Source organism: Marmota monax, unplaced genomic scaffold, assembly GCF_021218885.2.
Source record: "Marmota monax isolate L192 unplaced genomic scaffold, Marmota_monax_Labrador192_F-V1.1 WCK01_AAM20220418_F8-fsc00035, whole genome shotgun sequence".
Lineage (NCBI taxonomy): Eukaryota > Metazoa > Chordata > Mammalia > Rodentia > Sciuridae > Marmota > Marmota monax.
Window position 1 is genome coordinate 5,141,904 of NW_026691961.1, and position 144,179 is coordinate 5,286,082.

The 144,179-nt window shown below is 40.9% G+C and overlaps 4 protein-coding genes across 14 annotated transcripts in view; 1 reads left to right on the forward strand and 3 right to left on the reverse strand.

The window, feature by feature from the left end:
- The window catches only part of Mpv17l (MPV17 mitochondrial inner membrane protein like), a 15,711-nt gene extending 11,483 nt beyond the window's left edge, over nucleotides 1–4,228 (reverse strand). For 2 of the 4 annotated variants that reach the window (XR_006850880.2, XM_046440080.1), the window contains exons 1-2: nucleotides 3,846–4,228; nucleotides 447–517 (exon numbers count right to left, since the gene is read on the reverse strand). Coding sequence is in view for 3 of the 4 variants with exons in the window: in XM_046440080.1 (XP_046296036.1) it covers nucleotides 447–517; nucleotides 3,846–4,155 (381 nt within the window). In the remaining variant the exon portion in view is untranslated. The remainder of the gene's footprint in view (nucleotides 1–446; nucleotides 518–3,845) is intronic. The other 2 variants (XM_046439968.2, XM_046439891.2) reach the window with 2 other exon arrangements.
- Nucleotides 4,229–20,479: 16,251 nt separating this feature from the next.
- Nucleotides 20,480–75,161, forward strand: Pdxdc1 (pyridoxal dependent decarboxylase domain containing 1). 5 transcript variants are annotated; one of them, XM_046440376.2, is made up of 25 exons: nucleotides 20,480–20,670; nucleotides 37,594–37,667; nucleotides 38,179–38,247; nucleotides 40,869–40,949; nucleotides 43,158–43,304; nucleotides 44,196–44,385; nucleotides 47,365–47,433; nucleotides 48,340–48,418; nucleotides 53,443–53,527; nucleotides 54,409–54,457; nucleotides 54,620–54,721; nucleotides 55,805–55,930; nucleotides 59,217–59,267; nucleotides 62,824–62,887; nucleotides 64,553–64,686; nucleotides 65,453–65,558; nucleotides 67,894–68,065; nucleotides 68,711–68,829; nucleotides 69,126–69,247; nucleotides 70,084–70,176; nucleotides 70,262–70,358; nucleotides 71,261–71,365; nucleotides 71,872–72,104; nucleotides 73,125–73,208; nucleotides 74,836–75,161. In XM_046440376.2, the coding sequence occupies exons 1-24, from the start codon at nucleotides 20,650–20,652 to the stop codon at nucleotides 73,179–73,181; spliced, it is 2,445 nt and encodes an 814-aa protein (XP_046296332.1). In that variant the 5' UTR covers nucleotides 20,480–20,649; the 3' UTR covers nucleotides 73,182–73,208; nucleotides 74,836–75,161. The 5 variants fall into 5 exon arrangements, with proteins under 5 accessions (XP_046296332.1, XP_046296188.1, XP_046296348.1 ...); XM_046440232.2 differs by lacking the exon at nucleotides 73,125–73,208; XM_046440392.2 differs by lacking the exon at nucleotides 73,125–73,208 and having other exon boundaries at nucleotides 64,598–64,686.
- On the reverse strand, nucleotides 74,210–90,168 carry Ntan1 (N-terminal asparagine amidase). 4 transcript variants are annotated; one of them, XM_046440426.2, is made up of 10 exons: nucleotides 90,029–90,168; nucleotides 82,352–82,454; nucleotides 82,210–82,275; nucleotides 81,793–81,901; nucleotides 79,751–79,824; nucleotides 78,463–78,516; nucleotides 77,951–78,004; nucleotides 76,987–77,084; nucleotides 74,890–75,003; nucleotides 74,210–74,575 (listed from the first exon to the last, which is right to left on the reverse strand). In XM_046440426.2, exons 1-10 carry the CDS (start codon nucleotides 90,107–90,109, stop codon nucleotides 74,492–74,494), a joined length of 837 nt encoding a protein of 278 aa, XP_046296382.1. In that variant the 5' UTR covers nucleotides 90,110–90,168; the 3' UTR covers nucleotides 74,210–74,491. The 4 variants fall into 4 exon arrangements, with proteins under 4 accessions (XP_046296382.1, XP_046296372.1, XP_046296392.1 ...); XM_046440416.2 differs by having other exon boundaries at nucleotides 74,210–74,555; nucleotides 90,029–90,163; XM_046440436.2 differs by lacking the exon at nucleotides 90,029–90,168 and adding an exon at nucleotides 89,763–89,782 and having other exon boundaries at nucleotides 74,210–74,555.
- Nucleotides 90,169–93,037: 2,869 nt separating this feature from the next.
- On the reverse strand, nucleotides 93,038–127,519 carry Rrn3 (RRN3 homolog, RNA polymerase I transcription factor). Its single transcript, XM_046440447.2, has 18 exons — nucleotides 127,360–127,519; nucleotides 125,892–125,997; nucleotides 124,423–124,479; nucleotides 118,637–118,726; nucleotides 118,416–118,545; nucleotides 117,472–117,531; nucleotides 116,946–117,009; nucleotides 115,943–116,012; nucleotides 111,933–112,031; nucleotides 108,838–108,930; nucleotides 107,788–107,929; nucleotides 106,364–106,494; nucleotides 104,520–104,650; nucleotides 103,132–103,316; nucleotides 100,180–100,288; nucleotides 97,380–97,532; nucleotides 96,262–96,349; nucleotides 93,038–94,828 (listed from the first exon to the last, which is right to left on the reverse strand). The coding sequence occupies exons 1-18, from the start codon at nucleotides 127,434–127,436 to the stop codon at nucleotides 94,646–94,648; spliced, it is 1,968 nt and encodes a 655-aa protein (XP_046296403.1). The 5' UTR covers nucleotides 127,437–127,519; the 3' UTR covers nucleotides 93,038–94,645.
- Between the last annotated feature and the right edge of the window lie 16,660 nt (nucleotides 127,520–144,179).

The window sequence follows — 144,179 nt, forward strand, 5'->3', positions numbered from 1 at the left end:
GGATATATTGCCTCACAGGCACAAGGTCCTAGGTTTGATCCCCAGCACCACGAAAAGATAAAGAAAGAAAAAATAAAATATAAACAACAATTTGAAAATATTTAATGCGTGCCTTAATCCCAGCAACTAGGGAGGCTGAGGCAGGGGGATCATAAGTTTGAGGCTATCCCCAGCAACTTAGAGAGATCTGGTTTCCCAGTAAAAAATCAAAAGGGCTGGGGACGTAGCTCAGCAGAAGAGCACTTGCCTAGCATACACAAGGGCCTGGGTTCAAAATCCTTAGTCCTGGGGAAAAAAAGAGACAGAAAAAAAAATTCAAGACTTCTGTCAAAGTATTGATAGAGATACTGGACCAATCAAAATTGGAACCCTAATTTAAAAATAGTTTTACTAAAACGTACTTAATGTTAAAAATCTGCAAATACAATTTCAAAAACCTGTCTTACCTTATACGTATTCCAAAATTTCTGTTTCAGGTCCAAAAGTACGTCATCCTTTTCCTGAAGAATGCTCATACCTATGTACAGAAGCACACACAGAAAGAATTTTAGGGATGGGGTGTACCTCAGTATTATTCTAATCAAAATTTAAATGTAGGGTATCAATTTAGCCTTCCTGAAAATTACTTCATCATCCCTGGAAAGAAATTTGGGGATGGGGGGACTCTCTTAGGAAGGGTATAAAAATCAGTGTAATTTAAAAATTCTGCTCCAGTCCTGAATGGAATGTTTCTGGACTACTGTGTACAAGGCCCTGGCTGTGATCCCCAGCACTGGAAAAAAAACTTTTTTTTTTTTTTTAGCCAGGTGCAGAGGAGCACAAGTTCAAAGCCAGCCTCAGCAAAAGTGAGGCACTAAGCAACTCAGTGAGACCCTGTCTCTAAATAAAATACAAAATAGGGCTAGTGATGTGGCTCAATGTTTGAGTGCCCCTGAGTTCAACCCATGGTACAAAAAAATTTTTTTAATTTTTTTTTTACAGATCCAGGTAAAATATTACTGTAAAACAGTTCTTATTCAAGTTTTCCATTCCCATATTCAAAGTAACCAGCCATAATCACTCACTCAATATATTCCTTTTGATCCAACAGTGAAAACAGAACATAATCTTCATTTCAAAACTAGATAAATGGTGGCCCAGCCCCGTGGCACACTCCTATACTACCAGCCACTAGGGAGCCTGAGGCAGGAGGATCTCAAGTTTGAGGCCAGCCTGGGCAATTTAGCAAGATCCTGTCTTGAAATAAAAAGGTGTGGGGATTAGCTCAACGATTGCCCAATATGTTCTAGGCCCCAGGTTCAATCCCATGTACAAAAAAAAAAAAAAAAACTAGATAAATTTTAAAGTAATGGCAAATACAAAGTTAGAATAACAGTTGTTAGAATAACAGTTTATAGCAGAACAAATTTTTTTTCAATAAAAAAATGGTAAGAATCCACACACACATACAAAGTAGCATTAATATAATGAACCTGTCAGTGAGGTTTTCAAACATTTTGTGAAATGCTGAAAATTTTTAAATTTCCTTTTTTTAAAAAAATATTTTTTAGTTGTCGATGGACCTTTATTTTATTTATTTATATGCAGTTCTGAGAATCAAACCCAGTGCCTCACACATGCTAGGCAAGCGCACTACCACTGAGCCACAACCCCAGCTCCTCCTTTTTTTTTCTTTTTTTTTAATGCATGCTAAACACATGCTCTACCACTGAGCTACATCACTACCCTAATGTTATTCATTTTAAAAAGGCTGGTAGACTCTGGATATTCTAGCAACTACAAATTTCCCATTAGTATTATTCTAATCAGGGTATTATTTAATGCAGGGTATCAATTTAACCTTCCTGAAAACTACTTCATCATCCCTGGAAAGAAATTTGGGGATGGGAAGACTCTCTTAGGAAGGGTATAAAAATCAGTGTGATTTAAAAATTCTCCCCCAACCCTGATTACCAAGAAGGGAAAATCAGAGACTTATTAGTCAACTGCAGGAGATTCTTAGAACAAGAATCAAAAGAAAACCCAGCAAAAAAATATTGGTAATACTGTGTTCCACTTGCCCAGCATTAGTTAAATGCTATGCACTTCCTGTGTACCATTTCACCTGACCCTCCTAACAATTCTCCAAAGTAGGTAAGGCTAAAAGAAGGAAAAAAGATTAGGGAGGCTAATAACGGTGGAGTCCAACCTAGCTGTCCAATTCCAAGCCAGACCTCAAAACCGTCAGTACTCTGCCTCCCCAAGGTGGTCCTGGCACAAAACATCATCAGACTTAGGCAATTTCCAAGTAACACCTTCAACAAGCATCCAACTCACCCCTCCTGCCTTCCCTCTTTGTTGTAACATGAAGAGAGGGAAAATGGAGGAGAAATCAAAAACCAAAGCAAAACAGCAATCTGAGCAGGAGTCTCTACCAGGGCCCTCAGGCCTCAATCACAAAAGACCAAAACCACTGAGACTTAGCTTTTTCTGACCTCAGACAGACAACAGCTCACCATCAGGGTCTCAAGATCAAGAACATGATTGACAGCCCAAAGATGTGGTCTCTGGGGTGAATCACTATTTGTAAGATGAGAATAAGGAGAGTACCTGCTTCATTGGTTGAAGATTAAATCAAATCCTGACACACACACACCCCCTTCACCAGTGTAAGGCCACTGTACTCACAGGCACAGGAACCTATTTGCAAACTTGGTTGGGAAGGCCCACTGTGGGACCAGGCACAGATCGTCCAATAAAATCAGGAGGCCCCTGCTCTCAGGCTGTCTAGTCTCCCCATCCCACTGACCCCATCCACCAGAGGTTTGCTGAGACTCCAACAGGCAACCAGGTCTTTGATGATTCCTGTGCCGTCTGTAGGGACTGTAGCCACCAAGCTGGGCTGCAATTTATCTGGTTTTTGAAAGAAGATTATGTTCTGTTTTTACTGTTGGCCTCCCTAAATAAGACCTTGGGGCAGGGATGTTTCCTCAAGTTGGTGGCTCCCTGCTCTCAACCAGTTTTAAGAGTCACTGAGCCACTGAGACAGGTCCCCTCCCAATCTGGGAGGGAATTTGTGACTCCCAGTACCAAGGTTAGGTTGCAAACTGTAGAGATTTTCTTCAGAAATGAGTGTCCCTCCCCAGTTACCTGCCCGGATCGAGGCTACATAAGCTACCCACCCACCCCTTCTGTATTTCTTGGTGGTCAGGCAAGGGTCGCCAAAGTCCGACCTTCCACCTGCTGGCACATTTTCTGAAGAGAAGGTTTCCTTGCAGGTATAGAGTCCCCTTAAATTCTGAGTGAGACCCCCATGGAAAATCTTGTTACCAAAGCAGGACTAGGACCCTGGGCGTGGATTTTCTGGGCAACTAGGCCCAGCGACAGGTTCCACCTGCTCTGCTTCCCACAGTTCTGGGTCCTCTAGCACTTTGATGGTGTGTTGGACCCAGAGCATGAATTTTCCAGCAGCCTCCAGGGAGTGCAGTTGCTGGGGTTTAAGGAAAGGACCCCAAACCTATGCCCCACTCTTGAACTCTGCCCAAACCGCCTCTGCTCTGATCCGTGGCCCACTGGACTCCCCAGCTCCCAGGCTTCCCTAATTCCTCTCTCTGAGAAACCTCAACTTCCAGTCCCAGGCACCTCAGCCCGGGTTCCCAGCCTCCAGTCCTCACCCCAGGGCTTTCAAACCTGGTCCCCACCTCCAGAGCAACCCGCTTCTGCCTCAGTGCTCCGTCCCTGCAACAGTGCGCAACGATCCTCCGCCCCCTCAGTCCTTTAACCTCCTTCTGGGCCTCCAGTACCCTAATCTCGGCACTCAGGCCCGCTAGTACCCCGGTCCCCTGGACCCTGCCCTGGCCCCTCACCGACGTAGAAGGCCGAGAGGGCGATGGGCCCTCCGAACAACTGGTCGCACAGCACCTTGGTCAGGACCACGCGCGGCGCGCGGCCGGGCAGCGCGCGCTCCAGCAGGCGCAGCCACACGTAGTTGAAGTTGGCGTGGAAGGTCACGGCCAGGGTGGCCACGCGCCGCGTCTGGCGCCAGTCTGCCGGGCCGCCCCGCAGCCGCTGCTGGAGCGCGTCGCCGGCCGAGAAGAGCCCGGCGTAGAGCAGGACGTTGGTGGGCCACGGGTAGCGCTGGGCCGCGCGCGGCAGCGCCCGCCACCATCCAGCCATGCCGGTGCCTGGGCACCCGCCCAGCCGCCTAACTGCACCGCCTCGGCCGCCGCCCGCGAGCTCAGCACCTCCACCTCCACCTCCACCTCCACCTCCACCTCCACCTGCCTCCTCCGGATGCTCGAGAGCGATTGGGCGCCCCGCGCACGCCCAGCCCGCGCGTCCAATCCCGAGGCCGCTGGCCATCGTGGGGGCTGAGCATTTGGAAAGCGCCTGGTCTGCGCAGCGCTAGAGTCCATTTGCATGAAATCTCCAGAATAGGCAAATCCAGACTGACAGAAGGTAGATTAGTCGTGGTCAGGGCTGGGCCATGTGAGAACAAAAAGGGACTGCTACCGGGTCTTGGGGTTCTTTTTAAGAGTGACCAACACGTTTTGTAATCAGACCCGGGCGATGGTTTGCAGGACTGTGTGAATATGCTAAAAGACATTTAATCGTACTTTAAAAGGATGAATTTTGTGAATTCTGTCTCACAAAATAAAAGATTCAGGCTCAAAAAAAAAAAAAAAAAAAAAAAGGCAATGTATTCTAAATGCTTGCGGGCAAGGAATTCATTCAGCACACAGAATACACTGACAGTGTCGCTTCTTTTGGAGAAAAACAAAGGTTAAAATCCGAGACTTTTCGTGAATGTGAGAAGGGCCAGTGTGCTTACTGTCTTCTCTTCAGTTGGCCCTCTTTGGTCACTGCCTCCCCACAACAGCCTGAGTTCCGGGGTATTGTCCCGTGAGCAGGGGTCAGTGGACACCAGAACAGGTAGAAGCTCTGCCCTCGTGGAACTCATTTTTTCCTTCCTTCTTTTCCTGTTCTTTCCACATTTTCTGTTTATCCTATTTTACTTAATTTTTAAATGTGTATTTTTAAACTTTTTCTTCCACGTTAAAAAAAATTAATTTATTCATTTATTTTTCTATATGGCACTTCCCCCTCCACTCTTCCCACCTCTTCGTTCCTAGCTTCTACTCTACTGATTTTCCTTTGATTTTAATGAGATCCCTGCCTCTCTTCTCTTCTCCATTTTCCTCTGTGGCTTCCACGTATGAGAGAAAACACATGATTTTTGACCTTCTGGGTTTGACTTATTTATTTCCCTTAACATATGTTCTCAAGTTTTATCTATTTTTCTGCCAATGACATAATTTCACTGTCTTTATGGCTGAATAAAACTGCATTGTGTATATGTATCACATTTTCTTTATCCATTCATCTGTTGATGGTCACCTAGGCTGGTTCCATAGTTTGGCTATTGTGAATTGTGCTGCAATAAACATGGGTCTGCATGTGTCACTGTAGTATGCTGACTTCAATTCTTTAGGATAAATACTGAGGAGTGGTATTGCAGGTCATAAGGTGGTTCTAAGCCTAGTCTTTTGAGGAACCTCCATACTGATTTCCACAGTGGCTATACTAATTTTCAATCTCACCAACAGTTTAAAGGTGTTCTTTTTTCTCCCCATCCTCTCTAGCATTTACTACTCTTTATATTTTTTAAATAATTTTTAGTTGTAGATAGACACAATGCCTTTATTTTAAAATTTTTTAGCTGTAATTGGACACAATGCCTTTATTTATTTTTATGTGCTGCTGAGGACTGAACCCAGTGCCTCACATGTACTAGGCAAGCTCTCTGCCACTGAGCCACAACCCTAGCCCTGTTTATATTCTTGATGACTGATGTGAGATGAAATCTCAGTGTAGTTTTTATTTGCATTTCCCTAATTGCTAATGATGAATATTTTTTCATATATTTGTGGATCATTGAATTTCTTCTTTTACAAAGCATCTGTTTAGTTTGTTTGTCCATTTAATTGGATTATTTTTTTAGTGATAAGTTTTTTTTTAGTTCTTACATATTTTAAACATTAATCCTCTATCAGAAGATGTTTTATTCAGCTTTGTTGCCACTATAACCAAAAAAAAAAAATCTGCGAAGAACAATTTTAGAGGAGGAAAAGTTAATTTGGGGGTTCACAACTTCACAGGTCTCAGTCCATAGACAGCCAGCTCCATTTTTCTGGGCCTAATGTGTGGCAGAACATCATGGCAGAGAATGTGTAGGAAAGTGGCTCAGAACATGGCTACCAGGAAGTAAAGAGAGACACTGCAGACCAGGGACAAATATATACCACAGAATATGCCCCCCATGACCCTCCTCCTTCAACAGATTCTACCTGTCTACAGTTACCACCTAGTTAATACTAACCCAGTTTAGGTTAAGGCTCTCATAACCTAATCATTTCACTCCTGAACTTTCTTGAATTGTCTCATGTATGAGCTTTTGGGAGAGACCTAATACCTAAACCATAACAGAAGAATAGTTAACAAATATTTTCTCCCATTCTGTAGGTTCTCATTCCTAATTGTTTCCTTTGCTATGCAGAAGTCTTTTCAATTTGATAACATCCCATATATTAAATCTTCACATTATTTCCTGAGCTTTAGGGGTCCTATTGAGGTAGTCATTGCTTGTGCCTATATGTTGGAAGCATTGGCTTTACATTTTCTTCTAGGAGTTGCCTAGTTTCTGGTCTAATTCCTAGGTCCTTCATCCATTTTGAGTTGATTTTTGTACAGCATGAGAGATAAAGGTGTAGTTTCCTTATTGTACATGTAGATAACCAATTTTCCCAGGACCATTTGTTTAAAAGGCTGCTTTTTCTTCAATGTACGTTTTTTGGCTCCTTTGTCAAGGATCGGATGACTATATCTCTGTGGGTTTGTCTTTGTGTCTTCTATTCTGTACCACTGGTATATGTGTCGTTTCTTATGTCAGAATCATGTAGTTTTTGTTACTATAGTATAATTTGAAGGCAGGTATTTTGATACCTCCAGCATTGCTTTTTTGTCTTAGGATTGCTTTGTCTATTTTGGGTCTTTTATTCTTCCAAATGAATTTTAGGACTGTTTTTTCTAAGTCATTGGTATTTTGATGGGGATTGCTTTGAATCTGTATATTGCCTTTGGTAGTGTGGCCATTTTAATGATATTAATTATGCCTATCCATGAACATGGGAGGTCTTTCCATCTTATGAGGTCTTCTTCAATTTCTTTCTTCAGTGTTCTGTAGTTTTCATCGTAGAAGTCTTTAGCCTTCTAGATTTATTCCTAGGGTTTTTTGTTTTTGAGACTATTGTGAATAAAATAGGGTTTTTTTGACATTCTAAATATAGGATCATAAACTGCAGTGATAGTTTGTCTTCTTCCTTTGCTATTTTTATTCCTTTTTAAATTCCCTTCTTTTGCCTAATGGTGCTGGCTAAAATATCTAGCACTATAATAAATAGGAAGGGTGAGAGTGGACATGCTTGTCTTGTTCCAGATTTTAAAGGAAATGCTTTCAGTTTTTCCCCATTTATTATGAGATTGGCTTTGGGTTTTTCATAAATAGTGTTGAGGTAGCTTCTTTCTATCCCTAATTTCTTCAGTGTTTTTATCATGCATGGGTGCTGAATCACATTTATTGATTTGCATGTTAAACCATCCTTGTATCTCTGGAATAAAACCAATGTTTTATTCATGATGTACAATCTTCATAATATTTTGTTGAACACTAATATTAAGAATTTTTGCACCTAAGTTCATCCAAAATATTGGTCTGTAGTTCTCATTCCTTAATGCATCCTTATCTAGTTTTAGTATGATATTGATTTCATAGAATGAATTTGGAAGTGTTCTTTCCCCTTCTACTTCATGGAATAATTTGAGGAATATTGACATTAGTTCTTTAAATGTCTGGTAGAATTTGACTGAGAATCCATCTGGTCCTGGGCTTTTCTTTGTAGGGAGGCTTTTTTTTTTTTTTAACTGCTTCTGTCTTATTACAAGTTATTGGTCTGTTTGTTTCCTCTGTCCTCTTGATTCAATTTTGTTAGATTATATGTGTCTAGAAATGTATCCATTTCTTCTAGATTTTCCAATTTATTGGACTATAAATTTTCAAAATAGTCCCTAATGAGCTCTGGGTTTCTGTGATGTCTGTAGTATTTTCTCCTTTCCTCTCCTCTAATTTTATTAACTTGGAATTTCTCTCCTTTTCTTTTGGTTAGTTTGGCTAAGGGCTTATAGATCTTGTTTATCTTTTCAAAGAACCAACTTTGTTTCACTGATTCTTTGTATTTTTTTTTTATTCTCAAGTTCATTGATTTCAGCTCTGATCTTATTTCTTTCCTTCTACTGGTTTTGGGATTGGTTTGTTGTTCTTTTTTCAAGGGATTTGAGATTCACCATTGGGTTGTGTATTTGGGATCTTTCTGATTTTCTAGTGTAGGCACTCATAACTATAAACTTTCCTCTTAGAACTGTCTTTATAATGTCCCAGATGTTCTGTTTTTTTAACTGTTCCCATTTCAGCGAAAAAAAAAATTTAATTTCTTCCCTGATTCACCCATTCGTCATTCAAAAGTGTATTTTTCAATCTTCCTGTGTTTTTATAATTTCTATAGGGTCTTGTCATTTTGATTTCTAATTTCATGCAATCTGATAAGATGCAAGGAATTATACCTTTTTGTGTGTATTTGCTAAGAGTTGCTTTGTGGCCTGATTTTTAACTTTAAATTTTTTTAATAATTCCAGAATTACAAAAAGAGTTGAAAAAATAATTCATTGAGCATCATTATGTGTCAGGCAATAAACTGGAGGCTTAGAAAGGACTTATAATTGCTGCTGCTTCTTTTTCTTCCCAGGGCTGAGGATTCAACCCAGGGGCTTGTGAATGCTAGGCAAGTGTTCTGCCATTGAGCTATGTCTCCAAATCCAGGGATTTGTATTTTCTATGTTTTTTTAAAAAATCCAATTCCTGTCTAAATTAGAAGAAATTCATATGATCTATGAGAAAAGGAAACTCTCCCTAATGATTCCTACACAATTCTCTTAACCAAATTTGTTGAAAGGAATAAAAAAAAAATTCGGTTCTTAGAAAAGGAGACCTGGAGCTGGAAGTGGGGTGGGTTATGGTTAGGGTTGCCAAGTAAAATAGAAGGTGCCCAGGTGCCCAGTTACCTATGGAGATCAGATAAACAAAGAATAACTTTTTTAGGATAAGTATATCCCATACAAAGTTTGGGGCATAGTTGAATTGAAAACGTCTTCATTATTCATCTGAAATTAAAAGTTAATTGGATACCCTGTATTTAATTTTTATTTTGCTAAATCTGGCAACCCCAGGGGCATGGGACTGATGTTAACTGGGAGCCTATTGCATGTGTCAGTTCTGTACATTGTCTCATTACTCTCCACAGAGAGTCAGCCAAAATCCAGGGAGGTCTTTATTGAGCAGCTCAACATATTTACTTAATGAGAGCTGAAAGGAATGTTAGAAGGCTTGGATGGTTTTACATGCATTGCCGTATACTTGTTCTTTCTTAAAAGCGATTTTTAAAAATTCAGTAACTACAGAAAACCTATTAATCAAGCAAATGCTAAGACTAGCATAGCCTTCAAACAAAAGATATTCTCAGATTCATTAATTAATTACAGTGATGCTTTGTCATCTGTGGAAGCTGTGATTCAGAGCCCTCCAGCAATAATGAGATAACACATTCATGTGGTATTAAGATCCCTGAACAGTGGGGAGGACTGGGGAACAGAGCACTGTATTAAAATGTAAAAGGAGAGTTCTGTTAGGAGCTCTTTCAGCAGGGAATAAGTGGGGGACTGAGCTTCAATTTACAATTGAGGATCATATTAAACATTCACACACACGATCACAATGATACTTATTGTAGCTGCTATTATTTCATTTTGTAAAAATAAATTGGGGCTTAATAAGAACCACCGATTGGCCCATAATGTCTAAACTCTTTCTCTTCCAACCCTAAAGTTTCTGACAACTGAAAGACTTCTATGCCTAAAAGCTTTAAGACCAATGGTCCACCCTTCCAGGAAAGGTAGTGGAACTGAGGGGAAACCTGAATAAGTCCTCTTGCTTCAGTTGATTTTAGTTACTTGCTTTTATCAACAATTTGAGAGGTCACCTAGTTCAGCAATATGCTCCCATGAGCTTCACTGGGGATGACGCCGCCTCTGGGTCACAATGGTAATGGCAGCCTGAGTTCTTTTTCAGAAACTTAATGGCTGCTTTTGTGACCTGGAGCCTATTGAAACAACTGACTCTTCACTTGGGCCCATGCAAGTGTCCAGTGGGTGACCTTCGATCTCAGAGGCCAACACTCCACCCTGAGTTCTGTGAGCTGCTCTAGAAAATTAAATGAACCTGAGCAGGAGATGTGGGTACCCCAGTTTATAGCCCCTTGGTCAGCAGTTCCTGAGGCCCAGACTTAAGACTGGCTTTGATGTGAGGGCAGTCTTGGGGACTGAAATGTCAACCCGTGGGATCTAATGCTATCTCCAGGTAGATGATGTCAGAATTGAATTCAACTAGAGGACACCCACACTGGTGTCTGCTGCAGAATGGTGTGCTGTTGGGGAGAAGAAACCCCAACACCTTCTGAGGTCACAGAAGTCATCTGTGTGGATTGTGGTGTGACAGCAGAGGAAAATTGTGTATTCCAGAACATTCTTCATGTTGGCTCTAGAATTTCTTGACCTGAATGGTAGGAAGACTGCTTTTAATTTGGAGGTGAGTGTGTCCCGCAAGCACAAGGTTTTTGTTCCCAGTGTGGCGATTACTTTGTATTACATTATTTGATGGTTGTTTTCTATTTTTAAAAATATTTTTTAGTTTGTAGTTGGACAGAATACCTTTATTTTATTTTTATGTGGTGCTGAGGATCAAACCCAGCACTCCACACGGGCTAGGTGCTCTATCACTGAGCCACAACCCTAGCCGCTATTTTTGATTTTACACCATTATAAACAATGCTACTATAGACATTCTTACAGCAAACTTTTTTTTCCCCCCAGTACTAAGGATTGGACCCAGGGGCACTCTACCACTGAGCTACATCCCTAGTCTTTTTTTTTTTTTTGAGACTGGGTCTCACTAAATTGTCCAAACTGATCTCAAATTTGCAATCCTACTGCCTGTAGGATTACAGGCAAGGGCCATTGGCCAGACTTGCATTTCTTCTATAACAAGTAATGGTGAACTTTTATTCATGTTTATTGGCTATTTGCACATGTTTTTCCTTCTTATATTGTCATTGCTCATTTACCTTTTGGGCACACCATTTTAGAAAAATCTGGGTACTTTCATAAAATGTAAATAAAACTGAAGCAAATTAAAATTAAATTGTAGTTTTGAAAAAAACTTTTTAAATTCTTGAATTCACATGACCACATCAATCCTAATGTATCTGCTTCAGATTTTCCAAGACTTAATACTCAACTCTGCTTCTGTGATAACTAGATGATGGCGGAAAACTTTCTAATATTAAAAAAAAAAGTCCTTTGAGTACCAGAAAAATATCTATGGAAATGTTTTCCACAGTCTTTAATATTAATAAATCATTACATCTTGATGGCAGTGGTTAGTTTTGCTTACTTTTCTTCTATGTCTAGCAGATTACCACTGAACAAACATTTTCAGTATTTAGAACATAAGATTTCAACTTGATAGCTGAGGGATGGATTCATTCATAATTTATTATCTTTTATGCTACTTTATTTCCCTTAAATTTACAAGTAATTAACATATTATATTGATATTTGTTATCTATTTCAATAGAATCTAAGAATCAAAAAAGGCAAAGATTTAACCTCTTTTAATCACCATTGAATCCCTAATTTCTACAATACTCCCTGGACTAAAATGGACCCTCGGAAAACATTTGTCTAACCAATGTATTCAATAATTATTCATGGAACCATAATTGCATGCCACACAGTGGGCTAGCTACACTGGGGAGGTAAATTGCCTCTCTGCCCATAGAGTGTCTTTAAAATACGATACTCATGATACGCAGACTGAAAACAATGGAAATATTTGGAAAATGAAATTTACTCATTGCGCCAGTATATATTCTTTATTCATACATTCAATGACTAATTTTTTGACTCATCTATTTGCTAGTCATTGGGAATAGAATAATATTAAATAATACTAAAGACAATTAAAATAATATTAAACACAACCTCCTCTCGGCCTGCAGAAATCGCATTTACACCAAAGAAGACAGACATTAACAACTAATTACTTTTGCCAGGCACCGGTGTTGCACACCTGTAATTCCAACAACTCAGGAGGCTGAGGCAGGAGGATCACAAGTTCAAAAGCAGCCTCAGCAACTTATCGAGGCCCTAAGCAACTTATCAAGACCCTGTCTCAACCCGAAATACAAAAAAGGGCTGAGGGTGGGCTGGGGATATAGCTCAGATGGTACAGTGCTTGCCTTGCATGCACAAGGCCCTGGGTTCAATCCCCAGCACCACCAAAAAATAAATAAGTAAATAAATAAATAAAGGGCTAAGGCTATGGTTCAGTGGTTAAGTGCCCTTGGGTTCAATCCCCAGTACCAAACAAACAAAAAACCATCCTAAATTATTTGCAGTTTTGCTAAGCACACTGAAGAGGTCTAGGTGCCTCTAAGCACTTATGACATTCCCCTGAGAAAGTGATATTAAAACTCCTACGAAAGGATTTAGAAATTATAGAAGCCAAAAAGGAAAGAAAAGAAGAACAGTCCCATTAAAGGAAACAACTTGTGGTGAAGGCTTTTGTTAACAGTCGAGATCAAGAGGTAGACAGGGGCCAAAACGTACCTGAGGGCCATGTAAAGGATGTGCCCATTACTCTATAAACAGCTGAAGGTGTCTAAGGTGGAGATAATCTACAGAGCCTAAAATATTTACATCCTTTACCAAAAAAAAAAAAAACAAAACTAAACCAAACTAAAAAGTCTGACAAATCCTAATCTACATAGTTCAGTAGTTTGTTCCTTTTATTTCTTTATAATATTCTATTTCATTATAGGAATAGACTCCAGTTTGCTTTTTCAAATTTGGGTTTGACATTTGGGTTGTTTCCTAGTGAACCTTATTCCATTTGATGTGCCCTCATGTTTCTATCCTTGTTTTGTTTTTTAAATATTGCTAGTCATAACCTACTAAATTGATTTTACAACCCCTTAATGAGGTGACTCTCAGTTTAAAAAAATGGTAAGGACATTAACTGTAGTAATAGAGGATGGGAACACGTAGAATAAGGAAAGGGCTTGTATTAAAGGACTGAGTGCTGGGGAAACCTGACAATTAAATGTTGGACTAAAACAAAAACGAAAACAAAATGACAAAAAAAGCAAGTAAGCATGACCAAAATTTTTCAGATGAGGAAACTAAAACACCAAGAGGTTAAGTAATTTGCCCAAGTAGTCTTTAGAAGGGGAAACACAAACAAGCCCAGCTCCACCTGGAGCTGCAATCTGAGTCCCTATCAGTAGGGTACAATATCAACCAGGAAAAAGCATAATCTAGTTTTTATGTTTTGATTTAAAGGTCTAAAGTGGTAAAACACAAAGACCAAAGAACCATTCTAGCATACCCTATTCAAGATTATTTTATTCCTATAAAAGGCATTGCTGGAACAACTGTCAAAATCTAAATTGAGTCTACTGATTAGAAAACAGTGTTGTATTAAGGAAATTAACCTGGTTTTACTGATTGTACTGTGGCTGTGGAGGACAGTGTTCTTATTGGGGGGAAAATAACACATTAAGTCATTTAGGGATGAATGGGCATCATGCAACCAATTGAAGTGATTCAGATTATTATTTTGTGTGTATGTATGCATGTGGAGAACAATAAAGAAAGATGACAAAATGTCAGCAATTGGGGAATCTGGGTGAAAAGTTTAAGAAAATTCTTTTCTTGCAACTTTTCTGCAAGTCTGAAATTACGTCAAAATAAAAATGAAAGTAAGGGGCTGAGGCTGTAGCTTAGTGGCAGAGCGTTTGCCTAGCAGGTGAGAGGCACTGGGTTTGATTCTGAGCACCACATAAACAAATAAAATAAAGGCATTCTGTCCATCTACAATTACAAATTTTTTTTAAATGAAAGTAGGGAGAAATAAAATAATATTCTGAAATCTTATGCTCTCAGAAACCTCTCTTGGATCAAAAATGTATGTATCATACATAAGAAAAGTCACAACTCGTCTCATTAAGGCTGGAAATGGTATAAACTTAAAAAGATTAGTGGGAGCTGGGTGCCCTGGCGCAGGCCTGTAATCCCAGCAACTCAGGAAGCTGAGGCAAAAGATTATAAGTTCTATGTGAGACAGCAACTTAGCAAGACCCTCAGCAACTTTGTGAGACCCTGTCTCAAAACTAACTAAATAAAAAGGGCTGGGAACATAACTCAATAAAGTGCCCCTGAGTTCAATCCCCAGAACCAAAAAAGTATATAAAAAATGAGTGGAATGGGTATGTAGCTCAGTGGTAGAGTGTTTGCCTAGTATGCACAAAGGCCTAAGTTTTATCCCCAGCACTGCAAAATAAATAAAAAGATTCATGGATGCTAGCAACCCAAATAAACAAGCAGATACTATACACCTCTTGATCAACAACATAGTGATATCCCTGAATATTTCCCTAAAACTTCAAACCTGAGTCCAATTAAGCCTAGATCAAACTACCAAAGTGCAGAAAATACAGAGACCACAGAAATATCCTGACCAAGGGAAATTCTAGAACAATAATCTGGAATCTTCAATAAATCCATTGCAAGGGAGAAAAAGAGAGGGGGTAGGGAAAACCTAGAGTTAAAAGGTATGGAAAAGCTATCTTTTTGAAAAAGCAAAGCTAGTGTTTAGGGAAGCTTGTTTAGGTGAAAAACTACACAGGAAACATAGGAAGGAGTGCTATCAAGTTAGCGGTTAGTATTCTTTCTAGGGTGAAGGGACCTGGACTTGGGAGGGGACTCTATTAGGTTTATAGGGTTTTTTAGTGGTTTCCTTTCATGGGGGCAGGTTATAGGTCAGTCAATGATAACTAATTTCTTTCATTCATTTATTTTTGCAGCACTGGGGATCACTCCCAGATCTGCTCTACCACTGAGCTACATTACCCACCCATTTTAAATTTATTAAATTTTGAGACAGGGTCTTGCTAAGTTTCCCAGACTGGTAACAAACTTGTGATCCTCCTGCCTCAGCTTCTCAAATGGCTGAGATTACACGCATGCATCAACAGCCCAAATCTTTTATGCATATCTGAATAAAAATTTTTCCCTTAACACTATCTTAGTGACAGGATATAAAATCAACATACAAAAGTCAGTACCTTTCCTATACACCAATGATGAATTCATTGAGAAAGAAATAAGAAAAACAATCCCATTCACAATAGCCTCAGAAAAATTAAATACCTTAGAATAAATCTAACCAAGGAGGTGAAAAGACTTCTACAATGAAAACTATAGAATAGTGAAGAAAGAAATTGAAGAAGACCTCAGGAGAAGGAAATACTGTCCATGTTCATGGATAGGCAGATTTAATATTGTTAAAATGTTCATACTACCAAAAACAATATAAGATTCAATGCAATCTACATCAAAATACCAATCACTTTCTTCACAGAACTAGAAAAAACAGTCTTCCAATTCATTTGGAAGAACAAAAGACCCAGAATAGCCAAAGCAATTCTAAAGAAGGAAAAAAGCAATGCGGGAGACATCACAATACCTGACTTCAAATTATACTAACAAAAACTGCGGGCTGGAGTTGTGGCTCAGTGGTAGTGCGCTTGCCTAGCATGCATGAGGCACTGGGTTCGATTCTCAGTACCACATACAAATAATAAAATAAAGGTCCATCAACAAATAAAAAAAAAAGAAAGAAAACTGCATGGTACTGGTATAAAAACAGACACATAGACCAATGGTACAGAATAGAAGACACAGACAAACCCCTATACACAGTTGTCTGATCCTTGACAAAGGTGCCAAAAACATATACTGGAAAAAAGATATACTGGGAAAACTGGTTATCTATATGTAGAAGAACAAAAAATACACCTTTATCTCTCAGCTTGCACAAAAATCGATTCAAAATGGCTCAAGGACCTAGGAATTTAGGCCAGAAATTTTGCAATTCCCAGGAAAAAAAAATAGGTCAACACTCCAATATATAGGCACAGGCAATAACTTCCCTAATAGGACTCCTAAAGTTGAGAAAACACCAAGAATTAGTAAATAGGATGGCATCAAATTTAAAAGCATCTACACAGCAAAGGAAACAAGAATTTGACGAGAGAACCTACAGAAGAAAATCTTTGCTAATTGCTCTTCTGACAGAGGATTAATATCCAGATTACATAAAGAATACAAAAAAATTACCACCAAAAAACAAATAACCCAATCGATACATGGGTAAATGAACTAAACAGACACTTCTCACAAGAATAAATAAAAATGGCTAAAATATTTCAAGAAATGTTCAAAATCTTTAGCAATTAGGGAAATGCAAATCAACACTACACTGAGATTTCATCTCCTGTTAGAGTGGCAGCCATCAAGATCACAAAATAGCTGGGCACAATGGGACACACACCCAGTGACTGGATATGCTGAGGCAGAAGGGTGGCAAGTTTGAGACCAGACTCAGCAACTTAGCAAGACCCTAAGCAATTTAGTGAGACCCTGTCTCACAATTAAAAAAAATAATAATAAATGGGTTATGGAGACTGGGGTTGTAGCTCAGTGGTACAGTGCTTCCCTAGCATGTTTGAGGCACTGGGTTTGATTCTCAGCACCTCATATAAATATTTAAATAAGTGCCCATCAATAATTTAAAAATATATTTTTTAAATGGGCTGGGAGTAAAGCACCCCTGGATTCAGTTCCCAGTAAGGGAAAGAAAAAAAATACAAACACTAATGCTAGAGAGGATGTGGAGAAAAAAGGAACTTCTACACTGTTGGTGGGAGTGTAAATTAGTACAACCACTCTGGAAATCAGTATGGAGGTTCCTCAAAAGATCAGGCATGGAACCATCATATGACCCAGCTATACTACTCCTTTATATTTATCCTGAAAAATTAAAGTCAGCATACAATAGTGATACACAAATACCCATGTTTATAACAGCTATGGAACCAGTCTAGGTATCCATCAATGGATGAATGAATAAAGAAAATGCGGTACATATACACCAATGGAGTTTTATTCAGCCATAAAGAAAAATAAAATTATGTCATTTACAGGAAAACTTGAGAACATTATGTTAATTGAAATAAGCCAAAGTCAGAAGGTCAAAGATCATATGTTTTCTCTCATATGTGGAAGCTACAGAAGAAAAGGGAAAAGAAAGGCAAGAGGGGGGCATCTCATGAACATCAAAATGAGATCAGTAGAAGAGAGGAAAGGCACCAGCCGGAGGAAGGAGAGGAGGGAGGGGGTAAATGTTGGGGAGTGATATTGGCCAAATTAATAAAAAATATTTTTATTAAAAATTAATAAAAATATAAATAAAACATGAAATTGAAATATAAACAACCATATATATTCTTTTTTTCTTTTTTTTTTTACCATGTATATTCTTTATAGCAACAACTGTCACTAATGAAACAAGATAAGACAATCCATCTCAAGGCTGCCACCTTGAGTTGCTGTTAGGAATTGTAGACTTTTCTGAAGTAGCTCAGGTGATTCAAAAATGATTGAAATTGGCTTCTTCTTCCAAGCTATTTACTTAAAAAAAAAAAAAAAAATCTAATCCAGAAGAGAAAAGCATACAGATAATGTAAATCCAAACAGTGCAGAATAATATAAAATTTAACATTGCCATTTCTTTTTCCTCATCTTCATCCTCTAACCCCATGTTATAAACACTTCCACTTACGTAAAAAACAAAACCTTGTTTCTTTAGAATCTACTGACTCCATACTGTCAAAATAAGAAATTTATTGCCATTTACATTATTTCTCTTACCAGCTGCAATGCCCGATTTCTGTTAATTTTATTTCCTCTAGAGGTTTTCTTTATGTCCAAATATTGTATTTAAAGCTCTTTGTCTTCATTTAGCCTTTCTAGAAATATCTACTTACTCCCTGGGATGAAGTTGAAGACATCGGTGATTCCACTTACACCATTACTCACTTGCCATTCTTTGGTAATTTAAAATTTTTGCACTGCAATGGTGAATTAATAATTAAATCATTCATATGTATCAGTTGGTTGATTTTAAAACTTAAAGACTAAAATATTCATCTACAGTATGGTTGAAATTATTACCTAGGTCACAATAAAATCATGTGAATGGATCCAAATGGAAAAATAGTCACGTAATTCTTGGTTTCCTTTTTGCCCATTAATCAAGAAAGGTCTATTAACAACACATATAAGACATATATCAATGGAGATTAAACTTGCCCACAATTAGTGGTTTACTGTTCTGGATTCCCATAATATTGTATTCATAACTCTTTAATGCCCCAAAGAATGCTGCATTATAGTTTATCAGTTGGAGTGGAAGAGGGAGAGTATTAAATCAAAGCTATGGACATTTTACATTCCCCAGAAAAAATGTACTTACACACAACATTTTGGGTATAGTCTCACAGACCACCTGGCCCAAGATTAAAAGACCTCTGCCCCAAATAGTTTCCCTTAAGGGGAGGGATCTTGTTTAGTATACATTTCTAACACGTAACTGTCCTGTTTGGCTATCAATATTTGGCAAAATTTTAAATGAACCAAATTTTCCCATTTATCCTGTTGGGGTTTCAAAGTCTACTTTTAAAACAATAAACTTTTATCTTTACAGCATGTTTTGTAGAATATACTTTGTAAAGGAATCCAAAGATAATTGGAAGTGGCTTTTAAAGTTATCAGGTTTTTTTCTTGTTTGGTACTACGGATTGAACCCAGGTATACTCTACCACTGAAACATGTCCCCAGTCCTTTTTTTTTAAGTTTATTTTGAGTCAGGGTCTTGCTAAAATGCCCATACTGGTGATAGGATTCTCCTGCCTCAGCCTCTGAGTAGCTGAGATTAAGGGCGTGTGCCACTGGCCACATAACATTAGTCTTTAATTACACCTGGGTGATCAAAGATTAAATGTTCCAAAACATGTGTGGATGGATGAGTATATGGATACTATAAGTGATAAGGCAGATAAAGAAAAGTGTTAATTGTATGGTTGGGGATGTGGCCTACCATGGACAAGGCACAGGGTTCAATCCCTCCACCACCAGTTCTGACGGGAGGGAGCGGGGCGGAGTTAACCGTAGAATCAAGGTAGTGGAAACGTGGGTTGTTCATTGTACAATTCTTTTGACCTTTTCTCAGTATTTGAAAATTTTCATAATTTCACAGGGAAAGTGACTTGCCTTACTCAAACATAGGCACAGTTTTTAGCTCTTGGAGGATATAAACTTGATCATTACTTTCGTCTTGCAGAGCTCTTTGGAGAGTCACAAATTTTCTATTGTACACTGTAAACGAGCACGCAGGTTTCCTTTGCTAGAAAATAATGTAATTAATGGAGCAATTAACTAAAATACAAGAAAGCTCAAAATATGTAATTGTTACGTGGAAAAAGCGACCATTTACACAGATTTCGGAAGAGAAGTGTATGAACTGGAGAGAAAAGGAATGGTTTTGTGACTGGACCGTCGTCGTCTCCGAGAGGGGCCAGGGCTACTGCCTGCAGCTGCACGAGGGCTGAGAATCTCGCCCTCCTTAACTGGAGAGACCGGTGCTCGCAAATCACGCCGCCCACTCGTCAGAAACGGGACGCTCCTGCGGCTGAGCGGAGCGACGACGGGGGCATCACAGCAGTGAGGGAGACTGGGAAGAACCCTGGCCACAACTGACCTGCGAGACGAGGTTCCCGAGGCTTCCTACATCTGGGGGCTGTTGTGATATAACAGGGAAGAGCCGCAGCAGATTTATTACCCCTCACCCGACAGTCTTAATTGTGACATGAAGGAGGAAGCTGGGCCAGCTGCCTCAAAATCTCCTCGGTCTAGAGTACCGTGGGAAGATCTGAGACAATCACCCGGGCTCTGACCAGCGCCCTCGGAACAGAATTCGTTAAAAACATCCTAGAGCTCGCTGGACGCCGGCGATTCTGCGCATGCGCGAGGATGCTCGCCCGCCCCACCCTCCCGAGGTGAATGGCCTATCCCATTCCTGAGGGATGCTGAGGGTGGGAGAGACTTGGAAGCCTGGACCGGAAACTGCAGGTACGTCACTAGTTATTTACAGACCTTAACTACACGAATGATAATTTGTGATTATTTTACTTCAACCTCGATGATTGCGACAGACTTCTGAACAAAGTGAATTTGTTACGGTTCCACCAACTAGTCTCCCCCTCTCACCTGGGAGCGTTAGGGCTGGCTGGCGTGACGGCCAGGTACGGAAGCCTAGAGGGCCACGCCCACCTCGACGGGGCCCCGCCCCGCCTCGCCTCCCGCACCCGGCAGGTTCCCCACCCGGCAGCGCCGCCCGGCAGCTCCTCCTCGTCTCCGCCCCGCCGGCCGCGGGCGCGGGGGACGTCAGCGCTGCCAGCGTGGAAACCACCGCCGGGCCCGGGAGGCGGAAGTAGCGCCCGGGACTGCCGGGCCACCCACCGGACTCCGCCGGCCGCCTCAGCCATGGACGCGTCCCTAGAGAAGGTCCGTCGGGCGGGTAGGACGGCGCTGTGGCCCAGGCCCCCGCCTCCGGGGTTACTGTTTCCCCGCGAGCTGCCTCTGTGACCCGGGAGGGGCCGGGGGCTAACCGGCCGCCGAGGAGGTCTGGCCGCGAGGGCGTGCGGCCGGGCCTGGCCACGTCACGGCCGGGTTCTGCTGCAGCCGACCTCAGGGCCTGCAGAGGTTCCGCGAGGGGCCGGCCTGAGCCTGGGCAGGCCCCTTCGGGTGACGGCGGCTACCAGTTTGGACCCCACAAGCGCCAGGAAAGAAGCCCCAGTGGTTTCGAAGCCAATTGCAAGGTTTTCTGTGATTTCCAAGTTCGGAAGAAAATTGTTAAGAGCAGTGGCCTTGCAACTTCAGCGTGCACAGGGCCCTTAGTAAAAACACAAAATTTCAGCCCTAGGGTGTGAACCTCTGGGGGGTTGGACTCGTATTTGCATGGTTAACAAGTTCCCCCACGTGATTCTGATTTTTGAACCCCGGGAAGGGACCTCGGGGGTCTAAAAAGGGGTGGGTATTTCATAGTGAATTTACTTTCGGGGATTGCAGCTGCTCCACAACTTCTTGGCTCCTCCCTTCTGGTGTCCAGAAGAGACCTTGGCGTCAACCCCCCCCATCCACCAGCTCTTTACCCTGATTTCCCTTGGAGAGAACAGCAGCGTGATGTACCAGGCTGATTGCTCTGGCGGTTGAAATGGTCTCTAATTGTCCCGATCTAGGGCTTGTAAATGAGAACAGGTGCTTGGGTTTCTTAATGGAGCCCTGCCTTCGGTGCCTGACATTGTCTTTCCTCAGAGCCCTATTCTTTCCAGCTTGGGATTCTGTTTGTCCAGTTTGATGCAGACAAGTTTTTCTTACATGTGGAATTCAGGAGCAATTCTGGTGTTTTAAGATTGCTTCCTTTTAATGTTGAGTGGACAGAAATAACATACTTTGTTTTCAAAGCAGCAGCTGCCATAGATTTGTTCATTTGTCACTGAGAATTGAAGGCAGAAATTTGTAGAAGTTGAGCCAAATAGCTTCACAGGCACACAGTGGTATAGCCTGTTCCTTGGTTGTTTAAAATAAATTGGATGGAAGACAAGAAAAGGAAAAGATAGTATCTTTTTCTTAAGTATTCTGATTAGCACAATGCCTACCTGTTAGAACTTCGAATTTCATTCAAGATCAGTGGTTCTCAACCATGAGCAATTTTGTTCCCTGAGGGTCAGTGGCAACAAATGAAGATATTTTAGATGGTCACAAGGTGGGGGTGGGATGATGCTAAACTTCTCCACTGCGCAGAACAACCACCCACACCGGAGAATTATCTGACTCAAGATGTCAGTAGTACTGAGCCGGAGAAACCCTGGTCAAGATCATGTGTGTAACATAGTAGTTGAATATAAAATGATGCTAAAAATGTCTCTTCTGTGTTGCTTCCAATTTCATAAGAAGGTGAGGTGGGCTTTGTGTCTTTCAGTTAGAAACCTGAAAGAAATGGGGTGATTTTTTTCTCCAAAAATAGCTCTTCATAAGCAAATCTGCAAAACAGAGTGGGTTGGAATCCTGCTTTAAATATTACTTTTCTGACATTTGATTAGTAGATTATGGTGGATACTCCCTAAATGTTAATTGATGATAAAAGATCTTAAACTCTCCAAATGAAGACCTGAAGAGGTACTGGAACTCCAGCATGGTTAAAGGTGGGGTTGTCACAAAAATTGCACAAAACTTAGGAATTCAGAATATGTAGACTGGAAGTTTTTGCCTTAGGCCAGTGTGAAAATTCTGAATGTAAGTTTTTTAGAGCTAAGATTGTGTTTCTTTTTTTTTAATTTAATGAAATAATAGGAAATTTAACTTATAATGAACAATTTCTGTTAATGTTCAGTGGGTAGAAAAGAAAAGGTATTGCCATATTATGAATTCTGATGCCTTGTGTTCTGAAAAATAATTTGAATCAAAGTGAAACATTGAATTGTGTCCATTATTCCCGTTTCTTTGAGGAATAGACTATTCTGGGTTAATTTCTGCACTGCTAACATAAATTTGAGAGCTATCTCAACAGTTCTGAATGATCCCATTTAAATTGATCTGTGCATAATTTATATGGCTGTAGAAACCACAGTGTTATTTCATACTCACCATCTAAAGTTTCAAGTACTATCTCAGAGAGGGGGTATGCTGTCATCATTTAGTAGAATCACTCCTTACATTTCCTTTGGTTCAAATATAATTCTGTACCCTTGCTCTTTCTTGGGGTAGTATGTAAACGTGCAGCCCTGCCATGATAGAACCACTTTCTTATACTGATATGTTTTTCTTTCATAAGAGTATCAGCTTTCTTGTATCTGAAATGAGGGATGTCTTAAGAAACCATGTAGCTTGATTGAGAGGGCAAGGGATTCAAGCAGGAGAGTAGGAGTAGGGCTGGGGTCTTGAGCCTTCAGTACTCTATGTCCAACTTAAAACAGGGCCCTGTAGAATAATCTCACAGTGTTTACTTATGTTAATATTCAAGTGAAAAAATGCCACAGGAAGTAATTACTAATGGTTGACAATCTTAATAAATTATTCACCACATAACACATAGTACACTTTCCAGTAAGGTCTGCAACTTTATACCTTTTCCTGTTACTTGAAAAATCTCTTCCTGGGTATTGTGTTTAAACAAGGTGTATTGCAGTTTGCCTTGGGTTTACTTTATTTTTTGCAATACTGGGGATTTGAATCCAGGGCATTTTACCTCTGAGCTACATCTTTACCCTTTTTATTTTCTATTTTGAGACAAGATCTATATCTCACTAATGGCCAAGACTAGCCTTGAACTTGTGATACTCCTTCCTCAGCCTCGTAAGTAGCTGAGAGTACAGACATGCTACCACACCCGACCCTTGAATTTACTTTAATTCCATCCTTGAGCAAACATTGGACAAAGTTTGCCAACTTCAGCATTCCTGACCTTTTGGGCTAGGTGATTCCTTGTTGTGGGGGCTGTCCAGTGTATTGCAACATGTTTAGCAGCATCCTTGACTTCCCACTGTCCAGATGCTAGTAGTACTCTCTCCCCGGAGTTGTGGCAACTAAAAATGGTTTCTGGTGGAGGCCATTGTCCACTATGGATGGAAAGAATTGCCTCTGGTTGAAAATCACTGAGAGAATCTAGAGCTGAGCTGTGCTTTGCAGAGCCAGTAGGCCCTGTGACCAACTTGATTCTAGATTAACTAAATTTTGATAAAGTTTTAAATTCATTTTCTCACTTATACTAACCATGTTCCAAATGCTCAAGAGCCATGTTTCTTGTGGCTGCCTTACCAGGTGGCACAGGTATTGTGTGCCACCAAAGAAAAATCTACTGAATAGCACTATCGAGCTGGACAATTTGTTATATTTAATTCTTGTCTCAAGAGGCAACTTGAACTGTTTTTTACTTACATAATTACAGTTTACACCTGTAATCCCAGAGGCTTGGGAGGCTGAGGCAGGAGGATCATGAGTTCAAAGCCAGTCTCAGCAACTTAGCAAGGTCCTAAGCAACTCAGTGAGACCCTGTCTCTAAATAAATATTTTTTAAAAAGCTGGGATATGGCTCAGTGGTTAAGTACCCCTGGGTTCAATCCCTGGTACCATAATAATAATAATTACAACTCAACCCATTTTTGTTTCTTGTTTTCATCATAAACTAAGTTGTTTGGGTTTTTTTTACCCCCCTTCCTTTGGGTCTGATTTTGGAAAATCTTTTATCACCTTGCTGTTATGCTAGAAATTTTGAAGGAGCAGCATGAATGGAACATTCCCAATCTTTACTTGCTGATAAGGCCTGCCAGAATTCCTATCCCTGCTCTTAAAAGTATGAGAGAAGAGCCCCTATTAGGCAAGCTTGCAAAGATCAGTTTCCTTGTGTGCCTTTGCAGAGTCCACTTCTCTGTGTAGAATGGGAGGTGTTGTAGGCAGACCTGACAAACTCTAATTTTGACTTTTTTTAAAAAATTTTTTAATATTTATTTTTTTAGTTTTCAGTGGACACAACTTTGTATGTGGTGCTGAGGATCGAACCAAGGCCGCACGCATGCCAGGCGAGCGCGCTACCGCTTGGGCTACATCCCCAGCCCCTGATTTTGACTTTTGTTTAAAGTGGATCTCTGCATCATTATGAAGTGAGGGTTTTGCATACAGGTACAGGGTGGCTGTGTCAGTAATGATTACCTAATGGCTGGGCATTGGAGCAAACTGATGGGACTTTACTGTGACACAAAGTTCCTCCTCCTAAAAACTTAAAACCTTGGTGATTCTTGATTTATTCAGGATTACAGAGCTGGTTCCCAGTCCCATGTGTGCTCTATTATATCCAAGATTTTGAGTTCTAATTATAGGTAGGAGTTGATTGACCTTAGTTGTGTCTGACTTCACCAAAAGCAGAAAGCTGTTTTAATTCACACTTTTTTATTAGCTGAAGGTCAGCTATGGTCAAAACCCCAGTGCTAGGCACTGAGACTCCAGATGATTAAGACATGATGCCTCCAGGAAGCAATGTTTGTAAGGAGTATACACATTTTAAGACAAATTCTTGAATAGCAAGGAGAGGTAAAACTAGCATGACTTAAGAAACAAGCAGGTGTGCATGGAGATTTTTGTGGAAGAGATTGTTTAAGTAGAATATTTAGTTTGGAGTTACACTTTTTCTAGAGTTTGCTTTAATTGTAAATGCGTACATTTTTACCTTATGATATAACTGTCCTCATATTATTGTTGGCAAAATATGAATCGAGACAGAAAAGCCATTTCACTTCTTTTTTTTCCAAGTTTTTTATTCTTTTTAGTTATATATGACAGTAGAATGTATTTTGACATACACATACATGGAATTTAACTTCCCATTCTTGGGATTGTACATGATGTGAAGTTTCACTGGTCATGTATTCATATTTGAACAGAGGAAAGTTATGTCTGACCCCCCTCCAACTTCCTGCCTATTGAGAGTCAGTATCCATATATCAGAACATTCGGTCTTTGATTTTTTGGGATTGGCTTATTTCACTTAGCATGATAGCCTCCTGTTCCATCCATTTACCAGCAAAAATATAATTTCATTCTTATTTATGGCTGAGTGTAATTCCATTGTGTATATGTACCACATTTTCTTTATCCATTCATCTATTAAAGGGCACCTAGGTTGGTTCTGTAGCTTAGCTATTGTGAAGTGAGCTGCTATGAATGTTGATGTGGCCACATCACTATGGTATGCAGATTTTAAGTCCTTTGGGTATATGCTGAGGAGTGAGATAACTGGGTCATCTCTCTCTCTCTTAATTTCAGTATTGAACCCAGGGGCACTTTACCATTGAGCCACATCCACACCCCTTTTTATTATTTTGAGACAAGGTCTTGATAAGTTGCTGAGGGTCTCTCTCAGTTGTTGAAACTGGCCTTAAACTTGAGATCCTCTGCTTTAGCCTCCCCAGTCACTGGGATTACAGGCATGTGCCTCCATGACCAGCCCATTTTATCTTTTGGAAGTTAAATCAACTGTTAAAAAAAAGAACCGCCACCTCTAGACAATTGAAAATTTCCAGAAATTTCTTTCTGAAATTTGATTTACTGAACTAAAATTAAATCCATCTTCTTCAAGCAGTTTTCAAGGGCCATAAAATATTCCGGACTTTCAGTTTATTTGCTAGTAGCATTGTGGTAGGGTTTTTTAGTTCATTTTAGTTATGCATTATATTAGGGTTCATTTTGACATAATTATACAAGCATGGAATATAATTTGCTCTAATTCAGTTCCCAGTACTTCTTCCCTTCCTCTTTCTCCCTCCCTGTTTCCTTCCCTCTACTCCATTGATCTCTCTCTTGTTTTCGTGGAATCCCCCGTAGTCCTTCCCCACTTATTTTGGTCTAGCTTCTACATCAAAGAAAACATTCAACCTTTGACTTTCTGAGTCTAGCTTTTTTCATGTAGCTGATGGTTTCCAGTCCATTTACCGGCAAATGTCATAATTTCATTCTTTATGGCTGAGTAATACTTTGTTGTATACATGTGCCACATTTTCTTTATCCATTCATCTATTGTTGTACATGTAGGTTGGTTCCAATAGTTTGGCTATTATGAATTGTGCTGCTATAAACATTGATGTACAATAGGTTTTTTGTTTGTTTTGTATTGCTGCAAATGATACGTATCAAGCTGCCTGAAGGTTAGATAGTCTCTGGAATCCAGACTTGGGCCCCATTTACTTTTAATTTTTGTGGAAAATGCATTCTGAGTTAAAAATGACTGAGAGGGGCTGGGGTTGTGGCTCAGTAGCAGAGCGCTTGCCTAACATGTGTGAGGCACTGGGTTCAATTCTCAGCACCACATATAAATAAATGAATAAAATAAAGTCCATCCACAACTAAAGAATTATTTTTTAAAAAGTCAATTGACAATTAAAAAAGTTTTTTTTTTTTAATGACAGAGTCAACTTTTCCTGTAACCTTTTTGTTGTTGTTGTTGTTGTTGCAGAAGAGCAAAAACAGCAAAATAATGCCTTCACTAGGAAGTTGCTGGTTTTGTATGTACACTGGAAACTCTTGAATATTGGCAACTTCACATAGTTCAGCCTTAAAAGTCTGAAGGCATGTATCAGAATTTATCCTAGTATTTTTAAGATGAGATAACTATCATTAATCCTACATAATTCCAGTTCCGTTTTGGAAGTCATGATAGTAATAAGGGTAATTTTTTTTTCTTATTTTTGGTGTTGGGGATGAAACCCAGACAAGCTAGGTAAGTGCTTTACCTCTAGGTTGTGCCCCCAGCCCAAGGATAACCGGTGACCTTTATCTTTCAGATTTGATCACCTGTTGACAAATCCTAGTCTTCTTTAAAGTGTTCTTATCAGTGAAAGAGTTATAATAGTTACTATGTAGTGATTTTCTTTTTTGCCCCAAAATGAATGTGTGATTCCAGATAAACTAGAAAGATTTTAGAAGTAAAGGCCTGTCATGTAGTGTTTTTCCCTTTGTGTAGTTATTTGGAAGCGTTTACTCAGGATATGTTATTTCTAAGTGAACTGACTGTTCAGAAGCAGTGGTCTTTCTTAAGGCTTTTTTTTTTTTTTTTTTTAACTTAGATCTCTGGCATTCTCAGTATGAATCTAAGACAAGTGACTTGAATTCCTTTCCTTCTGCCTCCATATACTGCTCTCTGGGACTGGGGTTTGATGTCTCATGTTTTAATTTTGTTGCCTCCTTAACTCTACCAGATTTTTTACCACTCTGTTGTGTATTTTTACCCCACTTTTTTTGGCTTCTCTTCTTAAGGAATTAGCAAGTTTAAATACTAAGAGGCACACTTTAACAGCACTGGCACATCCCTTTCAACTAGGAACATTATGGTGCTTAATGAACCAATAATTACAGTATGTCTTCCTATCCTCACAGACACACTCAGGCATAGAGTGAATGATAGTTAAAAATGTCTTCAGAGGGCACCCAATTCTTAGAAGATGGAGATAGGAGTGCTTGGTTCCTAATTAAATACTCTACTGTTGAAATCAGGCAAAAAATGCTTTTGAAAATAGAGAAATTGAGAGTCCAGCAAGGTAAATTTACAAGTCACTATATCAACTTGGAGAATTCCCCTCCTTTTCTCCCATCGCTGACCCATAAGGAACAGTTGTGTTCTTAGGGCTTTTCAGATGTAGTGGACAGGTGGTATTCAAAGTAATTCTTCAACTAATGCTAGATGGCAGACAATGTTTGTTTCCACTTGGAAAGAAAATACATGATTTTTGGAGACATGAAGGTTGAATGATTATCACTATTCAGGACTGGCCTTGTTTGGAAAGTGATGAAAGACAGGAATAGAATGTTAGAAATGTTAGAAAAAGCAATCTGGAAACTTATCTCATTGCTTTGATTAGTTGAAGAAAGAAAGTGATTTTTATACATCTAATGCTTTGGTGTAAATTTGCCTTTGATAACAACAAAGTCTGTCTAATACGAACAGCAGGTTTCTCTTTATTTATATATTTTTCTCTCAGTGGCTCTGGAGCCCCCACAAGTGAACATTCCTCTAGTCATCAGAACAGTTTATTGAACCTACAGTATTATATACTACTTTGGAATTTGAGTCCTTCTGCATGCACAGCAGGCGTGCTACCACTCAGTTATACTCCTAGCCTCTAGACTTCTATGAATGATGAATGTTAAGATTTTGTATATTTTTAAAATTACAATTTGGACTTTCCTTTCCACCCCTTTTCACTCTTTCTTTCTTTCTTCTTTCTTTCTTTCTTTTTTAATTTCAGTGCTAAGGATCAAATCTAGGGCCTTGCACATGCTAGGCAAGCACTCTACCCCAGTCCACACTCTGTTTCTCAAGGAGCAGATATTCACATACCATCTTAATAAATTTTGACACTTGTACCATAATTGGATGAAAATTTTCATTTGACTTTAAACCAGTTCACCTTTTTTTTTTTTTGTTTAAATTGAAGGGCATTTACGTATGATGAAATTGGTTTTGAAAATTGTTTAGAGTCATATAACCACCAGCATGATCAAGATAAGGAGTGGACTGGGGGTATGGCCCAGTGGTAGATTTTTTGCCTAGCTCACACAAGTTCCTGGGTTCCAGCCCCAGCACCACACTACCACCAACACAGATATTGAGCATTTCTATCTCCTTAAAAAAATTTCCCTTGCATCCCTTTGCAATTTCCCTGTCCTGCTTTCTGTCATTCTAGGTTAACCCTCTCCACCTACACACCCTCACCTTTTTGTTGTTGTTAACTTAGGTTTGGGCTAAACACTAATGTCTCTGAATTGGGGATTCACAGTATTATCTTCTTTCCAGTACATGCAAAAGTAAATGTGTACTTTTTTAAAGTCACACTTTGGCAAACTGGTTTAAGTGAAGAAAGTATATATAAGAGTTTAACTAATCAAGCTTAAAAGCTAAGAAATTTTAAAAGTGACAGTATGCAATAATTTCCAAATTTTAAGTCCTAGAGACCTCCCTTTATAATTTTTTACTGTAGTTTCCAATTTTGAAAGGTTATGATAAGCATCTTCTTAGTTAATAAACTTATTATTATTTTTTTAGTTGTAGATGGAAACAATACCTTTATGTTATTTGTTTATTTTTATGTGGTTCTGAGGGTTGAACCCAGTGCCTCACACATGCCAGGCCAGCACTCTAGCACTGAGCCACAATCCCGGCCCAGTAAACTTTATTTATTTAAAAATGATGTTTAGGGGCTGGGGTTGTGGTTCACTGGTAGAGCGCTTGCCTAGCATGCACAAGGCATTGGATTCGATCCTCAGCACCACATAAATGTAAAAATAGAAATATTTCACCTAAAATTAAAAAATAAATATTTAGGAAAAAGTGATGTTTAGGGGCTGGGGTTGTGGCTCAGTAGCAGAGCACTTACTTGCCCAGCATGTGTGAGGCACTGGCTTCAATTCCCTGCACCAAGTACAAATAAATAAAGGTTCACTGAAAACTAAAACAATATTTTTAAAAAGAGATGTTCATCCCACTATTAGTAATTGCAAACATCCATCGAAGTGGTGTTTTTTTCCAAGTTGTAGGTTGCATCCTGTATACGGGGTGCTAAATTACTTTGGCAATTTATGACTAGCGGTTTTCAAATGATGGAACAGAACAAAATAGAAAATAAGATGTATTCCGAATAATGAAAGGAGTTGCCCAGTGTTATGCCTTACTGAGTTGATATAATTCTAGCTAAAAGCAAATGTGAGTGTCATCATTAATCTGTGCAGCCATATTCCAAATTTATAATTTTATTCTAGTTTTTTTGGATAATTGAAAATTATTCCCTAACTACTTTTATTATTTTACCTTACATTTGACCCTTGACAAATTCCCCCAAAAAACATTTAAATTGTGAGGATTTTCAAAATTTAACATTATATGTGTAATATTTCTTCTGCTAGTGGTGAGGTATCTTAATATCCTGTGCTGCCTGAAAGTGATGAAAATCATTTAGTATGAAAGTGATTTTTAAAGAGGCTCATAAAGAATCACATGCAGAGGAGGGCTTGTTTTACCTAAGTCTTTTATAAAGTCTTAGTTCTATGATAGCATACAATTGAATGGTTTCCCCTTGGGAGTACTAAAATTCAATTAAGTCCCTCTATGCATCTGTATTAGATATAATTGTAGCAGGAATACTGAATTCACTTAGTTACACAGCAGAATCACCCATAGCTGAAATATAATTTGTAAACTTGCAGCCAGATGAGAAGTGTAACTTTCTGAATTCTCAGCAATGCCACCCATCAGTGTTGTGATTAATTTGTGTGTGGATGGTCACACTTTGTAAGTGCTCTGTTGCATGCTTTTTAGTTTTTTCTAATGGTGCAATTGCTACAAGCCTCTTTAAGGCTTAAGGACCCAGGGTCACAGGAGGTGCAAGGAATCTGCCTGTGGCTTACAGTGCTCTTTTCTGGAAAAGCCTCTAAAATGGCACATTCACAGTGGGCTTGCTTGAGGTTGGTGGGAAGCAGACCAACCACCCTTCGGCCTTAGGTGTGGTTGGAAATGACTGCCTTGTCTGTTTTTAAAGGCACCTTTTTTCTGAAATTGTTTCTATTAGAATCCAGATTTTTAGTCATGTGAGTTTCCTCAAGGGAAAATGTATTCAAACATGTTCATAGGTAGGAAAAGTCATCCGTAGGAGCAGTGAGGTCCTAGATACTGATGTCACTGGCAGCCCCTGCCTGCAGGTGTGCCACTGTTCAGTTTCATGTTGTCTTTTATCTTCTTTTCTTTTTTGAACCCAGGTGCGCTTAGCCACTGAGCCATTTCACACCTCACCTTTTTATTTTGTATTTTGAGACAGGGCCTCACTAAGTTGCTGAGGCTGGTCTTGAATTTGAGGTCCTCCTGCCTCAGCCTCCCAAGCCTCTGAGATTATAAGTGTGCCCCACCACACCCACCCTTTTTTTTTTTTAACCTTTTAACCAACTCATAAATGGCCACCATCATATAAACGGCCACCATCACATAAACTTCCGTGGGCTTTGCTGAATAATGGTGTAAGATCTGAAGTAAACATTTAGTTAAGGGTAGGGTAACTACACATCCTGGTTTGCCCAGGACCATTCCAGTTTATACCTTTAGTCCTGGTTTAATTATTAATAGTATCCCCTTTCACTCTTGAAAATGCCCCAGTTTGAATGACAAGTTTATAGCCTTATAGTACAGACTGTTATGGAATAGAAATTTTCCCTGTACAGAGAATCATTGTTTTTTTCTAAGTGAAATGGTAATCAAGCAAAGGTTATTTTTTAAATTATGCCTTATAGTACAAGAACTTTTTCAGAGTGAGAGTCGCTTTGTTTACTTAGGTCAGAAGATAAAGAAGCAGTACTGATTAGTGGTTAAGAGTACTGGTTTAGAGTAATAAAGACTTAAACTCTGGCTCTAAAACATACTCTGATTTTGTGTTAATTAGGAAGTATAGTGTATGTAAAGGGGTTAATTAGCATCATGCCTGAATAATAGTAAGCAACCCAATAAATGTTAGTGATTATTAAGGAAAATAAATCTTACTGAATACTTAAATTCTATGGCAGACTCTGTGCTTGGTATTGAAAGATAAGGAAATATGGCATTCTTCCTAAGAACCTGACATAGAACTATTTTGCCTCTCAATATCATAAAGCAATCTCTTTCTATGTGCTGAAAATTGGCATCTATATGCGGTTTAATTCTTTATTCGTTTAGGTTTGTGTCTGGCTATTGCCCTGATGTTGTATAGTAACATTTATCCCATGGCTACCTTATCTGGCACTGTAACAGATACAGAACATACATAATGTGAACAAAAAGTAGTGAATGCCCTTTGTAGAAGCTTATGTAGGCATGGTTTTTAGTTTTCGGGGATCCATTAATACATATACAACTTTTCTTTGAGCATTTCTTGGCTTAGAACCATGATCCAACTGGTAACATTTTGTTGCCTTGGGTTATCCAGTTAATGCAACAAGCACGTAAATTAAATATGAATACAGCTTTGGAGTTGTATTTATATTTAATTTACTCCATTATAATTATAAACACTGCTTTCCCTATCCATCCATTCCTACCCTTGGCTCACCCCGCTAAAGCAAGTAAGAGGGAGAAGTTTGAATGTGTGCTAATGAAGGGGGCTCAGAAGTGAGGTGATCCTTTTGCCTTTCTCAGTGTAAGCATCTTGTCATTGCCTGTGATTCTAACGTTTATAGATTCAAATGTTTATATACAGTGGCTTTTAAATGTCATCTTTTTTCTGTTCTTAACTGCAAAATTTGTTCAAATTCTATAGGAAAATTTAGCTGTGTTAAAGAGATAGTATGTTGCTATCCATTGCTGAGAGTAGAGCAAACTTTGGACCTTTGGTCCTATAAAAGAAGTCAAAATTTGTGGGAGTGTGAATCCTTGTTTTCAAGAAGCGCTGGGTTCGATCCTCAGCACCACATAAAAATGGGGTTGTTGTGTCCACCAAAAATAAATATTAAAAAAATTCTCTCTCTCTCTCTCTCTCTCTCTCTCTCTCTCTTCCTACCTCCCTCCTTCTCTCTCTCAAAAAAAAAAAAAAAAAAGAAGCAGCAGCAGCTCTTGATCTAAGCTGGTATGTGATGGCACAGGCCTGTAATCCCAGCAGCTCAGGAGTCTGAGACAGGAGGATTGCAAGTTTGAGGCCAACCTGGGCAACTCAGCAAGACCTTGTCTCAAAAAATAAAATTAAGGACTAGGGATGTAGCTCAGTTGGTAGAGTGCTTGCCTCATATGCACAAGGCCCTGGGTTCAATCCTCAGCACCACAAAAAAAAAAAATAATAATAATAATAATAAATTAAATTAAAAGGGCTGGGGCTATACCACAGTGGTGGAGCACTTGCCTAGCATACACAGGCCCTGGGTTCAGTTCCCAGCACTGAGAGAGAAAAAGAGAAAAAGAAAAGCCCTCGGGGTCTACTTGGGGAATATATCTGTGCTGGAAAGAACATCCCTAAAACAATTCACAGTAAAGGGATATAAGGAATCATGAGAATAAATGGCAGTTGCATATCAGAATGCCCTAATTTCAAGGGTTCTGTTCCATTGTTACTATAATCATTTTTGTCAGGAAAAGAGGTTTCACATTTGATTTAAAGAAAAACTTCATCAGTATCATTAGAGGAGATGTTAAAGAGTGAGTGCTTCTACCCACAGGGGGGGGGTTATTGGAAGTACAGTACTGGATTGTGATTGAATAGGTAGCTAGAGGAAGATAAAAGGCCCAGGGATGTTCAGCTGAGGCAAGTGTTAGAAGCATGAGGTATGGAGGTCTGAACGATCAGCCAAGCAAAACTGCATATCTTTTCATTGGGCCAGAAGGTAGGGGACACAGATTGGAGTCACAAGAGAGGAGGATAATGGAGAACGTAACAGTAGACTTAGGAGTTAAGATGTGTTCTCTTGACCATTGTCTGTTCCTCCTCTTCATAATCGGAGCACTGAGATACTTTTGATTGCTTTCCAACCTGTCTCATGGTTACATTTAAGTTGTGGATTTTATTAAAAATCTATTTGAAAATTATTTTTCTGATATGTTTAAAAATCAGAATAGATGTGGCTCTGTGATTATTTTGTAAGCCCTTGTGGAGTCAGTGTGATGTAATAGAGGCTGGGAATAGGAGTCAGGACCGAGGGACTCAGGGCTCTAGCACTGTGCTGTCATTTATTACCTCCATGACCTCTGATAAATCTCTTCACCACTCTGTATTAATTTCTAACCTCTAAAATGTTAGGCCAGAATCAGAGATTTTTATGTTATACATTTTTCTTCTTAAGAGTTTTTAGAAATGAAACTTTATTCAGAACCCTATATATAAAACAAAGCTGATTAGATTAATGGTTGTTAGAGAGCTGGAAGCTCCAACTTTTGTTGTTGTTTTCAGTTATACATGCCAATAGAATGTATTTATATTGTACATACATGGAGTATAACTTCCCATTCTCGTGGTTCTTGATGTGGAGTTACACTGGTCATGTATTCATATTTGAACAGAGGAAAGTTATTTCCAATTCATTCTACTGTCTTTCCCATTCCCATCCCTTCCCCCATTCCCACCTGTCCAACCTAGTGAACCTCCACTCCTCCCTCTCTCCCCCACCTTTTGAGAGTCAGCATCCACATATCAGAGAGAACATTCGGCCTTTGGTTTTTTTTTTTTTGAAACTGGCTTATTTCACTTAACATGATAGTCTCCATTTCCATCCATTGACCAGCAAAGGCCACAATTTCATTCTTTATGGCTGAGTAATATTCCATTGTGTATATGTACCATATTTTCTTTATCCATTCCTCTATTGAAGAGCACCTAAGATTGGTTCCATTGTGAACTGAGTTGCTGTGAACATTGATGTCACTCTAGTACACTGATTTTAAGTCCTTTGAATATGTGCCAAGGAGTGGGATAACTGGGTAAAATAGTGGTTCCATTCCCAGTTTTCTAAGGACTCTCAGTACTGCTTTCCAGTCCAGCAGCAATGTATGTGCCAACATTTATTGTTACTTGTATTTTTTTTCTTTCTCTTTGTGGTGCTGGGGATTGAGCCCAGGGCCTTGTGCATGCAAGGCAAGCACTCTACCAACTGAGCTGTATTTTTTTAAAAATATTTATTTTTTTAGTTGGACACAGTATCTTTATTTATTTTTATGTGGTGCTGAGGATCAAACCCAGGGCCTCGAATGTGCTAGGCAAGTGCTCTACCGCTGAGCCACAACCCCAGCCCTGTTGCTTGTATTTTTGATAATTGCCATTCTGACTGGAGTGAGATGAAATCTCATTGTAGTTTTAATTTGCATTTCTCAAATTGCTATTGATGTTAAACATTTTTTCCTATATTTGTTGACCATTCATATTTCTTTTTCTGTGAAATATCTCTGTTCAGTTCCTTTGCCCATTTATTCATTGGGTTATTTGTCTCTTTAAGTTTCGGTTTGTTGAGTTTCTATTTGTTTCTTGAATTTCTATTTGTCTTTTTAAGTTTCTTGAGTTCTTTATATATCCTGGAGGTTAATCCTCTATCTGAGGTGCAGGTGGCAGAGATTTTCTCCCATTCATGTCAGAGGTCTTCCTTTGCCTGTCCAGAGATTTTCTCTCTCTTCATGTTCTCGATTGTTTCCTTTGCTGTGAAGAAGTTTTTTAGTTTGAAAATTGATTCTTGATTTTACTTCTTGCACTTTAAAAGTTTTGTTGAGGAATTCAGTTCTTAAGCCAACATGGTGGAGATTTGAGCCTGCTTTTTCTTCTAGTAGGTGCAGGTTCTCCGGTCTTGATCCACTTAGAATTGAGTTTTGTGCAGGGTGAGAAATAGGGGTCTGATTTCATTTTAGTACGTGTTGATTTCCAGTTTTCCAAGCTCAATTTGTTGAAGAGGCTATCTTTTCTTCCATGTGTTTATTGGTGCTGTTGTCTAGTATGAGATAACTACATTTAAGTGGGTTTGTCTCTATTCTCTACCATTGGTCTTCGTGTCTGTTTTGGTGCCCATACCATGCCATTTTTGTTATTCTAGCTCTGTGGTATAATTTAAGGTCTAGTATTGTGATGCCCCAACTTTTTATCCAACCCATTCTCCCCAAGATCGCCCCTAAAGTCCCTTCCAGAATTTGACATTTTCTGATTCTTATATTGGTAAACTTATTAGAATTTCTTGAACAAATATGAAGAGGTAATATAAAACTAAATGGAGCACACACTTTACTGCACACCTGTGCTGTAGAAGATATTACCAGGTATAATAAGCAATGTGAATAGAAACAGAAATCTAGATCCTCCTTCAAGCAGACACTTGGTGAGAAAGGAAAAAGACAGTTTCTGCAACTTTTTATAACACAGTTCACACTACATAGTGATCCAAGGCATAGGCTGTGGAGATTGAGAAGAAAGGAAAAAGAGAGAACTTGATTCACCCTCTGGATACCATCACTGCTGCAGCTTCCTCCAAAAACATGCTGTTACGGAAGCTCTTGCAGACTAGACTTATGGGTTTATTAGTTTCCTATGGCTGCTCTAACAACTTATCACAAACTGTGCAGTTTAAAACAACTGAAATGAAGCCAGGCATGGTGGTGCATGTCTGTTTCCCAGCTACCCTGAAGGCAGAAGCAGGAAAATTACTTGAGTACAGGAGTTTGAGGTCAGCCTGGGGCAACATAGCAAGAACACATCTCAAAAGAGAAAGAAGAGTTTGCAATTCTTGTCCCTGGGCTGCGATCAAGACTGGGCAGGCTGCACTCAGAGGGAGAGGTCTTTCTTTGCCTGTCCAGCTTATGACATTTGCTGGTATTCCTCAGCTCATGGCCATATCATTCCAATTTTCAAAGCCAACATCTTCAGATTTCTCTTGTCTTCATATGACCCTGTTTGTGAATAGTCTCCCTCTGCCTGCTCCTTTAGAGGGATACGAGTGACTGTATTTATTTAGGGCACCATCTCAAGATCCTTATTAATTACATCTACAAAGACTGCCATATAAAATAACATTACAGGTCCCAGGGGTTAGGCTCTTAGGGAAGTCGGGGGAGGGATAAGCATTTTCAGCCTATTACAGCAATAAAACAAGTAGCACACCATACATACTTCTTATGGACTTAGTGAAAAACTGGAATAACTTGGAGTCCATTAATTTGGAACTAGTTAAATCAACCATGGTACATACAGAGCATGGAATCAGGTATAACCACTAAGAAGAATGAAGTGAGCATGCTGACATGGAACCATATAAGTATTATTGGAAGTTTACCTGTACAGTATAATAGATTTAAAAATTTTATAAGAAAGCCAGAAGAAAGTGGACTTGCATTTGATTTTTCTGGGTGAATTATGACAGAACTGATAGAGGAGTGTTAATCTCTAATCTTGTTGGTTTGTTTCCCAGATAGCAGACCCTACATTAGCTGAAATGGGGAGGAACTTGAAGGAGGCCATGAAGATGCTGGAGGAGAGTCAGAGGTGAGTGTGTGCAGGACAGAGGCCACCCTGCTTGGCGTGTCCAACCTGTTTTCTGGTGGCTTTGGTTTCCTTATGTTAAAACACCTCTTAACTCCAGAATGCCACACATAGCTTCTGCTGACTTTAAAATTGATATTTGTCTTGGGTTGAAGTTGCTTTGTAATTAAAGGACTTTGCGGGGGAGGGCATAATTTTCAGTTTTGTCTGTTAAGAGTTTTAGGGTGATGATACATTGATTTGAGTCTCTAAATACTTCTTACTGTAGATTCAAGTCAGAGAGGGCATCACTACAAGGAAATGGGTTCTGAAATGTTTTGTTGCTGGTGGTGGTGGGAGGGTCATGTTCTTTTTCTGAAACTCAAACTGTACTCCAAACTGGGACCTAGAAAGATGTGATAATTATATTTCAAATCCTACATCATTTATGAAGAAATTCTGGTTAAATGGCCATTCTGCATGTTCAAATGTTAAAAATTTGGTATGATAAAACATTTTTTTCTTTCCTTTAAAGTAGAAGAGTAGAAGATGAAAATGGGAAGAAGCTCATGTCAGAGGATATTCCAGGGCCACTCCAGGGAAGGTAGGTGGCAATAAAGTTTAGTACTTTTAGATAGGGTGTAAATGTTTCTTACCCAAATTTTCCATTGTTTAATTACAGTTTGACTGACAATTTTAGTTTGTGTCTAGGTTTTTTTTTTTTTTTTTTTTCCCTTCATGGTGCTGGGGATTGAACTCCAGGCTAAGTGCTCTACCATTGGGCTAAATCATTAGTCCTACAATTTTAGTTTGAGCCCAAAGGGAAAAAAAAATGTCCTGCAGTACTGGAGATTGAGCCCAGGGGTGCTCTACCACCGAGCTGCATCTCCAGCCCTTTTAAAATTTTACTTACTTATTTGTTTGATTTTTTTGGTGTCAGAGTTGAACCCAGGGCACTTAACCACTGAGCCATATCTCCAGCCCTTTTTTGTGTTTTATTTGAAGATAGGATCTCACCGATAGGGTCTTAAGGCTGAGTTGCTTAAGGCTAAGTTACTGAGGCTGGCTTTGAACTTGTGGTCATCTTGCCTCAGCCTCCTGAGCTGCTGGGATTACAGGTGTATGCCACTGTGCCCAGCTTAGAATTTAAAGGGATTTATATGCAGTATAACATTAAAAAACTGAAATGCCATTGGATGGTCAGATATAATGCTGAGCTTACCAGCTTCTTTCAGATCTTAATACAACCTCATGACTCAGAGCCATTCATGAATTAGTAATTATAACTGAAGTATCATACTTAGTTCATTCTTAAAAACTGATCTATTCAGTGGACTGAATTTTATTTTTAGAGATATTTTATTTTATTTTTTTAAAGTTATAGAAATCAGTTACACAACAAAGTGCATATTGTTTTTTTTTTTTTTTTTAAAGAGAGAGTGAGAGAGAGACAGGGAGAGAGAGAGAATTTTAATATTTATTTATTTTTGTTTTAGTTCTCGGTGGACACAGCATCTTTGTTTGTATGTGGTGCTGAGGATCGAACCCGGGCCGCACGCATGCCAGGCGAGCGCGCTACCGCTTGAGCCACATCCCCAGCCCCGAGATATTTTAATTTGCTAAGATTTGTCATTCTTATAATATCCTAAATGAAAAGAAAAGGTCAACTTTAATCAGTGATTAGCAGAGTGATTTAGTTCTTCACAACTGAAGTAACTCTTATCAAGTCTTTGTGGCTTGAACTAGTGGCGGAAAAAAATCAGAAAAATAAGTAGCTGACTTCAGTTTTCAAAAGGTGCTCGTTAGTCTAGAATTAAAAGTCCCAGCCCAACTTCCCTGAGACAAATTTATTTATTTTTTTTTTATAACCAGGAAACTCCAGGTAGGTCAACAGTACAACTCCCTTAAATTGTTCCTTAACCTGAATGTAAATTGTACAAGATTGCAAAAGAAAAGCATAGAGGAAGGCTCACAGTGTGCCAGTAAATGTCGTATTTAACATACCCGGATGCTAATATTTTAAAATATGCACTCCTACCGTAGCATAGGTTGTGCAGATTTTTAAAATCTCTAGGCATGAAGTGCTTTCTACAACTCAGGAAGGAGAATAGGAAGCAAATCCAGTGAGTCTCTTTGTTCCAGGCCTAAAGGGAATAAAAAGGTTTAAGTTTTGTCTGTTCTCCTGATTCCACAGAAGTTTCCTTAGAGGAGATACTTCCAAGGACATCTGTAATTCTCAGAATGACAGCACATTAACACCATGAGTCAGGAATATTCACACTTGGTAACAATGACATCGTCTTTGAGACAAGCAAGATGGCAGATAGAGTGTCATGTGCTTTACCAGCACTGTCAACTGTGTCCTCACTATTCTGTAATGAAAGGGCTTGTCCAGTGGGGATAGGTTACTCAAGGTCACAAGGCTAACCTCCATGGGCCTCAAGTTTCCCTCCCCATCAGAGGACTAGAGGGTGAGCACCCTGGGGAGGGTGGAGTTTTAAGCATTGTTTTGACAGTGCTGCTTTTTTGAAAGAGAAAAATTTTATCAGTCATATTCTAATTAATAGAAATAGTACTTTTATGTCTCTGCATCACACATTGCCTTGCCATTGCTTATGACTTCAGCCGTTTGTATTGTTTCCACCCCTCATGTAATGAACAGTTCCTGTCATTGCTTAGATGGCAGTAAATCTATTCTCACTTGAAGCAGATCTCAAGTTTCCCAACTTGGGGAAGAGGTGGTGGTAAATGATGTGTGCATTACATAGTTAAGGCTGCCAATCCAAGTGGACTAGCCTGCTACATGAAAGAAAACTAGGTAATCCAAGGGTCTTTGTGTTAGTGTGTTCTTGCTGCTTTTGTGACCTCCTAGCATCTTAGAAGGACTTTTGGCTCTTCTAACATGTTCATTAACTATTCTATCTCTACTCGAGGATGAACCAGTCAGTATTGCCAGAGCAAGACTGATCAAATTCTTAAAAATCAAACTCATATTTAAGTAAAGAGTTAATCACAAGTAAGGTAATATTTGGAAATCAGTTTATAACCTGAGGTTTATTTTTTTTAAATTATGAACTGCATATCAAAGCATATTATTTCTCTTATAGCTTCCCAATAAGAAAAAAAATGATCAAAGCTGGTGTGAATGAGAGAAATAGTTGGGAGAGAGTGTGTGTGTGTGTGCGTGCTCTTCCCACCAGCCCATCAGCTCTTTTTATTCTGCAGTGGACAAGATATGGTGAGCATCCTCCAGTTAGTTCAGAATCTGATGCACGGAGATGAAGATGAGGAGCCCCAGAGTACCCGGTAATGGAGAATGATTGGCAGCTTCCCTTTGAAAGTCTGTGTGTTCTTGATTTCTGTAGTGATCACAGTCTGACAAGTGGCTCAAATAAGGAATTATTTTTCATTGAGTTACATGTAACATTCAAATAATGTTCATTTTCTCTTTTTAAAAAAAAACTTGGGTAATATATTTTGTAAAAAGGAGGCATTTAATAAAATTAGATACTGTAGTTTTTATGGTTTGGGGTCTTACAAAAGGGACCAGTAGGACTGAAGAATAAATGCTGTGTGCTTTTCTCCCTCTTCTTCCTAAGAATTACTGCAGCTGAAAATATTGGTCTACATTGTCTGGATATTGCCCATTTGTTTTATTTATTCATCTATTTAGCTTCACTTTGTCTTTCACTATTTAATTTTTTTGTAATAAGTAATACATTCTCCTTATTCAAAAATCAGAAGGTAAAAATGAGTGTGCCAAGACAGTTTTCCTTCATATTTCTGCCTCCCTACCTGTTGTCTTCCCTAGAGAGAGACAATTACTGGTTTCTTACATCTTCTTCCATAGCTATGTTATAGAGTGGCCCTGCCCACCCTTTCTGGTACATAAAGACCATGTACTTGTTCTGTGCCTTGCTCTTTTCTGCTTTGTCTTCTAGAGTCGTAATTAAGGAGGTTTCTTTTTGTTAAGAGCTCTTTAGTTTGGATGAAGTGTTTTCTTTAACTAGTCTCCTCCTCATGTTTTACTGGAACAAATGTTGCAGCCAATAACTTTGGATATTTGTCATTTGTTCTAGAGGCTAAAGTGTTTGGAGGGGTCTGAGAAATGGGACTGCTAGGTCAGATGTGCTTTAGGAACTGTAATAAGTAGTGCCAAAGTTTTTTTTTTTTTTTTTCTTAGAGTTGAGCCAGTTCATTGTCCTACCTGCAATGTATGAGAATACTTCTTTTCTCATACCTCTGCCTACAAGGATATTGTCACATTTAAGGATCTTTTGTTAAGTGATGTTTTTGACAAGAGAAATCTGATGTGAGATATTTTAGCATAATTTAAATTTACTTTTTTTTTAAGGAACCAGGTTAAATATCTTTTTATGTTTTAACACATATTTTATTTCCCTTTGTCCACGATCCTATTTGGTTCTTTATCTTTTTCTTATGTTTACAGTTAACAGTTATATTCTTTTTAATATTTTAATTTAGTTGTAGTTGGACACAATACCTTTATTTTATTTTTTATGTGGTGCTGAGATCGAACCCAAGGCCTCACTTGTGCTAAACAAGCGTTCTACCGCTGAGCCACAACCCCAGTCCCTACAGTTAACAATTATAATTGTGTATTCGAGGCAAGCACTATACCAACTGAGCTGTGTCCCCAGCCCTAGTTGTTCTTTTTCTTTTTAGTTGGACTCAATACCTTTTTTTTTTTTTTAATATTTATTTTTTAGGTGTAGATGGACACAACACAATGCCTTTATTTTCATGTGGTGCTGAGGATCGAACCCAGGTCCCACCTGTGCGAGGCGAGCGCTCTACTGCTGAGCCACAATCCCAGCCCCGGACACAATACCTTTATTTTGTTTATTTTAAGTTTGTTTATGTGGTGCTGGGGATCAAACCCAGTGCCTCACACATGCCAGGCAAGCGCTCTACCACTGAGCCACAACCACAACCCCCTAGTTTATTCTTTATAAGGGAAATTAACCCATCTATTTTAGTTACATGTAAAACAAAACAAACCTAGTTCCCCTTGGATTTACTGTACTATTTTCAATAGCTGTTTAATGCAAGAAATTGTTCTTTAACAATTCTTTTTAAAATGTTTTCCATTCATTTTATCTTAGTTCTATCCTCTGTAGTTCTTCTTTTCCCCGATTTTGGGAGATGGAATCCAGGGCCTTGTGCTTAATAGACAAAAGCTCTATTATTGAGCTACATCCCTAGCCCCTCCTGTAGTTCTTAAGGTTGATATTTAATTTTTAAAATACTATAAAAGTAAATTACTCAAAAACAGTTTGTACCTGCTCAATAAAAAGAGGGATATTTATTTCTTAGAACTCATTTTTAAAATATTTTTCCCTCCAAACTTGCAGTACCATACATGCATTGACTTTTCTGAACTTCTGCCTTCTAGGACATTATGTGGATTTCAAGTCTAACAGATTTCTCTAAATTCTAATTTTGTTTTTGTGCTTTGACTCTAATACTTGTTTAATCTAATTTTATTAACAGAATCCAGAATATAGGAGAACAAGGTCACATGGCTTTGTTGGGGCATAGTCTGGGAGCTTTTATTTCAACTCTAGACAAAGAGAAGCTGAGAAAACTTACAACTAGGATACTTTCAGATACTACCTTGTGGCTATGCAGAATTTTCAGGTAAAGACATTATTAAGAGTTTTTAGTTTCTGTAAAGTTATTTCTGAGTCATATGTGAATGAGCTTTCTTCTGGAGCTCTACCCTGGGCCTCTCTTGGAAAGGTTGCTTCCTCTCTCCATGCCTCAGCTTCATTGTCTGCTAAGTGTGGATAACATTAATAGCTGTCATGGAATTATTGTGAGGATGAGCTAATGGATTAATATATGTAAAGAACTGAGAACATAAGCACATAAATGTTTGATAGTGTCAACAATTATTTATTTCTAGTTATTTATTTTCCTAGTTTGTACCTAGTGATAGAAGAGCAATGATCTGGATGAAATATTTTTATTCACATTTTTCTTCCTTCTCTAGAATATTGAAAATGAAAAGCCCCAAGCAGATTATAATAAAAGAAAAAGTTAGCCTACCCAACATTTTTAGCAATTTTATTTATTCTGGATGTTTTAGGGCTAAATCTGTGCTAACAACCAGCTGGCCGCCTTGTAGAATAAGCCAGAACCATGTTTTTCAGGGTGTGTGTGTGTGTGTGTGTAATCTATCCTCACAGGTGGAAGGCAAGTGCTCTACCACTGAGCTACAGCCCCAGCCCCTCTTTAGGCTTTTTCTATCTGGGAGACTTCAAATTTCTATTTGTTTTCCATAGTTTCTCCTCTCTCTGGACTTAAGTACAGATGAAGGGTTGTTACTGCTCTCCTGTATAGTCTTCAGCTACAGTGAGTTGTCAACTATCTAAGATTACAGTGTTTCACATTCTTATCCTCTCTGCCTGACCTAGATGACATTATCTGACTTCAGAAAATAATTGCTTCCATGATTATAAGATTAACATATATAGTCAGAATTAATCAGAAATAGAAGTACATTAATATATGGATGTCTCTTAATAGGTATGAAAATGGTTGTGCTTATTTCCATGAAGAGGAAAGAGAAGGACTTGCAAAGATCTGTAGACTTGCCATTCATTCCCGATATGAAGACTTTGTGGTGGATGGATTCAACGTGTTGTATAACAAAAAACCTGTTGTCTATCTCAGTGCTGCTGCTAGACCTGGCCTGGGCCAGTATCTTTGTAATCAGGTAATGTGGTATAAGGCAGCTGTTTTGAAGAAACAGTGCCATGTTTTGTCATGAAGCTTTAAAAAAAAAAAAAAAATGGTTTCATTCGCTATATTGCCCAGGCTGGCCCCCGACTTCTAGGTTCAAGCGATCCTCTTGCCTTTGCCTCCTAAAACTTGGGACTACCCAATGTGTACGGCCACACAAAGTTTGTCCTGAAGCTTTTAAATTGTGAAGGCTTATTTCATTAGCTGCTGTGTTCAAGTTGAAAGAAAGATGATCTTATGTGTTTATTTCCTAATAATGAAAAAACAAAGCATATATTATTGAATTTAGAAAGTATGTGTGATGGATACATTTATGTATTTAATTGCTCAATCAACTATAGTCAAAAGTTTTACCTTATTTCTTCCCAAACTCTAATCAAATGGTACACATATGTATTTTGCTTTTTTCATTTACTGTTCTAATAGAAGTATGTCATACATGTTTAATGTCTTGGCAGTTCTTCAAGTGAATGTACAGAAATTTAATTGACTATTTCCCCTTTGGACAAAAAGAACATTTCCATTCTCTTTTTATGACCACTTTCAGGTAGCACTCTTTTTGTAGATATTTATATATCTTTTGCACATATTTATATATAAAGCTTTGTCTAAGGGGCTGGGGTGTGGCTCAGCAGTAGAGCACTCGCCTAGCACGTTCGAGGCGCTGGGTTTGATCCTCAGCACCACATAAACATAAATAAAATAAAGGTATTGTGTCCAACTACAACTAAAAAATAAATATTTTTTAAAAAAGCTTTGTCTCGGGGCTGGGATTGTGGCTCAGCGGTAGAGCTCTCGACTAGCACATTCGAGGCCCTGGGTTCGATCCTCAGCACCACATAAAATAAATAAAAGATATTGTGTCCAACTAAAAAATATATATATTAAAAAAAAGCTCTAACTTTAGTGTTATATTCCTCTCATAGGTTTTCAGAATCAATCTAGAATTACTCAAAGAGCATTACTATTTTTAAAGCCCAATCAGGAGGACTACCTTGAGATCAAAAGATTGTAAACCCTCTTAGCCAAGAATGTTTAACGAAAAACCCAGAGGGTTGGAGAGTTGATGAGGGAAGGGGCCCTGAGAGATGTGTAGAGGCAACTCAGGGACTAGAGCTGGTTCTGAACTGTGATGGCTGATGGCAAGAAATTATGTCCTCTTCTTTAGGGTGTTTCTATCTTCCTCTAGACAAATTAGACAAATCACTTGAGAACCTACTGCAAGCCAGGTTCTTGTAGATTAGTAACAATCCAGTCTCCAAAAGTATGAGATTTATGAGAGTGTTCTATTAAGAGACACAAGCAAGTGGAAGAAGAATGTATATGAAATGGCCATGCTCATGCTTTTAAAAACATGCACATGCTCATATAGGTAGTTTTATACCTAGAAAAATAGGTATGTCTAAATACAGACACACATCCCCCAGAAAATGTCTGGAAAGTTATATGCTAAAAACAGTGGTGGATTGGTGGCTTATGAGGGAGTTTTTTCGCTTGTACTCTTTTGATGTTTTGTTTTACTTGGGCATCACTTTTGTAATTATTTTTTTCTTTTGGTACCAGGTATTGAAGCCAGGGGTTCTTTGCCACTAAGCCACATCCCCAGCCCTTTTTATTTTTTGAGATATTGAGACATGTCTCACTAACTTGCGTTAGGGCCTTGCTAAACTGCTGAGGCTGGCCTTGAGCTTGTGATCCTCCTGCCTCAGCCTCCTGAGTTGCAGGGATCACAGGAGTGTGCCAACCCATCTGGTTCACTTTTAAATTCTTTTAAAAATCCATTAAGGAGGAAAATGTGAATAAAGTACTCATTAAATTTTTTATCTTTAATTAAGCCAAGTCTTAATTACACAGAATAATATGCTACAACTATTTACAATTCCTAAAACTATAAACACTTGAGGATTTGGAAACTAAAAATTGAGTATAAAATTAATTTGATTAGGGCTGTAGCTCAGTGGTAGAGTGCTTGCCTAGCACTGGGTTCAATCCTTAGCACTGCATAAAGATAAATAAATAGAATAAAGGTATTGTGTCCATCTACAACTAAAAATATTTTTTAAAAAACTGATGAGATTGTCTCCATATTTTTTTTTAATATTTATTTTTTAGGTATAGATGGACACAACACAATGCCTTTATTTTTATGTGGTGCTGAGGATCGCTTCCGGGTTCCACCCGCGCTAGGCAAGCAGTCTACCGCTGAACCCCAGGCCCACCCCCCTCCTGTCTCCATTCTTAACACTGACTTCACTTAAGAAATGTAGGTTTGGCCAGGAGCAGTGGTACATGCCTGTAATCCCAGCAATTCAGGAGGCTGAAGCAGGAGGATTACAAATTCAAAGTCTGCCTTAGCAACTTAGTGAGACCCTAAGCAACTTAGTGAGAAGACCCTGTCTCAAAATAAAAAGGGCTTGGGATGTGGCTCAGCGGTTAAGCGTCAATCCTTGGTAGAAAGAAACAGAGAGAAGGAAAAGAAATTTGGGGAGAAGGAAGAAAAGAAAGAAATAAAGATCTGTTGATCCATATTTATTACTGTTTAAGTGTGGGTGGACCCACAAATAAGATATTGTTCTTTGAATGCCTTTAGCTGGTGTTATTTACCAGTAATGCTTGGAGAAAGAATCCTAAATTACCATTCAGAATGCCCACTATTTCTTTTGTTTGGAAAAGTGTTTGTTTTTTGATATATGGTAGAATGTACTAAGACAGTTATTAATTAATTTAGAAAATTTTACATTATATCCTCTTAAACAACATCTGGCAATTCACTGTTTTGTTTGGTTGGGGGTTTGGCTTGACTTTCCAAGTAGATACTTTAATATCTACTTACATATTAAGAGTTCCTAAGGGGAAAGATTTTTCTAAAGAAAAATCAACCTTTCATCTTTCACAATCATAAATGAATAGTGACAGAGAACTTTGTTCTAAAGTCATACATCTCTTCTTGTAGCTTGGCCTGCCCTTCCCCTGCTTGTGCCGTGTGCCCTGTAACACTATGTTTGGATCCCAGCATCAGATGGTAAGTTCTGGTTTTGGTTTATTAAATAATATGGAGTTAAGTTTTGTCTTTCTTTCACCTGAAGTTGTTTGCTGACCCGCAGATAATTATTAGCTTATTTGTTTATTGTTTTGGTATTTCTATAATACGTGCTTCTGTTTATATGTGCATGAAGTTTGGCCAGTATATAGGTCAGGAGCATCTAGCTCTTAAGGAATCTTACAATCATTAATCACTATATCACCTGTTGCTGCTGCCCGTTTTTCCCCCTATTTTGGGGGGATATTGGGCATTAAACCCAGGGCCTGTGCGTGCTAAGCACGAACTCTACTCAGCCCTATCACTTTAAATTGAAATACAACAACCAAAATAAGCACCAGAAATTCCTTCTGATACTCATTCTTTTAACGAATTACCACTGTTGCCTGGATTTATGAATAGGCAGATTTTGAAAATGAGGTTCTTTATTGTAATCTTGGGGTTGATTTCTGCTTATTTTTAGACATGCAAATGATAAACCTCTCTATACTGAAGCCAGAGGAAAAACGACAGATTATAGGGTTCTGCATTCCTTTTTTTAAGATAGTTTCATTTTTTAAATTTTATACTAATTTTAGTATTAGTATAGGTATTTTGTTGATTCTTTGGGGAGGGTTGAGAGAACATTTTCCTGAAGTGTTTAAAACTAGAAAAATATTCTGCATATGTACAGTTTTTACCTTTTATCTCATTTAGCTGATTTTTCTATTAGCCTTCAAGAAAAATTTTGGTTTTCATATCTGATTAAGGAAAATAGGAATGTCAAGAGTAAATAGATTTGAGTGATTAACTTTGAGAGTCATCTGCTGCTTTTGGAAGTCGTAATTTTTCACTATATAGTTTTTATGCTCATTGCATCCTGTTTCATGGTTTGTTATTTGGTCCCAGGATGTTGCCTTCCTGGAAAAAATGATTAAAGACGACATAGAACGAGGAAGACTGCCCCTGCTGCTTGTTGCAAATGCTGGTAGGTATCATAAACCTGCATCTTCAATTATGAATATGCAAGAGGGACCTTAAATGCTTTCCTGAAAAGTCTTAAGAAATGTTTAATATACATTATATTACATAATTGTAATGTAATACGTTAATGATACATTATATAATATAGATCCATTACATAATACAATCTGTATCCACATGACAGTGAGAACTATAATATTAATTTTAGCTCTTAGATTTTCAGTTGTTGGGGTTGTGGTTCAGTGGCAGAGGGCATGTGTGAGGCACTGGGTTCGAGCCTCAGCACCACATAAAAATAAATAAAAAATGGTATTGTGTCCATTAACAACTTAAAAAAAAAAAAATTTTTTTTAATTTTCAGTTGTCGGTCTGTTTTGGGAATGTGTGCGTTTCCCACGCATGTGCATGCCCATGCTTTTTTCATTTAGGTTGTCAACACTTCTTCATTTCCTTCATGTGCTTCCTTTCTCTAAATTAAGTTTTTAAACATCACTCTTGAATATCCATCTCAGAGGGTAACAGGTCAACTACCATTTTCTGCTTCACTTATTGTATTGAATTCAACATTGTGCCTCAAGTCCTAGATAGTGAAGTAAGGCAAGAAAAATATTTTTAAAAATATGGATTAGAAGGGAAGAAGTAAAACGGTCTTTATTTGTAGATGGCATGATTATATTGATAGAAAGTCCAAAGGAAACTACATTAAAGCTACTGGAACTAATTAGTGAACCTAGCAAAGTTTTTTGATTTCTGCCTCCTAGCAATGCACAACTAGAAAGTGAAATTTAAAAAGTCATTTGTAATAGCATCAGAAAACATGAAAACTTTATGGATAAATTTAGCTAAGCATATACAGAGCACCAAGAAATACAGAATATTGCTGAAAGAAATTCAAGAGTCCTAAATAAGTGAACTGATATGCCATGCACATAGATTGGAAGACTCAATATTGTTAAGTCCCTTCTTTCCAAACTAATCTGTAGATTCAGTTCAATTCCTATCAAAATCTTGGCTTCTTATTAGGTGCAGTGGCACCTAATTATAATCCCAGCAACCGGGGAGGCTGGTGTAGGGATCACAAGTTCAAGGCCAGCCTCAGCAACTAAGCAAGACCCTGCTTCAAAATAAAAATTTTAAAAAAGGACTGGGGATATAGTTCAGTGGTAAAGCATTCCTGCATTCAATCTCCAGTACTAAAAAATAATAATAAAATCTCTCTTTCTCTTTTCAGTTTCTTAGTTAGGTATACATTAGCTGATTCTAAAAGTGTATATGGAAATTTAAAGGACCTGAGAATAGCCAAAATAATTTTGAAAAAGAACACAATTTGAAGATTTACCCTGTCGGACTTCAAGACTTCCTATAAAGCTACAGATAAGGGCTGGGAGTGAAGCTCAGTGGTAGAGGACACACTGGGCATGTCTGAGGTCCTTGGTTCAATTCCCATATCTCTCTCTCTCTCTCTCTCTCTCTCACACACACACACACACACACACACACACACAGCTACAAATAAGAGATTAAGAATGTGAGATTAATTGAAGAGAATGGAGAGTTCAGAAATACACTCATGGTCACTTCATTTTTAACAAAGACCCAAGATAATTCAAAGGAGAAAGGTGTTTTCTACCAGTGGTCTTGGAAAAATTGGATTTCCATGCAGAAAAAACTGAACCTCAAACCTTCACCTCACTTTGTATATAAAAATTAATTATAAATGGTTCATAGGTCTAAATATAAGGGCTGGGGATGTGGCTCAAGCGATAGCGCGCTCGCCTGGCATGCGTGCGGCATGGGTTCGATCCTCAGCACCACATACAAAGATGTGTCCGCCAAAAACTAAAAAATAAATATTAAAAAATAAAACAAATAAATAAAAATGACATAAATATAAAAGCTAAGCTAACTAAAAAAAACTTCTAGAAGAAAATACAGGAAGGGTCTTGTGACCTTGGATTAGGCAAAGATTTCTTAGAACTGGGCATGATGCTTCATGCCTTTAATTCCAGCCACACAGGGGACTGAGGAAGGAGGATCACAAATTTAGGGGTATCCTTGGGAATGTCTCAAAAAAGAAAAAAAAATCATTAAGGCATAAAATAAGAACCATGAATTATACTTTATTGAAAATTAAGAGCTTGGCTAGGGTGTAACTCGGTGGCAGAGTGCATGCTTAGCATCTACCAGGTCTTTTGTTCAATTCCAGCACTAAAAAGAAGGCAAGAAAATTAAAAGCTTTTACTCTTCAAAAGATCCTACTAAGAAAATGAAAGCAAATTATAGATGGGAGAAATATTTATAAAATGTTTTTCAGAGAAATATATCTTGTATCCAAAATATGTAAAGAACTCCTGCAACTCAACAGTAAGAAGCCAGTACAGTTTTTACAACCAACAAAAGAGGATTGAGGATATAGCTCAGTGGTAGAGTGCCTGGCATGCACTCGTCCCTGGGTTCTATCCCCTGCACTGCGGAGAGGGGAGCAGGGAGGAAATCACCTAAGATGAAAAGATTTGAATAGACACTTACCAAAGAAAATACTTGCACTTGAAAAGATGGTTAACATTATTACACTAGAAAAGTGCAATTTTTAAATCACAGGGCTGAGGGTGTAGCTGTGTGGTTTTTATGCTTGCCTAGGATGTGTGAGGCCCTGGGTTCTATCCTTAGCACCACAAAAAATACCCCAAGATGAGATATTACTATTTCTGATAGAGTGGAGGGAATTTAAAAATACAGTGGCAAATGCTTGTGAGCAGAGTAACTAGAGCTCTCATATGTTGTTGGTAGGGGTTCAAAATGTTGTAGCCATCTGGAAAAGAGTAGGACGGTGCCTCAAGAGCAAAACATAACATTACCATGTAAACCATCAGTCTCACTTCCATGTACTTTCAGAGAAATAAAGAAATACCTCCACATAGACTTGTATGCAGATATTCATAAACAAAATAACCTAGATATCCTAACAAAGCAGAACAACTTCAAAAGTATGCTAAGTATAAAAAGCCAGACACAAAAAGGTACACAGTGTGTGGTTCCACTGATATGAAATTCTAGAAAAGACAAAATTATAGTGACAGAATCAGATCAGGGTTGTCTGGGGTCAGTGAGGAGTTGGGGAGAAGAGCAAGTGAAGTGGGAAACGGAGTTTCAGAGGTGATGGAAATGTTCTGTATCTTGATCACGATGGTTATACACTATAGATACATTGGCCAAAATTCATTGAACGTTGGGCTGGAGTCGTCACTCAGTGCTAGAGTGCTTGCCTGGCACGTGGGAGGCCCTGTTTTCAATCCTCAGCACCACATATAAATAAATAAAAGATCCATTGACAACTAAAAAATATAAAACCTTGAAAAAAAACACTCATTGAACATGTCAGACATGTGGCACAAGCCTATGCCAGTGACTCAGGGAGCTAAGGCAGGAGGATCACAAGTTTGAGATCAGTCTCAGCAACTTAGGCTCTATCTCAAAACAAAAAATAAAAAAAGGGCTGGGGATGTAGCTGGGTGGTAGGGTGACCCGGGTCAATCCCCAAGCAACTTAGCCAAAAACAAGAAGAATAAAACATAAATGATTGGGTTTTATTGCCTGTGAATTATGCTTCAGTAATTATTTTTTTAAAAAGAAAATACTTAACTATTATTGCGGAAGGAAACCACCACTTCCTGTCTGATTTATTGTATAAAGACAAACATAGATCTGCCCATATTCAATCACTTGATAGACTGAAGGGACTGCCACTGGCACCTGACTGAGTGACTTTCCACTGAGACCTTATTGTAGTCACCAGAAGACACATCCCAGGGGTTAGTCAGTAGACAACTACCATAAAAAGTGAAAAGGAGTCTGAATGTGGTCCAGTCACTAACACTGCACTGTGATGGAAGAGTCATGTGTTGGTGTGTGACCTTGGTTCAACCAAATTAAGTGTGTCAGTTGAGATATTTTTAAAATTTTGAGATTTGTATGAGAAAAAGAAAAAGGTTTTACCCCTTTTCCTGGCATAGACTTTGAGGGGGAAGCCATTTCTTTAGTAGGATTTGTTTGGCATGGCATGAAATCTTACTAGTTGGAACTCTACTAACTGGAAATTTGGGACAGCTGGGAAAATACATGGCTCTATGTCTTATTTAAAGTCCATCTGAAAAAGAACCTGTCCAACAAAATCTATAGGGCAATCATATCACCAAGGGAGTGGCTCAAAGTGTTTAATGTTTAAATAGGCGTCAGATTGTATGTTCTATATTAACAAAGAACCTGGGTGGGGAAAAAAGCCCAAGTTCGTGTGTGTGTGTGTGTGTGTGTGTGTATTTCTGTTTCTAAAGGATACACCTGAAATGGGAATAGGAAAGAAAATGAATCAGACATTACTCTCCTATGTGCACATATGAATATAATGACCAATGTAATTCTCTATATATAATGTATTACATGTCAAAATACATTCTGTCATGCATAACTAATGAGAACAAATAATAAATATAGCTGTTAAAAAAAAAAAAAAAAGGATACACCTGAGTCAAAATAACCCAGAACATGACAATAGGATGACAAGGAATATTTTAGGCAAATGCTGACAAAAGTACTATAGAGCATTAGTGTGGGGTAAAATAGACTTCAGATACCTGAAAGACATGATAATTTACTAAAAGATCAGTCCTGAATGCTTATGGATAGAAATTTGAAATATATAAAGAAAAAAACTTACACATTACAGTCGAGCCGTTGACAAACCCATAGCTGTCTTTATGGGAGATTTGACTTATTTCTCATAAATCATTAGGTCTAGTGGATAGAAAATCAATAATATAGTTAGATGCATATAATGGAGAGTACACATAAGCTTACAAATCAACTTGTAGAAGTTGATTTTAAGTCAGTCTACAAAGAAAATCTTAATAAAATAGGGATATAATAAGTTTCTTCCCTCTTAAGGAGATACTGTATGTAAAAACTCCTAGCTTTGAACACTCAGGAGATATTTGTTCTTTCTAATATCCCTGTTTATTTCTTTTATTCTAGGAACTGCAGCAGTAGGACACACAGACAAGATTGGACGTTTGAAAGAGCTCTGTGAGCAGTATGGTATATGGCTTCACGTGGAGGGGTAGGTGGATAGGAGGTTGTGTGGCTCCTTGTTGGGCCTGTACATAGTCTTCATGAACACAGACCTCCAGGGCATCCCTAACACCACAAACAAGAAGAAGAAGAAGCATGGACATCCAGGCCTCTCTGTAGTGACATCATTAAGGGTTCTTTTGGTTACAGATAACAAAATAACCCAAATTGACTAAAGCAAAAGAGATTTAATTTAAAAGACCAGTACTAGGATTGACTTCAGATATACTGTAACCAGAATTCAGTGTCTTCCTCCCACCTGTGTTTCCCCAGTCACAGTCCCTTGGCTCGGTGTCCTGTGTGTGGGCTGAGTGAAGGGACTTTCCTACGATAGTGCATGATAACTGCACAGACTGCAGCCTTCCTTCCAGCAGGGCAGAGACCTCATGAAGTGGAGTGCTCGCACAGTCTAGGCTACATGCCCACTTCAGGAGCAGGCGATGTCTCCACCTAAAGCTCATGTTCTGGTAGAGGAAATTGGGGTGTGTCTCAGAAGGCCATTGGAGTGCCTTTAAGGGAAAAGTGGGAAGCAGATGCAGGACAACCAGAGTGGTGATCGTGCCCACCACATCATCCATGGTAGGTTTCTTTTTCATCTCCAAAAGAACAATGTCTGAGAAAGAGTAGCTGTGAAAGATGCAGAATGGTTACGCCCCGACTCAGTAAACAGGGATATGCCCTGAGGCATTTTCAAGGTTTTCTTGGAATTTATATCATCTACCTGTTCCTTTGCTGTCATATAAGCTAATGGCAACTGAAAGACATTTACATGTCACCCTGCAAAAAAGCCTTCACTTTTTTGGAAAGTGCATATTTAATGAATCAGTAACATTACGTGATTAGTTCTTAGATTGGTGTTTTTTCTTCCAGTGTGAATCTGGCAACATTGGCTCTAGGTTATGTCTCCTCGTCAGTGCTGGTATGTTCTTGATTTACTAAATATTAATGTTTTTAAGAAGGAACTTAAAATCTTTGAATTCTTGGTGGCTTTTTTTTTTTTCCAAAGTGTTTTTAAATGGAAGAGGGAGTTGGGTTTAGTGTGTTCTGATAATCTAATGAAAATTCCTCCTCTTCTTGGTAGGCTACAACCAAATGTGATAGCATGACACTGACTCCTGGACCGTGGCTGGGTTTGCCAGCTGTTCCTGCAGTGACTCTCTACAAGCATGATGATCCTGCCTTGGTGAGCTTGTCCTCTCTGGAGTGGGGAGTGGCTGATACTCATTATTGGCTTTAGGGACAATTTTGGAGGCTAAAAATCCAGATAAGTGGCTCTCTCTGGTCTGCTTGTTTTTTTGTTGTTGGTGGTGGTGATGGTGGTTGTTTCTTTTTAATACTGGGGATTGATTCCAGGGGCACGCTACCGCTGAGATACATTCCCAGTCCGGCTAGCCTCAGACTTGTGCTCCTCCTGCCCAGCCTCCTAAATCGCTGGGATTATAGGCATGCTCCATAGTGCCTGACTAGGGACAAAATATAGAATAAAAGAGTGAAAGTTTTCTTGATTTTACTTTTTTTTTTCACACAGGTGATCCATATCATACAGATTTTTCTATTATGCACCTCATACTTCCCTATGTATAGGAAGAATTTTTTTATGACATTTTATGACTGCATAATAATCAGCCACTCAAGTATCACAGTTTTTTTAATCATGATCATATCTTGTGAACTTGTTGGATGTTTTCAGGTTTTTGTTACTGAAATAATGAGACAATGAACATCTTTCTGTATTTCAAATTGTTCCTTAGAATAGGTTCCCAGAAGTAGAATTACTGAGTTGTAAGTATTTTAAGGCCTCTGATCCACATTGTCTAGTAGGATGGAACATGATATTTTTTAAAAAATCAGAAGTTGTTTCTGATAGTAGGTTAATGGCAGGCATATACAAACTACATGTTAAGTGATTATTGCTAAAATAGTTGATGTCTTGCTCATTTGATAATGACCGGGTATTCAAGGATGCTCAGAGCACCCTTGCAAGTGGCTGCCTCTTGAATGGCCGAGAGCTCTGGCTCAGGCATATGACCCATCTGGATTCTCTTCCTGGCTTTGCCACCACTCACCTCTAAACCTATGGATAAAGCCAGGACTGTGAACTAAACTACCTGGAATGAATTCCTTGTGGAGTTGTGGGGAGGTCAAATGGTTAAAGAAAACAAAGCATGTAGTAGCATCTGTCACATGGTAAGTGTGTGTAAATGGTAACTGTATAATTCTGAGGTTCCAGTGTCTTGGATTAATGCACCCATATTGGCTTTTTCAGACATTAGTTGCTGGTCTTACATCAAATAAGCCAGCAGACAAACTTCGTGCCCTGCCTCTGTGGTTATCTTTACAATACTTGGGACTTGATGGGATTGTGGAGAGGATAAAACATGCCTGTCAACTGGTGAGTAGAAACCTGAAGTTTAAATGAATCACAAAATCTCCTTGACAAAAGCAGAGACAGAAAAATTATGCATTTGTGTACCTGCCATCCAGGACCTCATCATCTGAATTTACCATCTCATAAACTATCAGACTTCCTGCCCTGTATGTGTATGTTTCTTGTTGGAAGATCTGGGAGCAGCTGCTGGCATTGACTCAGAATTTTGGGCTGGATAAAATCAGATTAAAAGAAGATAGGCCTGCTGGCACACACCTGTAACCCCAGCCACTTAGTGGATTGAGGCAGGAAGATCACTAGTTAAAGGCAAGTGTGGACAACTTTTCAGAGACCCTGTCTCAAAAGAAAGGGCTGGATGTGTAGCTTAGTGGTAGAGCACCCCTGGGTTTAATTCCCAGTATGAGGGGAAAAAAAAAAAGAAAGATTAAAAGGAAAACCACTGTCATCTTAGAATGAGAAAAGAAGTCACAGAATAACTTCCAGGGAGAGAGAGGATGCAGAAGAACAAACACTCCCTTTGGTTGATCCTTCAGGGTGACAGAATGTGAAGGTTAAAGGTAGAATATGGATGACATGCATATTTTTAACACCCTGGCATCGGTTCCCAAATTGCAGGGTTCTGGGGTCAGTTCTAATTCTCCTTGCATTTGAAGTGTTCTAATTTTGAAAAGTATATAATTAATGCTGTAGTTAAGTATCCAATCCATTTGGTTGCTATACCAAAATATCTTAAGCTAGGTAACTTAACACCATAAATTTATTTCTTACAGTTCTAGAGGCAGAGAAGTCTCTGATACCAAGAGATTGAGTGTCTGATGAGGGCCTCTTCATTATATATGGTGCCTCTGTCTGTCTTCACATGGCAAAAGGGGAGAACAGACTCCAGTCCCTTTTATATATACCTTCACTAATTCCATTCATGAGATTCCAGAAGACCCTACCTTTTAATACCATTATATTGGGGTTTTAGTTCAATATAGGAATTGTGGGTGATACAAACATTCAGGCTATAACTTTTAGAAAACAAACAAGTAGCATTTGTACGGTATGAAAATTGAACTCTACTCAAATTCAGAAGCATGGTGTCACCTTCAACACCTCCATTTTCTCTCCTGTGAGATAGGGATATAATTTTACCAAAGATTATTATATGAGGACCTAATGAATTAATGTATGAAAGTGCCTGATCACACAGTAAGTTATAAATATATGTTTAAATCATTGTTTTAAATATTTTCTTGGATTGGCAATAGAGCTCATTGGTAGAACACATATATATATAGCTTGCACAAAGGTTTGCTTCACAGCACTTAAAGATATATGTACTTGTGTGTGTGTATTACATATGTAATATTGAGCATCCTTGCAAGCAGCTGCCTCTTGAATATTATATGTAATGTTATGTGTGTGTGTGTGTGTGTGTGTATGCATGCACGTATGTGTGTATTCATTCTTAGGGAATCGGTACTTCCTCGAGTGTTATTTTTATATTTTAAGAAAAACTAGCATTTTCTTATTTCTCTGACAGTGGCCCTTTGATTCTATAGGATAGTTCCCTAAGAAATAATTTTAAGATTTATGTTTATAAATAGTATTCTTGTGCTATTAGCTCATGTCTCGGTTTGGTTCTTATGAAAAGGAGCCTTTATTGCCCTAGTAACTTAGTCAATTTAGGGAAGGCTTGGGCTCTCGGGAGAGTTTTTCAATTCCCTTTGGCCTGTGGGGTGCAGGAAAATAATGATGACACTAACTACCTAACCCTTGAGGTCACTACAGCTCTGGCATCTTCCTGAAAGCAAAACCTGTGGCTGATCTCAGATACTCATGAGGATTTCACTGATCCCCTGCTGCTGACTCACTGTTCCAAGTCCACACATTAAACTGCATGGACTTCAGCAGTATGGTCTTCTGTGTCATTTCATGCTTTACAGTCCATTTTTCTCATACTTTCCCTGGGGGCAGAAAGCAATCTTCTCCCCCGCCTCCTTAACAGCAGCAGCAGCATCTTCATGGGTAGCAGTTACAGAGTGTTTACTCAGTGCCAAGCACTGATGAAGCGCTTCACATGCATCCACTCATTTGACCCCCCAAAACTACTCTAGGGTGTAAGTTCCATTGATAACAGCATATTAAAAATAAGGTATTAGGCTGAGCATAGTGGTATGTGCCTGTAACCCCATGAGACTGAGGCAGGAGGATGGCATGTTTGAGCCCCATCTGGGCAACTTAGCAAGACCCTGTCTCAAAAAATAAAAGAAAGGGCTGGGGTTATAGCTCAGTGGTAGAGTGCCCCTGGATTGAATTCCCAGAGCCCCCCCCCCCAAATTAGGTTTCATGAGGGGCTGTCCAGAGTCAATGCTCAATGAATACCTGTTGAACTAAGGCATCCATACTGCTGTTATCCCAGTCTGGTGACAAGGGAACTGGAGTTGAGACATTCTGCAGTGGTGATGATGGCGGTCATCATTTCCATAGTGCACGCTGTGTTCTAGACATTGTTCCTGAGCACATAATGCATATTGGTGCATATTTGATTTTCACAATCCAGTAAGATGCCATCTTAAAGTTGAGGGAACTGGAGCACAGAGGCTTAAATAATGTATCCAAGGTCATAGCTAGTAAGCACCAGGCTGGGTGACTTATCCTGGTCCTCAGGTGGCAAGTGATAGAGCCATGCCCCAACTAGTACACAAGCATGATGTGTTCCCTTGGTTGTCCTTGTCTCCTCCACCAACAGTCAGTGCCATGCCTTGCTCATGTTTGTACTCAAGTGGCTTTTGCTTTGTTTTGTCTTTTCCCCTGGAACTGGGAATCCAACTCAGGGCCTTGTGCACGCTACGCAAACACCCTGCCATTGAGCTACACCCTGAGCCCTTATTTTTTATTTTGAGACAGGGTCTGTTGAGTTCTCCAAGCTGCCTCAAACTTGTGATTTTCCTGCATCAGCCTCCCAAGTAGCTGGGATTATAGGTGTGCACCACCACATATAGCTAAACTTTATAGTTTTTTAAAATAAATTACTTACATTGCTAATAGGACAGATTCACATGTCTCATTTGAAAGAGCTTTTCTTAAATCCGGGCATGTAAATTTTAACTGAAAGATTGAAGAATATTTGCAGATTTTGAATTGCAAAAATTGGCAGTCAGAATTTAGAAATCACCAAATTACAGATTCCTTTGTTTGCCTGAGATCCTTATTAGCAGACCCTCAATGACCCTCATGAAAATTTGCTAATATGTTGTATCATTCTAATGAAATTACACAAATTGTTGTTTGTCATTTGCAGAGCCAACGGTTGCAGGAAAGTTTGAAGAAAGTGAACCACATCAAAATCTTGGTATAGTATATAATTGCCTGTGTTTTTGAAATAAGTAACTTTTTTTTTTAACTTCAGCAATAGAATGATTTTCTACAGATGTAATATATATCAGTTGAGTTATAACAGCTCCAAGTAAATAAAACCAGAATCTTTGGAGAGATACATGTGTGAGTTAATAACCTCATTACACAGATAGCTCAAGAGGAGAAATGTATACCATGCAATTTTTAAATTCCTATAGTGCTTTCATATCATCCATTTATCCTGTTATGATTTAGAATTGCACAAAGGTCTTACAAGCACCAACGTCTTCACCTATCCAAGAACACTAGAACACCCATCTTCTGAAATGAGAAAGCCTTCTGTGTCTCAGAATGCTTTGGGCTACTTTTTCTGAAGCCTTCTGACACCAGAGTTTTCATTTGCATGAAGGAGAATGAGGAGAAAAGCAAATGGACCTGCTCTTCTCCTCGTGTCTTCCTACAATGAATCTTTCAGAGATTGCTCCCTCTATCCTGAGACAAGGAAATGAGAAATTTTGCAGTCCTAAAAACCAAGAATGTATCAGTTCAGGTGGGAATGTTTTCATGTTTTATTTTGTATTTCAGAATTTCATTATATTTTAGATATTTATTAAAAGACTGTTTCTTTGATAATTCTTCAGAGTACAGTTCAATTTAAAACTCCTAAGTTGCTGGGATTATATATTTGAATTTATTTGGGGCTCAACTTGGTATAGTGCATTTATTCTTTAGAGCAAGGCTGGGTGGGGAGACTCTCTGCGTGGATCCACTTGACCTGAATTCTAGATGGGGGAACCTTACTTCAAATATCACACTGGAGAAGGAACAGGGATGATTCCAAGTCAGGAGACTTTTAAGTTCTGCTCTCAGTAGTGCCATTGGGTAGCCCTATGACACTGAGTCATTTTCTTAATCTTCTGAGCTTGTGATCTCAGCTGTTAAATCAAAGTATGTTAGATTCTACTGACTGCAAAGAGAAAGACCCAAAGTATGGATCAGACTGAGAAAGCTGTTGGGAATCAAGGCAATGCAGAGCCTGGATTCTTTTCTGGTCCTGCTTTACAAACCCACTCCAGTATTTCCTCAAGTCCTCTCTCCTCTGAGTAAGAGGAGTTTAATGGTATTAATTAATCACCAGTTTCTTGGTTTGGTTTTGGGGGTTTTGTGTTGTTTGTTTGCGGGGTGAGGGGGGATTGGAGATTAAACTCAGGGCCTTGCACATGCTAGGCAAGCACTCTGCCACTGAGCTACATCCCCAGCACTGCCCCCTTTAAAGAATTTTGAGATAGGGTCTCTCTAAGTTGCCCAGTCTGGCCTAGAATTTGTCATCCTCTTGCATCAGCCACCTAAGTAGCTGGGATTACAGTTGTGCACCCCTGCACCTAACCAATGACCAGTTCTTTTGGAGCATCTTTATAAGGCCACACACAGCCCAGACATAACCCTGCTCCATCCCTTCTTCCAGCGGCTGTTTTTTTCATAGAGGATACAATAATTGGCAAACATCACAAAGCACTGTGGTCCTGTCAGTCGTCCTCATTATCACCATCGCAGTTGCTCCTTGGGATATGCTTCCTGAGCACCGTGTGTGGTCCTGAGTACCTGCCTGCACCACCTAGTTTACCGTTGCAGCGGCCTCCCTCTGCCTAGAAACACCCATTGCTCCCAGTTCTTCTCGTGACTGCTTTCTTAGCTTTCATATCTTACTTCAAATATCAACTTTTCAGAAAGGCTTTTCCTGACCACCCTAAGATAACCTCCCACTGCCATCTATCATTCTATCCCTAGGTTTTTTTCCTTCTAGGGTGTACTTATTACTCTCTGAAATCATGTATCTGTTCATTGACTTTTTTCCTGCAGAAGCTCTTGAACACTTTATGCAAACTCACTACTATCCCTCATGTGTGCCTTAAAACCCACAGCCCTGGCCGTGAGAGCCAGGCCCCGGCCATCCATGCTTCTTCCCTGCAGCTCAGCTTACAGTCTTCTTTCTGAATTAACCTTTGTTGGGAGCCCAGCAGTAGTTTAAACTTTTTATCATTGTAGTTATATTTAATCCAGTATCTCAGATATTTAGAATTGATAACTTCAGCGTTAGCCCAGTCTGCCATGTTGCTAGAACTAGAAGTTTATGTATATAGCCTTGTGCCGTCTTCCTTAGGCTTATCAACACTTGAGTCTGGAGTTCAAGGAAAGCAGTCGGTCGTAATATACATAGAAGTCATAGCACTCAAATTATTCTTCCTTGGGGCTGGGGATGTGGCTCAAGCGGTAGCGCGGTCGCCAGGCATGCATGCGGCCCGGGTTCAATCCTCAGCACCACACACAAAAAAACAAAGATGTTGTGCCCGCCGAAAAACTAAAAAATAAATATTAAAAAATTCTCTCTCTCTCTCTCTCCCAAAAAAAAAAAAAAAAATTATTCTTCCTTAACTGAAGATTGGGAACAGATGAATTACTGCCACCTTTTTTGTTCCTACTTGCTTATTGGGCTTACCACACTGATCTATTTAAATATTGAGCCCCCGTTTCTTTAAAAGTATTAACAATTTTATTTATGTAAAAGTTAAAGGAGGTAACAGAATCTGAGAGCATATTAGCATAGGAACTAGCTCATTAAATAATTGGCAGATTTGAATATAAATCTTAATCAGAATTATATTCACAAGGCCTTATGAAAAGTTTTGGGGTCAGCTACTTCCTGTCTCTTCCGAGTTAGCATTTCCTGTTGTGGCCCTACGGGTGAGTCATCATACTCTGCCTTGGAGCATGAGTTTCATGACTAGAGTTATAGTGCTGCTATTGTTGAATGCTCAGAGAACTTCTCCCCCAGAGATGCACCGCCCCCCCACCCTCAGTCACCCACAGAGGCTGCCAAGGACATTGCTGCTCACTGTACCCTGACCCCATGGCGAACCTGATGGCTGACCGCTTGTTTGTTCAGTGGAGAGCAGGAACTTCTGCCATATTTTCATAATCCAGTGAATGTTTTCATCTATTATGAAATCCATTAATGTGGTCAATTGATGCCTGTTCTGTATAAGTAGTGATTCTGAGTACTAAATATAAGTAAGTATATTTAGAAAATACATATACAGTTCTAGATTGTGGGTGTCTATATTGCCTGCAGGTCTCGCATTCTGCTCTGGAAATTTTACAAGGTGCAGAGAAAGTACTTGTTCTCCCTGCCACTGAGGGTATAAAAAGTTTTAATAAATCCTGAATAATTTCTGGAATTCTTGAAAGCATTTGTAGGATGATTCTAGCTCTACTTTTCCCTTACTTTTTGGATCTTTAATGGTAGAACTATGTTTATCTATTAATATTCAGATTTCTTCCTGATTTAATGTCAGTGTACATTGTTAGAGGCTAATCCTAGAATCCACAGAGTACTATCAGGCTGGTTCATAGGTACACCTAAAAATTTTATCAAATCTTTGCTTTTGGTTACAAAATGGAGATCTCTAGCCTATTTTCCAAATTCAGTGTTTCATTCTGTGGGTGTTTGGAATTTGCCATCACTTGGTAATCCCAGACTTCTGTTTTTGCAGGTAGAAGATGAGCTCAGTTCTCCAGTAGTGGTATTCAGATTTTTCCAGGAATTACCAGACTCAGGTAGGTCATTTTTAATAGAGGGTTATTTTCATATATGTATTTAAGGGCTTTAAATTTGATACTATTTCAAGTTAAATAATCAAAAATATTTTTGAGCTGGGGATATAGTTCAGTGATAGAGCACTTGCTTAGTACTGGTCTAATCCTCAGTACCACTAAAAAACTAATAAAATTTTTTAAAAAATTATAGTTATGATTAAACCAGTGGTTACTAAATGCCAGTTTCTGGACCAGTCCTAGATTGGCTAAGAAGAGTCACTTGAAAATAAAGATTCTTGGGTCCTATATCCTAGATATTTTGATTTGGTAGGTTAGACCTAGGAATCTTTATTTTTAAATAAGTCCCAGCTGGGCATGGTAACACATGTCTACAATCCTAGTGGCTCAGGAGGCTGAGTCAGGAGGATAACAAGTTCAAAGCCAGCCTCAGCAACTTAGCAAGGCCCTAAGCAACTCAGCAGTAGCCTGTCTCTAAATAAAATATTTTAAAGGGCTGGGAATGTGGCTCCATTGTTAAGCGCCCTTGGGTTCAATCCCCAGAACAAAAAAAAAGAAATCCCAACTGCCACCAACCTAGTCCAGGGCATCACTGTTTTTTACCTCAGTGGCCACAGTCCCCATCTAGCTGATCTCTGATTTCCTCCTTTGTACATAGCCCCTTCCAGACCATGCTCCACGGGGCAGTGAGTGAGCGTTGTAAGTGGAAATCACAGCGTATGTGCCCTCCAGAGCCATCAGTATGTTTCAGCTGAATGAAGCCCAGGCTCTGTCCCATGCCATGTGAGGCTGTCATGTTCTTCCCTGACTTCCTCTGACACCTCTTGTCATTGTGCCTCAGACAGACTGGTCTTCTCCACATTCCTACAATGCTCTTTGCTAGCATGTGGCCATGGCACTTGCTCTTCCCTCTACTTCAAACACATTTCCTCTTGCTCTTCTAGGGACTGGTTCCTTACCATTTAGGTCTCCACTAGCTGCCCACCTCCTCCGTCTGTCCTGTCTGAAATGATTCCATCGTATTAGAGTCCCTGCCTTCTTTCATGGCACTAGCAATGACATAGTGGTTGTTTTTTTTTTTTTTTTTAATATTTATCCATTTGTTTTTAGTTATAGGTGGACACGATACCTTTATTTTACTTTTTTTTAATGTGCTGAGGATTGAACCCCAGTGCCTCATGCATGCTAGGCAAGCACTCTACCTCTGAGCCACAACCCCAGCTCGTGGTTTTCGTTTTCTTTATGGTACATTTCCTCAACGAGAATGTAAGCTCCAAGATGAATGTGCCTGTCTGGCACATTCTTAGGCATGAATAAGTTCCCAAACCATTTAAGAGCTGAAGGGTAATTTTTGTGAAACCCAATGTGGATGCTGTTGGGAACTCTGACCTTGCATGATGCTGGTTAGACTGGTTGTTAACCTTCAGTTTTTTTTGTTGTTTTTGTTTTGCTTTTTTGGATTGCCTTTCAAAATTTCTTGAAAACAGCCATTTTTTAAAATGAAATAATTTGGTTTCTGTGACTGTATTCAGCTGTTACATAGTTCATGAGGGAAAAAAGGTGTGGAATATTAAATCTTCTGTCAGACACATTTGATTTGAATAATATGAGACTGTTTTCATATTGTGATCTAAGTGAAGTGGGGTTTCACTGTGATGTTTCTTTTAGCTAGCCATGTTTCTGAGAGTGAATCCTCCTGTGTTTTGGCCTCAGATTCAGTGCTTAAAGCTGTCCCAGCACCCAACACGGCACCTTCAGCAGTCAACCGGGAGAGGCACTCCTGCGATGCACTGAATCGCTGGGTAAGGAAACCGCCAGTCTGCTCCCTTGTACATCCCAGAGCATCACCACCTGGCCTCCTAGCTGAGACAGCACAAGGTCACGTATGAGAAATCTGACTCACAGGCAGGGAGTCTCCTCGGAAGGCACTGGGCTTGTTCTGGGCTCTGCTCTGAATCGGATCCCCACCTCCCATGCTGTGACCTCTGGCAAGTCTTTGGCCTCCTTTCCTTACTTTCCTCACATGACCACTGTTGCTGTCTGCGCCTGTAAAACAGCAGATACGGGCTGCAGTGCTGCTGCTTGGGTGTGGGGTGAGGTCCAAGCCATATCAGAAGCACCAGGCCAAGTCCATGTGTGCCTGTGGCAGGCTGACAGTGCCAGTCCAAGGCTACATGCTCAGCCACTTTTTGGATACTGCAGTACTACTAGGATCACAGTCTCAGTCATGTTCTAGAATATCATGTTTTATGACAAACACTCCACTCAGAAAAGATCCAAATATCAACAATTGGTGTTTTTGAGTGGTGTGTTATGGGTAATTTTTACTTTGTGGTGTTGGGTTACCTGCATCTCACATTTTTTTCTACAGTTAACTTGTATTAATAAGAAAAAAAATGTAAAATGTGCCATTTTAAAAAACAAGTAACTCATAAGTATTTAGAGACAGTCTGAATATGAAAGGACACCAGCTCTATGAGCCTGTGATCTGGGCTGAGTGGGTGAGGGGAGGTGGGGGACACTCGAGTCCTATGTGGTAGGAGCTGATGCGCTGTCCTTGTCCCACAGCTGGGAGAGCAACTGAAACAGCTGGTACCTGCGAGTGGCCTCACTGTCATGGACCTGGAAGTCGAGGGCACATGTATACGATTCAGCCCTTTAATGACAGCTGCAGGTAAACAGTCTCGTGGATTTCCCTCATTTTTATTCCAGAGGGAGTGGTTCCAAGTCTATTAAAGTCCACGCTGCTGCTGATTGGTTCTGTGGTTTCCATCAGTCTGTCTGTTTGGGGGGTGGAGATGGTAACTGGAGATCAAATCCAGGAGTGCTTTGCTCTCACTAAGTTGCTGAGGCTAGCCTTGAACTTGGGATCCTCCTATCTCAGTCTCCCGAGTCACTGGTATTACAGTGGTGCACCACCACACCCAGCTCCAACATTCTTTTTGGAAGGGCTTTAACTTTTCTTTTGGACTACATTTAGGTAGATTAACATTCTAGTGTAACATCTCAAAAATAGAATGAGACTTCTGAAATCACAAATTCCTATGCTCTGATATTCTGTGACCCTGGTTTTTCTGTTTCAATGATTCTTACTCCCAACTGCATGTTTGAATCACCTGCAGGACTTAACAACTACCAGCAGCTGGGCCATCAACAGAGAATCTGATTTCTTAGGTCCAGGAGTGGAGCCTGGACATCAGTATTTTTTTTTTCAGTTGCATTTTGTTGTTGCTGTATGTATTTAAGGTGTACAACAATATGTTTTGGTACTCAGAGGTGAAGACCTAATACAAGGCAAGGTATAAAGAAAGGGCACAGAGCTCCCATGCCCTCTCCTGATGCACCATCTTCCAAGAGCTTCCATGTGTCCCACTATCCAGAAGATTCCCCACAGATTCCAGTAGGCCAGTGAACGTTGAGAGCCACCATTTTAGACTTTTCAGAAAGCAGTGTAGTTCAAAATGTGTTTCATGACAAAGCCCTGGGGACATGTATCTTCCTTCTCAGCCACTAAGTGCCTGTGGGACCTTGAGCAAGATTCTTGCTCTCCAGACATTCCCCATTACCTCACGGTAGCGAAATGAAAACTAAACAACAGGAGAAATAACTGTGGTGTCCTGTTGCACAGTAGGGTGACCTCTGATGACAATAATGTTCTATACATTTCATAACTAGTAAAAGGTCTTTGAATGCTTTCCCACACGTGAGTGGTAAGTGTGTGAGAAGATAGAGATGCTTACCCTGATTTGTACACTACAGTGTGTACATGTATCAAAATATCACCTGGTACCCTATGAATATGTACAATTTTTATGTGTCAGTTTTTTAAAAATCATCTGGAAGAAAGTAAAAATGTGGTGGTGCTTTTTTTGAGAGATGATCTAAATATTTTCAGAAAATGTTTGGTGGTTTTTCATGAGATGTGTTCAACTTTTGGGGGATGATATTTTCTCAAAGTCATGAAAGCAAGAAAATGCAGGCATTTGTCCTGCAAAAAAAAAAAGGCCATTGGGGCTGGGGTTGTGGCTCAGTGGTAGAGTGCTTGCCTGGCATATATAAGGCACTGGGTTCAATCCTCAGACACAGTCCTTTAGTTACTTTTTATGTGGTGCTATCTACAACTAAAAAAATACTTAAAAAAAAAATCCGTTATTATGGAGATTGCTAATGGCCTCACCACTGGCCCTGGAGGCTGAGTCTCTGAGGCTGGAGAAGCCAGCTGAGGACATCCTGAGCTTGCTGGGATTCGTGGCTGAATGGAGGGAAGGATGGGGGAGTAGCATCCCAAGACACTTACACCCAAAGCCCTAACACCTCTTACTCTTAGCACTTACCTTGAAATGATGGTATTGGCACCATCCCCTGCCCTTCCTGGCATCTCAGACAAATCCACCAAAAGACTTTACTTTCACTCCATTTGTAGTAATGTGGAGAGAGGACCTGTGGTTCCTTTTTGTGTTTAACCTGTGAAAGGATATTTATGACCTAATCAAAGCAGTCTTTCTGTGAGAAGAATTTGGTTTCTACATTAGAGAATTTGATTGTGTATTAAAATTACCTATGAGCTGGGCACAGTGGCACATACCTGTAATCCCAGTGGCTTGGGAGGCTGAGGAAGGAGGATTGCAAATTTAAAACCAGACTCATAAATTTATCAAGATCCTAAGCAACTTCATGAGACCCGGTCTCAACATAAAAAGGGCTGGGAATGTGGCTCAGGGGTTAAGTAGCCCTGGGCTCAATCCCTGGTACCATAAATAAATAAATAAATAAATAATCTTGTATGGGAGGAGAGCATATTTACACCTGAAACAGCTGGCTATGTTAATCTTTAATGTGATTCTTTCATATCTAGCTGAGTGGCTTTTTTTTTTTTTTTTAAACTCCTCAGCTGCAGCCAGTTGGATGTACCTAGAGCCTTTGACCTTGCTAAGAGTAGAAGGGGAGCCCTTCTTCTCACTGTTAACCATTCCTTAAGCATTTCTTATACATCCTGTGAATGTTTTCAGTTTTAGGAACTCGAGGAGAGGATGTGGATCAACTAGTAGCCTGTATTGAAAGCAAACTGCCAGTCCTGACCTGTACCCTACAGCTGCGTGAAGAGTTCAAGCAGGAAGTAGAAGGGATGGCAGGTCTCCTATATGTTGATGACCCCAACTGGCCTGGAATCGGGGTTGTCAGGTAAAGGTCTGGCTGGCCACGTGATGAAGATGACCTGGCTGTGTCAAGCACATGGGTGGGACATTTTGTGAACCAGCTTAGAAATCCAAGATGAATATAAGTCATAGCATAGTTATCTATTGAAAACTCACCTAGGCATTCTGGACATGTATTAAGGCCCAGCACACACAGGTGGTTTGGTCCCCATTGCGTTCTGTGAAGCAGGCAGCCACGTGAGCTCTGTCTGTATGTGCCAATGTGCAAGTTCCAGGGGGAGACCCTGAGATATGGTTACCCTCCTGGGTATATAAGAACTGCAAATCAATAAGCAAAAGAACCCAGGTCTAAGGAAGAGAGTTCTCCACTGGCCTCTACATGAAGCCTCTACAGTCCTTCTGTGGATGCTTTCCTCTAAGGAGGCCCATCTCCTGTTTTTCAAGGCATGTAAGAGACCTCCAGACCTTGTTTCTTCCTGATTTTTCATGGGCCAAAGACTTAGAATATTCTTGTAAGTTTTTGATCTTAAGACACAACAGTGGCTCCTTTCCCTTGTCTCACTTCACATCCATGTTAATCTCTAGTAGCTCATATTCCACTTACAATCCTGTGTCTGAAGAGACATTTGTTCTCTTAGATTGAAGTGCTGTTGTTTGATATTGTTTTTAGGTATGAACATGCTAATGATGATAAGAACAGTTTGAAATCAGACCCAGAGGGGGAAAATATCCATGCTGCACTCCTGAAAAAGTTAAATGAACTGGAATCTGATCTTACATTTAAAATGGGTAATTACTGCTTTTATGAGTAAAGATCTTTGGAGGGACATTTTCTATAATGGTTAGAAGAAAACAGGTTTCCTCTTGGGAGGAAGCTTTGGCTCAGTGCAGATGGAAGTGCGGCTCCTAGGGCGAGTCCTCCCTCCTCCTCAATAGCCTTCCGCACCTTCCCCTGTTGAGCGGTGTCTTCCTCACTCTGTGAAGGAGGCTCCTTCTGCATGGTCCTGGTTATTATAAAGGAAAGTGGCCCAGGGCTCACCCTCATCAGAGGACTTGGGAGCCAAGCTTGTCTGTTGTTTCCACAGGCCCTGAATACAAAAGTATGAAGAGCTGCATCTACATTGGCATGGCAAGTGACGACACAGATGTTTCCGAACTAGTGGAGACCATTGCAGTCACAGCCCGGGAGATCGAGGAGAACTCCAGGGTCCGTAAGACCAGTCAGTGTTTAATACCTTTTCTAGGTCTTGGTTGGCCAGCTAGTTGGGGTCCTGAAGAAAAAGGCTACCCTCAAAAATGTCTACTCTGAGTTCTTTCCCAAAAAGCTTGTCATTGTTGCTAGGCGTGGTGCCAGGCATCAGGAATGCCAAGTGGGTGTGACATAGTCCCTGCCCTGGTGAGCTCACCAGGCAGTGGGGAGAGGCACATTCAGCCAAGAAGCGCGGTGCGGTGCAGACTATGGATGGTAGACGCCTCCCTCTCAAAAAGGAGCTAGCTGGGCTTGAGTGGATGAGGCAGGTGTTTCTGATAACGGACTTCCCACCAGAAACAGACCTGCCCCTGTTGGCCACTTGGCATGGAGGTTGAGGGTACAAGGATGAGGACACACTCTCCAAACCAGGCATGTCTGAGAGGAAGCAGACGTGTGTTATGTAATTCCTTTGGGTAGTGTGGGAAGAGAAGGAAGTTTAAAATAAGGCTAGATACTAGCTGCATTCTCTGTGGGGTGGGCTTCTACATTACTTCTGACTCTTTCTCCATAAATGTTGAACAGCGTGTTTTCCATTGATGCAACATTCAGGTTGTAAGTAGTTATTTCTCCTCTGTTGCCTGGCAAATGAGGGCAGTCGCCAAGATATGTGTGTCTGGGCCTCCATGAGCATTTTATACTCTTATTTGATTTTCTACTTTCATTTTTACCGGTGTTTTAATGCAGAATCTACTGATATATTTTTGAAAAATGTCCCAAATGCTGTGCTCATAGTTCTTCTAGGCTCTAGGCAAGAGACGTAGGCAAATAATGCCTTTCTTGGTCTTAAACAGCTTCTGGAAAACATGACGGAAGTTGTTCGGAAAGGAATTCAGGAAGCTCAGGTCCAGCTGCAGAAGGCGAATGAGGAGCGACTTCTGGAAGAGGTGAGGCCACCACAAGGACCCCCAGCTGCCATGGGCTGGGAGGGGGCTCAGCAAGGCCATTCTGAGCAATGGTTATGTTTTACAGGGAGTGCTGCGGCAGATACCTGTAGTAGGATCCTTGCTGAATTGGTTTTCTCCAGTGCAAGCTTCACAAAAGGGAAGAACTTTTAACTTAACAGCAGGTAGGACTCTGTTCTCACTTACCTGAGAGTTTTAACCAAACACCTTGAGTTTCCAACTCCCCTTCTGCTAAGAAGTCTCTTCCATTCCCATTCTCTATCCCTGGGTTCTCTGCCAGGCACCTGAGCAGGTGAAGCATGTCTGCCCCTACTGTTACCACCTTCCTTCTCCCCAGACAGCTGACACAGCCCTACAAGGCAGGCTTGGTGCCTTGAAGCAGTGGAGACATGTTTGTTCAGAACCTTAAGGCAACGGGGGTTGGGCACCTGAGCTCAGGGTTACTGTTCCTTGTAGTTCCCAGCAGAAGCTACTCTAAAAAGTGGGCAGCCAAGGACACAGCACGCAGCGCTAGGACATCTTGTTTAACGCCAGGCAGGCAGCCAGCAGTGTAACCAGTCGCTGGAATTTGGGGAAAATAGTAAAGCCTATGACTTCTTTGCTGCTCTGTGAAGGAAATAATATTCCCAACCCCTAGGTCCCTCCTTTGTTCCTTCCCCAGGAAATGATGACTGCATTGTCATAACAGCAAAAGATAATCTGATTTCTAATCTGCCAAGCCTCGGCCTTTAGCAAAGAGGTGTCTGTTTCTTCTTGCTAAAGTGAGTTCCGCAGCTGGGCCTGGCTCCCCAGGGGTGTTTGTGCACACCACTGGCCACACATTCCCAGGGACTCAGGAGACAGGAGAGGATAGGACACTCAGCAGGGTGGCCACGTGAGCCAGCTGCAGCACAGCTTTTCCTAGTTCTCAGCACATTTCAGCAATACAGTGTCTCCACCAGTCTGGGAAGCTGAATGGCTAGTCACAGCTTATTAAGGCACCAGGCTGATTAAGGGCAGGTGGCATCTCCCAGGACAGCCTCTGCCAGGAGCTTCCACCCACTCCTGTCCTTTTTTTTCCTGGCAGGTTCTCTGGAGTCCACAGAACACACATATGTCTACAAAGCACAAGGTACAGGAGTGACACCACCTCCAACCCCCTCAGGCACTCGAATCAAACAGAGACTTCCAGGTACCTCACATCTCCATGTTTTGAGTTCGTTAACAAGGAATAAAATTGGTTGTATTTCTCTTGGGAAAACAGACCTTGGCATCACAAATAATAGTTTTTCCCTGTTTGCTGCATTCCTGTGGTTTCCTGGTTCTTGAATCCAAAGTCCTATTTCTCTTAAGACCAACTATCCCTGTCACTAACCATTAAGTAGTCTTGAGATTTAACCTTAAAGAATGCCTCAGTGGCATTCCAAGGGACACATAAGGTCTGGGGAGCTGGCAGTATTTTCACCAAGGTGCTTACTCTTCTGAGCTTTTATTAAGAGAACCTCAAAGGTTGCAGCTTGGGGAGTATGTTAATGTCACAGTAGCAATTCTGGGTTCCCCCTCACCTCTTAAGGTGGTTCAGAGGCAGGAACTGCAGGGTTCCTGATGAAGCAGTTACTGTGAGGTAAAGCTGTGCTGGCTGCAGAAGGCCTCAGGCAGGCATCTTCGCTCAGCACCACCCACCCCATCTTTCTCTAGGCCAAAAGCCTTTCAAAAGGTCCCTGAGAGGTTCAGATGCAGTGAGTGAGACCAGCTCTGTCAGTCACATTGAAGACTTGGAAAGGATGGAGCACCTATCCACTGGACCCGAGCAAAATACCCAAGAGATGGCCCATGGCCCTGAGCAACCCCCTGGGGATTCCGTCCCTCCAGCTAGCCATCCCGAGGCCCTCCAGAACAGGGCCCAGCACCCTGAAGATAACCACCCACAGGTAGAAGAGCCGGAGAGCTTAAGATAAAACGCAGCTGGGTGGAGGGCGGACTGACTGCTGTCCCGGGAGGGGAGTTGTGTTGAAAATGCGAACTGTGCCACATGCTCACACGACAGGAGTGACTTATTTGTGCTAAACAATAATTTTTTTTTTTTTTTTTTTTTTGCACAAACACATACCTGAAAGCCAGGCTTTCTAGGAGGGCAATCGATGATGTTATATGTATGTAAAACAGCCAACTACTACTGTTTCTGGCACACCCAACTATAGTAATCCCATTTCCCCCAAGTTGTCATAAACACTTTTTATTCAGAAAGAATATTTAAAATTTCGGGTGCCTGCCATTTGAAACACTTTCATCTTTCTGAATATAAGCGTAAGTTGTTAGGTTGCACATAGTGACTTTGTGGCAAAGCAGCCTTCATTAGGACTCCACAGGTTCTCTGCTGGGCTTCCGTAGAGGGAGACCACAGCATTCGTCCATCTGGTTCAAGGGTCTCTAGTATGATCGAGTTGGATTGGTTGGCTTCAAGGAGAACAGGTCTCAGCGGGACAGTGAGAGTGTAAGAAGCTGCCTCCTGCTGTCTCCAACTGCTGCTTTTCCTGGAGATTGAGTAAGGACTGTGTCCACCAAGCTGTGGCAAGGCTTCTGTCTGGAACTGTCCTCTGCCACAATTCCTTTTCTCCCTTTATATACTCTTTATAAACAAATTTAAGGACTCATCTATTAAGAGTAACTCTAATATCTCTTCCTGACCATGTGTGTGTGTATATATATATATATGTATATGTGTGTGTATACACACACATATACATATGTATATATGTATATTTTTAAATACTGGTAAAGCTTTTAAATCAGACTGAGCTCGTTTCTGTTTAATATCTGAAAGCCCGAAAGAGGCTGCTCCGAAGAGTCCGACACTAAGTATGCTGTGCAGCGCTCCTTAGGTGGAATTCTCAAGTAAGTACCTTTGACCTGTCACTCTGGAGCACCTTCAGCTTCTCTTCCACTTGTAGCTCACCCTGGGCCCAGCTCAGAAAGGAGAGCCAGAGAAGTCATCTCTCCCAGTCTGACCAGGCCAGACTGCTACAATTACTGAAGTAAGCTCCTCATTCCTGCCCATTTCTACTATCCCAAAGCACCGCATTCCTTCCAATCGGGCCCCTGTGCCTTTTTTTAGCCTCACAAAGTCAAGCAATGGGAGAGCATAGATGGGGAGGAATTCACAATGGATCTGTGGATTGCAGTGTTGGAGCCTTAGTTATGCCACATTAAGCCTATAATTATTCTGATTTGATGTGATTTTTGACATTTGGCACTTGTTAAAATGCAATTTTCCTTTTTTTTACTTTTTTTGGGGGAGGGGTGCAGATGATCAAACAGTCTTCCCTGTTTATTTGGTGCAATGAAGTATAGCAGATAACCAGGGGGAGGGGTAAATTATCACCTTTAACAAGATTAATTTTTAAATGTTTTTATATATATATTTGGAATTGTTAAATTGGTTTTGCTGAAACAGAATTTCATCCTTGAGATACTATTTGAATGTTGGTTTCAATAAAGGTTCTTGAAATTGTTACCACTGAACTCAGTTTATAAATCTTACCACTAAGTAGGCACGGTGACTTCCTTTTGGATGGTAACTTTAGAAACATGAAAGGTTTCTAAAAATATAAATTGTATAATAACCAAAGTTTGGGCATTTATTTTAATGACCTTATACTTAAAGAACAGTGATTTGGTATAATTCTCCGATCAAATTTAGTCTGATAGGAGACTATTTTAGAGGTTGTTATATTGGAGAACAACAAGATGAAACTTTTTTTCTAGTAGAGCAATTTTGGATATGAAGCTTCTAAAATAATCTTAGGTTAGAAAACTCTGAACTATATATAAATCTACAATGAATTTTACTGCATTTAAATGCTGTTTTTCAGACAAAATTATTGATTTTACTTGACTAATGCAGCAGAATTAGGAAGACGTATGCATGTGTCTGAAATAGCCATTTATACACCAGTGGGACAGGTAATTTTTCCTGTGTCCCTTGTTACTAGCAAAAAAGACCTTTTTAGTAAAGCAAAAAGTAAATCTAAACAAATGCCTTTGCCAAAATAAGATTTTATTTTGAAAGTCATTTGAGAGACACTGAGGAAGGAAGGAAACCTAAGACTCAATGGTGTACATTCCAAATTTATCTTCTTTCCAAACCCCATGGATGGTCTTTGTCATGCCAAAAAAGTAGCTTTCTTTGGTAATTCCTACATTTAGCTTCCTGGAGGAGAGATCTTTTCCCATAAGCCATCTTTGTTTTTCTTGTAGAGGAGAGCTTTATTTCCAGGAAACAGCATATTCATTGGAGAGGGGTATTTCTTTAAAAACATCAAGGTAGATCTGATATGTTGAACAAAGTGGGGGGGCTCAGCCAAAGGGGAAGTGGAAAGGTTCTGAAAAACAAGATTGTGGGCTTGAGAGAAGAGGAACGTGGCTCTATGCCTTGTTTTGATAAAGATGTCAGAATATCTTTGTGTTCTGTAATCATTAATCAGGACATTCTCATATTGATAGCTAGTTCTCTATGTACATATCTTGTACAGTAAATACAGTAGATTCCTTATTGCTTCACCTGTATAGTTACCCGGGTCTTCCAATGACTTCAAGAAAGTAAATATTACCGCTGAAGGAAAAGCAGCTATTATCTAGTCTAAACCGTTTTTTTTCTTACAGATGAGAAAACCAGGGTCCAGAGATCTAAGATTTACCCAACCTGTAAATTCTCACCTCTAGTATTTGCTTATCATCTTGCTGCAACCAGAAATCCACATGTGGAAATGGCATCCAGGAATACGGGCCTATCCGAAGTTGCTCAGTCTTTGCATCATAAATGCTAATCATCTAAAAGGGAACAGTTCAAGGATAGGCCATCAGGAATGTTACCCATTTCTCAAACCCTACCGTTACCTGAGCTCCAGTGTAGTCTAGTTCAAAGGCACCCTTCCAGATGATAAGCTGCTTAAAAATTGTGTTTCACATAATAACAAAGTTGCCACCTACTGAAGTGTGTTTGGTGCTGCACTTGGTGGGGAAATGTTTTTAGCTGTGTTTAGTTCTGACAGTAGTCCTGCAAGGAGATGGCAGTCTTCCCACTTTGGATGAAAACTGGAGACTCAGGTGGCAAGTCACCTGTCCAGTGAGCATCAGAGCTGGGCCTCACAACCAGGTGTGTCTGACCGAAGTCTATGCTCCCAGGGCTGCACAAAACTTTGTCTTATCATTCACACCCCAAGCAACTGATCACGTTGCAACTTAAAAAGCTCACAATACAGGCTGGGGATATAGCTCAGTTGGTAGAGTGCTTGCCTCGCATGCACAAGGCCCTTGGTTCAATCCCCAGCATCACCAAAAAAAAAAAAAAAAAGCTCTCAATGCTTGATGCCCCATCAAAAGAAAGGAAACATCAGCTTATAAAAGCTGATTTATCAAGAGATCTATCCCCTGAATTCCCCCAAAAAAAATTTTTTTAATATTTATTTTTTTTAGTTTTCAGTGGACACAACATCTTTGTTTGTATGTGGTGCTGAGGATCGAACCCGGGTCGCACGCATGCCAGGCGAGTGCGCCACCGCTTGAGCCACATCCCCAGCCCTGAATTCCCAAAATTTGTCGATGATAATTTTCAGAGCCAGATGTGGTGGTACATGCCTGTAATCCCACCAACTCAGGAGGCTGAGACAGAAGGATCATGAGTTCAAACCCAGCTTCAGTAAAAGGGAGGCACTAAGCAACTCAGCGAGACCCTGTCTCTAAATAAAATACAAAATAGGGCTCAGTGGCTGAGTGCCCCTGAGTTCAATCCTTGGTGTTAAAAAAAAAAAAAAAAAAAAAGATAATTTTCAGCTTAATCAACAAGAGTCAGTTTTGGTTACTAAAACTGAAATGTGTTCTGGATATTAACCAAATTAGGATTATTATGCTACCTTGAATAAAAATGAATCCTAAACAAGATTGGCCAAACAAATCACCCTGACTCCAAACATGTTTTCCTATGAAAATGTCAGCATTTCACAAACAAGCAAACTTCTGATTTTTTTGAGTACTTTTAAAGACTTGTTCAAGCCATCCCTCAAATGGAACGTGTAAGTCTTGAGTTTGTATTTTTCTTAACAGTACTTGGAGTTGAATGCTGGGTGCTCTACTACTGAGATATATCCCCATCCCTTTTAGAAACAGCTTGGGCAACTGAGTGAGACCCTATCTTTAAACTTGTCTCTCACTTGTCTGGGATTACAGGTGTATACCACCATAATTTTTAGAATTAAAAAGCATCCTAAGCACCAGTTTTTTCTTTTTTTGTTTTTGTTTTTTTTTTAAATGCATCCTAGGGGCTGGGGAATGTAAATTAGTTGTAGAGCATCTGCCTAGCGTGCACCAGGCTCTGGGGCTCATTCCCAACACTACCAAAATGGGGGAGGGGAGAGTACCCTAAAGGAAATTAATGTTTTAAATTGATCTGATCATTTTGGGGGGTTAATTAAATCATTCCAGGACACTGCTTTTCAGTGACTTGGTCCAAAAGAATGCAAGATCCCAAGTGCAGAGGAGAGAAGCTCCCCTCTCCCTTTGTAGGAAAGGTACATGGAAAGTCGTTAAAATGAAAAGAGGTTCATTCTCTTTGGATCTAGACATTGTGGATTCATACTTACATCCTCCTGCACTTAAAAAGGCAGAGAACCTGGGATCTGGGTTATAACCCAAAATCAGTCTTGAGCTTTAAAGAGGCAGACATGAGCTTTTCTAAGTTCTTTAAAACTCAAGCCTTTGGTGTTTCATTCATTTTCCCTCCTCACCCCCATAACACAAAGACACATTCCCACTCACGGGGCCTCCAGCTAAAGCTCGGGCAGCTCGCAGCTCCTCCTCGGGGCCTCGATCTTGAAATGTGGCTCTGTATATCTCTGCTGTTTTAATGTTGACAGCTGTGAGGGACAACAGGATGAGTCTGAACTGACAAAAGACTTACACAGTCTTACATTTCTACCATCATGTAAGAGCCAGAAGTTGAGAGAAAAGATTGGGAACTAAACAGTGACTGGTGTCTATAGCCTCCCCACTCTGGAAAGGGACAGCACAGTCTCTGTGCCTTGAAAACAACCGAGGCCTGAGCCGGGCCAGGTAAGACATGTCCTGCCCCAGCCGTGCCTGGCAGATGCTCAGCAAGCACATGGCAAAGCCATCTGGTCAGCCCTATGTCCACATGCTATCATAGTGTTCTTAACTTGAACTTTTAAGAGTTTTAGACACAGAGTTACAGAGAGTAAGATGATGAGCACCTGCATATTCACCATCCTGCTAAATAAATACGAGGGTACAGCAGAACCCCTTTGCAAACACAGACCATCACAGACCACATCCCCGAGAATCCTAGGCACTGTCACAGGAGGGAGAAAGGTTCTGGATAGCCTGAGAGGTATACACTTTTTTCTCAATAAAGACCTTACCTTGTTCCCAAAGTACACACAGATCCAGATGCCCCATTCCCTCCCCACAGGGCACCCGCTCACACGCAGGCCTGTGTTGGCCCTATTGGGTCCTGTGCAGGTGGGCAGTGTATGCTGTGCATTGCTGTCTTTTGCTCCCCAGAGTCTCAGGTTATGGACGTTGTGGCAGTTCCACAATTAAAGGTTAGAGAGGTCAAATTGCATGTCCAGGGTCTCACAGTAAAAAGAGGAGTCCAGCCTGCCGTGCACTGACGGCAGTAGGGATCCTCCGTCAGATTCTGATCTGAGTCCGCCTTCTCAACAAGAACCCAATCCTCCAATCCATAAGTAAACACACTACTTACCAATGCCATAAATTATTGGAAAGTGGTTTTCATTTTCTTCTCGGTCATTTAATTCTAAGAAATTAAGAAAAAAAGGTTTAAGATATAATCGTTAAGAAGCTGTAAACAATTGTTTTCACTATGTGTAATAACAGAGGAGGAGCCCTCACTGCACAAGGGGCAGACATCAGAAAACCAGATAATAGCAGTTTCCCTGCTGAGTAGAGGACCCTGGTGCTTCCCAGGCATCTGCCAAGCAGGGGGCAGTTCCTCTGGTCAGGGCCTCCCCTCCCAGAGAGGAGAGGCAGGCTCTGACAGTCCTGAGGAGGGAGATGCAGTGCATGTGGAGAGAAGAGTCCAGCACCTGCACTAGGGTCTGACATGGGTGGGGTGGGCGGTGGTGGCTAGAGACGGCCAACAAAGCTGGGACAACCTCTGTGTGTCTTTTCCGACTTGGGTCCTGGTGCTAGTCCTGCAGGAAAGTTGTGGGCAAAACGTACCTGAACCCTGCAGCTTGTTTTGGCAAAACTTACCTGTCACACATAATGTCACCAAGTGAATGTCATCTTCTTGTTTGTCAAATTCACCTATAATTAGAATTTTAAAATTGGATGTCAAACAAGTTCCTCTGGGCAGAACACACTGCTGAGCAAGTCAAGACAGGGGCAGAGGCGGAAGCCAGCTGAGCGCTTGCCTCGCCCTCCTTACAGCCACCACCTGGGCTGAGGCCAGACACATGCTTAGCCTCAAGCCCAACGGAGAGACAACTAAGCCTTTCCATCTTTATCTTCCTTCTCAGAGCTTTTGGGGGACACAGACCCCTAAGAGTAGATTTTAATAACTCTTCTTCTGATCACCTTTTGTCCCCTTGATTATCAGGGTCATAAAAAATCTGGTGAGGCTGGTGGTGAAGCTCAGTTGCAGAGCGCTTGCCCAGCATTCCCAGGGCCCTCCCTGGGTTCCATGTCCAGCACTGCACACATGTATACAAGAAAATATGGTCATCGTGGAAAATACAAGGGGCATAATGAAGTAACTATCCTAGCTGTGTCAATACTCAGTCTCTCTCCTTCCCTCTTTTTCTGTGGACAGTTGAGCCCAAGCATAGAGTCAATTTCATACCCACTCACACCATGTAGACAATTTTATATCCTCTCATACACATGGGAAAATACACATGTATAAGCTTAAGAGCTTGTAATTCAAAGTTCTTTAACTTTTAGTGACTGCATAACTTACTGATAGTTATCAGATTATTGTTTCTTGTAAATAATGTTCTATTGCTCATCTCTGGGCATAAATCTGTGTGCATTTCAGATTACTTAAGATTCCCAAAAGGAGAATGATGGGTCAAACCTTTTAAAAACTTAAGCCATGATGCCAAGTCGCATCATCTTCTGACAGCTGCCTCATGTGTATTCTGGCCTGTGTGTGTGCCAACCTCACTGCCTCACTGCTGTGCTTTAAGACAGGACAGTGTTTTTTTGTTGTTGGGTTTTTTTGCTAATAGGGATAAAAATATAAGTGTTTTAGATTCTGCAGGTTAAAATGGACATGCCCACCAGAATGGTTCTGTTTATATAATTTGGATCATTTACTATACTAGAATGTGCCAGTTGAAAATCTTGTCTCCATTCTGTTAGCCCCTCCACATTTCGCTCCGTGCTGTTCTACCTCTGTGTTCAGTTCCAGCTGAGCATGACCATTTCTTCATCTACTCCAAGTCTGCCCTCTTAGGCTTCATTCTAGTTGGGATTTTTAACTCAAGCAAAAAATAGGTGGAAATCTTTATCAAACTAGAGAAAGAAATAATGAACTTACTAAGAAGCTGGTGAGTAAGTTTTTGTGACAACTGCCTGTCATCACTGAAGCCTCCCACGAGGTGCACTTCCAGCCTGGCAAAGAGACGGCACGGTGGTCAGAGCCAGGACGGCACGCGGCAGGGCACGCTGGTTCTGCTTTGATTTTAGTTCTGAGCTTCCACGAACCCCTGCTCCAGGATGCTTCTGGCCTTTTTCATTCACAACACACAAATTTGGGGCACACTGGGAATGTGGGTGGCGCTGCCAAGGCCACTGGCAGTCTTCTGAGGACCCTGCCCAGCTCCCTGATGACGGAGGGGATGGCCATCTGAACACAAATGCAGTGCCACCTGTGCAGAGGTGAGAAACTGCTCTAGAGGAACACAACTGCTTCGTCATCCACCCACCCAAGTAAGACACTTCTAAAATTTCTTGAGGTCCTCACCCAGGAGGAGCTGGGTGATGTAAGAGAGGGCTCCCTGGCAAGTAGACACTAGGTGGGTGCTGCCTCCTGAGGGGTTCTCATCTGCATTTCTAAAGCACAAGCCTAGGACCCAGGACACCAGACCTTCCCACGGTGTGAGCACAAAACACGGCCCCATGAGATGGGAACAAGGGGTAGTTTGAGAAACCGTGCCTTTTGTGACCTCTCCCTGGGAGTCCCCATGCACAGAGTACAGTAAAGCTCTGACAAGTGATACAACTACAACACCCAAACTAATTTTGTCTGACCCCATTTCTCATACTTGACCTTCTCCATAGCCTATAACAACCTGGGAGACTCGTGCTGGGGGAGGGGAGAGGTGCTGCCATATTGCACTGATGTCCACCAAGACACACGACCTTCCTAAGGAATGAACCAGAACTGCTATGTACCCTGTACAGGGTGTGGCATCAAGTGGCCTCATAAGAGATGTTAAATAGTAAGAAGGGCTGTGACCACTGGACTACCAGACTAGGCTCTGGGCTTCCACAGTAACCAAATCAGTTCCCCTAGGAACAGACCAGGAATAGCTGATGACCATGTTCTGAGAACCCCGGAGTCCAGGCCCAGCGTCAGGTCTAGGACATAACCTGCTGGAGCCAGTACAAAATGAACCTGCTGTTTCGCAACTGCGCAGGTCACAGCAACGAGGCCTGCCAGCCTGTGGCTGACCCAGCCAGAAGACAATTACATTTAAAATTGGGGGCTGGGGCTGTCAGTTCAGCATACACTTGGCGTGTGTGAGGAGGCCCTGGGTTCAGTCCTGGGGACCAAAGGAGGAAGAAAAAATGTTTGCGTTGCTTTAAGTTAATGAGTGAAACTGACGGAGCTTCCCTGGGATTCTAAGCACTTGCATATCACTGGACTAGCTCACTCTATGGCCACCAACAGAATGAGTCAAGCCTGTGCAGTGACAGGAAGGAGGGGCAGAGGTGTGATGGTGGCCTGAGTGGAAGGCCCAGCACTGATCTAGCCTCTAGCCGTGTGACTCCAGTATACTTCCTCTGTGTGCCTGTCAAATGGAGGGAGCGCGGGGGCTGAGAGGAACAGATGGTGTTGGGGGACTGCCAGGTCAGGGGCCGGTTCTACCCAGCAATCCACACCCAAGCCACCACTGGACTGGGATGTCAAACTGCCCCTCGCCCCAGCCTCCACACGCTGCTTCCCTGCCTTGTCCCCCCACACACACACCAGACACCCCTGTGGTTTCCTGGGCCCACTCCTCCCTTGAGAGAGCACCATGGGGCAGCACGTGCTTGGCTCTGTGGCCAGCTGCTGCTCAGAGGAAGCATTTCAACAAGCAGTTGCTGAGCGAGAGAGGCCACAGTTGCAGTACCAGCAGCATGTGAAGGGCCCAGACCTAACAGCACATCTCTAAAAGTGGAACGACAGGTTCAGGGTCCCACCTGTGGAGAACCCAGCACTGACTACCTGCCTGCACCTGTGACCCGTCCACTCACTCACTCACTGCTGCAGCAGTGCCAAGGCGGGCTGCATTCTCAGGGGAGCAAGCAAGCCATGGTAGTGTCACGATGCCACAAAGTTCCCAATTCACGAAAGAGTAGCATGGAGCTCACCTTCCACTTTGAGCGTGGTCAGAAAAGGATTTTATGGAGTTCATGATCAAGGGGACCTCGGCTTTGGTGTCAGTTCCATCACAATGTGTCAGGCAGGTAGCCCCATTACCTGAAGAACAAGGGTGAAATGACTCAGGTTATTCCCCAGGGAATTCAGGAAGCAAGCCAGGACTACTCCTGTCCACTCAGCTGCCTCATCTTTGAATGTCCTGTTTAAAAAAAAAAATAGAAAAGTCCGTGCTGCCCAGCCAACCCATTCTGACCAGGGCAACAGGGAGGTACCATGCAGATGACGAGAGAGAAGGTAAGCCAAGTCAGCTTTCAAACAGGTACCAGGAAGCTCAAGGTGAGAAGGGAAATGGTCCCACACTGCTGGGCCGGTTTAAGCAATGGTGTCCTCCACCTCTCTCATCATACCTGTGTGCCTCAGGACCACAATGTGACAAGTAGTGGCATCATCAGAACCCAGAATGGAGATGGAGCCTGTTTGAAAAAGAAATAAAATAAAATATCCAGTAGCCTTTTGGGATAACGCCCAATTCACTGCTTCCTAACCTACCATCCTTTGGGGAGGTCACTGCAAGCTCTCTTTGCTGAACATACAGAAGGCCCTGGGGTCCCACTTGTTGAACAGACTGACCTCTGAGAAGTCTGGCTCTTTCCTGTTTAATTAAAAAAAATAAAATAGTGATGTGAATTAGTGAGGATTGAATAACTAAATAGGTGGAGAGAGCCGAAGTGTGCTCTGCGTGGGAAGCACGCTGGCGTATCTGGTGTGTCATGTGACAGGCTGAGATGAGAAGCAGCGTAGCATTCATCTGGAATATGCCCAGGAGACGAGGAAGCCATTTTACCTACAAGAGTCAAGAATCCTCGATCACAGTTCTTCACTCAAGAGGGAGTGACTCCTGACTGTGTTAACAGTAGTGGCTCCGAGGCCATGGCCCTCCTTCTCTTCCTCTAAGAGCAGGCTAGGACTTCCCTGTCCCCTCATCTACTCACCCCACTTGCAGAACTCTGTACTGAGGGCCATGGCTGTGTTATTTAGAGCAGCAGAGAGCCGCGGACAGCAGGAGGCTTACGTGGACAGCAGTCAGTTACGTGGGACGAGCTCACCCACTAACTGCAGTCAGGAATTAGGAAGGACATGGGAGGAGTTTTGAGTGTTAAGTGAAAGGCAAAACTGGACAGTTTTTTAAAGAGCTATAAATACACTATTCATCAACAAGGGTAAAACGCTTATTCACACGGGAAAAAGTCACCAACGAAACCACAGTTGGGCTGCGCCACCACAAAGGACTTTACTGCGGCTATTGTCTTCTATGATGTCTTTTTTTTTTGTATTGGAGACTGAACCCAGGGACCCTTAACCACTGAGCCACATCCCCAGCCCTTTTTACTTTTTGAGACAGGATCTCCCTAGATTGCTTACAGCCTCCCTAAATTGCTGAGCCTGACTTTGAACCTGCATCCTCCTGCCTCAGCCTCCTGAGCCACTGGGATTACAGGCATGCACCACCATGCCCAGCTATGATGTCATTAAAGTAGAAAAACAAAAAGAAATGAGAATTTATGAAGGACATATTAACATTAGACATCAAAAGATTTGTCTAGTTGGGTATTTGTATAAATTCTTATACTGTAAATCTATTTTTAAAAAAGAGAATTTAGGAGCTGAGGGTGTCATCTATGCTAGAGCACTTGCCTACCTACCATGCACGAGGCCCCAGTTTCCAACCCGAGGATAGAGAATTTTGAAAAAGAATTTAGGTGTTAAATTCTTTAATGAAAGCTGAATTAAACATTTTTAAATGTCAAACTGATAAAACACTAACCTGCATTATTTCCTTCTTTATTTACAAATAAATACCTCAATGAAAACACTTACTAAAATGTGTGAGAGTATATTGAACCCAGGAGCACTTAACCACTGAGCCACATCCTCAGCCCTCTTTTTTTTTATTATTTTATTATTTTTTTAAAAATTTTTATTTATGTATTTATTTATTTATTTATTGGTGGTGCTGGGGATTGAACCCAGGGCCTTGTGTATTCAAGGCAAGTGCTCCACCAACTGAGCTATGTCCCCAGACCTATTTTTTTTTTAATTTGGAGATTGGGTTTCACTAAGTTGCTTATGACCTTGCTAAGTTGCTGAGGCTGGCCTAGAACTTGCAATCCTCCTGCCTCGGCCTCCTGGGTTGCTAAGATTTCAGGTGTGCGTCACAGCACCTGGCTGTTTTACAGACTTGTATAAGCTTTTTGCCATTCTGATACCTTCTGCTAATTTAGGTTTTGGGGTGAATCAATAAAAGATGTAGCAAATGACAAGTTTGACTAGTTGTTCATCGTTTTCTTCAGTTAAGGAATTTCCACTAACTGGAAGCAAAACAATAATTTAAAAGAAACAAGTGGGGGGCTGGGGATGTGGCTCAAGCGGTAGCGCGCTCGCCTGGCATGCGTGCGGCCCGGGTTCGATCCTCAGCACCACATACAAACAAAGATGTTGTGTCCGCCGAAAACTAAAAAATAAATATTAAAAAAATTTTTTTTTCTCTCTCTCTAAAAAAAAAAAAAAGAAAGAAACAAGTGGGGTGGGGATGCTGAGCGCTGTACCACTGTAATCCCAGCGATTTGGGAAGCTGAGACAGGAGGATCATGAGTTCAAAGCCAACCTTAGCAGCTGTGAAGCACTAAGCAACTCAGTGAGACCCTGTCACTAAATAAAATACAAAATAGGGCTGGGGATGGGGCTCAGTGGTCGAGTGCCCCTGAATTCAACCCCTGGTAACAAAAAAAAAGAAAAGAAACAAGCCTTCAATTCAAGAAATGAACTGTAAGGCTCTGGCTTTACCACCTAGCACTGCAGGGGGCATCGAGCAAGGCGGGGTGGGACGTGAGGCTGGCAAGGCAACTGCTGCGTTGTCGGCAGGAAATAAATGTGGCAGGTGTTCCAGGGACGCCTGTGCCGGCGAGGTCACCCACAAAAGCAAACCACTGTCCCAAAGACCCCAATCCTCTCTTCAACACGACTCTTGTTTCCCAAAGGAACAAGCCAGAGGGACAGGACGACACTGCCCCATGAGAGTGCGAGTGGGTCAGTCCTCCACTCTGGGAAATGAGACGTTTCAGCGGAACTTCTCTTGGGGACACCCCAGCCCGACTTCGACTTCGTCACATTCTGAAATCAAAGCCCCCGTTCTCTCAAGTTGTGACATTCCCTGGACACCAACTCCACTACAACCCAGGGGTTGCCCACTCTTCCTGAGAAGAGGACCTTTGAGGCTTTGAGACCAGGCCACAAGTCTCTGTCGCTGTAGCATCAAAGCAGCCACAGACACCAGACCAGGGGACGTGGCTGTGTTCCAGCAAAACTTTATTTATAGGAAACACCAAAATTTGAATTTCATCTAAGTTCCCAACACAAAATATTATTCTTTTGATTTTTTCAACTATTTAAAAATGTAAAGCCCTTCCTGACCCACAGGCTGTGTGCAGAGTGGCTGGCCGAGCCCTCACCCAGCTGCACCGGGAGCGAGCCTGCTTCCCTTAGCTGGCGCCACGCTTCCTGCACAGGCCTGAGCGTGGGAGCCGTGAGGCACGGTGGCAGCGGCACTGCCAACAGACATGGTTCTCAAATCGAGCCTCCTTTCCCATAACTACGCCTTCACCCTTTCCTTGTCTCCCATCCAAATGACTAAAGCCAGGGTGTGCAGCTCCATGGGCGGAGCACTTGCCTCAATGCCACCCGGGTTCCTCCCTGGGACCACCATGAACACCTTACTGCAGCACACCCTATGAGCAGCAGATCCTGGGCAAGCCCTACCCAGTACCCGTTTCCCCCTCTGATAAATGGCAGGATGACGTCCACCTTGTTAGTTGGTGAGGATCCACTAAGACGTGACCTGCTTTGGGCTTGCACTGTGTTGGCCCCTACGAGAGCTCACCAGTGGGTGGCTGTCACCCTTTCCCACCTCTGTCCCCCAGCCCCAAGGTCTCCTCCCTTGCCCTGCCAATCCTATCTAAGGGGGCCGCCAGCCTCACTGCTTCTAAACACTGATTCTGTAACATCAATTCTACTCAAAATCTAAGCCTGTTCATAAAGATGTAGCTCTGAGAATGTTCACTTTGGTGAAATCTCACAAACACCTCCATGTTTAAAAGTAGACTCAGGTGCAGTGGTGCACAACCATAATCCCAATGACTTGGCTTGGGGACTGAGACAGAAGGATTGCAAGTTCAAGGCCACCCTCAGCAACTTAGCTTCCCAAAATAAAAATAAAAAGGGCTTGGGTGGAGCACAGTGGTAGAGCACCCCTGGTTCAATCCCTAGCCCCACAAAATAAATAAAATTTGTAAAAAATTAAAAAATAAAAGCAGAAACAGGCTGGGGGTATGGCTCAGTGGTAAAGCACTTGGCTCCAATTCATGAGGCCCTGGGTTCCATTCACGTTTGGATTTTGTAAAAAAGATAATAAATACATAAAAGCCACCAAAATAAGTTAAGAAAGGCAGAAATTAAGTTATGGTGCATTCATATTGTAGAACCATTAAACAAGACATTCCAGGATGGTTACTGAACCCAAGTGAATGATTAAGAGTAAGCGGAGCCAGGTACTAAGGTGCACTCCTGCCATCCCAGCCACTCAGGAGGCTGAGGCAGGAGAATCACAAGTTTGAGGCTAACCTCAGCAATTTAGGCAGGCCATAAGCAACTTAGTGAGACTCTGTCTCAAAATTAAAAATAAAAAAGGGATGAGAATGTGACTCAGAGTTAAAGTGACCCTGGGTTCAATCCCCTGTGCAAAAAAAAGTGAAAGCTGGCCCAGCATGGTGGTGCACACCTATAATCCCAGCTTCTCAGGAGGCTGAAGTAGAAAGATCACAAGTTCAAGGCCAGCCTGGGTGACATAATAAGACCCTGCTTCAAATTTTTTCTTAATGGGTGAGGGTTTCCAGGTTGTAACTCAGTGGAAGAAAACTGCTGAGCTCAAGCATTGCGCAAAGGGACTTTCAGCCGGATGGGAATGATTTGGATCTGCACTGTCTCATATAGCAGCCACCTGTGGCTGTTGAGCACTTGAAACGCGGCTAGTGTGACTGAGGAACTGATATTTAGATTTTATTTATCTTAATTTTAATGTAAATAGCCATGCAGCTAATGGCTACTGTATTGAATTACTCAGCACCAAAGACAAGGGCAGACTGCCAGGGTTCCAGCCGGGCTTCAGCACTTGGAGGATCTGGGACCTTGCACAGGTCACTCAACTTTCCTGATCCTCGGTCCTCATCTGTAAAATAAGAATAGTAACTGCACTTATTTCACAGGGCAGTGGCAGCGCGTGGCAAGTTCCCTGGTGCTACTACAGTGGGCTGTTATAGCAGCCCTCCCTTACCCTCCGGGGCATGTTTCAGATCCCCTGTGGCTGCCTGAACCATGGACGGTACTAACCCCTACAGATATTTTTACCAATACATACACACACATAATGAGTTTAATTTATAAATTTGGCACAGTAATATTAACAACAGCTAGGCCAGATGTGCTGGCCACGCCTGTAATCCCAGCAAGTCAAAAGGAAGGCCGAGGCAGGAGGCTCACAAACTGAAGGCCAGTCAATGTAGTGAGGCCCTAAGCAACTTCTTGAGACCTTGTCTCAAAAAGTAAAAAAAACCTGGGGATGTGGCTCAGTGGTTAAGTGCCCTGGATTCAATCCCCCATACCAAAAACAGGGAAAGAGATTAATAACTAAGAACAAAAAGCAAACAATTCAAACAATATACTTCAATAAAAGTTATTTAAAACTTAAGGATTATTTATTTCTGTAATTCTCCATTTAATATTTTCAGACTGGTTGACCCAGGTAATAAACTACAGGATGCAAAACCGCAGATGAGGGTGGACGCCCTGTGTGCTTGTCACAGGCTATAAATGCTGGTACTTCATGCTTACAACTTAGCCATCACACCAAAAAGACCCAGAGTTTGCTTTTGTTTTTTTTCTCCCTGCTACCAGGGATTGAACCCAAGGTGGCACTTAACCACTGACTCACGTCCCTGGCTCTTTTTACTTATTTTGAGACAGACACTGGTCTCAAACTTGCAATCCTCCTGCCTCAGCCTCCGGAGCTTGGAATTATAGGCATGCACCACTGCATTCAGCCATGCTATCATTTTGAAAAGCACTTCACATGCCAGATGTGGTGGTACACTCCCAGAATCCCACTGACTTGGCAGAAGGATGGCAAGTTTGAGGCCAGCCTCAGAAATTTAGTGAGGCTCTAAGCAACTTGGTGAGACCCTGTCTCAAAATTTAAAAATTTAAAGGGCTGGAGATTTAATTCAGTGGTAAAGTGCCCTGGGTTCAATTCTCAGTGCAAAAAAAAAAAAAAAAAAAAATAGGAAAATCTTAAGATATTCACCAAAACATGAAGAATGGCTGTGATCAATTATTTTTCTTTTTAATATTTATACTTTCTATTTCCTATGAAGAGCATATACTGCTCATTATGGAAAAAATTAATCAAACCTTTCATATCTTCCCACTGCTAACTAGGTGACAGATCCACAGCAGCTCAGTCATCTAGGTGCAACCCGCCTCTCCAGGTGTATTTCCTGGGTGCTCCAACTCACTCTCCAGGACCAGGGAGACATCCCAGTCTGCTCCCACAGCCGGTACCCTGCTGCCCACCAGTGGCACCCTCCTCTGTGCTTCTGTAATAGGCATGGTCCCCACCATGCAGCCTCTCTGGGCCAAGTCTCCCTACATAGGCCAAAACCTTCCTTGAGAGGCGCAGCCCTGGCAGGTCACCACATGCCTCCAACGCTGAGCTGCCCTGGACACCAACCTCACTTTCCATCTCAAACAGACATGAAAGTAGAGTGTCACCTAAACTTTTTAGCTGGCTGAAATTTCCTTCCCTCGGTGAGTTGAGTACTACTCCTGATGTCATACATCCCACAAGGAAGTGACAGGGCACAATGCTTAGCCCAGCACGAATTTGGTAACATCACGACTTGAAATTCAAGTTGAGAGGCACACCGAGCTGCCCGCCTGGTCCCCGTCGCTCGCTCTGGCACCTGCACACGGTTTTCAGGGTCGATCTGTTCATTCATCGATGTCACTAATATTTACTGAGCACAAAGTCTAGGACAGGGGCTGCCCTGGGCTCCCCGGTACAAAGGTGGACACTCGCTCTCCACCTTGGGAAGCTTACATCGCGGGGACGGACCCGGGGGGCCAAGTTAGCCAACCCAACGCCACGGACTGTCCAGCCGGGGAAGCCTCTAGAACCTAGCCTCGGTCCTCTGCTTCCCGTCCCAGAGCGGTGCCCGCCCGTTTCTCGTCGCGGCACTTAACGCTGCGATCTCCGAGCCGTTTCTGTGATGAAAACCCATTTCCCCGCTCGCCCGGAGGCACCCCGAGGTCGCCCGGCGGTCGGGACGGCGCCCGCACCCGGCGGGGGCTCCACACCTCAACCCGCAGGGTGACGCCCCCTTAGCGGGATCCGAGTCCCCGCTGTGGTTCACACCGTGCACTCTCCCCAACGTCCCTGCACGCGCGTGGACTGAGGGTTCAGAGAATCACTCGGGGACAAAAGCAGGAAAAACAAAGACAAAAACCCTTCCATCAGGGCGTGGTCCTCTCCTCGGGCTAAAAATAACCAGGCGCCCCACATCCGGGGGTAGGAGGGCAAGGAGAGAAAGGAGAAGGAACCCGCCGGGACACCTCTGCCCAGGCGCTGTCGGCGGCCCACCCGGCAACAGCCTTGCTTCCGAGGGCACAAGGACGCAGCATGGTTCCCCGCAGGGCGGGGACCCCCTGCGAGAGCCAGTGAGCAAGGGCGGGCGCCCAGATTTGCCTAAAAGCAGCAAGTCCGCACTGGGGGGAGGCAACGCCCTGCTGGGATCCGGGGGTCCCGGGGTGTCCTCAAGCCCGGCGCTGTGCGACCCGGGTCCAGTCACCTAACCTCTCTGGGCCCGTCCCTTCCTCTGTAACAGAGGGGCCTGGGCAGTGCCCTCTGAAGAAGGAAGAGCTCCGCGGAGTCCCAAGAGGAAACCGCGTTGGCGGCCGGACTCCGAACGCGCCGGCAGCGCCAACTTTCAACTCCGTGTCAGGAGAGGGACGGCGGTGGCGGTGGCGGCGGCGGGCGGAGGAGGGCTCCTCCCGCCGGGCACCTGGCCCGGCGGCTCCCCTCGGGCCCGCCCCGAAGCCCCCGCGCCGGGCCCCGCTCACCTCCAGAGACGGGTGGGCTCGGACCAGCTCCCCGGCGGACTGCGGCAGCCGCACTCGCCGCCCGTCGACCAGCAGCGGCATCGCGGAGGCGGCCGCCCGGGCAGGCCCAGGGAGGCGGCGGCCTCCCCAGCCCCGGCGCCGCCGCCGCCCCCGCCCCTCGGACCGCCGCGACCCGCCCACCCTGCCCCGACGCGGGTGCTGCCGGGAGGTGGAGTCCGGACGGGCGCGGCGTCGCCTGCAGAAACCAGGGAGAGCCGGAGAGAGCCACGGAGGGGCCCGCAGGGCCTCACGGGAAATGTAGTCCGAGCGCGGCGGCCTCCTCCACAAGGGGCGCCGGGAAGTGAAGTTCTGAGAGCGTGGGAGCCGGGGGCGGGGCCAGGCCGCGGGGGCGGGGCGAGGGCAGCGGCTGCGCGGCGCTGACACCCCGCTCCTAGAGGGGCCAGCTGCTGGAGCCCGCCGGCTTCGTTCCCCTGCCCCACCCTCCTCAGGTGTGCGACCTTCGCAAGCTTGAGTCCCTGCTGTGCAGCTCCTGGGGGCTGTATTCAGGGCACGATTTACCGAGAAAAACAGATTCCCGAACTGTACTGGTCCCCCAAGCCCAGAAACCGTGGGCAACACTTGCTGTTTGGAGCCCGGGCAGGAACAGCCTTGCGGGGCGGTGTCTCCGCGGGGCTCTCTTCCAACACCTGGGAGCATTACTCAGTGAGATCCAACTACACTAACGGGAGGTTAACTTTCCGAAAGGTGTTGGGGCAGAATCGCCTCATGCAGAGCGGGAACTTCATTAGAATTTCACCAGCTGTTTTGCATCCCTTTCTTTCAAGCACCTCCCACTCAGTTTCCAAGCCCCTTCAACGAAGATCCTAAAACTTAAAGAAATGCGGGTAGGAGACGGCCCGGAGGTGTCTGCCCCACCCCCGGCTTACCCAACTTTTTACCCAGAACCGATTTTCCCTTTCGGACAAGCACTTCTCTATGAATCACCTGTATTTCTCATTTACCATCAACACCTGCCTTCTGACAGATAGCATTAGCCCTAAGTCATACAAATAGTAAGTGGTTGAGCTAAAGTTAAAGGCGGCTTTGCGTGATTTCAAAGCTAGTTCTATCATCTTAATATAGTCCTAAATAGTAGGGCTTGCTGTAATTGTTGTAATGCAGGTAAAATTAAACCCCCAAGTGGAAAGCTTTGGGCTAAAATGAAGATCTGAATCTAACGTAACTAAATAGCAGCAGTGTAACTTTGAGCAAGATACTTCTTTGAACTGGCTTCTTCATCTGTAGGATAGGAATCATAAAGTGTTACCCAGCATGCAGTAAATAAAGAAGCCAGGTGTGGTAGTGCGCACGTGTAATCCCGGGAGGCTGAGGCAGGAGAATTGCAAGTTCGAGGCCAACTTCAGCAATTTGGCAAAGCTCAAAACAACTTAGACCCTGTTTCAAAATAAAACATAAAAAGGACTGGAGACTAGTACCTCTGGGGTCAAGTGTAAAAAAAATAAAAGAAAAAAAATGAAAATAACTATCAGAATTGCAAAGTATAGGGAAAGGGGAAATACAAGGGAGTGATATTGACCAAATTGTTATATCATGTGCATATACAAATATGTAACGAATCCCACCATTATGTTTAAGTACAATGTATAATGCACCAATTAAAAAACACCATACAGATAAAAAATAATTTAAAACTTGGTGATAACTTACTACAGAATTGGAAAGTGAAGACAAGAAAAGTGAGACATTTGAGCCAGGCCAGTGGCAGACCTATTATCTCAGCTAGTTGGGAGGTGCAGGGAGGAGGATCACAAGTTCAAGGGCAGCCTGGGCAACTTTAGACACTATCTTAAAAAATAAGATAGCGTCTGCAGAATATAGCTTAGTGGTAGAGCATTTGCCTAGCATATGTGACATCCTGAGTTCCACTGCCAGGACCAGGGGAGGTGAGGCATTTTGGAATTGCAGCCAATACTTTGTGGGATTTGCCTGAATCTAATAGTTTTTCAAAGCTCCGGAGGGCAAACTAGGGCCTAAGCAGAGTTAAGAACCACCATTATAAGCATGCCTGGCAAAGGGAGACTCTGGCCCATCCTCTCCCATTCAGATCTTTTTTAAGTTGGTACCACAGAAGTGACATGAAGAAATGGAAGTCATCTTTGCCCTGAAAAGACCTTTCCGTTAAGAGCCATACTTTTCATGAGACAGCCACAACACCTATGATTAACTTTCACATGCATCAACCATAAAGCAGTCATCAGTTAGTCCCTTCCTCTTTTTAGAGGATCTTGCTCTGTTGTCCAGGCTGGTCTGGACATTTGCTCTTGAGTTCATCCTACCATCTCAGACACACAAGTGCTGGGAAGACAGGCACTAGCCACCATGCCAGGCTTGAGCTATTCCTACTTTAGAGCCTATTAAACATGAAGTTTGGAGATAGGCTAGGTAACTTGCTAAAGCCAAATGGCTGGTTAGAAAGGGAAGTCAGGTCAACATGACAGTTTTTAATAGTCACTAGTCCATTCACACCAGCTACATGTAACATGCCAAAGTGCTTCATTGAACCTGCTCAAGCCTGTCACTCTCGGCTGTGCGTGCCCAAGAGAACCACTGATGCTTATGAACCTGGAAGCCATCCTCACTAGGACGTGCAATTTATTTCTGAACACTCCCAATCATAATGGCAATTATTTTTCTCTTTAATATGAGGTCTTGCTGGGCACAGTGGTGCACACCTTTAATCCCAGTGGCTTGGGAGGCTGCAGCAGGAGGACTGCAAGTTCAGTTCCAACCTCAGCAACTAAGCAAGGCCCTAAACATCTTAGACCCTGTCTCAAAAAACAAACAAGTAACAGCAGGGCTGGGGATGTCGCTGCACCTCTAGCTTCAATCCCCAGTAGAAGAAAAAAGAAAAAAAAAAAGTGAGGTCTCAGGAGCAATTTTTCAGTGCAAAAAAAAAAGATGTTTTAACACATCAGTTATTATAAACAAATGTACACAGACATCAAAACGTATGTGAGAAGTCTTTTTATTAAGGTACCTTCCCCTTTACTGACATAAGAATGAAAGTTCCAGATTAACCATGTAATTATTTTATTTTCACAATGGACTTCTCAAACCCCTTTGACATTTAACAAGACTTATATCTGTAAATATATCCTACTAGATTATAACTACTTCCTAAACCACTAGGACCCCAATTCCCATAAATTTCTGTGAATACAATTTTATTTACTCATTTTATCCAGTATACAAAAATCCACCTTCTTGTCAGCAGTTTAAAAAAAGAGAACCTTAAGGTTCTCAAATGATTTTCCACCAAGTCACCAAAAGAAAATCACCAATATCCAAAACTTTTTAAAGCAATAAAAATCTTCTCTAAAAATATATTTACAGACAGAAATTCAAACTCTACATTGCTATCAATGTAATTATACAAGAGCATAGAAAGCCCTAGAAAAAAGGAAGTATTTCGTTACAAAACATTTGTAATCAAGAAAATATTGTTGGCCTTTAAATAAATAGAAGTAGCAGAAAAATAAATATGCTTAAAAATGACCATCTTCACAATTACACAAAGAAATATACATATAAGGAACAATGGGAAAATACACTTGAGCTTCAAACAACCCTGGCGGTGCTTGCACAAGTTTGTCACAAGGCAAGGCTGTCTTAGACTCCCTCTCAGGGTTTAGTTATAAAAATATAAAAAGAGGTTTACTAAGGAAGGGCTTCCCCGAGGCTCAACACAGGTTAAGTGCACTGTTCTAGAGGAGTAACCTCGGTCTACTACTCAGTCTAGCTAGCAAACCACTAAAAAAAAAAAAAAAAAAAAAAAAAAAAAAAAAAATCACTGAAAAAACTTTTTCCTATTTGGACCAAAAAAAAAAAGCTCTAAAATAACCGACTGATGCTGGTCACAACTAGCTCAGTGTAACTGCTACAGAAGGGACGCTGGGGAGTCTAAGGGTAAAATACCATGCTGTGCTTCACAAAAGGCAAAGCCACTTTCAGTCAACATGAACTGTATACTTACCTGAACCTCCATTTTCCTCTCAAATTTCTGCACTGCACAAGTATGATGTCTGATTCTGTTTTTCTAAACCCACTCCTAGCCATTATGGGTCTCCGATGTCCCTGGAGATCTCCTGTGGTGGCAGCTCAACTCAGTATTCCAGCCCAACTCTGGCACCGCTCAATTTTTGTCTGTCTCCTCTGACCCCACTCAACAATACAATGACAAGGAAGTGAACAGCGCAGCCAGTGAAGTCCTGTGGCTGCAGTCCTCAGAAAAACTTAAGTGAAGAAATTATTGGTTAAAACAGGTTGTGGCCAATACAAAATTACACAACAAATACATCAAAAAGCTGCGGTACCCCAAAAATGTACACATTACACTAACGAGCAGTCTCCACCGTTTATCATTAACCCCTCTGTAAAATATTGCACATGATATTCTTTTCCTTTCATCTGTGAAGACAGCGAACAGAATCTGCCACCTCTGTTCAGATGATGAATGAAGTCTGGAATCAAAGTGCCATACTGCAGCGTGTGCTCCAGCCAAGGTGACCCCCTGCGACAAGCCTGGGCACAGAGGACACCATGGGAAGGCAGTGCAGCTCAATCGCAAATCCTTGAGGTGACAGGGGACTGGCCTGGCATGTACAGCACAGGAGGGGAGCCCACGCTACTAGAAGGACTTCGGAAATGGGCATCAAGGGAGCTCGGTGTGATCCCAATCACAGCATCATTCTGGGGCACTTCGCCTTTCAAAAAATCATCATCTTCATCTTCCTCCATTTCCTATGTGAAAAACACACCATCAGTAAGATCACCAATGGGGCCCTGACAAGCTTTCAAGAATTCCTTTCTGGGCTGGGGATGTGGCTCAAGCGGTAGCGTGCTCGCCTGGCATGCGTGCGGCCCGGGGTTTGATCCTCAGCACCACATACAAACAAAGATGTTGTGTCCCCGAAAACTAAAAAAAAAAAAAAAAAAAAAATATATATATATATATATATATATATATTAAAATTCTCTCTCTTTCTCTCTTAAAAAAAAAAAAGAATTCCTTTCCTGCCAGGTTCAGTGGCATGCACCTGTAGCCCCAGCTACTTGGGTGACGGAGGCAGAAGGAGGGCTTGAGTCAGGAATTAGAGACGAGCCTGGACAACATGGCAAGGCCCCGAGTCAAGGAGAGAGGGAGAGAGGAGAGAGGGAAAGAGGAGGGAGGGAGAGAGGAGGGAGGGAGGGAGAGAACAAACTGCTTTCTCAGGAATGTGCTATTTCTGTAAGGATGAAGATAAATAATTCCAAAAGATTCCTCTGATGCACACTTCTTTATTAAAAACTACCCTCATAAGTGCTCAGAACATGTTGTAATTATTTGTCTAAAGTTGACTTTCAATCATTTTACACTCAATGAGGACAGGGGAATAGGACATGACATTCTTGCTCAGTGTCACAGACCGCGCATCTAACACGATGTGAATGAATGATCCACCCCCCAACTGCAAACTATAAAGAAAAAATAAATAAAATAAGCTTTCCAATGATTACTCATAAAAAAAGAAAATGGGCTAAAAATGGGTTATAGCTCAGTGGTCAAGAGCCTGCCCTGAATTCAATCCCCAGTATGACAAAAATAAATAATTAATTTTACAAAGGGAGATAGGTACATTAAAGCAGTCTTTAATGGAAATAAATGTGCTGCATTTATTTTTATTTACTTTTTACTTGTTAAATACCTATGTTCTTGTTTGGCATTAATTGACCAGCTCCCCCTAATGGTTACTGGAGGACGTACTCCAGATTAGCACTGTCAGCCCACATTCACCAAGGTCCACACAATTAATATAAACCTCTGGCATCATTTCAAAACACGGCAATTGCAAATTCTTACTCACTGGTAATAGCTAATGAGTGGTAAAGATTTAAATCAGTTCAGCTAATTTTCATTAACTACTTCTCAAAGTTAGTGTATGGAAGTATCTGGTCAAGAAACCAACTCTCTTTACAGAAGAACATAACCTGGGCCTGGAACTTTTATAAAGGCGGAATGAAAACAAATGTAGTGTTTGTAAAGTGTAAACTGCTGTTTACGATATGTCAAGAGCTTTGTAATGTTTTGAACAACCAATAAAAAATAAATAAATAAATAAACTGCTGTTTACCATGTGACTATGACCATAACCACAAAGGAAATTCCCAGAAAGAGTGCTGTATCATACACTCACCTTTCTAATGGGTTTCTTAAGCTCCTGTAGCTCCTCAGCACTAATGTCTTCCCATATCTGATAAATAGGATCAATGAATTTCTTTGATCTGTTAATAAGGATCACACACCAAAGTCCAGTTAAATACTTTAGCAAAAGTCAAAAGATGTTCAGCCATTTTCTCACAAGATCTAGTCCCCAAAACCAAGAAGTAAAGATTATAGCTCAAATAATATTAAACTTCATCCTTACATAAGGAATTTTATACCTCTTATTTCTTATATTTCAAGTGAAATTGTTTCTAAACCATACGGACAATTTTTTTAAATAATTACCTACTTTTTAGTTTTAGGTGGATGTAATATCTTGATTTTACTTTTACATGGTGCTGAGGATAGAACCCAGTGCCCCACACATGCTAAGTGAGCACTCTGGCACTTGAGCCACAACCCCAGCCCTGGAAAATTATGTTTTAGTAACTCTAAATGAAAACAAAACTATAATATTCTGAAATTCTTTTTTAGATTCCTATAGTAACCTGAAAACCAAGTAGGAAAACCAACTAATCTGATTGCAGTCAACCAAGACTTGGGGGGCCAAACAATTCCAGATGGTCATGCTGCTAGTTAGGACTATTTAATAAGCAAAAGTCTTGCTTCCTTATCCAAACGCAAAGTGAAGGCTGGCTGGGATTTCCAGGACAGCCCATCTAGACACACCACTTGGCTTCTGTCCTGAGCAGCAGTATGAGCTGTGGTCTCTGGAGGAAGGAAGTAGTCAGCAGAAGAGATGAACCAGGAAAAGGCAGCCCCTCCCTTCCTGGCATCTCATCCAGGAAGGGATCCCCAGTCCCTTAACCATTTTTTAAAAAAATACAAACAAAAAGCCCCTGGGCTCTGTCTACATCTGGGCCCCTACCAAGGTGAAGAGCTACAGACACTGGGAAGCCTGTGAAACCCTCCAACACTGCAGGCATTCTCTACTTTGGGCCTGTGAACATGTGTAAAGCGACCCTGAAGCCTAACACCCAAATCGGGCCATCTAATGACAAAGCAACCCTAAATCCCACCCTTGGGAAAAGCAAACATCTCTAACATTTAAATTCACCACTGCCAGTGTCTCTGTCTGAGAGAACTTACCTCTTAAGCACACAAGGATCGAAGGGGAAGAAGGTATCGAGTGGGTTTGTGCAGGTCTGCACTGAGTCCCCTCCAGCTGTGTTTCTAATAATTGGTAGCATCTGGCGATTGTTCCTCTCAATGATAGTGTAGCAGAAAACTAGCTGGTATTTACTGTGAACAACAAAACCAGAGACCACTGACATGCTAGAATTACTCTTGCATGGATGTGACGAGTGTGACCATTAAAATGACTAGAGCAAGATGCAGAACAGAACAAGTATAATAAAATAATAATAATAATAATACTTTCAGAATACAGCTCTCAGGCCTATTATTGACACATATGCTAAGGAAGAGACTATAGTAAACATCGCTTAGAATGATTAGTTGGGCTTAGATTAACAGGTAGTACTAGGTTTGGCAAGCAAACAGTTCATATAATTAGTTTACACAATTAGTTACATTAGATAAATGCCTTTATTTCTATTATTTTGAAAGAACTGAAGCTGGGCCTGGTAGCACAGAACTAAGAGGATTTGTGGGTGAAGGGGTGCACATCTGTAATCCCCAGTCACATGGGAGGCTGAGGCAGGAGGATCACCAAGTTCAAGGCTGGTCTGAGCAATTCAGGTAGACCTATGGCAACAAAGTGACATTCTACCTCAAATTTTAAAATAAAAAGTACTGGGCATAGCTCAGAGGTCAAGTGTCCCTAGGTTCAATCCCCAGTACCAAAAGGCAAAAAAAATCAGGGGGTTGTTGAAGAGGGATTCCAGTACATTGAGGAAGAGTAGTTGGCAATGGAAAGTCAGAGCTGGCTTGACTGAAAGAGGGATGGCCATGGGATTGAGTCATGGTCTCAGAAACTGGTAAGAGGGGAACAGGCACAGTGAGGACAGACAGAACCACCTGGTAACAGAAAAACAACAAGCCCATACGCTGTCAGTTTTTCTGGAAGTTATCTCTAAGTGACTTAGCATCCGTGCCATTCCTCCAGGGCGGGCTTAGCTCACTGTGGCCATTCTACTCCCACCTTGTCGCCCGCAGCGCTCACTCAGATAACCCCAGGTTCCCGGGAGCCACTGCAACTTTAAGCAGCACACTCCTATTTCTATTCCATCAGCCACGGATAACCTTCCACTCCCTACTTGGTGACTTCTGTCCCTCCTGGACCCAGCCACCACATTTTGGGGTGTGTGACAAGAACTATGAGCACATACACCAGGACACACATGCAACAATGTTCCTATGTCACTCCCAATACTGAAGAACTAACAAATCTCAACAAAAACTTGATAAAAAAGCAATCACCAGAACAGCAGCTCAAATCTCTTGACAGCTGTGGACCAGTGCAGACTCCCAGACACGGCCTGTATTTCAACCCCTGCTCTCAGGCTCACGTTCACTTGCCCCTGACCCTTGCTGCATGTGCCAACCCCAAACCCAGAGCTTCTGACCAGCTGCACCATCAGCTGCAGCCCTCTACCCCCACCTCAAGAACATTCCAGAGGCTGCTGCCTCTGCTTTACTTCCTCAGTCCACACCCTTCCAGCTGCTTCCTGGCTTCGGCAATGTGCAGAAACCTTTCAATGCTATTACTAATTGGGTTTTTTATTCCTTTTCTAAACCTTCACTATGTTTGTGTGTGTGTGTGTGTGTGTGTGGTGCTGGGGATGGAACACTCTGTCATCAGCCACACTCCAGTCCCACTACCACTTTGCCATCTCAGGGGAGAGAAGAGACCTTGAACGAGGCTGAGGAATGACAAGAGAAGAGTCCTCACTGTTGAAGACTTTCAGCTTCCACCCTGCCTGAATACCCCCACTAGATGCCAAAAGTCTGAATCACTTCCTCCCAGAAGCAGAGTCACTTAGTGAGTGGACAGGAGACAGGCTTCCTACATATTACTTTCTTTCTTTCTTTTTGGTCCTGGGGATGAAACCAGGGCTTTACACACGTTAGGTAAGCACTCTGCCACTGAGCCCCACAGCTTGCACTGACATCCCAGCTCCACAATCTAGATACATGACTTCAGGCAAGGAATTTACCCCATGCCCCCATCTCTCCAGTTACAAATGGGGGCTGGTGAGACAGTCACAGGGCGTTATGGGAGGACTAAATGAGTCCTATGTAAAGTGCGTGGACCTTTGTCTGGCACACAGTCAGAGATGCCAGAGTGACTAGGCCTGAGATAGCAGGTGCTTTTCTCACACAGTCGCCTCCTTTTTCTGGACACTTACCTTGTGTTCAGTTTATTTTTATTACTATTCCAGCTGTCACTCTACCAGACATCTTTGGTTTGTACCTCTCTGCCTACTGGTTTCATTAATTACTTCAAAATGCCTATGATGTTAGGTACAGTGGCGCACACCTGTAATCCCAGTGGCTCAGGAGGCTGAGGCAGGAGATCACGAGTTCAAAGCTAGCATCAGCAACAGTGAGGTGCTAAGCAACTCAGTGAGACCCTGTCTCTAAATAAAATACAAAATAGGACTGGGGATGTGGCTCAGTGGCTGACTGCCCCTGAGTGCAATCCCCAATACAAAAAAAAAAAGGCCTATGTTTCTGTGGAGTTTATCTCTGAATAAAAAGTAGTAGCAACTACCAATGCCACCAAAATAGAAAAACAATAGCTACAATGCAATATTTCCTGCAAGAGCTGGGTTGTTGTTTTTGCAATGTTTTATCGTTACTAATTCTGAGAAATATAATGGAATTTACAATACTAATATGAACATAAATTTGGTTCTCACACCTTGTGTCAATCTCATAAATTTATTGTTAAATAATTTCATAAAAGAGAGTGTAATTAACTTACTTTGTAATGGCTGCAAAAAAGTTAACCACTGATGGCAGGCAAATCTTCAGAGGGTTTAGCTGACTCATTACTATACGTTCAAAATTGAGACTTTGAAGATACCTCAAACCTTTGATTTAAAAAAAAAGAAATTTAAGATACAAATATAACAGAAAATCTGAACTTTAACAGCTCAAATCATCACACATGCTCAGTGGTAGAGCATGTGCTTCGCATGAACAAGGCCCTGGGTTCAATCTGCAGACCTCAAGAAAAAACAATCTCAACAAGTTAGTTATTTGCAGAAATAAAGGTAGACAGCCTCACAATGTGTGGCTCAGAACACACCAGATTGATAGCATCCATTCGTGCCTGAGGCCGCTTTTCTGAACAGGAGTTTTAAGCACCTGCTCCTAGTGGGCTGAGATAACAGGGCAATCTGGACTTACCATATTTGTAAGCTCAGCATGTGCTGAGTTCATAGGGAGGGAAAAGACCTCGGGATCTGACTGCAGTTATAATCATGTTGGGCAACAAAACAAAACAGCAACCTCGTTTTCAATTGCATGTCTTAAATTATCAGTGAAGGTGAACAACATTTTCAGTATGCATTAGTTGTTGGTATTTCTTTTGACTTGGAATTAGTATAATTATAGGTGGTGGCACATGCCTGCAGTCCCAGCCACTCAGGAGGCAGAGGTGAGAGTACCACGTAGCAAGACCCTCATCTCAAGAAAAACAAAAAACCTTTCTGCTTAGTAAAATTCAGACTCCACATGTAGCATTTAAGAAGCAAGCAGACCAACTAGTGTTTACATATATTTTCTTAGGAGTTGATTATGGTTCAGATCTGGAATGTCCCACAAAGGCTCATGTGTTGAAGGCAGCAATGTTCTGATGTGGGGGTTTTAGGAAATGACTGGATCACAAGGGCTCTAATCTCATCACTGGATTAATCCACTGATGGATTCATAATCTGTACAGACTACTGGGAGGTGGTAGAAATTTTGAATGGTAGGGCCTAATTGGTAGAAGTAGGTCATTGGGGACATGCCCTGGAAGGGAATGTATTGTCCCTAGTTTCTCTATGCTCCTCGGCTACCATGAAGTAAGCTGCTTTCTTCCACCAGGCCTTCCACCATGATGTTCTACCTCCTCAACCCCAAGCAATGGAACCAGCCAACCTTGAACTGAAACCTCTGAAACTACGACCTAAAATAAATCTTTCCTTGTTTAGGTTGTTTTTCTCAGGTATTTTCTCAGCACTGAAAAGCTGACTAAGAGCCTTCCCTCACCTTTTGGTGGTACTAGGAATTGAACCCAGAGGAACTCTACCACTGAGCTCAATCTCTTTCATACTTTGAGATGGCATCTCACCAAGTTGTCCAGACTAACCTCAAACCTGTGAGCCTCCTGTCTCAGCATCTTGAGTAACTGGGATTACAGACATGTACAACCATGCCCAATTTTTTGTTCTGTTTTGGTTTGTTCCCACCCCTTCAAATCAAGATTCCTGGCATTTATTTATACAAAGAAAACCAAATTTTGATTACCTTGTAATAAACCCCTATTGAATCTGGGGTGCTTTATCACTGAGCTATAACCCCAGTCATTATTTTTTACTTTGAGAGAGTGTAAGTTGCTGAGGCAACTTAATCCAGTGACAAGATGGTGATCCAGTCATTTCCTAAAAGCCCCACATCAGAACATTGCTGCCTTCAACACATGAGCCTTTGTGGGACATTCCAAATCTGAACCATAATCAACTCCTAAAAAAATACATGTAAACACTATATATTTTGCAATCCTCTTGCCTCGGTCCTTAACAGAATTTTTTCAACATATATTTTGGTTAAAAAAAAAAAATTAGAAGCCAAGCATGGTGGTGCATGCCTGTAATCCCAGCAGCTTAGGGGCTGAGGCACGAGGATCAAGAGTTCAAAGCCAGCCTCAGCAACAGTGAGGCACTAAGCAACTGGGTGAGACCCTCCAAATAAAATACAAAATACGACTGGGGATGTGGCTCAGTCAAGTGCCCGAGTTCACTCTCCAGTACCAAAAAAAAAAAATTACATATATATAACATCATGGCTTTTAAGAAATATTTCCTCTCAAATCAAGATTCTTGGCAAAGAAAAAAAAATTATACAAATTTATACAAAAAAAAATGTATACAAAGAAAACCAAATTTTGATTACCTTGTAATAAACCCTAACTTTCTACTAGTTCACAACTAATTTTAACCCCTACATCCTTTTAAAAACAGGCAGGGTCTAAGTAGACATATGACAAACATAACAACATTCAAGTTTCAGCCGAGTGGTGATTCCCACCCAAGGAGACCATGCCAGAGGACATGTGCAGTGTCCAGAGGTAGTTTTAACTGTCACCCTGGGGGTGTGCAGGGAGTTGTTACTGACCCCAGCAGGTGGAGGTAAGGGGTGCTGCTACACAATACACAGGACAACCCCCGCAATGAAGGATTATGCCAAGACTGAGAAGCCCTGGTTTAAAGAAAATAACTCCAAAACTATTTAACTTTTTCATGAAAATAAACAAAACAGCCTAAACTGATTTACTGCCAATGATGCATACTCGCAAGCCACACCCTTTACTGGGTTGTTATGAGGACAAGGAAAGGGGGTGTCAGAAGTTTTGTGCAAGGCACTGGCCCATCCCAAGCAGCCCCAATTGTGAAGATGACTTCCCATTTCACTGTCTTCGAGGCAGGAATCTCAACCTCAAGTCCATTAACAGAAAAAAGGAGACTGAAGGGATTCTAGGGTCCTTTGAGCAACTTGAAATTATTTGTAACAATGTGAGTGCACATGCAGTTTTCCTAACCCATAGTTTTTACCAACATCTCCAAAAAGCAAAGTATCATTATTCTAAAGAGTGATTAAGTAATTAAGTAATCAAAACTTGGTTTTCTAAGAAAATCCAGTCTGAGACCATCGATCCCACATCACTGACCTTCCTTCAGGTTTCCACTTAAAAGCTGCTTGTGTCTAAAAACAAAAGTGTAGAACACAGCTTGGCAGGCTGAATAAAATGGTCCATGGAGAGCAACATCACAAAAGGCCTTTGTTCCTGAATCCTGGTTATTTAGGTATATGTGCAGCCAGTTAACCAAAAGGTCCAGGCACGACTTTACAGTACTGGACAGAAGAAAAGTTCAAGTCAACTTTACTTATTTCAGAAGAAAACTAGACTGACAAAAACCACACAACAGCCATTCATCACAAACCATGAAAACGTCACAAACTCCTGTACATTACCTCCCACAGGCCAGGGACATAGGTCAGTGGTAGAGCACTTGCCTGGCATGATAAAATCCCCAGTTCTATCCCCAGGACCAGGGGAAACAGACCACCATGTGCAGAGAGAAGCAGAAGATAAAGGACAGGGGAAGGTAACACTCCAATCACAAGGCAGAGCAGCAGCCGCCTTCGAGGAGAAACAGGGCCCTAAGGTGATATAGCCAAAGAATTGGCTCAAGCACCAACATCTCACAAGAGGAAGACAATCTGGTGCCCATGGGATTCTGATTAAGTCCTAAGATCAACAATTTAAGCCAGATTGCTCTTAATTTGTTGGGGAAAGATTTTTAGCAGCATCCTTGCCTAAGGATGTTTTCATGGATTATTTGAAAAAACTGGCTTCCTAGTTAGGTATTTGTATAACCTTTCCTCCCCGCCCCACCCAACTGCCTTGCTCAGCACATGCTCAGTTACATCCCCAGCGCTTCCTATTGCCTTTCTAAAGGGTTTTTCTTCAGCTTCAACAGATACAATCTGAGTTGAAGTGCAAATGAAAAATGACAAAAAACCGGTGTTGTGGTGCACTCCTGTAATTCTAGCAGCTCAGGAGGCTGAGGTAGGAGGATCCCAAGTTCAAAGCCAGCCTCAACAGCTGACTGAGGCCCTAAGCAACTTAGTAAGACCCTGTCTCAGAACAAAAAATGAAAGGGTCGGGGATGTGGCTCAGTGCCCCTAGGTTCAATCCCCGGTACTAAAAAAAAAAAAAAAAAAAAAAAAGACAAACCTACAAGAGTGAAAATAGTATATGGCACTATGCTACCCATGAAGACAAATGGATTTCCACGTTCCAACGCAACCACACACAAAACCGATAACAAAAGCCTTGCAATATGGGGTTGCCATCTAAAACAGGAGACACTTTACTCTGAAATTTGCCTTTTGAAAACATAAACATCTTGAACAGAATGGGGAAAACAGATTTTATTCATTTTAAATATAGACCCCCCCAAAAAAGAGACCTTTTTTTTTTGCCTCAAGACAATGCTATAGTCTTTTTTAAAACATGGTATTAAAAAGTACATGGAAAATTAGGTTACTTACATAAGAGGAATAAATTTAGCTCTTGCCAAAAAGCTCCCAATATAATTTCCAGCAGCTTGCCTGATGATGGCAGGATTATTTGGATCCTGCAATTTTTTCCAAAGATGTTCCAAAAATGCTTCTGCAAATCCCTATAAAAAGAAAAGGTGTTGACCTTATCTTTTTTAAATGCTTAATATACTTTGGTTATCAGAATCCTCAGATTTTTACTTCACCAATGTGGGAAGAAAGTTCTGGTATCTCAGTTGTACTGCTAAATAATAAATACAATGATCATGGTTCCTAAGTTTTAAGCTAATGCTATTTAACACAGCTTAAAAAGCACCCTGGTATTATTGATCTAATGGATCCCTCACCTAGCTAAGCATCAAAATCAACACTGAAGTGTCTGATGTGCTGGTTGCACCATGCCTATCAACCCAGCTACCTGGGAGGCTGAGGCAGGAAAAATCACTTGAACCCAGGTAATTAAGGCCAGGCCAAACAGCCTCTCGAGTAAGAAAGAAAAAGGGATCTACTCTGAGTGTATACATGCAGTAGGTTTGAGACAGGGTTTTGGAATCTGCACACTGTGAAAACTCTTCAAGTGAATCTAAAATGCTCAGCCAGACCTGGAAACCAGTGATAATCCACACTCCCTGGGATTCCCCATGGGAATTCCTCCTGAGCATGCAAAGTACCCTTCCCATCTCTCTGCCCACATTGACTTAATCATACACAGAAGTAAGGATTCAAGTACAGCTGGTGTTTGATTAATCATGCTAATTTTGGAAAAAAAGACTGACTAGTGCTGGGACTATAGCTCAGTGGCAGAGTGCTTGCCATGCACGTGTGAGGCACTGGGTTCAACCCTCAACACCACATAAAATAAACAACAACAAAAAGACTGACTAAGCTTCTTAACAAAGGGCACAACCTCCAACTTCTCCCAAATAGCAAATAGCTCTTTTCTAAAGTTAGCAACACTCGGATTTGGGCGGATTTGGACAGACTGTTTTTAAAGTCTTACATATTTTACACTCTTGTAAGCAACTACAAGAGTCTCCTACATTTCCTTTGTCCTCCCAATAAGAAAGCCAAAAAAATTCTGGATTAAAAAATTCTGGTTGGCTGATTGGAACCAGGTGTGGTAGTGTATGCCTATAATCCCAGCAACTGGGGAGGCTGAGGCAGGAGAATCAAAAGTGCAAGACTAGTCTAGGCAACTTAGTAAGACCCTGTCTCAAAATAAAAAAATATAAAAGCTGGAGATACAGCTATTAGAACATATTATGTAGCTATATGGGCAATACATGTAGCTATGAGAGCAGTATTACTGCACCCCTGGAGTCAATCCCCAGCACCCCTCCACCCACACATAAACAAAATTGGCTGGATCTAGGTAGGTAGGACTCAGTCCTAAGAGGGAATAAAGAAAATAGTTATTCAATATCCCATATGAGATTTTAATAAAACGGACTGAACTGAAGGGAAGGGCACCACCTAGTGATCAAGCTAAGGATGACAGCTTCAGGATGACAGCAGCCAATTCCCTTTTCTTTCCAGATATTGAAAGGGGAATGCAATTTTATTTAAAAGTACTAGTAAGGGCTGGGGCTGTAGCTCAGTGGTAGAGCTCTTGCTTTGCATGTGTGAGGCACTGGGTTCAATCCTCAGCACCACATAAAAATAAATAAAGATATTGTGTCCATCTACAATTAAAAAATAATAAATAAATAAATAAATAAAAGTACTACTAAACTGCACTCAAGGAAAAGAAATCCCTCATGGTCTTTCTGTACGCAATTTTAAAGGGAAAAATTGTGGGCAAGAATAAAATAATGTTAGTGACTTTTTTCACTCACCAATTTGAAGCTACAGAGGTAAAACATGAAAAACTGTACATGGCAGGAAGCATGAGTAGGCAGGAGGAGTTTGTCAAAGATAGTTACAAGATCGCGATATAAATCCTTTGTTTTGTTGTTATCAATCTTACCTGCAAAGAAAATTTGGCATTTTAGTTTCATGAATAAAAACTATTTTTCAAGCTACCAGTTTCATTTGTCAAATTAAAAGGGAAGGGAGGCGGGTTGTGGCTCAACAGTAGAGCACTCGCCTAGCATGTGAGGCCCTGGGTTCAATTCTCAGTACCACATAAAAATTAATAAAAAATAAAGGTACTGAGTCCAACTACAATTTTAAAAAATAAATATTTTTTTTTTAAAGATACCAATAAGAAATATAGCATTGTATCCAGGCATGGTGGGACAAAGCTGTAATCCCAGCAGTCCTGGAGGCTGAGGCAGGAGGATCATGAGTTCAAACTAGCCTCAGCAAAAGCAAGGCCCTAAGCAACTCAGTAAGACCCTATCTCTAAATAAAATACAAAACTGGGGATGTGGCTCAGTGGTCGAGTGCCTGTGAGTTCAATACCCAGTACCAAAAAGTAACAGCAATAAACTAGTAGCAGAGTTAAGTAGATTCAAATCTGATTACGCAGTTAAGTAAGCTTATTCTTAAATGTTAGCAAAACGCAGGGACAAAAATTGTTCTTCATTGGCAAAATCTCCAGGCTGTTTCACGAGGGCAAGCAGCACGAGATTTGTTCAGTGCAGTCCCAAAACCTGGCACAATGGTACCAAGCAAAGACCCTCTAAACTCAGAATGTAATGTAAGCACCACACTGTGATAGCTACTACACCATTCTCACACATCTTGAGCAACTTGAGTGCTGTCTGACCTCTGACTAAAATTGACCAAATTCCATATATCATCTTTTAACACATTAGTAAAAAGACCACAGCCTCCAAAGATAAATATAAGTTTTTTGTTTAAATATTTTTTTAGTTGTAATTGGACACAATACATTTATTTTATTTATTTTTATGTGGTGCTAAGGATCGAACGCAGCAACTCACACATGCTAGGCAAGCACTCTACCGCAGAGCCACAACCCCAGCCCAAATGTAACGTTTTTTAATAAATATTTTTAGTTGCAAATAGACCATTATTTTATTTACTTATATGTAGTGCTGACAATTGAACCAGCACCTCATATATGCTAGGCAAGCGCTGTACTACTGAGCTATAGCTGCAGCCCTATAACTAAGTCTTAATACCAGTCCCGCCATTTTCAAGCCATGTTATATTCATTAGCAAGTAAGCTGATCTCTCTAAAACCTTCCTATCTGATAGCCTGAGAGATTTTTCTTATTCCTACAGAAAATGTATAGAAAACACCCAGCACAGAGCCAGGTACATTAGCTATGGAAATTATCACAGTGGTTACCGTCCACATAGCAGACATCCTTGATGTAGGACAACAGCAAGGACAGCAGGATGTCCAAGCGTTCAGCCACAGGATGGACCATCTGGTCAAGCTGCTCTGGATGATCAGCCTTGGTCTGAGGTTGAGTTTCTTCATCTTCATCCTTAGAAGTAAAACTTGACATTAAAAAATTAAGGTTTTACTTAGAAAACCTTCACAGCGACTATTTCCTGTGAAAGAAAACGCAGACACCTTCCTAGGCATGGGCTCTCAGTCAGCGATGCAAGTCAAAAAACAGAAGCCCAGATCCAGAGCAGCAGCTGCTGATTATATCCCATTTATTTATTTAGGTGTTGGGATGGAACCCAAGGCCTCAGGAACAACCACAAAGAACTGGCCATGCAAACATCCGACTCCCCCAGCTCATACTTCTGGTGCTAATATCTGGGTCCGCTTTCCCAAATCAGGGTATCCACCTCATGCTGGTAGGCGTATTGTCTACCAAACTAACAGCTGCTTCCCTTCTTCAGCAGAAAAGTAGCCCAAGACCATGTCTGAGGACCAATACTTGACTGACTGATAGGCGGTCGGAAAGGGTCAGATCCTGGTGTCAAGCTGGGACCAAACTCCAGGAGCAATTCCTCTTCAGAGCAATTGGCAGGATGAGCTGCAGACACTTCCCGGGAGAGCCTGGCCTCACGGAGCCCCATCCTCACCCTGTCCTGCTCCCTGACACTTCCCAAGAGGACCTGAACCCACCTCAACACCACCCCAGACTCCTGCTCTTCTATTTATTACTCCCTCACAGTGTGTGGTTCACAGTAACACAATGAAAAAAATTTTATGGATGGATGTGAAACCTATTTCACCAAATCCAAATTCAAATCCTTGGAAACAAACCAATTACCCCAGGCAGTAAACACGTGGTAACAAACTACTCACTGAAGGAACTGTTTTCAGTTTTGCTAAATTATGTTAACCCTTGAAAAAGTGAGACACTACTAGTTGTCTCTTCCCACATTCTGAAACAGTGAACTTCCCATGTCCGTTCTCATTAACAGAAATGCTGACCATATTAAACAATCCTTCTGTGGAATCTGTGGCACCACCAGTTTGAGCTGCTATTTCCTCAGCATCTTCGATATCCTGCCGGGATGCATTCACCTACATTATAACACAAAAGACAAAAAATGAAAGCATTCAAAATACATCTGAGGGCTGAAGTTCCTATGCTACATATACTTTAGAAGTATCTGTATGATAAATTGTTAAAACACAATAATGGGGCTGGGGTTGTGGCTCAGTGGTAGAATGCTTGCCTAGCATATGCGAGGCTCTGGGTTCGATCCTCAGCACCACATAAAAATAAATAAATAAAAGTATTGTGTCCAGCTACAACTGAAAATATTTTTAAAAAACCCACAGTTATGGTACAGATCCATGAACTGATCTGGATTGTGAAGGAATTTAAGTGTCATACTCTAATATTATGCCAATACTAAATATTATAATCCAAGCTTCTTTTTTTTTTTTTTAATCCAAGCTTCTTTCACTACATACTTGAATGAAATCAACATGAACTGCAATGTGACACATGCACTCAATCAGCCTCATCAAAATCAACATACGCATCTCTTTCTATGCTCTGGACACTCACATATTCTTTCAGAACCATGTCGTCAATCACCTGAGCAAAAAAGGATAAGCTGCAAGCTCAAGTGAATGATTACTCTTCACACCTCACACATCCTGTTCAGCATACTACCCAAATCATGCCTTTTCAATTATCTTTGCCTGATACCTATAGACAACCTTCGGAATGTTCCTTCAGAATACACTAGAAAAAGACAACAGATTCCAAATGCAGCTGAACAGTAAGGTAACCCCAAGGAAATGCTGCCAGCATGCACAACTGCCAGCTCTTGCAAGACCTACTTTGGTTTTGTTTTTCTACTATTTCTATTGGTACAATACAGTTATACATAATGATGGATTTGCTGTTAAATATTCACACATGCTCGGTGTTAACAACGTAATTTGACTAACATCACTTCCCAACATTTCTCCCCTCCCTCTCATCCTTGTACCCTTTAGTCCCTTTCCTCTACTGATCTCCCTTTAATTTTCATGAAATCTAACCCCACTTTTCTTTTCCTTCTTCCCATCTAGCTTCTGTATAAGAGAAAATATACCACCCTTGTCCTTCTGAATAACTTACTTTGCTTGACAAAATAATGTTCTCAAGTTCCATCCATTTTGCTGCAAATGACATAATTTATTTTGTCTTTATGGCTGAATAAAACTTCACTATATACACCACATTTTCATTATCTATTCATCCACTGATGGACACCCAGGCTGGTTCCATGATTTGGCTGTGAATTGTGCTACTATAAACATGGTATGCATGTATCACTGCAGTGAGATGATTTTAATTCTTCAGGATACATACTGAGGAGTGGTAGAGCTGGGTCATATGCTGGTTCCAGGCCTAGTCTTTTGAGGAAGCTCCATACTGATCTCCATAATGGTTGTACTAATTTATAGTACCATCAATAGTGCAAAAGCGTTTCTTTTTCTCTACATCCTCTCCAGCATTTATTATTTATTATTATTAATTGGGTAATTTGATTTTTTGATGTTGAGTTCTATAATTTATATATTCTAGACAGTAATTCTCAGTCAGAAAGGAGCTACCAAAAATTTTCTCCAATTCTGTAACTTCTCTTCACATTCCTAATTGCTCCCTTTGTTGTGCAGAAGCTTAATTTGATGCTATCCATTTGTTAACATTTATTCACACTATTTCCTGAGCTATAGGGCTCCTACTGAGAAGTTGTTGCCTATGTAACAGGCTGGAGCGATGACTCTATATTTCTTCTAGCGTAGTTTCTGGTCTAATTCCTAGGTCCTCAATCCATTTTTTTTTTTTAGCTGTTAGTGGACCTTTATTTTATTTATTTATATGCAGTACTGAGAATCAAACCCAGTGCCTCACACATGCTAGGCAAGTACTCTACCTCTGAGCCATAATCCCAACCCCCTCAATCCTTTTGAGTTAGGGTTAGGTTTTGTGCAGAGAGAGAGAGATGGGGGTCTAGTCTCATTCTTCTACATGTGGATAAACAGTTTTCCCAGCACCATTTATTTAAAAAGCTCTTTTCTCCAATATACGTATTTGGCAACTTTGTCAAGGATCAGGTGACTACAAATGGCTGGATCTGTCTTCTATTCTATACCACTGAAGACTCACTTTGTTCTGTCTCACCAAGGCAGCTGTCTTCCCCCCACTCACAGAGGTTTCTCACAGCCTTGCTTCCGAACCACCCACTTTCTCCTGGAACGGTCCTCACTCTTCAGTGATGAGGCCCTCCAAAAGGCAGCAAAGACCTCCTGTTATCACAAATCAAGCACTTGCTTTGCTCAGTCTTCTTCAAAGGTCAGCATTATCATGGTGCCAACTGGACCCTTCCTTCTTCCAGATACCCCAGGTATCCATTCCCCCGCTTCTATGGCCTTCCTCTCCTGGCCCTAACTGCATCACCCCACAGGTTGTCCACCAGCACCCCGACACTCAGCTCCACCTGTCCAAAAGGGAACACAGATCCTCCAACTTCCTCCTCGTGATGTTTCTTTCTGCTACTAATGGTAACACCAAGATTCTGTCCTCTGAAGGATTTCCTTCCCATACCCTCTGCTTTCCCACTTCCAACTTGGTCTCAAGGACCAGTTCACCTTTCCTCCACAATACCACTAGAATCCACCACCCCCTTTCACATTTTCTGCCTCTTATTACAGGTCTCCTCACAGTACTTTTACTTGTTTAGCATTGCAATTTGCCTTTTTTAAAAAAACTTCAAATGAAAAAAAAAAAAGAACCCCATTTCAACATTACTTCCTCAGGAAGGCCCTGCTGGGTGCCACCCCTCCATATCAGGTACTCCAGCTCCTAACACGTGTGCTTCTTCTGATGTACTTTTCCCTTTGAGTGACTGTGTAAATGCCTTTCCCCCATCACTGTCCAGAACTCCCAGCACAGAGTTCACATATGTTAAGAGCAAAGCAGCAAAGGATGGTGAAATTTGTAGATTCTTTTCCACTGCTGCCAACAAACAAAATATATCCAATACAAGAAATCAAGAAAAAGTAGATTATTCAACACTTACATCCAACTTAAGCAGTTTTTCAATAATAAGCTCCAGAATTTCATGTCTCAAGGTTGGAAAATACACACTTATCCTTAGTAAATTATGAACATAACACTCCTAAAAGCATAAAACAAAAAATACACATTTCAATAGAATGTTTATTATATAAGCAAAACATAAATTATATCTTCATATGTTTAAACACAAATAAGATTATCTAACAATACAAAAATTTTACTGTTTCTATATATTACATTCAGCATAATTTAATCACTCCAATTATTCCAACTAAACTGAATCTATAATTTACATACTTTCAGTGTTTTAAAAAGCTATCCTTTTTATAATGCATCTCATGTAATTTATACATTTATTGTACACACAGGGCAGGTGTGGTGGCACACACCTGTGAACCCAGCTACTTAGGAGATTGAGGCAGGAAGATTACAAGTTCAAGGTCAGACTGAGCAATTTAGTGAGACCTTGTCTCAAACTAAAAAATAAAAAGGGCTGGGGATGTAGCTCAGTGGTAAAGCACCCTGAGTTCAAACCCAACTATACTGTGAAAAATAAAGTGTAAAACAGTTTTAATATACTCAGAGCTGTGTGATCATCACCATGTTCAATTTTGAAACATCACCCTAAACAGAAACCCCATGTCCTAGAAGTCCATCCTTAAGCAGCTACTTTCTATTAATTTGTGTATTCTAGATATTTCATATAAATGGACTCATGTGGTCATCTGTAATGTTTTTAAGGTTCACTCATATTATAGCCTGTATTTATTTGCTGAATATTTTGTTGTACAGATCTAACCTGTTTTGTGAGTCTGTAAACATTAAAGTTGTTTCTACTTTTAGGCTGTTGTGAATATAATGTTGCTATGAACATTCACATATAAGTTTAGTTTTGGTAGACTTATTTTCATTTATCTTGGGTACACAGTGGAAACAATGAAGCCATATAGTAATTCTACATTTAACCTTCTGAAGAAATTACCAAGACTATTTTCCACAGGACTGCACCATTTCAGTTTTCTAGCAATGGAGTTCCAGGTTCTACCTATCCTTAACGTCACTTGTTCCTGTGGTGGTCTTATCATGGCCATGCTAGTAGGCGTGAAGCAGTGCTGATCTACATTTCCCTGAGATGAGCTTCTTTTCACTATGTTGTAAGTTGGGTTTTGTTTGTTTGTTTTTAATAGATAAAAATCCTTTATCAGATACCTGATTTGCAAATATTTTCTCCCATTATCTGGAGTGTTTGCTTATTTTCTTGAAAGCATCCTATGAAGCAAACCATTTAATTCTGAAGTCTAATTGATGAATTTTTTCTTTGATGCTCATGCTTCAGACATCACATCCAGAAACTATTGCCTGATTCAATGCCATGAAAACTTATACATGTATGTTTTCTTCTAAGGCCTTTCTGACTAGGTTTTGGTTTTCTTGCTTTGTTTGTTTTTTTATAAAACTAGAGACTGAACTCAGGGATGCTCTACCACTGAGTTATCTCCCCAGGCCTTTTTATTTTGATAGGGTCACCCTGGGTTGCTAAAGCTGACCTCGAACTTGGGATCCTCCTACCTCACTCAGATTCCAGAGTAGCTGAGATTAGAGGCCTGCACCACCCACCCAACTTTCAAGAGTTTTACAGTTTTGTTATTTTTAGGCTCTTATTCATTTTGAGATTTTTTATATGCTGATATCCATACACTTCATTCTTTTGCTTACGAATATCCAAGTACATTAGCTCTAGTAGGTTTTTAATGGATTCCTTAAAATCCACAAAAAGGTTATATATAAGTTTTATTTCTTCCCTTTTTTTTTGGGGGGGGGGCAGTTCTGGGGATTGAACATAGAGGTGGCCTATCACTGAGCTATACATCCATCCCTTTTTTTAATTATTATTTTTTTTTGTAGTTGCAGATAGACAACATGCCTTTATTTTCTTTCTTTTTTTTCTTTTAATGTGGTGCTAAGGATCGAACCCAATGCCTTACACATGCTAGACAAGTGCTCTGCCACTGAGTTACAGCCCCAGCCCACACACCCAATCCTTTTTGTATTTTAAGAATGGGTTAAGTTGCACAGGCTGGCCTCAAACCTGTGATCCTCCTGTCTCAGTCTTCCAAGTAGCTATCTTCCAGTAATTCTTGTCTATGTACAGGCTGAGCCACCGTCTTATGTCCTGCTTTCCATCTGGATTCTTTGCAATTCTTTTCTTGCCTAAATGCCCTGGTTAGATAGATGGCAAGAATAGGTACCCTGTGGTGTACATGTATATAGTCACAGCTTCTCAGAAAGTTGAGGTAGCAGGATGGCTTGTGTCTGGGTAACATAATGAGACACCACTGCGAAACAGAAACAAAAGCAGATATCCTTGTTCTGTTCCTCATGTTAGGGAAAACTGGTCTCGCACCATTGAGTCTGATGATAATCTGTGGGTTTTTCATAGATGACCTTTATCAGATTAAGAAAATTCATTTCTGCTTTTGACCTGAAAGGGTTAGAGTGTTTGTCAAATACTTTTTCTGCATCTGCTGAGGGGACCATCTGATTTCCATTGTTTTATTTTTTTTTTAACATTTTTTGGAAGTAGTTAGAAACAATACTTTTATTTTATTTATTTTTTAATGTGGTGCTGAGGATGGAACACAGGGCCTTGCATGTGCTAGATGAGCACTCTATGCTGAGCCACCATCCCAGCCCCTCTATTCTTTATTCTACTGATACAGTGTATGTTAATTTATTAAATCAGCCTCATTTTCTTATGGTACATAAATTGTCTTAAGTTGCTAAAATCAGTCTGCTAGTATTTTTTGAGAATTTTTGCATCTATTTTCACAAACAATATGATAGTTTACAATGTTTTACTTGAAGCACACTATCACAAATATTAACAAAAGTTATTAACTACTTATTTAACATGTTAATACTTTAGGGAAAACTCTATGCTTAAAAGGTAACCACTGTCATTTATCAAAACCTACACCAATATATAAATATTGAACAGGGCTGGGTGGGAATAGAGCTCAATAGTAAGCCACTCGCCTAGCATGTGCAAGACCCTCAGCCCAATCCTCAGCACTGCAGGAGGAAAAAAGAAAGTTGCACAAATACTTAGGCAGAAATTTTGGGGGTGGGGGGGTTACTGGGAATCAAATTCAGAGATGCTTTACCATTGAGCCACATCCCCACCCCTTTTTGTTTTTTGAGACAGAGTCTCAGCCAAGCACGGTGGCGCACACCTGTAATCCCAGCAGCTTGAGAGGCTGGGACAGGAGGATCACGTTCAAAGCCAGCATCAGCAATTTAGTGAGGCCCTAAGCAACTCAGCAAGACCCTGTCTCTAAATTAAAATATAAAAAGGGCTGGGGAATGTGGCTCAGTGGTTAATTGCCCCTGAGTTCAATTCCCAGTACCAAAAAAAAAAAAAAAAAAGTGAGAGAGAAAGAGAGACAGGGTCTCCCTAAGTTGCTTAGGGCTTCATTAAATTGCTGAGGCTGGCCTTGAACTTGTGATCCTCCTACCTTAGCCTCCTAAGTCACTGTGATTACAAATGGGCACCACCATGCCCATCTACTTACACATAATTTATTTACACAAGGCTCTGCTTTCGTATTCAAATAAGGCATGCTTACAATTAGTAACATATAAACTGTTATCTTCTAGTAATTCTTGTCTATATAAACATTAAGCCTCTAAAGATATTTCTCAAATGGACTCTGACCATTTAAGAGCAATCCTCAGTAGATACTTGCTAAGAAAAAAATCTGAATCAAATTCTCACTCCAAAGCCAGTGTCAGCAACTCAGCAAGACCCTGTCTCTAAATAAAATATAAAAAGGGCTGGGGATGTGATTCAGTGGTTAAGCACCCCTGGGTTCAATCCCTGGTACCCTCCCCCCCCCCAAAAAAAAAGAGAAAAGAAAAGGAATTACCTTTAGAAAGCAATTTTTAAGAAAAAGACACAACACCACATAAAACAATCTTTCCATTATTTCTGCCATGAAAAAAATCTCTTACCAATGTTCTCTCTGATTTTCTAACAAATGGAAATTTTTCCACCAGTATTGGCATAAGAAACCATGGTGTCCTATTAAAAAAAAAAAATTAATCAATCCATGTTAACTAAATTTTCTAGAAAGGAACATTTTTCTTCTAAGAGCAAATATGGATAGATCACAAGGGAAAAAAGAACCCCTATACCTCAAACAATTCAAAGTTAAAATGAATGCATAGTTTCAGAGAAAATCTAAATTAACTTAGGGAAAAATAAGCTTTACTAACTTTAACATCGATAGCAAATCAAAGGGAAAGCTTTTCCTCTACAAGTTTTAACAGAGCTTCAGTTTAAAAATCAAAATATTCCACATGATATTTTTATATATTTATACACATATATCTATGTCTACCTATTATATATATATATATATATATATATATATATATATATAAATAAAATATATATATACACACACACACTTTTCAAAAAGGGAAAATAAATCATCAACTTGCATATAAGTTAAACAATGAACCTACAGAGGAAACTAGAAGTCCACCCCTCCAAAAGAAACCCACAAACCTGCAAAGCTTTTCTTAGAACTGCAATTTTTATTCATAATGGCATGACACAAATACAGAGGTTTCTCATTGAAAATATTTGGATAGCACATCAGTTGAAGATAAAAGCAAAATTCCAACCACTGTACAAAAACTGGGGGTGAATCTGCATAGAAGTTTTTTAAATAATTAGATAATGAATAGAAAAAAGTAAAATCATTTTTTGTAAAAATGTGATTTCATCAACAAAATACAAAACCACACCATACCACTTGAGTTTTGGTGCGAATTTGCATTTTATAATTTCCTACTAATTGATTATAATTTTCTTTCTTTCTCTTTACAGCACTGGGGATTGGCCCAAGGGCCTTGCACATGCTAGGCAAGCACCCTGTTATTGAGCTACGTCTCTGGTCTAACCATAATTTCTTAAGTATTAAACACTACTATTGAAAAATATACTCACGATGGGACATATCTTGCTATTATTTGCAAGGCTCTGTGACATGTGTCAAAATTTGCAGGAAGATCTAAAAGGAGAAAAAGTCAAGAGCATGAACATCAACACAATACTTAAAACTAGGAAGATGAAAGCACTTGCTAAGCAAAACTGAAGATCTTTTTTTAAAATTATTTATTTATTTATTTTTATGTGGTACTGAGGATTGAACCCAGTGCCTCATGCCTGCGAGGTAAGCACTCAACCACTGAGCTACAACCCAGCACCCAAACTAAAGATCTTATGAGATAAATTGTTTCAAGATTTTTCTCTACAACTCACTATCAATGAAGATTAAGTAGACTGTATCAGCAATAAATTTATGCCAACCAATTACATAGTAATGCTAAATGTATTAAATGTATCAAAAAGATTCTACCAAAGGTTATCATTTGTTGCCATCTACTTAATAGAACAGGTGCAAGTATATTCTATCACTAAGGATATATTCTCTAAGAAGGCATTTTTTGCTTTAATCCTTGTTTATACTTACTATCATCTTCATCATCAGAATCTGAAACATCTATGTCACCTTCCTTAATGATCACTCGGGCTTTTAAAACAACAACAAAAAATATGTCACAGACTTAGACAATAATCAGCTATACCAAAAAAAAGCTGTTTCTCTACAGTCCAAACTAAGTACAATGATTAGATTTACAACCAAAAGAAAAAAAAAAAAAAAAGGTAAAGCAACTTGACAGTTTTGTTTTGTTTTTGCAGTACTGGAAATTGAACCCAGGAGCACTCTACCAATAACCTATATCCCCAGACCTTTTTTATCTTGAGACAGGGTCTCATTAAGTTGCCTAGGATGGCCTCAAACTGATGATCCTCCTGCCTCAGCCTCCAAAATCATTGGGTTTACAGGTATGTGCCACCTCACCCAGCTTAATCATTTTTTAATACCTTTATTTATTTATTTTTATGTGGTATTGAGGATCGAACCCAGGGCCTTGCATGTGCTAGGCGAGCACTCTACCGCTGAGCCACAACCCTAGCCCTGGATCATTTTTAAACAGCTACAAATTCCTAATCGAGTTCTAAGACTGTCAATGATTCACTAAAGCAAATTTCAATTCAACAAAACCATAGCTCAACATGAATCTAGAGGCCTCCAAGGGAACAAATGATCAGAATGCTAACTTGCACCCTGGAATCTTCCATGGTGAAAATATGTCAGTATGAAAAGAGAAGAAAATATTTTTATTAAGAGGGTTTTTATTTTTCTAACCCACACGTACACACAAACATGTGTGCACACACTGCCTGCTTACTGCCTACAGGTGATATCCTATACTACCTCAGAACTGTCAGCAAGGCAGCCATCAGCAGATGTAACCCCTTGACCTTGGGCCAGAACTGTGGGCCAAAATAGAAAAAGAGAGGACAGAAAGAAGGGAAGAAGGGAGAGAGAAGAAAAGAGTAACCACTTACGGGGTACAAAATGAGAAGCAATCATGCTGAGACATGGTCTGAGGAAGACTGTCTGTGCTGAAACAAGGTGACCAAGAAAAGCCAAATACTCCTCCACCACCGTCTGACTTCTATTCAACCAAGGCAATCTCTGGTGTTGGGTGAAGATAATGAAAACAGTTCACTGGTACTTACTATTTTCAAAGTAGTGAATCAATAAGTAAAATAAATGGTAAACTTACCAAAAGAATGTTGATAAGCTGCTCGAAGTCTTTTGTCAAGTACATGATAGAGGAGCGGAATTCCAGCAGCCAGTTAATAATCTGGTCATCCTTTAATGAAACAAAGAAAAGTATTTTCAAAATCACAAATCTTCTAAGTAACAGAAAATGTATCTACTTTGTATTGGTCAGTTGTTGATAACATTTCAATTAGGGACTGAAGAGCTGAGAATGGTGGTGCATGCCTGTACTGCCAGCGACTCAGAAGGCTGAGACAGGAGGATTGCAAGTTCAAGGCTAGCATGGGCAACTCAGTGAGACCCTATCTCAAATTTAAAAAGGCTGGGGGTGGAGCTCAGGCCCTAGTATGCACAGGAACTGGATTTAATTCCAATACAGTAAAATATTTAAAAAACAATATTTAAACTAGGTGAAAAAAAGTCACAAATTTGCAATTAAGCCAAAATTTGAGTATCAAAACAGATAAAAAAAAAATCACAATAAACTTTACTGTTTTAAAAAAAGGTATTAAAGGGCTGGGGCTCAGTCTCAGCAGTAGCACACTTGCCTGGCATGTGTGAGGCACTGGGTTCAATTCTCAGCAACACATATAAATAAATAAAGGTCTATCAACAACTAAAAAAAATATTTAAAAAAAGAGAAAAGGTAGTAGAGTAACTCTAAAATACAGGAGAACTAAATTTAATACTTCACCTTGAACATTGTTTGCCCTTTACCAGTGAAAGCACTTCAAATGCTGACATCTGGGACTTTTTTAAATTGTGGAATTTTATCAGATTTAAATGCTAAAAGACCACAAAGGACCAATATCTACCTCTATTCCTCTATCTAAGCTGACTGTAAAGTAAATGGATAGTAGGGATGAGCTGATTTACTAGAGTCATCAAATAATAACTTTTTCTAAATCCATTAGGCTGGCTTTAAAAATGCACTGGAACGTGTTTGTACAAATAAAGGTTCCATTCCACTTTGCCAATAAAACATTTTTCAGGTAATAAAATTACTGTCCAAAATAATTTTTAGCAACAAGAAAACTACTTAAAAAAAAAAAAAAAAAAAGAACACCCACCCATGTTTAACAGTTAAATGATCATATTATAGAAAATAGGACTATTTTTGTTGGTGGTGCTGCTGCTGCAGCTGGAACACTTGTGCATGTTAAGCATGCAGTTTACCACCGAGCCACACTCCCAGCTCCCAAAAGACATTATTTATATTTATACATATATATAACATGCAGAGGGAAAAATTATAAGGAAAAGCCCCAATTTGTTAAAGAAAATAATTAATACTTATTAAGACTCAATAGAAGAAAGTACCATCTAATGAGAAACAGACATGGTGCTTGACATTGTAAATATATCTTTTTCTAATTCTAAAAACCCAGCAAGCTGATTATTTAGTCCCATATTACAGTAGAGGAATCTGAGATTAACAGAGATTGATAAGCAACTTACCCAACCATGAAGTCGATAAAAAACCAGGTCAAACTTGCCTGCTGAGGTCAAATCTAGTTCAGCCCACTCTCCCATAGTGCCTTTCTCCATCAATCAAAGGAACTGCCACTTTTCCCCCCACTTTCATCCAATTACTCAGTGCTTTCTATGCCATGAACATGTGACACCTAGCGTTTGAGCATTTTCTCAAAATGAGAAAATTTCCTCATTTCCTCAAATAACTTGGCAGGAAAATTAAGTAACTCACATTGTGATAATTTTATAATATAACACAACCACTGTGAATAACACTAATGGCAGCTCACTGAGACCAGAGACATAGAGAAGACAAGCCAGGCTGTGTGCAAAGATGAATAAATTCAACATACAGTACCACAAAAAAAATAAACACAAATACTGAACAGAGGGGCTACCTCTCAGTGGTAGAGCACTTGCCTAGCATGTATACGGCAACTGCAACCCAGCAATGAAAAGGTAAATAAAGGGGCTGGGGATGTGGCTCAAGCGGTAGCACGCTCGCCTGGCATGCATGAGGCCCGGGTTCGATCCTCAGCACCACATACAAACAAAGATGTTGTGTCCACCGAAAACTAAAATAAATAATAAATAAATATTAAAAAAAGAGAAAAGGTAAATAAATAAATACATAAATAAATATCTATCCTACTCCTTTCCACCAAAAAAAGTGCAAAGATTAGGCATCGTGAGGCACACCTGTAATCCCAGCAACTTTGGAGGCTGAGGTAGGAGGATTCCAAATCTGAGACCAGCCTGGGCAACTTAGTGAGAACTTGGGTCAAAAGTTAAAATGCTTGGAGGTGTAGCTGAATGATAAAGTACCCCTGAGTGAAATCCTCAGTACTAGAGGGGAATAAGGTACAAGGACTAGAGATGTAGCTCAATGGTAGAGCACTTGCCTAGAATGCATGAGACCCTGAGTTCAATCCCTGGCACTGCAAAAAAATTAAAAGTAAAAATAAAAAATAAACCATTCACAGACTTTAATGCTTTCACAGTAAACGTTTAGAAGCAAACAACTTGGAACACTCTGCTGAAGTAGCAGACACACAAGGGGTATATCAAGAATCTGCTGATATAAAGCACAGTGGAAAATACACACACAAAAAAATTGACCCTCTGTACATTTGAAAAGAGAAAGTGAGGCTTCAGTTGTCTTTAAATGGTAACACTTTTTGAGGGAAATATTCCTTACAAAGGGAAAAGCTTGTTTTCAGAAAACTGAAGTGTTTCAGTATGGCTGGAGAATATAATGAGCAAGCCAAAAGATAAACCGAGAATCAGAAAAAACTCCAGTCAGGAAGCCAACAATTCAACTGAGTCTGTCTGACAGAGTGAGTAGCTTTGTAGATCACAATAATGGTGTTGATAACAACAGTAAACACTAATACTGCACTTACTGTGTACAAGGCAGTGTTCTAAGACTTTAACATATATTAACACATTACAACAACCTCATGAAATAGGGACTACTTCTGATTCCCATTTTATGGATGAGGACACTGAAGCAAAGAGCAGTAACTTGCCCTTGATCACACAGCTAGTAAGAGAGGCAAGCCAGAGCCTGCTCAAATGAAGCAGATACAGAGGAGCTCTTCCAGAAAAATCACATGAAAAGGTACAAAAATTAAAGCAGCAACCTCAGGGAATAAAGCATCTCGTGAAACTGCACACAGAAAAATGTTGCAGGCTGTGCCAAGAAGTTGGCCCTTTATTCTTCCATAGCCTTGAAGTTCTTTAGAAAGGGGAATGGCAACGTAAACATGTGCTCTGGAGAGAAGAATCAGGCTTCACTACTAAGGATAAATCTGGGGGGAAGAGGGATACACAGGAGATAGGACCTATAGACCACTAAAAGGTAACAGGAAAGGGGCTGGGGATGTGGCTCAAGCAGTAGCGCGCTCGCCTGGCATGCGTGCGGCCCGGGTTCGATCCTCAGCACCACATACAAACAAAGATGTTGTGTCCGCCGAGAACTAAAAAATAAGTACTTAAAAAAAAAAAAAAAAATTCTTGTAAAAGGTAACAGGAAAAATCCAGGTGAAAGAATACAAACAAAACAAAAGATCTGATTTTTTTTTTTTTCATTGATATGAGGGGTGAGAAAGTTCAGAAAGACTCCACAGTTCCCAGTTCAAGAACTGGATAAGCAATAAACAGTAAAGCATTAAGAGTCAGTCAGCATGCTGGGATTGTGGCTTAGCATAAGAGCTTTCGCTTAGCACGTTCGAGGCCCTGTGTTGAATCCTCAGCACCACTGAATGAATGAATGAATGGATGGATGGATGGTATTGTGTCCAACTACAACTAAAATATTTTTTTTTAAAAGTCGGTGTGGTGATACACACCTGTAATCCCAGCAGCTCCAGAGGCTGAGGCAGGAGGATTCCAAGTTCAAAGCCAACCTCAGCAATTCAGTAAGGCCCTAAGCCACTTAGTAAGACCCTGCCTCAAAATAAGAAACTTATAAAGGGCTGAGGATGCACCCTTAGATGTAATCCGTGTTTAAAAAAAAAAAAAGTTAGTGTGGTGGTGACACCTATAACTTCAGTGAATCCAGAAGCTGAGACAGGAGGACCACACATTCATGGCCAGCCTTGGAGCAAGACCCTATCTCAAAATGTAAAAAAGCATTAAGAGGAGTTGAATATTTAGCTCAGTAGCAGAGTGTGGGAAGCCATCCTGACACGTGACTGGGCGACTCCCGTTAAGGGTCTGAGGCTTCTGGCTGTGTCGGAATTTTCCCGGCCCTTTCCTGATGAGAGAACCCGTCCGTGTGGGGGTGTGACTGACCACTGACCCCGGGGGCCCAATCACTGACCCTGACCTTGGAGTGCAGTCCCCCCTCAACCTTCATTGGATGGAATTATCCCCTGAATTACTTGTTCCCCAATAAAAGGCTACTCCCTGGCGTGTTCACTCTCTCTCTCTCCTGCTAGCCCTGAGTAATCCTTGCTGCCCTGCTGGGCGGTTAGAGGTCGGAGCCAGAGAGGGGAGCTGTCTCGGACCTGGCAATAGAAATAAGGTAACTGAGTCTGTGTGTTTTATTTCGATCTCTTCTAACTAACTTTATGCCTAGAACCTCATTAATGAAACCATTGCGCAGGCCGCGTGGTAGAGCAGAGCGCTTGCCTAACATGCACAACGCCCTTAGTTTGGTCCCTGGCAAGGAAAAAGAAAAAATAAAAGCTTTGGGGTGATGCAGTTCATCAGTAAGCACCCCTGCCTGCAGTACTGGGGGTGGTGAGGGAGGGTGGCTACAGAAGAGTAGGTTTGGGAGGGAGATGAGTTTAACTTGCTAATTTGGAGTACCTATAACAATTCTGAGTAAATATATCCAACATATAGTTAAGAAACAAGTCTGGAGCCTGAAAGAGCACTATGAGCTACAGAAACAAATTTTGGGGAGCTACCAGGACACAGATTCCAAAGCCATGAGGCATAAGGCAACCAAACAGGAAGAGTGTGCAGTGAGAAAAAGGAGGGACTTTGGAAATTCAATCAACACCAAAGTTAACAAGCTGTCAAAAGAGTGACCTGAGGGCTGAATTTGTGGCTCAGAGGTATAGCACTCGCCTGGATTTGATCCTCAGCCACCACATAAAAATAAATAAATAAAATAAAGGTATTGTGTCCAACTACAACTACAAACTATATATATATATATATATATATATATATATATGAAAAAAAAAAGAGTGAATTGAGCTAAGTGATCAGAATAGAGGAGCCACACAGGTACTGAAGGTCAGTTGTTGAGAAGTGGACACCCAACAGTGCCAACTCTATGAAGAATTAGTGTGAGGCTTTAAATTAGCACACTTAAGAAATCACTGGTAACCTCTGTCAGGGTAATTACACCAGTGATAATAGTGGATTGAGATGTAAATGAGAAATGAGGAAGCACAGGTTGTCAACAGGAACAAAGCAATAGCTAACAATTATATTATAAAGTCCGTACTTTGGGTCAGAGGCTGTTCTACGTGTTTCTTGTATATTAACTCATTGAATCCTCTTTTAAAACCTCCATGTTGAAAAAAAAACCTCTATTATTCTGATTTTTCAGTATCTCTGTCATCCACCAGCTAGATGCCAACAACACCCCTCTCTCCCAATTATGACAACCACAAATGTCTCCAATCTTTGCTAAATTGTCCTTTGGGTGGTCAAACTGTCAAGCCTAGTTGAGAAACTACTGGGTTAAAGTAAGATGGGATTATAGAGAAGTTCTGAGGACAGAATAGCACCGAAAGTACAAACTAATGCCTGTCAAAGTGGCAATGACTTTGCTATTGGCGAAAGGAAAGTTACCTTTATGTTTGGATCTGACAGCTGGTTCTTCAACAACTCAAAGTCATTTGTTTCACCCTAAACGAGAAAGGGAAAAAATTCATTATACTCATGGTTTCTTGTAAAATAGAACTTTTACCTATACCTTAACATGAGATGGACTGCAAAAAAAAATAGACCTTATAACTTTCACATCCCTTGTTACTATAAAATCACGACTTCAAAAATTTGAAAACTCGGGGCTGGGGTTGTGGCTCAGCGGTAGAACACTTGCCTAGCAAGTGTGAGGCACTCGGTTCAATCCCCAGCACCATGTAAAAAAACTAAATAAACAAAATAAAGGTATTATGTCCATCTACAACCAAAAATATTTTAAAAAATTGTTTTTGGAAAAACTCATGTTAGTGGGAAAGGGGGATCAGAAAAAAGCAAATGACAAGTAATTCAGAAGCCATTCATATTTAGCTACACTTTGTACTGACATTTGAATATTACAGTTGATATTCTTGAGAATTCTCAAAATAAAGGGGGGAGAAGCACTATACTGATCTAACACAAAGGGAACTAAGACAGTAAACATTCAAATGTATGGATATTATATATAAATTTACAGTCATTTATGTTTTGTTTCTACTGTGGAGACCTAGTAGAATAACCTGTAAACTAACATAAAAACACCAACTGTTTATAACACTGAGGCAGGAGGATAGAAAGATGGAAGCCAGGACAACATAGTAAGACCCTGTCTCAAAATAAAAAATGAAATGGCTAGGGATGTAGCTTAGTGATAGAGCACTTGCCCAGCATTCACGAGGCCCTGGGTTAAAACTCTAATACTGGCAAAGAAGGGGCTAGGGAGATAGCTCATTGGTAAAGCACCTGCCTAGCACGCATGAGATCATGAGATCAATCCCCATCACCACGTAAAAAATAAACAACAATAAAAATGATATTAAAAAAAAAAAAAAAGCAATTCATTTAAAAAATAATACTGGTAAAGAAAAGTTAACACAAAAACAAAAATCTCTATTTGGTTTATTGTTCCAAAATAGTGCTTAGGTAATTAATTTCTTAAGAAATAAAATGTTCTAACACTTATAAATGTTTGCAAGAAATACTAGTATAGCATTGCTGAGGTAATTAATTTCTTAAGAAATAAAATGTTCTAACCCTTATAAATGTTTGCAAGAAATACTAGTACAGCATTTGAAACTTTAAAACCTCAGCAAAGATTTTATTACTCTAATTTTGAAAAGCATCATACACATTATTAAATATTTGATTGCAATATTGGTACCTAAAATTCATTTTTAAATGTATAGAGGGTTTTTCTTTTATTGGCACTGGGGATTGAACCCAGGGCATTGTTCATGCTAAGCATTTGCTCTAATACTGAGCTACATCCCCATCCTTACATTGGTCTTTAGTTTTAAAGCTATTGCTGTATTTGTGACCAACAAAATCAAACCTCACATGTCATCTCCTCTTACCTTTTTATATTTCAGCAACACTTCTGAAACCGTTCCACCAAACCGAACAGTTTTTCTTGGGGGAGAATTGAAGAAATCGTTCTCTAATGCAAGCATATCTGAAATCCTGTAGAATCAAGATTACCACACTACTAAGTTCATAACACAGAAAAATAAAAATTATAATAGACAGCTAGAGATGCAGCTTAACAGTAGTGTCTGCCCAGCATACATGAGTCCCTGAGTTAGATACCCAGCACTGTAAAAAAAATAATAATAATAGCCAACAACCTTTTCTTGCAAGACTATGCTAAGGTTTCTTAAATGATCTCCACTTTTATTCCCCAAAAAACCATTCTTCACTCAGTGAAAATGGTCTTCCTGCTGCACTTGGAATAAGAATCCAAATTCCTACAATAATCCTACAAGATCAAATATCAATCTGGCCCCTGCCTACCTCTCTGACCTCATCTTCAACCACTTGTTTTACTGTAGGCATAGCGTCTTTTCTGTTCTTCCAACCTGTCAAGCTGGTTCCATTTCACTTGCTATTCACTACATCAGAAACACTTGTCATTCAAGCTGCAGCTCAAATGCTGGAGGCCTTCCCCATCAGAACTCTAATGTACTCTACCTCTCCCTTATACCTCCCATTCCCGTTGTACTTCTTCACAACATTGATCACCATCTGAAATCATCTCACTCATTTATTTACTGGCCTATTTACTGTCCCACTGGCACACTGTAAGCACTATTGAGAGCAAGAACTTTAGTCTCTGGATATCCACTGTTTCCAGTGTCGAGCACAGTTTAAGTCTGCACTCATTAAATGATGGTGAGAGGGTGCCAGTGGTGCACACTTGTAATCCCAGCTACTCTAGGCGGAGCCAAGGAAGATGGCAAGTTGTCGCAGAGCCTGGGCAATTTAGCAAGACCTTGTCTCAAAAAATAAAAAGGGCTGGAGTTTTAGTTCAATGGTAGAGCACGCCTGGGTTCAATACCAGTGCTACAAATAATTACATAAATATGAATATTAGAATAAATGTTTTACAAGGTTTGCTTATTTAAACAGAGCAAGGGGGAGCACAGCATTCTACTCACTCTGAAGTTAAACCCCAGGTGTTTTACAGGGGTTAAGGACTTTTTAGGATCTGTCATCAGTGACAGCATTCAGCTGAAAACCCACCACCTAGAAAACGCTTGAGGGAACAGGTCAGAAGCAAAGGCAGTGTTTAGGCCTGGGACCCACTGAGGGAGCCCAGAGGGATGAATGGGGGATATCGGGCTAGAGAATGGACTCGTTTGTCCCTCCCATCTCCATTACCCACGAGGCGGGAATACGCTCACTCTCGAGGAACTGAAATGGTCCTCTATCCCTGCTCCCACCATGCTCCATTAGCTTCTTCCCTGATCCTTTCGGATCTGCTCCCCCAACCCAGGTCCTGAGCTTTGGTCCCACAGTCACAGACGCAAGCGGCCCGAATCTTACCCAGTCCGCGTCGTGACCGCTGAGGCTGAAGCGGCTCCTTCCCCCGGCAACCGCGTGTGAAGTAGCTGGGCCGCCATCGCGCCCAACTTGCGCGACTGCTGCGCTTCGCGCCGGAAATCGTGCTCTTTCCAGGCACCTCTCCTCCCTTGAGCCTCCGTCCCGGAAGTCTTTCTGGCGAGCGGCGGCTTTCGACCAATCAGAGCCCCTACGTGGGGAAAGCAGAGTGATGCCGCCGAGCTAGAGCGCCGCCGCCCCGCCCGAGGCCCCTCCTTCTCCTCGGAGGACTTTCTCTGCCCCAGCAGTGTGGGCGTGTTCCCGGCCTCTTTGCTCTGGGCAGAAAGGAAACCCGGAGGGCCGCCTCTGCAGGGATCTGAGGACCCCAGAAAAAGTGCCGAGACACCCAAAGGAGCGCTAAGCCGTGGCTGGGCTCCCCCGTATTAATTTTGCGGAGTCAGAACCTCCCTCAGTTAAACAGAAGAAACTGCAGCCCTGTAATCAACCCAGACCCCGCAGAGGAAGGGGATTGGAACCCTACCGCGAGTCCCAGGAGCCTGGCCGCGTACCATCCTTAGGGGAGCCCAGAGGAGGAACGCAGTCATCCAGACCCACCGAGCCCGGAGAGGCTTTTCCACGCAAAGGGAACCGCAGAGGCCAAGGCCTGCGGACTGCCCTTCCCCTCAGGACCTAAGAGGGGTAAAGAGAACTTTGGGAAACTGTGTAGAACTATTAATGCATAAAACCAGCTACAGCAACCTATTAAATATAAAGCCTAGTTAGTTCTGTTTTCAACAGTGTGAAATCACTAACTTTCTGCTGTCTCCAGTTGACAATGCTTTGGAGTTCCAGGAAAATACTAGAAAATATTGTCTCTGTCCCAAGAACAGAGACAATAACTGCCCTTTAGCTCACAAGGGCACTTCAAGAGAGCTGTTTTCCCAAAATCTCTTCCACTCCACCCCCAAAACAAAAGCGAAATAAATACTGTTCATGGGCACAGTTCATGTCAGTAGAAGTGGAACTAAACTCTCATGCAATTCATTTCATCATTTCGTTTTAAAAGTTGAACGTGTGAGAAAGAAAGTTATTTAAAAAAGAACACTTGTGAATGTGCCATACAATGTAAGAACAGATTAATCTGCACTATTGAAACTTCTCCTAAATATAATTTTCTCCATGCTTTTCTCTCAAAGGTAATCACTATCCTGATTTTTTAAAATCATTTTTTATGTAAATACCCCATATATTCCTAAACAATGGTTTTTGTTTTGTTGGTTTTGATGGTGGGGATTGAACCTAGGACCTAGAGCATGCACAGTCTCTAACATTGAGCTACACACCCAGCCACCCATGTACTATTCATTTTTGCTTATCTTTAAATTTTTAAAAATTATTTCCATGCTATATCATACTGCTACATGTTTTCAATAGTATACTTCTAAAATTCACATCCCTGTTGTATGTAGTTGTGGTTTATTTTGTCATAATGCATTCCATTACTTGAGTATACAAAAAAGTTTTCCAAAGTGGCTGTACACTCCCAGAAATATCCAATATCCTCTCCTTAAGCTTCATCATACATGCTTATTCTTCCAAACACAGATAAGACTAGGCTGCTATGTGTGTGTGTTTGTTATGTGTATGTGTGTGTGTGTATATATATATATATATATATATATATATATATATATATATATATATATCCCTGAACATAACATTGGGGAAAATTAAAATAGGATTGAGGAGTTAGATTAGTGGTAGCACAGGCCCTGGATTTGATCCAGGGAGGTAGGGGTGCAGAATGGGAGGGACACACTTAAAACTAAATTGCAGGGCTGGATTGTGGCTTGGCGGTAGAACACTCATCTAGCACGTGCAAGGCACTGGGTTTGATTCTCAGCACCACATAAAAATAAAAAAATAAATGTCTAACTACAACTAAAATATTTTTTAAATGTGTTTAAAAAAACTAAATTGCATAATTTACTATTAGAGTTCTACAGACTTGTCCCTTCTTTAGGGATCCTATTCAATCAACCTGATCCATGGTCCAGCTAATTTGCTGAGATAAAAACCTCCTTTTTCCAGCTTTGCCTTCCCCAGAATCTCATCTTCCTTTGATGTCAGCCTTAATCAAAGAAAATAAAGACCCTGCCCTCCAAAATCAACACAACAAAAAAAGCACACAAGCATTAAGATCCTACCTGCCTTGTCCACAGTATAGCCGTCTTTTTACATCACTGTGCACCACAGTCGTTGGTCATTGTTCTGATCTTCTTCATTGCAGAATGAAATTTTGCCTTACTTTCATGTACCCAGAAGACCCATTAAACCATTCTAAAAAAGCAGTCTTTCACAAAAGAAAGGATTTTTGTGGGAGACCATCCTCCCACGTGATTCGAGTTACCTCCCTGGCTGGGCAAGAGGCGCTTAGACACATCTTTGTGTCCAGAGCTTTCCCCACCCTTCTCGGGTCCAAGGGCTTGCCCATGTGGAAGCGTGCCTGACCACAACCCCTGAAGACCCAATCCTCTCACCTGACCTTGAGACACTGCCCCCCTTAATCTTCATTGGATGAGATTTTCCCCAGAATTTTTTGTTACCCAGTAAGAGTCCACTCCCTGGCATGTTCTCTCTCTCTCTCTCCTCTTCAGTATACCTCGATACTCTAATAGGTAGCTTGAGACTGGGGGTATGAGAAGCCATCCTGGAGCTGGTTTAAAGGTAACTAAAGTCCGTCTCTTTAACTCAAACTCCCTTTGGATTTCTCACGTGGCCGAACCTTCACCTATGAAACCTGAGCTGGCCTAGAGCTAAAGATTTTTTTCCCCTCTGAAGTACTGGAGGTTGAATGTGGGATGCTCTACCACTGAATTACACCCACAACCTTTTTTTTTTTTTTTTTTAGACAAAGTCTTACTAAGTTGCCAAGGCTGTCCTAAAACTTTAGATCCTTCTGCCTCAGCCTCCTGCTTCCTGGGGATTATAGGCAAGCTCCATCATGCCTGGCTCTGAAAGATGAATTTTACAACAATACCTAAAGTAGTTCTTTTATTTAAAGCCTTTGGCTTACAAGCAACAGAAACTAACTAGCTAGCTTAAGCAGAAGAGAATTGTTCTAAGGATACAAGAAAATCATAAAGTATCAAAAGAGAATTTTCCATGGACCAAATTTTAGTCTAATGCCTTCCAATAATCCAGTTAACACTGGCTAGAATGCTAGGTGTGATGGCACATACTTGTAGTCCCAACTACTCTGGAGGGTGAGGTATGAGTATCTCAAGTTTAAGGCCGGACTGCACAACTTAATGAGACCTTGATACAAAATAAAAAATAAAAAAGGCTGGAAATGTAGCTCAGTGGTAGATTGCTTGTCTAGCATGTGCAAGGCTGGGATTTAATCCCTAGTACTAACAACGAAAACAACACATTAATTTAGAGATTTCCTCCACATTACAGAGAAGTATAAAGCGGTTTCACTTCTCAATGTTGGCACTATGGATAGTTTGGGCCAAATAATTCTTCAGGGGAGGGGGGCTGTCCTGTGAATTCTAGCTTTTTAGCACACTCTCTGGCCTCTAGAATATGGTAGCACTCCCTTCCTCCCTCTTGTGACAAGGAAAAAAGTCTCTAGACATTGTCAAGTGTCCCCTGAGGGGCAAAATTGTTCCAGGCAAAAACCATGTGTATAAACAAACATATTTGAAAAAATTAGGCCTGTAATCCCAGTGGCAGAGCCTGAGACAGGAGGATTACAAGTTCAAAACCAGCCTCAGCAAGCAATTTAGCTAGACCCTGTGGGTGGGGATGTGGCTCAGTGGTGAAGGGCCCCTGAGTTCAGTCCCCGGTACCAAAAAAAAAAAAAAGAAAGAAAGAGAACAAGAAAGAAAAACAAAATATACAAAATGCAATAGTCATAAAATTTCCATTTTTGCTTTAATATTCTTAGGGTGCATAGACAATACTAAAAGGAAAAACTTTAGACAAATTGAATTTAATAGAGTTTAATTGAGCATAGAACAATTCATTAATCGAGTAGACCTCAGAACCAGAACAGGCTTAGAGAGCTCCAGCCTGCAATGTGGTCCGGCACCATTTATGGACAAAAACCAGAAATAATGTCCAGAGACAGCTGGATTGCTTGCAGTACCGGGTCATTTGCCTTATTTGAACATGGTCTGATCAGCATCTATCTGTGATTGACTGAAGCTTGGCTGCTGCCATTGGCTCAGATTCAGCTATGTTACAAAAGTTTACTCCTAAGATAGGCTTTCAGTTAGCTTATGGACCAGTTAGGATTTAGTTCCTTACATAAGCACTCAAGTACAGAGGCATCCTCAAGCCAGACTGAATAGTTAGTTACCCATTTACCATTTTATTCTGCTAGAAAACCATAGTAAAACTATACAAAAGATGGATGTTGTTTAATTCCTTTTTGAAATGTTTTTCAGCTATTTACTAAAAGGATGGTCTTCCTGCCCACAAAAAATTCCTTAGGGGTTGGGGTTGTGACCCAGTGGTATAGCACTAGCCTAGCACACATGAGGCACTGTGTTCGATGTTCAGCACTGCATAAAAATAAAATAAAGGTATTGTGTCCATCTACAACTAAAAAAATGAATATATTTTTAAAAATTCCTAGACTGGGGTTGTGGCTCAGCGGTACAGTGCTTGCCTAGCATGTGCAGGGCCCTGGGTTCAATCCTCAGCACCACAGAAAAAAAATAAATAAATAAAAATAAAGGTATTGTGTCCAACTACAACTAAAAAATAAATATTTTAAAAAATTCCTTAAAGGGCAACTGTATCTGAATGAAATTGTGAATCAATAATGTATTTTCTATTCTTTTATTGGCATAATTTCAGAAAGCAGCTTTCTCTGTCTTGCTAAATGGTCTTTGGTTGGCAGGGGCTGCCTAACCTCAGCTTCATCTTGTCTACAGGCTTTAAGTCTAATAGTAATTAACATCTATAGTTATCCATTCCATAAATATTTACTAAATATCTAATTACCAGACTCTGAGCTAGACATTGGGGGTATATTACAAATAAAAAATGGTCCTTGGGCTGGGGTTGTAGCTCAGTGGTAGAGCACTTGCCTAGCATGTGTGACTGGGTTCAGTCCTCAGCATCACAATGCATACAAGTTGCCCCAGTCCGGCTGCAACAAAATAACCAGGGGGTGACGAACAACTTGTGTAGATTGATACAGCAGAAGTGGGAGCCCTTTATTGTAGGACAACAGAGGTATTTGTACATTCCACGTAGCTTATCTAATTAACATAAACTCGATACAGCAGTCAACCAATAAGGAATCTCCACACTTAATGGCTCACTGGTTACTTCACAAACCACTCCCTCTGGCAAAATGCCAGGCACCATCCAGACTTGTTTACAGACTCAAACAACAAGTGATACATAGTCCAGGCAAGTTCTGCAAGTAGTTCAAAGCAGAGGAATCCATTAATATGTCCATTTCCTCTCAAAGTAAATCAACTCCTTGATTTTATTTTTATTGTGAACTATCTGTTGGTGCAGTGAATTGTGGTAGTGCCGGGGTATCTTTGCTGATGGTGTCATCGGTGGTACAATTTTTCCAAAAGGAGCCGTCAGTTGGCTTGGTGTCGTGGCATTTTGTATCCTCCTCCCTTCTGCTTGTGATGGTTGTTATCCATTTATGGGAACGAGATGTCCTAGATCAATTAGGTTTGACATTAACAAATAACATCAATCCAAATGCACACACTATAAGGCATAGACAAGGTTTTAGGAAAGAAAAAAGATTAGGAGAACAAGAACAAGGTATAGCAGCACAAATACAAATAGATCAAGGAATAGATAGACATGGATTGGGTTTTCAGAAGGGTCACTGAGACAATAACAATTACTTGGAAATCAGAAAGACCAGTTTGGGTTCCTCAGTGGCCCCTGACTAAAGAAAAGATACAAGCAGCCCATGACCTGGTAAAACAACAATTAGCGGAGAGACATATACAACCTTCCGTATCTCCCTATAATACTCCCATTTTTGTCATTAAAAAGAAATCTGGTCAATGGAGATTATTGCAAGATTTAAGAGCCATTAATAATTAAATGGTTGTTATGGGACCTGCTCAATCAGGGATTCCTCAATTGTCTGCTTTGCCAAAAACCTGGTATGTTTTAGCTATAGATATTAAAGATTGTTTTTTTTCAATTCCAATTCATCCTGAGGATAGTCCATGTTTTGCATTTACTATCCCTGCACTAAATCATGAAGGTCCCGGTCAGAGATATGAAAGGAAAGTACTCCCTCAAGGGATGGCTAACAGCCCAACGATGTGTCAAATTTATGTTAACAAAGCAATCCAGCCACTTAGAAATCAAAATCCTGAACTACAAATAATTTCACTATATGGATGATGTATTGTTAGCACACAAAGACAAAAACACATTGCTAGAATGTTATGCCACACTTACAAACTTATTAAAAAATTATAATCTAGAGATAGCAATAGATAAAGAACAATTAAATTTTCCAATTAATTATTTAGGAGTTCTATTATCCTCAACCATGGTCCGTCCACCAAAAATTCAAATACGAGTAGATCAACTCAAATCACTTAATGACTTTCAAAAGTTATTAGGAGACATAAATTGGATAAGGCCTTATCTAGGCATACCAACAGGAGAGTTGGGACCTTTATTTGATATCCTAAAAGGCCCATCAGATCCAAATTCACCCTGCATGTTAACGCCTAAAGCAAGAAAGGCATTAAAAATTATTGAAACATATATGGAAAATATGCATTTGGATAGAATTGATATAAGTTTGCCTTTATTATTTATTGTACTACCAACAAAAAATATTCCTACAGGAGTATTTTGGCAAGAAGATCCATTATTGTGGATACATTTATCTTATTCTCCTAACACTATTTTTACTAGGTATCCTGAGGCTGTAGGACAATTAATATCAAAGGAATAAAAGTAACAAAGGAAGTGTTTGGAATTTCTCCCAATAAAATTATTATTCCATATACTATGGATCAAATTGATGAGTTAAATACTTGGGCAATAATCTTGTGTAAATCTAATGTTTCATTTGATAACCACTTAGCATCTTATCCTTTGTTGTCTTTTTGGTCTTCGCATCCTGTAGTTTTTCCAAAAATGACAAGAAAAACACCTATCATGAATGCTCCAAATATATTCACTGATGGGTCACATAATGGTACAGCAGCAGTAGTTACCCCTGATCAAACTTTTACATTTTTAGTACCCAAACAATCAGCTCAAAAGGTAGAGCTTAATGCAGTATTACAAGCTTTTGTGATATTTAAAGTTTCTGTATTTAATTTATTTTCCGATAGTCAGGATATAGTTAATGCTACAGTATCCCTTGAAGATGCTGGTAGGATTTCTCCTTCCTCTACTGTTTTCTCTTTGTTTTCCACTATACAAAGTCTAATTTGGGACAGAAAATATCCATTCTTTATAGGACATATCAGGGCACATACAGGATTGCCTGGAGCCCTTAGTTTGGGCAATGATTTAGCAGATAAAACTACACATGACATATATATTTTTTCTACGCTAGAAGAAGCTACAAATTTTCATAAATCCTTCCATGTCAATGCAAATACTTTTAAAAAGTGTTTTAAAATAACTAAGGAATAAACTAGACAAATAGTAAAACAATGTCAAAATTGTGTGACCTTTTTACCACAAGTTAATCTTGGAGTCAATCCTAGAGGACTGATACCTAACCATATTTGGCAGATGGACGTCACACACTTGCCACAATTTGGAAAATTAAAATATTTGCATGTTACAGTTGATACTTCTTCCGGATTTTTGATAGGCTCCCTTCATGCCCGAGAAAAAAACTAAAGATATTATAGCTCATTGCTTACAAAATTTTGCCACTGTGGGCGTTCCAAAACAGTTAAAAACAGATAATGTCCCTGACTATACTTCTACCTCTTTTAAACAATTTTGCTCATCATTTGGCATTACTCAGATAACAGGAATCCCATACAATCCACAGGGAAAAGGTATATTTGAAATAGCTCATCAAACTATTAAAATGTACTTATTAAAGCAAAAAGAGGGAATTGGGAAGGGGTATATATCCCCCAAAGATAAACTTAAAATAACCCTTTTTACTCTAAACTTTTTAAATTTGGGTTCATCGGGGCTTAGTGCTGCGGAAAGGTACATGTGTCCAAAAAATGTACATAAGCCCAAGGTACTTTGGAAGGATATTCTAACGAGACAATGGAAAGGTTCTGACCCAGTGATTGTCTGGAGTCAGGGGTATGTTTGTGCGTTTCCACAGGGAGAACAGCAGCCGATTTGGATTCCAGAGAGACTATCTAAAGCGATTTCTACAGACCAAAAAGAAGATGATTTGGCTCAAGTCCATAACAGCTGATATCCAGAACTCCAGTTTGGCTATCCTTACATCTGCAACAGTGGTTCTCCCACACCTGGAGGCTAATGAATAATGAACACCATTAAGGCCTATTTCAAATGTAAAAACCTTGGGGCTTGCTTGTGGGAATACCTTCAGACCCATTTTGCAAGTTACAGGAAAAAGGATGGGATATCCAAAAAAGAGTCAAACCCAGGTGGTAACCAGGGTGTCTTTTTCAATACCTATTTTATTATTGCCTTTTCCCACATCATAAAGTTCTATTTTATTTTTTGAGCTCATTCAGACCTAGGTTAATGTTTTTCTGATCAGTTTTATTTTTTGACTGTGGAGTTTTTAAACATTGAAATGGAGATTTCACCTGTGTAAAGCTACAAGGCCTTTACTATTGTCTTATGTGTTGTATCTTATGTGTGCACACTTCTGTTTTGTGTTGTATGTCTGTATGTGCGTATGTCCATAGATCATATATGAGGAGCGCTCATGAAAAAATGGATCCAAATATTTTTATTATTCACATGATTTAAATCGTTTAATTTAAATTGGGTAAATAGCTGTTGAGGATTGTTTTAAATGTGAACAAATAAGGAGGTTAACAGATCCGTTTGTTTACTTTCACCTTTTCTTTTCATTATATTTAATAATTCTGTTCAGGATAATGTAAATTGTTCAGAAAATTGTTTTCCTAGTGCCTGCTGGAATGTTACATAATTTTTTTTTAGCCATCATTGCCAGAAATCCTATCTTCATCCCAGTGCCGGTGAAGACAAAGATAAAACCAAACTACAGCTTCTTCGATAGCTATCACAGTAAACTGTATAAACTGATGCATCAATGAATAATAACTCAACAAGTAATGCTCAATCAAGGAGTCGATTTACTTTGGGAGAAAATGGACATATTGATAGATTCCTCTGCTTTGAACTGCTTGCAGAACTTGCCTGGACTATGTATCACTTGTATACATTGTGAACTATCTGTTGGTGCAGCAAATTGTGGTAATGCTGGAGTATTTTTGCTGATGGTGTCACCGGTGGTACAATTTTTCAAAGGAGCCGTCAATTGGCTTAGTGTCGTGGCATTTCTGTATCCTCCTCCCTTCTGCTAGTGATGGTCTAAAATTTGGGGGCCAACAGAGGTGAGGCAAAGAACCTCACCCCCCCACTGGCACCAAGGCCAAATTTGGGGGCCAATAGAGGTGAGGCAAAGAACCTCACCCCCCCCCACTGGTGCAAAGGCCAAATTTGGGGGCCAACAGAGGTGAGGCAAAGAACCTCACCCCCCCCCCACTGGTGCATAGGCCCATCCACAAGTATGGCTGTATGCTGGACCGGTTGTCAGTGATGGGTATGATCCAATTGCAGTGGTACCAACTTAAGACAGGAGGCTGATGCCGTGAGGTCAGCTCATCCAGTGACGGGTAAGGGCCATATGTAGTATTGGACAGCCTAACAGGCACGGTCCCTAAGCCACATGCTTGGTACTTAATTAAACAGAAGGGGGGAGATGCTGAGAGCCATGGCCAAGTAGGAATGATGCATGGCATTTTTGGTTGAAAGGTGACCCCAGCAAGCCATTGAGATGATAATGGTTATGTTAAGATGTGTATTCAATTGGATATTAGACCCCTGCTGTCCACCTTGGCCTGCTACTTTTGAACTCTCACGGGGATTCCCGGAGAGTTCCCATTGGTTGGGGAAGTGCGGTAGGAGGGATTTCCAGAGGAGGGATTTCCGGTTGGTGTGGTGTGTCCCGGGAGAAGGCCGTATGCGTGGCGTTCACGGGAGTTTTGGAAATAAAGTTTGTTTCTGCTTCAGTGGCTTGTGATTTTGTGCCCAGCCAGACTGCAGCACTATGGAGCAACTCCTTCTAAAATGTCCTATTTTTCCACAATTGTAGCATGTTTTTGGCCTGGCCCCTAAAGCCTGTTGTACTGCAGCTGCCAAGGCTTGCCCCTGTTCATTAAGGTCTCTACATAATTTAATATATGTGTTTAAATCTCCATGTTTCCATGGTCTAATGGCTTCCCTGCAACATCTATTTGCTTGTTCGTAGGCTAGTTGTTTTTTAATGGCATCGCTTGTTCTACATCCCCAAAGATTCTAGTAGCTGTTTGTATAAGCCTATCTACAAATTCAGCGTAAGGTTCATTAGCTCCTTGTATTACCTTAGATAATTGACCTTGTAAATCTCCATGCCCCTGTAAAGTTTTCCATGCCCTAACCGCAGCTGAAGCAATTTGTGAGTATATGGCAGGATCATATCTAATTTGTTGCAGCTGACCCTCATAAGGTCCCTCTCCTAACAACATATCTAGATTTCTCTGAGGATAACCGGCTGCTGCATTTCGCCTAGCCGTCTCTGTGCAAAATTCTTGATTGGCAACCTTCCATAACAGATACTGTCCTCCATTTAGCACAGTTCTGCACATTCTAGCCCAATCTGCTGGTGTCATGTTCAAGTTGGCAATGGATTTGACCATACTTACAGTGAAGGGTGCTTGAGGACCATAGGTTGTTATAGCCTCTTTCAGCTGCTTCACTGTTTTGAAATCTAAAGCATGGTGAATTCGCTGCCCTCTTGCCTCCTCAAATACAGGGCATGCTAATCTTTGAGGTCCTGTCTCAGGATCCCATCTATCAACTACGGGGGTTGAGGGCCACTCAGCATATGTAGTCTCCATATACATAGGTGGAGCTGTTGGTTGGACACCCACACCCTCTGGTGATAGAAAGGTGTTGGTAGCAACCTCCCGTTGTAACTTCTCCCCTGATAGCCCTTCCTTCTCTAAACTTTCTTCACCTGTCTGAGTAACTCGAGAGACTTCCTCTTTTAAGATGTCTTCTCCTAGACTAAGCAAACAAGATCGTACCAACGTCCATAATGGTAATGTGCCAACTGGCAGAGTTCCTGGGCTTTCCTTTTCAATTCTTTTTAAATCTTCACCATGATAGTTCCATTGTGATATATTTAACAACCCCTCTTTAATAAACCATGGGCTACACCTTTGTATCGTCTTAACGTATGCCCCAACTGTTCTTGATTTTACTGAGATGCCTCCTTCTTCTAGCAATTTACTTAACACCCTTTCGGTTTGGTTTTTACTAATTTTTAATTCCTTATTTCTGATATAAAGATAACGCAACCCAATAAGATAACACAAAACAAAACGGAACAAAAATTCGTTGTATCAATTTTTCTATTTTCTTGACATGTATATCTGTGGTCTATCTCTATCTCTTCCTCAGGGGCGAACAACTTCAAACCTTGAGCCAACCACTTTCCCCAATTTGCCTGAGAAAGTTCTAGGGACAGGCAGCTTGAAACAAAAACAAAACAAATCAAAACAAGAACACATTGTTTTTTGAAATGGTCACCCATTCTCTTGCCCTGCCCTCAGGGGCGAGCAGTTTCACTTACCCCCAAGCTTCAGGCGTTCCCCGGCCACCAAATGCCGCAGTCTGGCTGGGCATGAAATAACCAGGAGGTCACGAGCCACTTACAGGTTCAAACAGGAACTATTTCATTCCAGAACCCACGTGAACTCAACGGGAACTCTGCGAGAACTCAACAGGATCTCAACGGGAACTCCGCGAGAACGCAAAAATAGCGGGCACCCGAGGTAGCAGGAGCTGCCTTATTGCCGGACAGCAGAGGTTTATATACACAACTGAATACACAGCTTGTTTCAATTTAGCATTATCCAGTTATAGCAATCAGTCATTATCTTAATAATTATACACAGCTTAACTTAATTATCATCATCTTAATGGCTTGCTGGTGCTACCCCTCACCCACTCCTTCTGGCAAAATGCCAGGCACCATCTTGACTTGGTTGTGGCTCTCAACAATTCTCAGCCTTTTTAATTTTTTAATTTTGAGGCAGAGTATCACTAAATTTCCTAGGCTGTCCTCCAACTTGTGATCGTCCTGCCTCAGGTTCCCTAGTAGGTGGGTTTATGGGGGTGTACCACCATGTCCAAAGGCAAATAAATCTAAGGTGAATGGATGTTAAGTTTTAGAGGAAATAATATAGTATTTATTAATAGCAATTAACCATGGTATATAAGTTGATACAGATACAGGAAATTTAAAATTTACTTTTGTGATAAAGGAAAAAGAAAACCAGAGTTAGTTTTACGATCCATTTCCCTATTTGTTAAAATAATGTTAAATACACACTGTATAATAGTAAAGCACAGTATGAGCAAGAATGTCACGGTAGAAAGAGCACAGGTCCTAGAGCAGTATGCTTTGACTTAGCATCACAGGTTTTACTAGAAGTTCAATTTTTCTAGCTTAACTCAGAAACAAGAACCTATAATCATTCTCTGACTGAGCAAACCAGAATACTGCTGCAACAATGAGTCAAGCACTTAAATATTGCCCATTTCTACTTTTCCAAAAGTACTGCATCACTTTTTAAAAATATGTTTTAGTTGTCAATGAACCTTTATTTTTATTTATTTATATGTGGTGCTGAGGATCAAACCCAGTGCCTCACACATCTAGGCAAGTGCTCTACCACTGAGCTATAACCCCAGCCCAGTACTGTATCACTTTAAGTAATGGCATCTGTGTCCTTTTAGTCCTGAAAGCTAAGTTACAGGAGACCTTCAAATGATAGGAAATTCACACTGTGTTGGTAGACATAGGACCCGGATTGTTAGTCAATCCATGTTAATTCTGTAATGACACTATGATGTATTTTTTTGTTGTTGTTGTTTATTTTTTTGGTTTAGGTTCTAGGGATTAAACCCAGGGGTGCTTTACCACTGAGCTACATCCCAGCACTTTTTTTTTTTTTTGAGACTGGGTCTCACTAGATTGCTTAGGGGTAAGTTGTTGAGGCTGGCCTCAAACTTGAAATCCGCCTGCCTCATTCTACCAAGACACTGGGAATACAGGCATGTGCCACCATGCCTTGCTTCTGATTTCTTTTTATTACTATTATTTTCTTTAAATATTTTTTTTAGTTGTAGATGGACACGATACCTTTATTTAATTCATTTATGTGGTGCTAGGGAATGAACCCAGGACTTCACACATGCGAGGCAAGCGCTCTACCACTGAGCCACAACCCTAGCCCTCTAATTCCTTTTTACATGTTTATTTTTTCTTCCTTATTCTGATGATGTGATTTCTGATATTTGGTATAATATTTTATACTTGTCAAAATGGGATTTTCTTTTTTTGTTCAGATAACTAAAAAGTTAGTCTTCCATGTTTATTTGATGCTATGAAGTCTAACTTATACAAAAAGGGGGAAGGTCAAGTTGTCTCATTGGTTTTACTGATGGAATTTCACCCTTTAGAACTCAATAGTTACTTAGAGCAGGATTCATTGCCCAGCTTTGGCATGCCTGTAGTCTCTGCTACTCAGAAGCTGAAGCAGGAGGATACCTTGGTCCAGGAGCTGAGACCAGACTGGGCAACATGGCAAGACCTCATTTCAAACCAAAATAAATGTTGCTTTGTCATTTATTCTGTTATTTTGGGCAACTGCTTTATGTTCTCAGAATTTTAGTATCCTTATATATAAAATGGGGATAATTTATTTCTTGAGCTATTTTAGAGCTATTTGTGGATTAGAGCACATAAGGTACAAACCATGGAGAATATTGTGGTATAGAGGACAAAATGGACTGTTATGAAATCACAGTGGTATTTGCACATTTATTTTCCTGTAAATATGAGATATACTGGGATACTTGATATAGTTGCCGTCAAGTGGAAACTGACCTATGAGGCAGATAAGAGAAATAGACACTATCTTAGTCCCTTCACACTGAGACTGGATAACTTATAAACAATAGAAATATATTTCCTACAGTTTGGAGGCTGGGAGGTCCAAGATCAAGGCACTAGCAGGTTTGGTGTCTGGCAAGGGTCCAGCAGCTTCTTCCAGGATGGCACCTTCTTGCTGCATTCCAGGGGATGAATGCTGTGTCTACCCCTCCACCATCCACCCAACCATGACAGAAGAGACAAAAGACTAAAGAGGACCTCACTAATTTCATCCTTTTGTAAGGTTGCTATCACATTCATGAGGCCTGTGCCCTCAACGCTTAATCACTTCCTAAAGACCCTACCTCTTAATATTGATTTAACTTGGGCTGGGGATGGCTCAAGCAGTAGCGTGCTCGCCTGGCGTGTGGCCTGGGTTCGATCCTCAGCAGCACATATAAACAAAGATGTTGTGTCCGCCGAAAACTAAAAAATAAAGATATTAAAAAATTCTCTCTCGGGGCTGGGGATGTGGCTCAAGCGGTAGCGCGCTCGCCTGGCATGCGTGCGGTCCGGGTTCGATCCTCAGCACCACATACCAACAAAGATGTTGTGTCCGCCAAGAACTGAAAAATAAATATTAAAAAATTCTAAAAAAAAAAAAATTCTCTCTCTCTCTCTCTAAAAAAAAAAAAAACCTTAATCTTTAAAAAAAATTGATTAAACTTTTTAAAAAAATATTTATTATTTTTTAGTTGTAGTTGGACACAATAACTTTATTTCATTTATTTATTTTTATGTTGTGCTGAGGATCGAACCCAGGGTCTCGCACGTGCGAGGTGAGCGCTCTACCGCCGAGCCCCAGCCCCAGCCCTTGGTTAAACTTTTGACATGAATTTTGGGCGATACATTCAGATCATAGCAGATATATTGTAGTGCCGCAGTCTGGCTGGGCACAAATGCCGCAGTCTGGCTGGGCACACAATCACGAGCCACCACACAGCTTGTAGATTCAAACAGCAACTCTTTATTCCCGAACTCACACCAGCCGTCTACAAACACGTTCTGGGGAAATCCACGTTCTCTGCCCAAATCCACATCCACTGGGCTTCTATCTCCCAAAAAATACTGTCTGAATCCCGTGAGAACTCAAGGGGAACTCAGGCAGCAGGATACGCCCTATTCCCAGCAGGAATAATCTTAAACCTGGAACGCCCTAAACCGGAAAGCCCTAAACCCGATTATCCTAAACCTGATTATCCTAAACCGGGAACACCCTAAACCTGGAACCGCCCTGGTCCTTGAGCGAGGTCACCTACATGCAATGTCACTGCAAAATGTCCTATTTCCACGAGTCCTTCCACTAAGCAACATGGGGTACGCTGGCAAGGAAATTGTCATACCTACTTGGCTAATGGCTCCCAGCATTGTAGAAAATAATTCATAGGGCGGCGTTGTGGCTCAGAGGGAGAGTGCTTGCCTAGCAAGTGTGAGGCACTGGGTTCCATTCTCAGCACTACAAGAAAATAATGTAGTCGTCCACCTACAACTAAAAAAAAATAAATGTTTAAAAAAAGAATTCATCAATTGCTCATCACTATTATAGTTCACTTCTGGTGACTTTTTCAACTTTTTATTTTAACAACTGCAATCAATACCTAATTACTTAGGGCTTGATAATCTAGTTCTGGACTATTTAACTCAAAAACTGCCGCAGTCTGGCTGGGCACAAAATAACCGAGCCGCCACAAGCCTTGTAGGTTCAAACAGCAACTCTTTTTTCCCCTGAACTCTCACCGGCACTCTACACACACTTCCCAGGAACACACTCCCTCTCCTGGGCTCCACGCACCAATACCCCCCACCCCAAAGTAGGCGCTTACTAAAGCAGGATCCGCCCTAATCCCAGAGCTGCCCTATTCCCAGCAGTATCCGCCCTAATCCCCCAGCCGCCCTATTCCTGGAGCAGGGTCACCTTTCAACCATACCCTTTGGCAAAATGCCAGGTGTCATTCAGACTTAACTGTGGCTCTCAACAAAAAAATTTCTTCTGTGCAATAGTAAAAACCAAAAAAAAGGAAATTATTTCTTGCAGAGATTAAATCACCTTTGTGTTCCCTAGAGTAGTCAGCACATAGTATAGACTAAATATAAAATTAATTTTGACACTTTTCAGAAACTCAAGTTTTATTTTTAATATTTTTTAATTGTAGATGGACACATACCTTTATTTTCTTTATTTATCTTTATGTGGTGCTAAAGATTGAACCCAATACTTCATACCTGCTAGGCAAGTACTCTACCACTGAGCTACAAGCCCAGCCCCTCAGGTCTTAAAAATCTTGGTTAAGACTAAAAATAAAAATGAGACTCTGAGCTCTGTTATTTTGTTTTAACACTGTCACCACCCCTAGCCTTTTCACAATTTTGTTTTGACTATGACAAGGAAAGCAAATCAAATGATTTGAACAGGGTTGAACAGAACATAGATTCTTATTCAGGCTAAAGTTAAGTATGACCTTAATTAGTAGAAAAATAAAACTAAGTCCAAAATACTTATGTTTACATGTCCTGTGAGAGAAGCAAAAAAGAGGGATGATTCCAGATTTCAAGGATTTTATAAACTTGTAAAATCAGATTTTAATTTGCATATTAACTACCTTAAAGAAACCTGAAAGTG

Bases quoted from the DNA above. Each gene is read 5' to 3' on its own strand.
- Rrn3 (XM_046440447.2), bottom strand. From the start codon at position 127,436: ATGGCGGCCCAGCTACTTCACACGCGGTTGCCGGGGGAAGGAGCCGCT. The intron at 106,495-107,787 runs GTAACCACTGTG...TTTTCTTTGCAG, and splicing joins GGATGTCTGCTATGTGGACG to GTAAGATTGATAACAACAAA. The intron at 94,829-96,261 runs GTGAGTGTATGA...TTTTTCACATAG, and splicing joins TTAAGAAACCCATTAGAAAG to GAAATGGAGGAAGATGAAGA.
- Pdxdc1 (XM_046440232.2), top strand. From the start codon at position 20,650: ATGGACGCGTCCCTAGAGAAG. The intron at 65,559-67,893 runs GTAAACAGTCTC...GAATGTTTTCAG, and splicing joins CCCTTTAATGACAGCTGCAG to TTTTAGGAACTCGAGGAGAG. The intron at 70,177-70,261 runs GTGAGGCCACCA...TATGTTTTACAG, and splicing joins AGGAGCGACTTCTGGAAGAG to GGAGTGCTGCGGCAGATACC.
- Ntan1 (XM_046440416.2), bottom strand. From the start codon at position 90,109: ATGCCGCTGCTGGTCGACGGGCGGCGAGTGCGGCTGCCGCAGTCCGCC. The intron at 78,517-79,750 runs GTAAGTTCATTA...TTCTAATTATAG, and splicing joins ACTTACTCACCAGCTTCTTA to GTGAATTTGACAAACAAGAA. The intron at 78,005-78,462 runs GTAAGTTTTGCC...TTAATTTCTTAG, and splicing joins GGTGACATTATGTGTGACAG to AATTAAATGACCGAGAAGAA.